The 111,460-nt window shown below is 49.6% G+C and overlaps 2 protein-coding genes across 2 annotated transcripts; one reads left to right on the top strand and one right to left on the bottom strand.

The window, feature by feature from the left end:
* The first annotated feature begins 5,140 nt into the window (after positions 1-5,140).
* On the top strand, positions 5,141-15,448 carry SLC46A2 (solute carrier family 46 member 2). The gene is made up of 4 exons (XM_045840628.1): positions 5,141-6,664; positions 7,629-7,712; positions 8,120-8,276; positions 14,686-15,448. Exons 1-4 carry the CDS (start codon positions 5,536-5,538, stop codon positions 14,741-14,743), a joined length of 1,428 nt encoding a protein of 475 aa, XP_045696584.1. The 5' UTR covers positions 5,141-5,535; the 3' UTR covers positions 14,744-15,448.
* A 3,098-nt stretch (positions 15,449-18,546) lies between these two features.
* Positions 18,547-111,078, bottom strand: SNX30 (sorting nexin family member 30). Its single transcript, XM_045840145.1, has 9 exons — positions 110,627-111,078; positions 70,857-71,048; positions 64,240-64,350; positions 50,489-50,647; positions 46,918-47,113; positions 44,927-45,126; positions 36,619-36,705; positions 27,010-27,162; positions 18,547-24,675 (listed from the first exon to the last, which is right to left on the bottom strand). The coding sequence occupies exons 1-9, from the start codon at positions 110,780-110,782 to the stop codon at positions 24,616-24,618; spliced, it is 1,314 nt and encodes a 437-aa protein (XP_045696101.1). The 5' UTR covers positions 110,783-111,078; the 3' UTR covers positions 18,547-24,615.
* Between the last annotated feature and the right edge of the window lie 382 nt (positions 111,079-111,460).

Here is a 111,460-nt window from a genome sequence, read left to right as displayed (position 1 = left end):
AGGGTATACACCTAGGTTGCAGGTTCAATCACTGGCTGGGGTATATATGGGAGACAAACAATCTATGTTTCTCTCTTTCTCTTTCTCTCTCACTCTCTCTCTCCTTTCCTCTCTCTCTAAAGTCAATAAACATATTTTTTTAATTAAAAATAAAAAAATAAATCAGGGCTTGGAGGAATAGCAGGATTCCTAGTTCACCTTTGTGGATTTGATTTAGTGGTGACATCTGTCCGAAGTGTAGTGCTGATGAGATTAATGAGATTAATGACTTCTCGGCCTTTTAGCTAAAATCAAGTGAGATTAATGAGACTAAGAGTCTCATCCCAGAGCCCTGGCTAGCGTAGCTCAGTGGATTGAGCTCAGACTGCAAACCAAAGCATCGTAGGTTTGATTCCCAGTCAGGGCACATGCCTGGGTTGCAGGCCACAGCCCCCAGCAACTGCACATTGATGTTTTTCTCTCTCTCTCTCTCTCTTTCTCCCTCCCTTCCGTCTCTAAAAATAAATAAATAAATAAATAAATAAATAAATAAATAAATAAAGTAGGTGAAGGCCTTATTATGGGCCTAGTATTTAAACTTCATAAAAAGAAATCTTAAAAAAAAAAAAAAGAGTCTCATCCCAAAGGTACCTATGAGTTAGACCCAGAGCCATGGCCATGCTGCAAATTCATGTTAAGGTGTCAGAGGGTTTAGTTTAATGTACCCAGTGGTCCCCAACCTTTCTGGCACCAGGGAGTGGTTTCGTGGAAGACTTTTTCCATGGATTGGGGAGGGGATGGTTTGGGGACAATTCAAGTATCTATTATTTCTATTATTATTTCATTGTAATATATAAGGAAATAGTTAGACAACTCACCATAATGCAGAACCAGTGGGAGCTCTGGGATCGGTTTCCTGCAACTAGATGGTCCCATCTGGGGGTGGGGGAGACACAGACACCCGAAGTGTGTTCCCTATGTCCAGTCTACTCCGTGACCTCGTTATTGGTTGCTGTCACTGCAGGAAACCCTGCTTCACAAACATGGGAAGTTGGAAGTGGAAGCAGGTTTTCCAGTGTGTTTGTGGCCATCTTGGGGCACATCACTGTAGTGGGGGAGGGAGAAGGAGACTGAGTTTGGTCTTACATATGTTGGAAAGCAGGCAGTTGGTATGTGGGTCTGGAGCTCGGGGAAAGGTAGAGATTGGAGACACAACTTAATGAGTCAACTCTATGAAGATGGTAGTTGAAATTATATGGGTGGAAGAATTTTTTGCAGAAGAGGCTGAGCCATACAAATTACAACTTTAAAGACTGGTTAGAGTCTGATGAGTTTCCGAAGAGGAGAGGAGTGGTCAGAGAGAAAGGAGATAAGCCAGGAGGTGTGGTGCTACCAAAGCAAGAGAATGAACTCTCGGCAGTTTTGGAAAGAGGTCAAAATTCTCAAAGGTTGCTCAGGGTCCAGTACAATGAGGACTGAAAAGGCCTCCTGAATTTATTGACATGGAATGACTGATGATCTCAGAAAAATCCATCTTAGTGGCATGATAGAGCTAGAAATAAAATAGAAAATAGGAAAAGAGTTTGGAAGTTTGAAGGGAATGGCAAAGTTCTGAACTTGTAATTTTGCAGAACTAAAGAGTGAGAGTTGGCTGGAGAAATGCCGTAGGACTGCTGGATAGTTTCGGGGGTTCATTTGAGATTTGAGTTTGTAAATTTATAGTTAAAACCTGCCCTATTGTGAGCCTTTCCCCAACAGTCCTCCGCTGATAATTGGGTTCATCCAAGGCTGATATGCATTGAAAAGATAGAAGAACCAGAGAGTCTGATCTATTGAAAAGGATGCTGTTAAAATGATGTGCCATCAAATCTTAATTGAGACAACAGAGGAAGAGAAGAAAGAAAAAGCTACTGGTTTGGAAAATCACGCATTAGTGAAGGGGTACATGGGTCCTGATAAGATCAAAGAATCATTGAGGCGGAAGTCATTAACAAACAACCCAGAAGGAGAGGAGGCTGTGGGTAGAGAGTGGCATGTTTGAATTAGTGACTTTGGAGGGGGCACAGTGCAGCTGAGCGGTTACTGGATCCTAGGGAGATGTGGCTGACAAGGGGGGGAAGTCACCAAAGATTAAAGGTCCTGGGTTCGAGTCCCTCAAATCTCTTTCATTTGCCACTGATAGAAAACCCAAATCAAACTTGAAAATGGAATGCAGAGAAGCCTTTGTTGTTAAAAAGTAGAGGGATAGTTTAGCTTTCAGGCACAGCTGTCGTGATGTCCTCAGGATCTGAATTCTCTCCACCTTTCAGTTCTGCTTTTCTCCGTGTGGGCTCCAATCTCAGGTAAGCTCCTCTGTAGCGGTAGCAAATCAGCTGCCAGCAACTCCGGGCTTTCATCGCCACCAGTCCAAGATGAGCAGAAAAGAATAAGCCTAACAAAGCCTAAATCCTGGGCCTTATTCTGATTGGTCCAAATTTGGGTCACATTCCCATCTCTGAACCAATCACTGTGATCACAGGCACTCATTTCTGGGACTGGCCAGACCTGAGTCTCATATCCACTTGGAGGATGGTTCGTCAAAAGAAAAATGGGGTGCTGTTACCAGAAGGTCCATGGACACTGGCCAGCAAAAACAACAGATGTCTTTCTTTTTCTGTAGGGCTGAGCAGGTTGTTGATGACTTAGGGTGGCAGCTTAGGGTGGAGAGGAATCCCACAAAGCCAGTCTTTGATGCAAGAGGAGGCCTGGCCTGGCGTCAGTGACTTCATATGTAAAGCAGAACCGGAGTGGTGGTGCAGTGCCTGTTGGTAACTCTTCAGACCGAAAGATCTTTGAGAGCAAAGGAGTTTGTATCCCTGGTACCTCCTAGTGGGCCTGATACTCAAAATATTCCTATGGATGGGTGGATAAGTGGATAGCAGATGATAGAGGATGAATGAATGAACCAATGAACCACTGTATTTGACTATATTGTAGGAATAGGCTCACAGTACTTGATGGAAAGTGTTCAACAAACGAATGCTTTTTAAAAATGTATTTCTTCAGTTTGATGACGTCAAAATGGAGCACTATGAAAACAGCATACTCTTAGAGGTCATGCAAACCTAGATTTGAATCTTGGCTCTGTGGGGCCTCATGCAAATTATTTAGCTACCCTAAGTCTTGGTTTCCTCATCTATAAAATTGGGCAATGTTAGGGTGGCGCCTCAAGAGGGGAAGGTCAATGAAACAATCTCCCAAGAATAGCCATTAGTAACATGCATTATTTTGACACATTTATTATCGTTAGGGCCTAGCTCTCAGCCTGACAGAATTTGAGAAACATCACTTCATCAGCACGTGGACGGGCAACCATCTCCCAGTCAGAGGCTCGCATTCACCAAACCAGACAGGCAGATAGATAAATCGGAATGCCAACTGATTCATTTACCTTGAGAGATGATTTGGAGCATCCAAGTAACTATCACATTTTCTCCCTGTGTGCACCTATATTTGGGGAGTAAAATCGTAACGAGAAAATTGTTGCGATCAGGCAAGGGGACTTGGGCCAGGCATTGGGACGCCCTCAGAGGCAGTGGTCCCTGACAAGGTCTGTCTCTGTCTCCTAGGATGAGTCTGTAAATCTTTGCCTTGTTCCGGTATGCATTTATGCTTCAGGAGGCATCTTATTTTCCTTGTTTGCAATGTCTTGGCAAGACACTCGCCCCAACCCCTAAAATACAATAGTAACAATTAAAAAAAAACCCACACTTCCTCCTTCGTCAGCACAGCCTGCACATCAGTGGCGAGGTCTCTTGGGCCTTCGCGCTCTGGGTCAGATGGCTCAACTCCCCACATCCACAGCCTGTGAAAGCCCCGAGGCCACCTCAGATTTCCGCAAATCCCTGTGCTCCTGTGGCCTCCGCTTCCACCCCTTTCCTGGTGGGCTCTGCTCAGCATGTACACGAAGCACCCAGACACAGCTGCTTCACTCACGCCCACCTAACTGAAAACACAAAGTCCTACGGGCAGACTTCTCTGAAGAACAGAGGAGGCAGGAGAAGGTCCCAGGAAGGGTTCACACACACACACACAAACACACACGGACTGGCAAGCTGTTTAAAGCCCATGAGAGACGCTCCTCTTCTTTTAGGGCCCCTCTGACCACCCAGATACCAGGGGCTCCTTGTTCTGGCCCTCCCCACCCCAGGCCTCCTTCCCACGTCTCTCTCCCGCTGCTCTCCGCCCCTCTCCCTCCTCTGCCCGCTCTCCCACGCCTCCCTCCCAGCACACCGGCCAGCTTCCTGTCTTTGACTCAGAAGCAGAGGTTCCACCCCCTCCCCGCAGCCTCCTCCACCGCTGAGATCCGGGCCAAGGGATTTGACCTGCTAACTGATCAAAGGTATTTTCCAAACACAGACTGTTCCTTTCTAAACTGAATTTTGGGGCCATGCGTTAAGAAAATAAAAGAGTTCCCTGCCTGATTGCAAAGTGCTGGGATGTACACTCAATAAACAAACTTCCATCCACTCCTCTGCCCTCGTTTGTGCAATATGATGCTAATAAGTAAAATCATTTCAAAACGACCAAGGTGTTGCGGCTCCTCTCCACATTCCTGTGCTGCTTGAGAGGTCACCTTCAAGTACAGTTTCCCACAGCTACGGGCCTTCACAGACCGGCTCCAAGGACTGACTTCCCCACTTACTACCTGTGCCATCTTGTGCAAGTTCCTCAACCTCGCCGGCCTCAGTTTCTGCCGCCATAAACTGAGAGAACAGACTAGCTTAAAGACTTCTCGGAAAGGTTAAATTAATTTATTCCTGTAAAGTGCTTCGTACATAGTAAAGACTCAGTAAATGTTAGCTGCTTCTTTTATAACTCTTTTTAGTTTCTTTCTCCTCAGATATGTGACTTTATCAATGTAAAGGAGGAGAGAGTGTAACCTTTGCACTTTAATAAAGCCAGCCTTGAGTTTCCCTGGGGTGACCTTGGGCTCCTGTGCATCCTTGCTGCACGGCCGTGTCCTAGTAGAGGGAGAGAGGTGGTGTTTTGACTCTCCATCCCGGGGCATGACTATTTTTGCCCTGGTCCTCTTTGCAGAAGTGTGTACTTATAGAAGGAAGCAGGGAAGCCTGGGGTTTCTCCGCCCCCGGCACTGACAAGCCTCAGGGGGAAACGCGCAGTGACCTGCAGGAGGTCGGGGCACGCCTGGCTGTGAGCATATCGACGCCTGGTCAGGCGGCCGCGCTCACTGGAGCAGCGTGACGCGGAGGCCACGGGTCGGGACGCCGGGGACCAAGACTCTCTGTGCGATCCCCTGCGCCTGGCTGCCCTGGGCGGCCGCCAGCCCGGCTCTAGCGGCGGACGGGGGGCGGAGGCGAGGGCGGAGCACAGCCTTTTCTGGCTCCGGAGGAGTGGCCGCGGCTGAAAAGGCTACTTGGCCACTGGGCTGGCAACAGTCACAGGAGCCCCGCCCTGTCTCCGCTCTCTGAGCTCCCCCGGACGCACGGGCTCACGCGCTTTGGAGCAGCCGCCCGCTATCAAGCAAGCCCCTCCATCCCGCATCAGAGAGACCACATGGGCCCCGAGGCCACCTGCTCTTGCTGCGGCTACCTGACCCGCCTCCAGGTGCGGACCTGGATTGAGCCCGTGGTGGCGTCCACTCAGGTGGCCGGCTCCCTCTACGATGCGGGGCTGCTCCTAGTCCTGAAGGAATCCTTTGCAGACAGAGCCTCCACCAACCACAGCGTCAGCCCGACGCCCCGGGATGCTCTGGAGGACCAGCAGCAGAAGGCCATCTCCAATTTCTACATCATCTACAACCTCATGATGGGCCTGACGCCCTTGCTGCCTGCCTTCGGGCTGGGCTGGCTCAGCGACCGCTACCACCGCAAGATCTCTCTTTGTGTGGCCCTGCTGGGCCTCCTGCTGTGCCGCCTGGGGCTGCTCTTCAAGGTGCTGTGGGACTGGCCCGTGGAGGTGCTGTACTGGGCCGTGGGGCTGAACGGGCTCTGCGGCGGCGTCTCAGCGTACTGGTCAGGGGTTGTAGCCCTGGGGTCCCTGGGCTCCTCCGAGGGCCGCCGCTCAGTCCGCCTCATCTTCATCGACCTGATCCTGGGCTTGGCGGGATTCTGCGGCAGCATGGTCTCGGGCCATCTCTTCCAGCAGACGTCCGGGCGACCCTGGAAGGGCCTGGTGCTGACGGCCTGCAGCGTGAGCTGTGCCTCTTTTGCCTTTTTGTACAGCCTCTTGGTGCTGAAAGTCCCTCAGTCAGCGGCCAAGCCCAGAAAGGCACCCCCCGCCGTGGATACAGTGTCTGGCACCGTTGGCACCTACCGCACCTTGGACCCCGATGAGCCGGAGAGGCCGGGTGTAGTGGGGCACCCCCTATCTCCTAGGAAAGCAAAGCCCCAGAAAACCATTATCGCCCTGCTCTTTCTGGGTGCCATCCTCTACGACATGGCTGTGGTGGGCACAGTGGACGTGATGTCCCTTTTTGTGCTAAGGGCGCCGCTCCATTGGAACCAAGTGCAGGTGGGCTATGGCATGGCGGCGGGGTACATGATCTTCATCACCAGCTTCCTGGGCGTCGTGGTCTTCTCCCGCTGCTTCCGGGACACCACCATGATCATGATCGGGATGGTCTCCTTCGGGTCGGGGGCCTTCCTGTTGACCTTTGTGAAATACACGTACATGTTCTACATTGGTGAGTCCGGCATTCCTGGGGAGGCAGGACGGAAAGAGACGCTGCAGGCCCCCTGAGTTGGGGGGGCTGACACCAGGAGTGCTGTGGTCTGGGTGTCCCCGCTACCTCGGAGGTGCCAGGAAGACGGGATTATGCACACCTGAGTAGATCTGTGTGGTATTGCACCTCGTGCCAACTGAATTGCCTGTGGAAATGTTCCCAGAGTGGCGTCCACGGCTCTAGGAGGTCACGGGAGGGGTGGCCTCGGGTCGGAAGAAGAGGCTTTGGGATGGCTTTGAATGAAGGAGGTGGGGTTAGGTTTCTGCTCCCCAAGTTAAAGGGATAAAACACTAAATAATGCAACTGAAGAGAGCCTTTAATTAAAATCATTTCGGGCCAAGCAAGGGCTTTCTAAAAATGGGTTTAAAAATTCTCCATAAATGCTTTCTACAACCAATGCAGTGAATTCCCTCAGGGAAGCGGAATGGGGTTTCCACGTGAGGACTCAGTTCAGACAGCCGCGAGCAGAGAGCGCCAGACCAGGGCGCCAGGGGAACTCTCTACAATGACAAAAATGACCTATGTCTGTTCTGCCCAGTAGAGAGGCCACAAGCCACATGTGGCTATTGAGCAATTGAAATGTGGCTAGTGCAAATAAAGAACAGAATTTAAAATCTTATTTCATTTTCGTTAAATAGCTGCCCATGGCTAGTGGCTAGCACATTAGAAAGAGACACCTGGTGGATATGTGTATCCACGCTGACGAGAATTTGTTTCACTCTCTGCGGTTTGCACAACCAATAAGCGTCCGTGCTTCAGCTGACACAACTGAAGACGGTTACCCGAGAGGGATGAGTTTTGCAGAGCAAGCCACAGAGCAGTTATGGGGGGAGGGAATTCTGAGTGAGCTTTTGCTTCATGCTGATTCACTCCTTGGCCAAGGCTGGGCTACAGTGAGGAGTGCTCCTGTGTGATTTCTTTCCAGCTCGAGCCGTCATGCTCTTCGCCCTCATCCCCATCACGACCATCCGATCAGCAATGTCCAAGCTCATCAAGGACTCCTCATATGGTGAGTAAAATGCATCCCTCTGAGATTCTCTGCCCGGGCTGTTACAGAGCCTCGTGGCTTGAGGCACAGGGTTCAGACGTGTAGAAGGCACACAAAGACAGTTCCAGAAGCAATCTCAAATACTCTAGGGACACACAGGTGTCCATCTAGGGCAGAGGGAGTGAAAATGGGGGGGGGCAGACTCGGAGACTCAGTCGCTGAAAAGCCAGTCAAGGGAAGACACGTCCACCTACAGGCCCCAGGTGGATCCACCACACAGAGGCAGGAGCCCTGGTGAAATGAGGCCTGGAGGCCGAGAGGGAGTCCTGGGAAGGGGGCTCTCCTGAGAGCTCCCTGAAGGCTCACCTAGCTGGGAACAGGCAGGGAGAGCCGCATATCTTCCTGGTTAACCTCTGTTCCTTCCACAGGAAAGGTGTTTGTCATCCTGCAGCTGTCCCTGACTGTCACCTGGGTGGTGACATCCACGATGTATAATGAGCTCTATCAGCTCACCATGGATAAGTTTGTTGGCACCTGCTTTGCTCTCTCCTCCTTTCTCTCCTTCCTGGCCATCGTCCCGATTGGGTAAGACAGAAGCAGCATCTGCTGTCTGGACGGGGCCCGGGGCTGAGGTCAAGGACAGGCAGGCCACATCCAGCCCATTGTCATAAAGCATTCTTTATTTTCAGTGGGTTCCCTCACAAAGAAGAATTCCTGCTGTTCCCAATTCATTATTTAGGAATTCCCCACAGTCATAAGTAATGAACAGAAGGCCCCAACCTGCTGGCTCATTTCCTGGTGGTTTGGTAATACAATTTATTTTTAGGAGCCTCATACACTTCCTTATATTCAGAGGCCGGGGGTAGAAACCTCTGGGACCTCTCTTTGATTTAGGTCCTTTAGGAAGCAAGGAGTCATCCCTCCTCACTCCCGACTACTCCTTCCCGGTGCTCTCCGAGGGTTTGGCACCCAGGTGCTCCATACCCCTGGCCTCTCACGGCCAGGGGGCTGTGTGAGGTCCCTGAAAGACTTGGGCAGTTCCCTTGAACATCTTTTGGGGACATGGCCTCATTTGTAAAACAAGAGCACTCACGCCTGGGAGATAACTGGTGGGAGGAAAGCTGCAAAGCAAAGGGGCGGCCCTCCAGTGGTGCGGCCAGAGCACCAGCCTAGGCCTCTGCCTGGCCGGGCCACAGGGCAAAGGCCGGCTCTCCAGCAGCCCCATCTGACGAGGGCATGGCCTGAACCTCCAGGGCAGGCTGTGTCTGTGATTTTAGCCACATTTTAAAATGATGACAGCAACAGGTGAAATTAACTTTAATAACATATTTGATTTAACCCACTATAGCCAAACTATCATCTTCACATGTAATCAATTTACAAAATTAATCAATGAGGTTTTCCTTTCCTTTTTTTTTCTGAGTCTTTGAAATCTAGTCTGGACTTTATGCTGATGGCACATCTCAGTGTGGACTAGCCAGATTTCAATTGTTTGGTAACCAGTGAGATGAGTGGCTACATATCAGTCAGCACAGCCCGGATGGTTTAGGACCTTCCCACCTCCTCCTAAAGTAAAGTTCTCTCAGGCTTGCATCAGTTCCGCCAGAGGGGAAAGGAATGCAGTAAATGCACCCACACTCAGGTGCAGGGGATTTGATGCAGAGTTGCATTTTAAAGGGACCTGCCTAGGCGCACACGAGAACTGCACCAACATCAGGAGTCAGTAGTCAGCAGTGGTGGTGCTGTAGGCTGCGGTGGAGACAAGGAGGGAAGGCAGGTGGGAGAAGTAGGAAGTGGCTGGTGGTGAGGCTCCCTTTGAATCCTCACATCACAGCTCATATATGTCCCTGCCTACACAGAGTCAGGCCTTTGGGATGGGACATCAATCATTAAGGCTCTTTTAAACTTTCTTGTTTTTTTAGTGAATTCTTTTTTCTTTTTAAATCCTCACCCAAGGACATGCTCATTGATTTCAGAGAGGGGAAGGGAGGGAGGAAGAGTGAAGGAGAAACATTGATGTGAGAGAGAAACACCACTTGGTAGCCTCCTGTATACATCCCAGCTGGGGACCAAACCCACAGCCTAGGTATGCACCCTGGCTGGGAATCAAACCCACAACTTTTCGGTTTCGGGGATGAAGCTTTAACCAACAGAGCCACACCAGCCGGGGCAAGGCTTTTTACTTTATTTCATAATTAAGAATAAGGTACGAAGCTCAAACAGCTGAGGAGCTTTATGCCAACAGCAGGCACCAGTGCCCTCCTGGCCCAGTTCTCACTTTCCCGAGGTGCGGAGCGGGGCCAGACCTGTCCTCAAGTTGCCCTGCCCTTAGCTCCTTTCCTGTGCGCCTGCTGCCTGGGAGCCTTCGCAGCTATCCAGTCCCATCTGATCAGCAGTAGGTTGAAATAGTTCCTTTAACTTAAATAAACACATACCATGAAACAACAAAAGAAAACAAGTCTGACTAGATAATGGGTGTCACGGTTAAAGACAGGAATAGTTCAACGAGAGCAATACGGAGACGCAGTAACTGGTTCTGTTCTGGTTTCACCGCTTCATGTGTGTGCTAAGTCGGATGCTTCGCCTTCCCTAAGAGACTTCTAGGGCACGTGAAGCAGGTGCGCTGCCCTTGACAGCTCACCCCAGTGCACTCATAACATGCACCTGGACACAGTCGTACGTTCTCTGCATGGAAACGGTGATGTCATGCGTGGTCTTTGCAACCTTCCATCACAGGAGCAGGGACAGAGTCTTGAATCAGTCAAGTAGGTGATTGAGTGCTTCTGTGAAGGAGGTGCTTCGGCCGTTGCTAATTTCCCCCTTTTGTAGACATTTAGCAGTGGAGGGATCCCTGTGCAAACAAGGCCTCCTTGGCTCGCTGCACAGTGGAATCACTGTACGGAGAAATGTGAAATTTACCCATGTCCGGACCCCACCTCCAGAGGTTCTGACTCAGCTGATCTGGGGTGCAGCCTGGGCACAGGAACTTTGAAAAGCTCTCTGGGTTATTCAAATGTACAACCAAGATTGAGAACCTCTAGTATACGGGGAGTGTTTTCATTACCTTTCCCTTCCACAAAGGGGGAAGTTCTTACAGCTAGAAAAGGCCAAGGCTGTACCATTAATTATTAAGTGAGATCCACAGGTAAGACCAGCAGAACTCTCTAACTGCAGAAAGAGAAGCTGCATCCCAAGGACATAGAACATCAGAGCAGGGAGCAGAGGAGCCCGTGGAGGGCAGAGGCTGGGAAGAGAGGTCCCTGGGCTGCAGCTGCCAATAGCCTATTTGTGAGAAGGAACTTTGGCTCCGGCCATTCCTGGTACCAAAGTGAGCTGATTTCACATTACCTGCCCTCTCCTGCCTGCTCTTCTTTATATGCAATAGTGAGATGCTGAAGAAATTAGTGTCTGACTCTGCCCGTCTGCAGCCCACGCCCCACCCAGCACACGCGTGCTCAGCTACAGCCTCGTGTTTCACAGAGATAATAGAAGCCATCAGAGAATGGTCCCATCTTCCCCAAAGTAAATCTATAAACCTATGTTCATCTGTACCCATCCTATTCTTTTCCTCCCCCACCCTTTTTTTTAAAGTTCAAAAAAAAATTTTTTAAGATTTTTATTTACTTATTTTTAGAGAGAGGGGAAGAGAGAGAGAGAAGGAGGGAGAGAAACATCAGTGTGTGGTTACCTCTCTCGTGCTCCCCACCGGGGACCTGGCCTGCAACCCAGGCATGTGCCCTGACCGGGAATTGAACTGATGACCCTTCAGTTCGCAGGCTGGCACTCAATCCACTGGTTACACCAGCCAGGGCCCCCTACCCTTTTTTATGATAATAATTACACACACGTAAGTGCCCTTAATATCTGACAGGCACAGCTTTAAATATTTGATATATTTTAATTAATTTAGTCTTCTCAAATAGTCCTCTTATGTAATTACTATTATCCCCATTTTGAGATGAAGAAACAAAATCTAGCAGGGGTGTCCAACCCTTTGGCATCTCTGGGCCACCCTGGAAGAAGAAGGGTTGTCTTGGGCCATACATTACATACATTGCAACATGTAGCCACAAAAGAATCACATAATGTTTTAAAGAAATTGACGTTTTGTGTTGGGCCCCTCTCTCAGCCATCCTGAGCTGCCTGTGGCCCGTGGGCTGCAGGTTGGATGCCCCTGAGTCTACAGCATTCTGCAACTTGCCAAAGGGTACATAGCTGTAAGTGGCAGAGACCGGATTTGAACCCAGGCAGTCTCCCTTATCCACTAAGTAACATCGCTTCTTAGAAAACTCACCAGGTGTCTGGTTGGTGTAGCTCAGTGGGCTGAGCATCGGCCTGCAGACTGAAAGGTCACTGGTTCAATTCCCAGTCAGGGCACATGCCTGGGTTGCAGGCCAGGTCCCCAGTGGGGGCGAGTCTTTTCCACATTGATGTTTCCCTCCCTCTCTTTCTCTTCCCCTCTCTCTAAAACCAAATACATTTTTAAAAAGAAAAAGAAAAGTCACCAGGTATCTGGGAGCCACCCCTCCCATCTCCTCTGAGAGCTCACCACAGTGGTTAGATGCTCTCTGTCCTGAATTCTTCCTGCCGCGACTGATGCACAATCCACCAGCCTTTCTCCTGCCTCCTCCTCTTCCTCCTCCTCCTCTTCAGGTTCCCCAGAGGCTGGTCTGCTCCTGTGGTCTCATGTATTCTCCTCGTTTCCTTTGCAACCCTCTACAGACTGATGTCCCCAGCTCAGCTCCCCGGAGCTGCTGTCACTAAGACTAAGACAGGACTTCTTCAAAGCGGAATCCAGTGGACTCTGCCCTCCTCACCCACGGTTTCTCGGTGGCCCCAACACTGTCGATCACTCTTTCCTTGGGTGGCACTTGTCACTGCCGCTCATCTTTCTCAACACCTCCATCTCCTGGTTCTTCTCCTACTTCTCTGATCGCTTCTCCACAAACCTCCAAGTGGAAGAATTCTTTGGGGCTCTGCTCTGGGTGGTCATCTCATTTTATATTCTCTAAGTCAGGGGTCCCCAACCTCCGGGCCGAGGACTGGTACCAGTCCTGGCCTGTTAGGAGCCGGGTCGCACAGCAGGAGGTGAGCTTGAATGTACTGTGCTTGAATCATCCCGACACCATCCCCACCCCCCATCTGTGGAAAAATGGTCTTCCTCAAACTTGGTCCCTGGTGCCAAAAAGGCTGGGAACTGCTGCCCTAAGTCACCTCAGGTACTTTCAAAACTTCACATTATCATTTACATTTCCAAAATTCTGCTTTGACGCTCTCCCGAGTCTATTCTCCCTCCAGCCTTTCCCGTCTCATTGAATGGCACCACCACTCAGAGTCACCAGGTCCTCCCCCTCCTTTCTCCCCCCACAGTCCATCAGGCCCCATTGAGTCTACCTCCAAATATGCCTCAAATTCATCCTTACCTTTCTATCTTTCTGCTGCCACCCCTAGTCCAAAGCACCTGGATGACTGAATTAGCCTGAGTCACGCTCCCCACACCCGCCCCCCACCTCGTTCACCTCCCATCTTCTCTCCACCAGGTGGCCACAGCCATTGCCCAGAAGGGTAGATCAGACCATGTCATCTCTTGCTCAAAACACTGCACTTGGCTTTCAATGCTCTCAGGGTGAAACCCAAACATTGCACCATGGACCACAAGGTCTTGCAACACTTGGCCTCGCCAACCCCCCTAGGCTCCTATTCCTGCCACTCACCGCCCTCCCAACGCTGTGCTTCGGACCCTGTGGCCTCCCCTCATGCTGCCCCCCGCCCTTTCCCACCCACACCTCTTTCCTAACCCAGCCAGCTGTGGTCTTAACACCAGTTTTCCAAAGAGGATTTGAGAAAATCTGCTTCCCGATCTGAACTATGAACTAGATCCTTCTCTTATTTGTTTCCCAAGCCTCCTATCCTTCTCCTTCAGAGCATGGCAGGTGGTGATTATTTAGTGAGTATCTGTTCCCAGTGCTTGCCCACGGGCTACAGGTTCCCCGTAGGGACTGTGGCGGCTGGCTCACCGTGTGCCCTGTGTCCAGTAGCGAGCTTGGCATCCAAGAAGTACTCAAGTGCATCTGTTTAATGAACGAATGGTCCATCAAAGGGCATGCCACCTACTACCAGCACTGCTGCCCATCAGTTCCCAGTGCTGCCTGTTGGCTCACCTTGAAGTCTGGGGCTGCCCATCACCTGGTGGCTGCACTGTCATGGCCCAAGATTGGGCTCAGCTGCAGAGTCAGGGCTGCACCCCAGCATTCCCGTGGTCCCAGGCTGGCTGCCTCCAAGTCTTGGCTCGCCTCTTGCCAGTTTTGTAATATGATAAGTGTTAAGCTCAGTAAGGATCCTTCCCTGTAGAGCCCTAGGGCTCACGGAAAGTGGGGAATCCGAGGGATTGGATGTTTCCACAAAGCTTTCCCTTACAGGTTTGGATTTAAGCTCATACCCCACTCAACAGCTCCAAGGGTTCTGCATCATTCAGGGGGGCTCAGAACCTGAGGTACCTAGAGCTCAAACAGATGAGCAAACCTAGGACCCCTAGGTCACACAGATCCAAGATTTCAGCTTAGAGCTACACATTCCTACACATGCGTTTATCTGCAGATATCTTTAATCAATGTAACGATTATGGAAGAGGTAAAGGGGCTGTGAAAACGCAGACGATGAGGCAGCGAATCCCACTTGGGATTAGTGACCCTGGGTGTTGGGATACATGTGGGAGTTCATCCTGGAGCAGGAGGGAGATGGAAAGATGCTCCAGAAAAATGGAGGTGCGAAGGGTGGCAGATGTTACGTGACTGGGGCGAGCCTGGAATGAGAAGTTCCCTTGGGCCACCTCTCCCCACTTGGTCCAGCATTCCGATGCTGTGCTGCATAGGGTCTCATCTATCAGTGACAAAGAGGTGGCTAGAGGCCTCCCCGCCATTGGTGCGGAGGACAAAGCACATCTTGGCCCCAGTCCCACTGTTCTCTTGTAACTCTCTCTTGTCAATTCTTGCAGCATTGTGGCCTACAAACAAGCCTCATGGGCGAAACACGCAGACGACACGGAGAAATGAAGGTGCTGCCCGCAGGAGCCAAAAACACCAGCCGTGGCCAGGCCCCTCTGAAGACAAAGGAAGGGACCAGGGACTGGAGCCCAGAGCAACCCACTGCCGAGGAACCCGAGTCCCAGCCAGAGTCAGCCTCTGAGTGGCTTGCTCTGACTCAGGGGTCCCTGGTGGGTGGGAAGAGCATTTTCCTGGGGACAGAAGAACTTTCTCTGCTTTTGGATGCCCCGGGTAGGCTGAGGTTAGGTCCTGCGGCAGCTCGGTGTGAACCTTCAGGGTCCTGTGCGAGCTACACGCACAGCCGTACCAGACGCTGTGAGGAGCTTCAGACAGCAGCCTTTATTCCTTCCAGAAATTGCCTCCCGGGCTCCAGGGTACGGCAGACTAGTCACCTGGGCGTGGTGCTGGGAGAACCGTGTGAGAACTCAAATGAAGGCATGCATTTTCAACAGCCTGGGGGAATGTGGAAGGGACCTTTCATACAAACTGCCGACGGTGAACATCCGTCAATATTTTCTAAACTAAAATAAACCTTTGGAGAAAAGGTAGCTTTCTTCCTGAGGGCTTGGGAGCCGTGAACGCACAGGAGGGGTTCGGAGCTCAGGCTCTTGGCTTGGGGGATAGTTTTGTTGTTGTTGTCACTGTTGTTTTTTAAAAAAGAAAATATCAAGACTTTTTATTTAATGGAATATTAAATCGAATACTTTCAGCCAACCATATTTTGCAATGTGAGCAGTGTGAAGGGAGAAGAGGAAATACACAAAGAGCCATTTTATGTTGAGGTCATTTTATTGCCTAGTTTACTTACATATATACAAGCGGACTCAATGTTGACTCCTCATAAAGTCAACATTCACAGTGTGGATGTGACTCATTCTTTCCCAATGAGATGTCCTCTGTCACTACAGACACGGCGTTCTTAAATCTCAGAGCATTTTGGCTCAGGGGCTTTGCTTTCTCTGATCCCTTGCAGGGAAGGAACAGCACTTTGTGGCGCGTCTCCTAAGGTCCCGGCACTGTGCTAGGTGCAGAGACAGAGCGAGCACGTGACCACTGCTGCCTCAGCCGAGTGTGCTGGCCGCAGCTGGAGCAAACAGAAGAGCAGGCAACGCTGTGCCCTACAGTCAGCGCCGACATAGGGGAGCATATAGTCCAGAGTAGGGTTCTCAGAAGTGGTGCAGGCTAAGACTGGGAGGATAAGGAATTAGAGAGGTCAGAAGTTGGGAGACATTCCAGGCAGGTGGAACAATTTTCTCCAAGATAAAGAAATACAATGTGAATGCAGCAAAGAGGGAGGGAGGGGGAGGTGACAAAGAAGATGGCATGGAGAGATGATGATACTGGGGCGGTGAGGAGGAACAACATCAATTCTAGCCTTTAAAGTATTTCTCTCTCTCGAGGAATGGGGCTAGCTGTTGAACGGTTCTAAGCAGGAGCACAGGATGCTTGCTTACTTTTGTATGTTCGAGCAGCCTGGCGGCGCCGAGGGTGGACTGGCGGAGGAAGGAGAGAGCGAGATTTGCAGAAAGGAGAGAAGCAGAGACCCTTGCGGTCAGCCAGGGGAAGGATGGCGGCAGACTGACACTGGGCAGGAAGCTCTGAGGATGGAGCACAGTGGTGGGGACTTGGAGAAATATTTGGGAGCTTGAGTTCAACAGGAGGCTGCGGTGAATGGACGGGAGAGGGTGAGGCCCATGGAGACGGGAACGACTCAGACTTGGGTTTCAGGCAACTAGGAGGGAGGCAGAGCCGCCCACTGAGAGAAGCCGCACACACCCAGCAGGCGGGATGGGGAAGGCGAGCCCGTGGCCATGCTCCTGTTTACACTCTCACCAGGATGCTCAGTCCTGTCCTCCCACCCCAGCCCCTGAAAGTTCCCCCGGCCCAAATGAATCTAATCACTGGCTTCTTCACTCCTGCTCCTAAAAAGCTTGCTCTGAACACCTGAAACGTCTTTCTTATTTGCCCACGTTGACCCTGCCTTTCACTGTGGGTTTAACCTGGTCTGGGCTCTCAAAGCCCCAGCAGTGGCTCCTGTTCACTGAGGTAGCGGGTTCAAACCTCTTCCACGCTCCCCAGGCCACCATCTCCTCTAACAGATGTTCTAGCAGCAACAGCAGCCCCCTGGGAGCCCGTCAGATATGCAAACTCTCAGGCCCTCCGGAACCATACTCTGTGGGTGGCACCCAACAACTGGGGTTTTCACAAGCCCTCAGATTTCAGAGCCACTGTTCTGCTCTGTGGTCCTGATTTTCCTCCCTAAAATCTGTCCCGAGTCCCCTTCCTCCTCCCCCCGCATCCTAAATTCTTGAGGCCCCCGAAGCACGTCCTCAGTTGTCTTCCCAAATGATCGAGTTGACTCCCGCGGCTTCCAGAGCTCTCCTTCCAGCGATCCAGTCAGCACCTCCGGCTCAACTCCCACAGACAGGAGTCCAGTCCACACTGTTCTCCTGCGGCCCATCACCTACACCCACTCCATCGTCCCTGTTTTCCTCCTGATCGACTTCACAGTTCTCCCAGGCTGGAGGCCTCCAAGTCATCTCCAGCTCCTCCCCTTCATCGCCGAAATCTCTTACATGCAGCTCCCTTTCTATCACTTTGTGCCCGTTTGCGATCTATTCCCACCAAACCCGCCAGCGTACTACCTCCATCATCTTCCTTAAAAAAAAAAAAAGTTAAAAAAACGTGTATCCCACTTCTTAATTTTCTTCCTTTTTGTTTTAAAGATTTTATTTTTATTTATTTTTAGAAAGAAGAGAAGGGAGAGAGAACAAGAGGGAGGGAAACAGTAGTAGGTAAAACATCAATTGGTTGCTTCTCACCGGTCCCCAGCTGGGGACCTGGCCTGCAACTCAGGCACCTACCCTGACTGGGAATCAAACCGGTGACCTTTAAGTTCTCAGACTGGGGCTCAATCCACTGAGCCACACCAGCCAGGGCCCGCTTTTTAATTTTCAATGACAAAGCATGCAGGAATGATTGTCATTAGAAGATGCTTACTATTGAGGTCAGCCATATTTAAACTACAGGAGGAGTCTTCCATAAGGGCTGTCATATTATCGGTGCCCAGCAGACACATAGGGGCTTCGCATACCTCATAGCTGGTCCAATCCACAACCCTTCAGGGAAGGCACGTCTCCGTTCAAAAGTCTGTTCAGAGAGACGTGAGTTGCCTCACGCCACATAGTAAGTGGAAAGGCTGAAATCTGATGTCTCCCTTATCCCACCTTGCGGCCTCACCTCGCAGGGCTGCATTGTATTAGTGATGTCTACTATCGTAAGCCAAGTTTAACACCAGTTTAAGTTCCTTTCCAGTCCATTGTCGTCATTAGGTAAACTTCACCGAGCATTCTGGTCCCTGATTTGCAACGCACTGGAACCTCTATAGAACCACAGACATTTCTTCTTTCCTTACAGATTCCTACATTACATCTCAGCAGTCAAAACGAAGTCGGGAAATGACTGGCTCTGTCCCAGAATTTGGTGCTGTGCTTTGCAACGGGACGGAGGAGGAAGAAATCCTTCCTGGAATTTCCTGGGCTGGCTGCCAGCCTCCCTGCCCACCGTGGTGTCAGGTACGGCTGAGGACACCTGGAAGTTTCCTCACCTCCCCCCACCGGTGCCAACTTGTAGGAGATGGTAGATTGAGGAGAAGTCTACAAAAAGTGAAGAGAAAAAGTTATTCGGTGACATGGTGTTTCTGTGGTCCTGCAGGCCCTGACTTCTGCAGGCAAACTTGGGAGAGGGGGAAAGGAAGAGGCATACACGTGTTCGCTCGTGCACAGGGGTACGAATGAGAGCCTGACTCGGGGTAAAGAAAGCATCTTTCATAGGTTTATTGGTCCATTACTTTAAGTTAATTGAGGTAAAGAACCCTTGGAAATTTACACGCTAACAGTTTATCAAGCAATACAAATTCTTTTGTTTACCTCAAAATGTAATACTAATCCCATAGTAAACAATGGACAGAATTTTTTATACACAGATACATGGAAAAAAAAAGTGGACAAAAACCTCGTGCCAGCATCAAAAATGCAACAAAAGCTCTTTTTTTTTTCTTTTTACAATCTCTGGGTTGCACAACAAGGAAGAAGAGGTGACATTCTTTTTAAAATTTGGTAGCTTTGTGAGACAGAGACTTCAATCTGTAAATAAAAAGGCTTTCTCGCCCACACGCATTCTTGAACACATTTGTCTTTATTTTCACAGCTTTTGGTTTGGCTTAATGGCAGCGTGGAGAGGAGAGAACACAATTATGCAAAGGACTTTATCAGTACCTCGGAAGGGTTTTTTTCCTCTTAAAACTTTAAATGTAAAGAATGATTTCTAAACATAGGAAATACAGTCCATAATTTGGACATGACCTAAGCAAAAGATTTTTTAAAAATCTTTTTCAACAGTTAAAATACGAGTTAGAAAGTCTGCTGGCAGTTTATTTCATGGGAACACCACGGGTGCCCACCAGTTCTCAGTGCACCCCCATCTCACGGACACCGGGAAGCAGGCGCTCGGAAGCACAGCGGACAGGGTGTCTCCTGGGCGGGCCCCAGCCTCAGAGGTGTCCGGGTGGCTGGTGCTGGCCGCCGTTCCGTGAAGGCCCCGCTGACACAGGCATCGTTTCAACACCCTGATTCACATGTTTGTCTGCAACCTATTTTCACCGCTCCATTTCCACGCCGAGGTGAAAGCAACCCCCCTTTCTTTCCAGTAGGGGACCGGAGGGTTGGTCTGCAAACCAGCCTGTCAAACAGGGGTGGGTGCCCACAGGTGCTGCCTGCCCTCACCTGGCCCACGCGGGGAGCCGGGGTCACACGGGGATAGGGGCACGCGTGCAGTGCTCAATCACTGGTTTTCACAGAACAGCTCTGTTATAATGGACTGAATTACGTGAATCGACACAATACGTTCTATGTTTTTTGGCATTTCAACCTGCAGAGAGTTTCTTTCTGAAACACGCTGCTCTGAGCAGCATCTCTGAAGAAGCTGCTCTGCAGAGCCCGGGCAAAGCTTTAATGGTGTCCAAGTCTGGAGCGTTCTCTGCACCTGTGTGATTTGCCGGCACTGATACTAGGTATTCTCTACAATCAAACATGTGACAAAAGGCGCTAAATTAATCTTTTACACGTTCAAACAAAAAAGGGGTTTGTGGTCCCTGTGTTTCCTTACATCATCGAAAGCATCATTTGGCAATAGCACTGCTCAGCTTCCCCCTCCCACAGGACAGCCCAGTGGTGAACCTCACTTTCTCGCTTGTGTCTTTAAGAGGGCCGCAGACCGGCCACGTCAGACCTTCGGTGCGGAAGCAGGACAACTGATTACAGTTTCTAAAACTCTTTCTATCCAGAATCTAAAACACACTAGTTGAAGAATAAGGCATTTGAATAGGTGTTGACAAATTCTCAAAAAGCAGAGTTAAGCTTTTAACAGTTTGGGGCCTTTTTAAAAAGTCTGGATTTGTTGATTTTCTAGTGCTAAGTACCCAGAATATTTGTGTATGGGACAAATAATCGTACTGGTTTAAGTTATTTTTTTTCCTGAAGTACTTATTTACAGGCTGTCTACAGTGGTAAAAACTACCTGGATAATACATATTTTTTCCTGGCCCACCGAAAGGAGTAGACAGCCACACCCAGGAAGCATTTCAAACACACGACACTAAGAAAGGACAGTCATGCCCGGTAACATGGTCCCCGCTCACCTTTTCTGAGGCGTCAGCCCTGCGGGGCTCCGGTCTGTGCAGCTGTGGGGAGCTCAGGCACCCTTCAAATGCAAACCTCACCCCCTGTGGGGTGGGCTGATCCAAAATGGGGTTTCTGGATCATTTGCTGAACTTTAAAAATCACAGGGAAGAGAACAGCTCCAACATGCCCAGCTCCATTTGGCTGGCCCAGGGGATGACATTTTCCTCAACTTTACGGATAAATGCCACCTGCCATCTGCACAGAGAAAACATGAGGAGTGGGAGGGCGAGTCCAATCTGTTGCCACCTCGAGGACTTTTGAAAAGTAAGACGCAAACCCCCATTCCCAACATAATTTTGTAAGTGGGGACGACCAAAGCAGTGTTCCCCCAGCCTTAGAATTAGACCACCCAGTTCCCATGGGCCTTTAAAGGAGGAGGCTAGGAAGGCGGGGTCCCGGGTGGTGAGCCCACGCCCTGGGCACGGGCAGCCCATTTTCTGAGCGGAAGCACCTCTGGGGGCAGCCAGAGCAGAGCCTGGCTCTAACCCATCCCAAGACCCGAACAGAGCAGGCCAGCACAGACCTAGAGGTCGCTCTGCGCCTCGCTGTCCCTCCTCTCGCACCAGCCAGGACAGACTGCAGACAATGACTCTCCTGCAGTCCCATGAACGGCCACAAAACAGAGCCAGTACCCGTGATTTCAGTGCTGTCAACGGCAGGGCCAAGGCACACAAACTCTGGGTGTTGCTTGGACTGATCCCGTCCCAAGAGAAACTCCACCTGCAGGCTGCCACGGGGCCATCACGCACCCCCCACCCCAAAAGGCGGAACTTCCCGTCGTTCCGTCCCAAACAGAAGGCAGCCACGCGAGGAAGGAGCAGCCAGTGCGCCCTTCGTTTCCTCACACAGACGGCGACTGAGAAGACACATCCAGCTCAACACCACGAGGACACAGTCTGGCTGTGGCTGAAGTTTGGCACGAAGACAAACTTCTGCCCGATTCACCGCGATCCCCAGCGCGGTGCTGGGCTTCGTTATGTCAGCTGAAGAAGGGCATCTGGTTGGGTTCCAGGAGCAGCTCAGTGAAATACGAGCCAGTCACCTCCAGGACCGCACTTCTTCGCGCTCACCAGGAATCGCTGTCGTCTTATTCAAGGGGACATCCCGACCCCGGACCTGGCTGAGCAGGACGCTCCTCCTCCACGAGGGGTGGTGGTTCCTTGCACAGTAGCCTAGAATCTTCCCGCTGACCTCACCACATGATAAAAAAAAAAAAAAAAAAAAAGAGCAGGGTCCATATCTGGACCAGCTACAACCGCCCTCTTCAACATCCTTCACGCTCTAAAATCTGCTCGGTTTCTAGGACTTCCCTCTCCTGCCTTAGCCTGGGTTTGAACCTGGGTAATGCAACCTTTCACTGCCCAGGCCCGCGGGCGGTGCACAGGGAGGCCTTCCCGCTGCACTGCCAGGTGCCAGAGCCTTCACCCCTGCCTGAGTCTGTCTGCCTGAGGCGAGGCGTGTCTGCAACGGCAAGTCTCCCAGAAAGTAAGTACAAGACAGGAGTCGGGGATCCCAGCACCCCGGCTTCGTGGAGCTGAGAAGGATGGGGTGACGGAGCCTCTGCGAGGCGGTCTTTGGCACAGAAGTCCCCGGGTTCCACATCTCACGGGGGAACAATCCCTTTTGTGCTGAGCGAAATGAAGAGGCAAACGCTTGGGGCTGCCGACCCTCGGGGGCCCGAGGGAGCCGCGGGAAGGACCGGAGGGCCTCCCTCGTTCACTGCCTGCTGCCCCTGTCCTTCTGGTCCAGCCCTCCCGCATCAGATGCTGCAGTCCAGGCTCCCCCTCCGAGGAAGTCCACCACAGGGACTGGTTTTCCGGGCTCTGTGCTCTGTGGCAGATGGAGGGCAACTCGCCCTGTTCCAGTTCTCTCTGCTGTCTTAAAGCAACACGGGGACCAAAGGGAGAAGGACAATCCCGAGATGCCCAAACCCTTTCAGAGCTAGTCTTCTGCCTCCGGCAGTGTGTGGGGTGGGGGGGGCTGTGGACCCTGCTCCCTTCCCCAAGTGCCCCAGCGATGAACCTGGTGTCTTTCTGAAGGGCTGCCTTCTTTCCCCACTAACCCTTACACAGGACTGTCCCTGGGCTTTGGCAACGAGCAGCAGACTACGGTGTAGTCTCCTTGTAGCCTCTGCCATGGTTCTAAGTATTCACCACACCGGGCGACTGTTTTAAAGCATGTATTCCATAAGGCAAGTCCTCACACATTCCTGAAGATGAGCATTTGTTATTGGGTCTGTCTAGTGTTTTCTACCAAATATCCACAGAGGGCCGTCGACCCGGCCCGACTCCACCAGCAAGCAGTGGGGTTGGGCCTGGGCACTCCCGGCCACACCCACGTGCTGGCTCAGAGGTAGAGAGACACACTGCATCGCCCCTCGGGGTGGGTGGGCTGTTCGTACGTGTCTGCCTCAGGGAATCCTTGCTAATCGTACCAGACCGAGAATTCACATCGAAGGGCTGAGGATGGCACAGGAGGGCTCTAACGGTGCCGTCAAGCACCCACCGATATAAAAATCACGACTCAAACCGCGACTTTTTCAGACACGAGGAGACAGAACCGAGCTGGTCCGTGCCGGCCGACCGCTGCCCCAGCAGCAGCCCGGCCGTGGCCGTCACGGCTGCCACGGCTGCCACGGCTGCCGTCGGGAGCAGAATGAAGCGACTCCAACCTGCCGCACGCTGGCCGCCGTTCACCGATTGACTTCCGAGGGCAGCAGGGTTCCGTTTAAAAAAAATACTATCACTTATTTGAGATTTAAAATTGTATAGGGATGAGCCACAGATGAAAGAACACACAAGCGACATACAGAGCTTCTTTTCAGGAGAAGGAAAGAAAAAAACCAGAGTTCCTTTTCTGTCTGCTTGTGTTTCTGTCGATCTGAAAAGCAAACCTGGTAACAGCTGGACACCGGGACTCCAGAGGCAGCCGGCAGGAACCCGGCTGCACCTGGGCTGCGGCTTCACTGGGAGGGGGGTCCGCTGCCGCTGGAGTCCCCTTGGAGGCCCCCCAGACACCGACTCTTCTCCCTGATCAGACACCAGTGCCGGTTGAAGCACCGCACGCAGGCCACTCGCACGGAGCTCACAAAATCTCGCCTGTGTCGCAACAACACGCCAGTTTCTCCCCACAAGGCTGCCCACACACCCGGGGGCACAAGAGCAAACATTAAACTAGGAATTTTTGGTGTGGCAACGGCCATTGCGCAAAGCAGACGTGGGCGGCACGGCCTGGCACCTGCCCAGGGATCGCAGCCGCCGGGAGCGACCCGCCTTCAGGACAGCAGCTACTCCCTGACGGGCCTGGTCTCCAGGCCACTGACATCTAACAAGCGAAAGGAACACATGGAAGAACGTCACAGAAAAAAAAACGCACCTTTTTTTTTCATTTTACACAAAAAGAGTTTCCAATCTACTGCATTCTAGTGTCAGAACCACATTCGGGGAGCGTGGTCCCCGTGGGGGCTCCGCGTGAGGACCAGGACGCTGGCCGGCTCGCACTGGCGCGGATGCACACAGACACTGAGTTCGACGGTCCTGTCCGAGCCAGGAATTGTAACGGAGGTGTCGCCGCCCATCACACGCAGGCAGCAGGCCACACTCGCGGCACCAGGCTGCTGACCACGAAGGACCTTCCACGGAGGGGCCACCCCCTCCCGCTGGGCTGAGACCGTGTGGATGCCCAGAGAGGTCGGGCCCAGAGCTGCCGTGCATGCGCCCTTGCAGCGCAAGAGTGGCCCTCTGTCGGTGCCGTCCTCGTGTCCCTGGAAAGCTGGACCCCAGTTCTCTTCCACCACAGGCAACTAACTCCAACGTCCCCAGACAGGAAACCGTAAGGAGGTATCGGAACGTCAGCTGCCGACTGTCCAATCTTCCCGGTGTTCCGCGTCACAGGTCCCTTCACAGCACGGAGGCGCGCGGCTTTGGCTGAGATGACCACGGCCCTCCAGGCTCCGCCGGGGAGGAAATACTAGTTAAAAATGACTGTCGGACAAAGGCAGGTGGGGATGGGAAAGAAATCCATGAGGACAGATGTCCCTGCGGTCGTTGTCTCAGCGCCGCCGCGCCGGCACGGCGGGGGCACGCTGGGATGGGGCGCCGCGCCCCGGGCAGGCGGAGGAGCCTCCATGGGAGCAGGAACTCACTTGGCCTCCTGTCTCTCCTGCAGCAGTGGGATGATCGACTCCCACGCTGTGAGGCACTGCAACAACAACATGCGCGCCCAGTATCAGCCTCGAGTTTCAGATTTCGGGGTCAGCGTCCTAACTCTGCCCTAGTCCCGCCACTCCTGCTGGGTCTCCTTTGCCTGGGGACACCCACACACCTGATGCACAGCCACGGGAGACAGGGGAGCAACAGGTGCTGGTTGTGAGTGCATCACCCTACGTGCACGCAAGGTCACGGCATCTGCACAGGGCCCAAGCGCACTGTCTGTACTGCGTGCGCGTGTCCGGTGAGTGGAGATGGGGTTACCGAGAGAAATCCTTTCCCTTCAAAGAGTCCAGAGGAGACCAGGCTGCAAACCCCTGACCAGGCCCCAGGTTCTTGGCCAGGACGGAGACACAGCTCCAGGCACGGGTGGTGCTCGCATAAGGCTGTAAGTCGTATTGGAATGAGTCAGCCACCTGGCTCCGAGGGGGTGGAAACCTGCTCTTCCTCACCAGCCTCACCTTTGCTCGCGTGGGCTCCTCCCGGGTCTCCCCAGAGGGAAGGTGGCGGGAGGGAACTCTGTGTTGACTGTTTCATTGTGTCCAGACGCTGTTATGTGCAGGGTCCAGCAGAAGTAAGGCCTGCCTGAGTGTGGTTGGTAGGGGAATGATATGGGTGTAATCTTCAGAGTTTTAATGTGAACATTGCACCTAAAATGCCACATGGTGTGCCTGTGTGTGATATTGTTATGCTACAGAATTACATGCTTATGATTCTGTAATAAAAGATTTTGTAATAAAAAAGGCTTATGATTCCCAAACAAGTGTTCTCTCTGCTCATTCTGCCATCCTGGGTCCCCTGTCATCCCGGATCCCTGTGAAGGGCCAAGACCGCAGAGGACGCTGGCACTCTCCTCTTGGAGCAGCACCCTGCAGAGCAAGAATCGAATCTCCCTTTGAGAAGTTGTGTTGCGAAGAGGCAAGGACAGAGGAACCACGCAGGCCCTTCGGAGGAGCTGCCCCAGGGGCGCAGCAGGCCTCTGCACTGAGTCACGGGGAAGGAGGAGGTGGGCGGAGAGAGGCATCCGGGTCAGGCGGGAGAGGAGTGGTGAAATCGCTCCCTGCTTCTCCTTCCCGGTGACTCTGTGGTTGCAGAAACTGGACTGAGACCCTGCCCTGCACGCGGGGGCCTGGGGGGAATCAAGGGGCTGGCTTTCGGCCGGAGACCCAGGGCGGGGGAGCCAAGGTGTTCTGGGTCCTGCTCTCTCCCTCAGCCACCATCTCGGACCTGGAGGTGTCCTTCTATGTCAGTGGTGGGGGACCACGGCCACACCAGCTTTCCTTTGGACCCTCGAATGTTCAAGCTTTTTCCTACCTTGGGACCCTGGCATAGGGTTGCTCCCTCTGCCTGGAATACTGAGTCCCCGAGTCTTTGTGTCTGGGAGTCAGATTAAATGTAGTTTCCTGTTTGGCCTTTCCCCGCCCACTCCACTTGCCCCCTCCCACCCACCCCTAATCTGAATGATGCCCCCTAGTGCCCTCTCCCACAGCTTCCTGTCCCTCCCCTCACTCTGCGGAGGTGGGATCATTGCATCAGTGAGTATCCTCCACTGGACCGCAGGCTCCTCCCTGGCGGGGGCCCTGCGGTCTCGTTTGCTCGTGTGTGCCGTCCCTGGCACGCGGCCGGGCACAGAGAGCTTTGTGAAATGTATGAAGGGGCCAAACGAGGTTCCGAGACAGGGATCCTGTTTGTGGCATTTGGGAATTCAAGGGGGGGAAAAAGCTGTTTTAATAGTTGTCCTTTATAATCCTACATGCCTGTATCTTAGGCATTTAAAAGCAGCATTTTAAAGTCTATTTTTTTTAAAACACAAACAGTGTTCTAATGGGGGGTCTACAGTCTCTACCAGATTGCCGGAGAGATCCACGGCACAGTGACAGTGAAGAGCCCCGGAATGCAGGGCCACAGCAGGGGGTTGCTTTAAGCTGTAGGCCCAAAGCCTCCGCTACAGTAACCCCCGATGGCATTAATGTAGCGCCAAAACCTCCATCGACTAGGGGCACCCCTGCGCTGAGGGCCAGGTGGACTCTGGGGAGCAGCTGGCCGCCAGGACCAAAGGGCACGGCAGATGCAGCGTCTGCTTCCGTCACACTGACCGAACCCAGCGGGCGCCCGAGGTGGGAGTGCTGCTCCCCAAAACCAGCGCCGCATCAAGCGCAGCAGCGGGGCAGAGGCGGGCAGGGGCTGCTAGACACACAACAAGGGAGCGGGCTGGGACGGGCAGGAGCCCTGCTTCTGGCTTTCTGCCAGGCCCTTCCGAAAAGCTCCGGCTGTTGGAAACGCTTCCCTAACAAGGGGGCCGCGGCCAGGTCGGAGCACTCACTACCTTCTCGTAGTACTGGATGTTCTTGTCGGCCATGCCCATGAGCAGCTGCCGGAAGTCCTGCCGCTTGTTGTTCTGCCACCTCTCCATGTCAGCTTTCAGGTCGGCGTTGAAACACTCCATCCGGTCCTGGCACTTCTCAACGTCCGCGGGCACCTGCAAGGGGGACGCAGACCTGGGTGCCCTGTGCGCGTGGCTGGCCTCTCCTGCCTGGCACCACTCTGCCCGCACGTCCCTGACGGGCCGGATTACCACCCTACGGTGGGTACCCCAGGCACGCTCTCTCCTCCGCTCTCTCCTCCGGAGGCCTTTTTGAGGGTGGAGCCCCTTGTTTTCCTTCTTTTCAGATCTCAGAAGGAACTCCGAAGAAGACCACCCGACCCAAACCTGCAAACCCACCCAAGCACAACAGAGACTCGTGGGGGAAACACCCGCTCTCCATTGGCAAGCAGGAAGAAGAAACCTTGCATTTGGAGTCATGCATCTTTGGTTCCTTTTTCTTTCTTTTTTTTTCTTTTTAAGATTTTATTTATTTATTTTTTTAGAGAGAGAGAAGGGAGGGAGATAGAGAAAGAGAGAGAGAGAAACATCAATGTGCGGTTGCTGGCGGTCATGGCCTGCAACCCAGGCATGCACCTTGACTGGGGATCGAACCTGCGACACTTCGGTTCTCAGCCCGAGCTCAATCCACTGAGCTACGCCAGCCAGGGCTTGGTTCCTTTTTTAAAACACAACAGTCTGTGTAGATTTTGCAAATATTCAGCAGTATTTGACACTGGCCCCCTGGCCTCCTGCATCCAATACTGAATCTACAAAAGGTTTTCCCATCATCGCGTGAACTACTGCATCACCTCTGATGTTTGGTGATGTCTGCCCTCACCCATCAGAGAACTGACTGCAACAACGAGACTGCGGGCCGGCTCCCTCCCCTGAACCCCACATTGCAGATACTCTGGAGACTTGTCCGTGCTCCCCAAGATAGCACACTGTCAACAATGAAAAGTGAAAGTTAGGCAATTCTGGGGAAGTAAGACGTGTGTGTGTCCAAATATATATATATTTATTTGTGTCCAAAAAAAGGAGAGAGAGAGAAATGTAGCAGGCTACTTCAACTTTTTAAAAATATAAATTACTTTATTGTTGTTCAATTACAGTTGTCTGCATTTTCTCCCCACCACTCCCCCCCACCCCATCCAAACCCACCTCCCTCCCTTGCTTCCTCCCTCCCCCTTGGTTTTTACATCTGTCCTTTATAGTAGTTCCTGACAACCCTCCTCCCCACTGTCCCCTCCCCGCTCCCCTCTGGCTACTGTTAGATTGTTCTTAATTTCAATGTCTCTGGTTATATTTTGTTTGCTTTTTTCTTTTGTTGATTAGGTTCCAGTTAAAGGTGAGATCATATGGCATTTGTCCCTCACCACCTGGCTTATTTCAGTTTTCCACTTTTTCTTATAGGAGATTGTCTCAAAATGGAACAGTGCCACCTGAATTCCACAACTTACATTCCGTTTTGGCGGGTTTCATCCATCCTGCACATCCAGACGGAGAACATCCGATGCGGTGAAAAGGTGACGGGAAATTATCACCCCGGTTGCTGAAGCACAAAGCTCGCTTCCCTCCTGAGTCAAGGAAGGGCCCCCCGCCCAGGCCCTGAGGGTCACTAGGGGCCAACGTGCCCGAAGCTGGGGCAACGCCCACCCTCCAGATGCTTCCCGACAACAACAACCAGGCCTTGTACAGCACACTCTGTGTGCCGGGTCCGTGAGCCCTGATGTCTCTGAGCCATGGGTCCCTTCCGGGCCCATTGCTACCAGCCAGGGAGGTTTCACACACAGGCTGGGTGGGCAAGGAGCCAACCCAGGAACACCAGTAACGGCGAGGTCACGCCCGAGGGAGCTGGACGCCTTTGGGACTCCTGAAGCCGAGGGCACTGGCCATGTGCTCGGCCACCCAGACCGTTCGGAGGTGGCTGCGGCACACAGGAGTGAGGAAAAGGAAGCAGCAGAGGGGAGGGGATTCAAACGTGCCTGTGGAGGAGCTCGACTTTGTGAGACAAAGACGAGTGGGAGAGAAAGAGAGGGCGAGGCATCCTAGGCAGCCTGAAAGGTAAGAACTTTTCTTCTAAGCAGGGGAAAAGGAGCCTTCTGCAAAGCACTTAAGCTTCTGGAATTAAAACGAAACAAAACACAAATACTTGAGCCCTGACTGGTATAACTCAGTGGGTTGGGCGTCATCCTGCAAACCAAAAGGTCGCAGGTTCGATTCCCGGTCAGGGCACATGCCTGGGTTGCAGGCTGAGTCTTCCATTGGGGATGTATGAGAGGAGACCAACCAGTGTTTCTCTCCGTCTCATACCCCTTTCCTTCCTCTCTCTCTACAAGTAACAAATCAGTAAAATCTTCAAAAAATACCTGACTGTTACTTTGGATGCCATGGCTGAGGCCTCTCTGACCTCTCCCTGCCACTTTAACCCACTGCTGTTGGCCACCTTGGGGGCAAGTGAAATAACACAAGGGTGCCCTGGCATGGCTGCTCCCCAGCCCCCGCCCCCCTCCACAAACATCCAGGGAACGGGCCTCAAGGGACACGCAGTGGAAGCAGTGGACGAGGGGCTCTGGCCAGGCCTCATCGCCCTGCAGGCAAGTCTGAGCTCCCTCACTCCTCTCCCCGGGCAACACTAGTTTTAGTGGCGAGTGAGCGCCTGGGAGCCACTTCCTGTTCGCTTCACCCACTGCCCCCGCGGAGAGGGAGAGCCAGGCTCTGAAAAGAGAACCTCGTGGGGGTGGGGGTGGGGGCATGGGGGGCACAGGGGGAAGAGGGAGGCGAGGCTCTCTGATTCAGGGGAGTCCTTATGTGGGAAGGGGGAGCTTTCTTAAGGGAATGGACACTCTTTTTCGTTGACCCACAACAATCAGGAGTCAGAACTACAGCTCTGGATTTGATGACGGCCTGAGCCTGGCTGTGGGAAATGTCATCCGCCCATCGTCTTCACAGCACACCCCACACCTGGCACCCAGGGGCACGAAGGGCTCAGGTCTCTGTGGGCAAGCGTGTCTCGAGTCGCCCACGGCCTGGCTGGGAAGAACATGGACCTGCCTGGGCAGCCACGGGCAGGATGCTTCCCGCTCTCCTCTGAGCCCCGCGCTGGGCATGCTGGGCGGCGGAACTGCGGACCGAGTCCAACCAGGGGTAAGGGACCTGGCTTCCCGGGGTGACACATCACTGAGGCGACTCCAGGGATGACAGCAGGGGCACGTGTGATGCCGGGGGAGAGGGTGCTCCAGAGTGACGGCACACGCCAGTGACAGCAGTGACACAGCACCTGGGCCTGCTCAGGAACAGCTCGCAGGCCGCAATGCTCACGAGGGCTCAGAGAGAGCACTCCAGGGGCGAGACCTGGGGGTGAGGGGTGTGGGCAGAAGGCGAGAGGCTGGGGACCCTGCCTGAAGGCCAGCTTTTCCGGGGCCCATTCACCTCCCGCCCCTTTTCTGGGAAACAGAAATGCCTCGTGCTTCCTCCAGGTATGCAGACCAGTGATTTTCCAGCCGTTTTCATCTCGTGGCTCACTTACACTAATCACTAAAATTCTGCAGCTCACCAAAGATTGTTGTATTTTTTGCTGATCTGATGACAAAAAACAGATGTGATTTTGATTCATTCACTCTGGACAGCTACTGATGTATTGGCTGTTGTCATTTTTTTAATTTGACAATCTAAGGGAAAAGAGGTCAGCGCCCCTGACTAAATAAATAGTCAGGTATCGCATGTTTTAAAAATCTTTTGCGGCACACCGGTTGAGGATCACTGATACAGACCATTGTGGAGCCAGAGTTTCGGAGTTTGAACGCCACACCTCCCACTGGCTGGATGGGTGGTTTTGGGCCTCCTTGTGCCTGAGTCGACACCAGACTCTCCTGTCCCTGAGGTTGCCCTGGACGTCCCGGGGCCAGGGCGGTGGCTGCAACACCAGCAGGGAGAGGAGAGGTTAGCCCAGCCTGGTGCAGACAGAACTGACGGATGTGGGCCCAGCTGCCCGGGAGACAGAAGATCCAGAGAGTCAGAGGACAGCCCGTGTGGTTTCCAGTCGGGGCGACGAGGGCGGCCACGGGGTAGAGGACAGGTCCGCCGACCAGGAGAAGGAGGTGCAGTAGCTGCAGCCGCGGGAAAGGGTGAGGCCTTCCCTCCCCCCACGAGAGGGGCCTGAAACTACTCGACGACCATCACACAACCCGATTTTAGAATGACCAAAGGACGCGACTAGACATTCCGTCCAAGAAGACGTGCAAATGGCTAACAAGCACGTGAAAGAAGCCTCCACACCAGGAATCATCATGGAAATGCAAGTCAAAGCCACAATGAGGTAACCACCTCACACCCGCTGGGATGGTTGTTACACACACACACACACACACACACACACACACACACACACAGGAAAATAAGAAGTGTTGGCCAAGATGTAGAGAAAGGGGAAACCCTCGTGCACTGTTAGTGGGAATGTAAAACAGTACAACCATTGCAGAAAACAGTAGGATAGTTCCTCAAAAAATAAAAAAATATATATACTTACGATAGGATCTGACAATTCCTCTCGCCTGAAAGGACCGAGAGCAGGGTCAAGAAGACGTACCCGCACACCGTGCTCACTGCGGCGTTATTCACAGCAGCCGAAAGGTGGCAGCAACTCTAGTGTCCGTCCACAGAGGAGTGGATGGATAAGCAAAATGCGGCATTCGCACAGAGCAGAGTGTTATTCAGCCTTAAGGAAGGAAGGAAGCTTTGACACTTGCCCCACCATGGATGCACCTCAAGGACATGGTGCTGAGTGAAATAAGCCAGTCACAAAAAGACAAAGACGGTAGAGTTCCACTGACACGAGGTATCTACCTAAAGTTGTCGAAGTCATAGAAACAGAAAGTAGAAGGGTGGCCGCCGGGGCCAGAGGGAGGGGGCAGTGCGGAGCTGCTGTTCAAAGCCACAGCAGTGAAAGGTTTCACCGCTGCAGAATTTCAGTTCTGCAAAATGAAGGGTTCTAGAGATCGGTCACACGACGCTGTGAATTTACGAAACACGACTGAACTGTACATACACATGAAAGTGGTTCAGATGATAAGTTTTATGTGTGTCTATTCTGCCACGATTCAAGTTTGCTTAATGTGTGGGGGAAGGAAAGAGGGGGCCGAGGAAGGGAGGGATGATGGGCAGAACTCAGGGGGAAGCCTACACGTGTAGGGTTAATAAAGGAGTCAGCAAAGGCCACTAAGAGAGATGGGCCCGGGAGCAGAAGTGGGAAATGAGGGTGTCCGAAACAGCAGAGCCATAGATACATGGGGACGGAGCGGGTTAGGAAAGCGGGGAGGGTTTAAAAAGGGCAGAATAAGAGGAATTGGGGTGAGCTGTCCGAAATGACCAGCTACTGAAGTCGCCCAGTTTTACCAAGAGGAGGGCTGCTGGGGTCAGACGCTGAGAATCACATTCTCTCTGCGTTTGTTTCTTCCTGGAGGGCGTTTCTGTGACAATCAGCTCACGGAGCAGAGACCTCCGTGTTTTACTTTGGTGACTGAGGTATTGTTAAGAGTCGTGCTATTTTGTATCTGAAGGGTGTTGAGATGGCAACATCCAATGCCAGTGGCTGGGCGTTGCTTATCACCAGCCACCAAGAAGCAAAATGTATCACCATCTGGGACTCAAAAGAGAGCAACTCTGAAGCAGAGAACAAAAGCCTGCAGTTTTCTCTGCGGCTCCCCTATCTCTCCTGAGAACGTCCTCTGCAGAATGTGGGCTGCTGAAGCGATGGGAGAGGGATCCTAGGTGGTTAGATTAAGCATTTTTACGCGTTTTGAAGCAGGGTAGTAACAAAATTCACTCAATATTCATTTAAAAATGCGTTACTTAGCTCTTTCCACGTACCAGGCATTTCTAGGCCCTACGAAACCTCTGCCCAAGTTTCCTTCTTGGAACCAGGCTGGAGCTGTCCCATCATCGGCTCCCATGCTGACAGCAGGTTTTAAAAGTCCCCAAAGATTGTATAAGGCAGGCAGGATCCCCAAACCTGCGGGAGAGGGGTTCACGGCTGCAGTGGACAGGTGCCAGGACCAACGACAGAAGCTGTGCAAGATAGGAGTCTCTGGGCCACACGCTGCCATGGGGGTGGAAGGCGGGGCCGAGCTCCCCACCCGCTGCTGTGTGAGTGGCAGCTCTGCCGTTCCAGGCTGGAGTCCCAAGCTGCTCACCCCCAGTTTCCTTCTTCTGGGTTGCGGACAAGTGGTCAGAATTTGCTATTACTCTGTCGTTTCACAGATATCAACTTTCCCAGATTCCACCTCAAAACAAGGGAAGGCCCCAGCCTCTCTCAGATCTTTGGTTAAGGTGCCCAGACCCGGACCGTCCCTGTGGAAACTGCCCACCTTCCCTCTCCTTCCCTCATCCGGGTGCTGCGCCTGGAACCAGTGCTGCTCCCGGGAAAAGTTACCACGAGCAGAGCTCACCCAGTCCTTGGGGTAAATCGACCAGGGCTATCACGGCGCCCACAGTGGCTCTGGAAGGTGGAGCTCAAAACTGCAGGAAAGCAAGCACAGCGAAAGCGCAAGCTGTTCGCTTCCGGGGTGTCTGTCTACTGCGGATGGGGGGTCAGGGAGGAGAGGCGGTGGGTCGGGAGGTGTGCTGAAGCAGGAGAAGCTTTAGGACACAAAGAAATAATGTCTAAAATCGTATGTTCCGACCAAAAAATGTACATCATAAGGGCCAACCAACTCAGAGGACACACCCGGCATTCCTACTGGCGACCATGGGACTCGAGTGGGAAGCGGAGGCTCAGGGGTGGCGCAGCTGTGACTGCGTCCGGCACTACGCCCATCTTTGCGTCCTCACGACAGTCCACGCGTGAACCCACAAAGGCCAACCAGCAAGCCAGTCCAAGCCGGTGGGGGGGGGGTGGGGGTGGGGGGGGCTGGGGGTGGGGGGTGGGGGGGGGGGGGGGGGGGGGGGTGAGGGGTGAGGGTGGGGGTGGGGGCAGAGCTGGGATCTGAAGCCTGGGCCGTCTGATTCTAAGTCCTGTGCTCTCTCTCCCCAACCAGGGTGGACTCGGACAGCCTGACGATGGAGCCCTCCTCTGCCCACCGAAGGAGCTGCCGCCCCAGGTCCTAAACTGGGGGTACAGTGTCTGCTGCCCCCGCTGTTACAACCTCCATCACGACAGCCCCTGCTTTGTCGCTGAATATCATGATTGCCACGTAGGTAGCAAAATGAACTCTGGCAAGGCTCTGCCTCCCACTAGAACGAGGGGAGGCTCAGACTGCCCACCCACGGCCGCGTGCTAAGGGAATGCAACTGTGCCTGGTCTGTCTCATGGGCAGGAAAGAAACCTGCTTTTCTTGTTGTAAGAGCTCCTGTGGCCAGGAGAAGGAGTGATGCTCCAGGGAGGCGAGGACAGCAGCAGTGGGATGTGTGAACGCCCAGGGGAGGAGCAGAGAAGTCAGCCAGGCCCACGAGGAGCGGAGCGGAGAGCAGGAGGCGGGAGCCCCCTGCTGCAGGGAGCCGGCAACCGGTGCTCCGGCTGCTCCGCATGCCCCCAGACGGGTATGAACTTCAGGCAGCCAGCAGCCAGGGCAGAGTCAAGATTTAATCTGGCATATTATTCACACCCTTCAGTTTCTATCTTTGCAAACCAACTGTCCCAGGCAGGGCTGAACATATATTAAATGACAACATCGCCTCTGACAAAGCTGGTGTTCAGAGCTGAGCAGGTACGAGTGCGGACGGAACTACTGACGTGACACCTGCTAAATCCAGGGTCCTCCACTTCCCAACTGGGCCAGCGGCAGAACGAGTCATCTCTCCTTCCCTCCCTAGCCAGGAAAAGTGACAGCTGGATTTATATCTGGGAGCTAAATTGTGAGAATGATAATATGAAATATAGACACACGGTATTCTATGCCGTGCATTCAAATGAGACTGAGACCAGGGCCTCAGCACACAGAGACCGCCCCATGCTCCAGACGGCCACAGGGACAGCCAGCCTGGTTAACAGGACAGGCAGCTGGGAGAGAGGGGCCGGCTGCCATGTGCACGGCTGTATTTCTGTCACCTCCCGCCTCGGGACGCGCAGGATGGAAGAGGGACTTAGCTCCCTGCCCAGGTTCCAGCTGCAAACCCTGGGCCAGTGACCAGAGCCCCCCGTCTTTGTCATCTGGCTCCGTAGGACGCATGCAGCCTTCACTCTCCTGTGTAGACGCTACGGGGTCACACGACACGAGGCGGCAGGTGCATCGTGTGCCTGCTGGGTCACGCCCACTGGAGAAGGACCGCTGGCATCAACAAAGCCAGGCAATTAATGAGCTGCTTTGTGCCCTGTCTCCTCACCCACGACGTGGGGAAATCACAGCGCCTTCCCCCGGGGCCTCGGGTGACTGCCACTCGGGTGATCGGGTGAAGCAATCAGTACATAAAAGTCCCACACGGAGTCCAGGCGTGCCGTTTCTGAGGTTTGGGTTTCAATTCCCAAAGCGAGTTCCTTTCTAGGTGTACCTCAGCTCGGCAGCAGCCGTGAGAAGCACGTCTCACGTTTGACAGAGAAGAACTGTCAAACAGTTCTTATGTAAACTACTTCCCTCAAGTGTGGGCTCTGCACCAATCTTTGTAATAACACTCCCCACCCCACCCCCTTTCCGAGAGCAAACACACCTTCCAATCACAAACAAAAGGGAGCAGAGGAACCGCACGAGAGCCAGAGAGCCAGAGCCGAGAGTGGCAAGGTCCTGAAGCCAGGCTGCAGCCTGCGCTCTGGGCTTGAGCACCTGCTCCCCAGGGGACCTCAGGCCTCAGCGTGCCCCTCGGCCCCTGGGAATAAAGACCACAGCTGTGCCTCAGGGCAGCTCTGCAGAATAAACGAGTGACATGAGTGTAAAGCACCGGGCACACCATCAGCACGTGTCACTCCCATGTGCAGAACTGGCTGGGGGAAGAGACAGGCAACACCTGGGAGCGACCGAGACCACCGACACCTTTCTAGGGCTGTGATCCTCCAGCTGGACCCCGGGCACCGGAGCGGGAGGGCATCCTGAGCTAGGTCAGTGCTCAAACTGGGAGGCGAAGGGCCACTTTTATTGGCTTTCCCCCAGTCCGACCCAGCTGCAGTCCTACTGTGCACAACCGGTGTGCAGCTTGCTCCACATGCAACTCTCCACGCTAGTGGGACACACTCATCTTGGGAGCTGAACATGTGCTGAGCTGCCTCCTCTCAGCTCCTGTGCCTCTCCTGGCGCGGGTGGGTCACAGAGCCCCCATCTCGACCGTCCTCCCGCTTTCTCCAAAACCCCCTGTCACGGCAAGAGGACCTGCCCGAGGAACTGCCCGTGAATAACAACTGGGAGTCTTAAAAAAAAACTGACCCCAGGAAACAGCAGAAAACTCACTCCTAGGGCACGTCAGGAGCTCCCAGAAATAAGAATTAAAGGGAACAAAATGGGGAATGGCGTGTCTTGTGCCGACCGTGGCCGGCTGGCGAGGAGCACCTCGGTCGCAGGGTCCTACGTGTCTCGGCACAAGAGCCACGTGGCTCCGCGGGGTGACTGCCGCCCAGAGCACCCACCCTCCCCAGGGGCCTTCCCTCACCTTGGGGCGGTCTTCCTTTCTCAGGGCCACGGCTTCCAGCTTGGCCTCGTACTCTGCTTGCACTTGGTCCCTCTTCTTCAGCACGTTCTGTGGGGGCAGGAAGGGACGCATGTAAGAGAGTTCACGCGGGGGCCTCCAAGCCCCAGGCACCTGCTTCTGTACCCCGTTCCCCTCCTCCCGGATCACGGCACCCAGGCCCCGCCACGTGCTCCCGGTCTGGGACGGTCTGGGGCCTGGGACCTGCGACGTGGACTCGGGCGGAGGCGGAGATGTCGATGCTGTTGTGTGATTCGCGCCAACATTCTCCACCTCAGGAAGAAAGAGGGCAAAGCCAGCACAAAGGGCCTCCTAAGACACGAGCTCGGGAGAGAGAGATACTTAAGACTTACCCCCAAACCAATTCCAGGAGGAAACAATAACAATATGTAGAAACATTGTTACCACGTTTGAACAAAATACCGCTTTATCCATAATTTTCAAACTGATTTCCCACTTTAAGGAGAGAGGGAGAACCCTACTCAGAGAGAGCTTCCAGGCGTGGGAACTCAGCCCGACTCCGAGAGTGACTGAATTCGGAGGAAGGACCGCGCCCGTCGCCATGGTGATGAGAGGACTCTGGGCACAGATGAACTTTGCTGTGCAGAAAGGTGGGGCTGGGCAGGTGGCCATGCAGGAAATCCTCTGAACTGTTCGTGGAAACGTCTAATACTCCAAGCCAAGCGAGTTGGTCCCAGACAGACTGATTCGCTCACTGACCCTTGAGCCGCTCATCTGCCCTCCACTCTCACCAGGTTTGCAAGCCCCGCCCTAGGGGCCTGGCGAGGGATGGACACAGCGCGAGGCCAGAGGTGCTGCAGAAGCTGTGTGCTGGTCCTCGATCCCTGCACCCACGCGGCGAGCCCGCCAGGGTGACAGTAAATGGGCCCAAAGAGAGCCAGCTTGGAGCTAAAGCGATGAACCGGGGCCCACGACGCAACATTTCAGGACACACCCACGGGCCTGCGCAAACACGGGGTCCGAGGGACCCGAGCGAGAGAGCACCTCCCTCGGTCTCCCAGGTCTGGGCTCTGCACTGAGACGCCACCAGGTGGAGCAGGAGAGCACGCGGCGGACGTTCCAGAAAAGCATCCGCTTCACCCAAGGGTTTCTTTTTTCTTCTTCTCTTGGATGACCAACGGCAAACCAACAGTGGTGAGAATTTTCTTGCCCATGAACTCAGAAGTCACACATTGCTATAGAAGTTGCTAATCCCGCACTTTTCCTATCGGGGCCTTCCAGCAGAGCCCGAAGTCGGTGGGAGGGAGCCACTTCTCAGCGAAGCGCTGGGCATCTCCGTGTCCTGACAAGGAGCTGAAAGGTGACGAGTGACTGAATCGTGGAGAGTGCTCTGGGGACAACCTTCTGGTGGAATGTGCCGACCCAGGGAGCCTGACGTCTTCCCCTGAAGTAAGGATTTACTTCGAGAAGTGTTTTACCGTGGGAAGAACACAAGGTAAAACCAGCAGTAGCTTATTTTTCATTGTTTGCCACCCACCTTTCTCCTGAGCTCTTGGAAGCCCCCTCCCCACGGCCACCGACCTTGGAGCAGGAGCAGTGAGGCTTCCAGTTGGATGGACCTCTCTGCGGGGTGGGTGTAAGGTTCTCCCGTCTCACACGGCAGCCGGCAGCCCACGGGCTGACCGAGCTCTTGACACAGGACGCATGTGATTGAGGAACTCGGTCTCCATGTTTATTTAATTGTACTAATTTGAATTGAAACTTTTGAAGTCACCTATGGCTAGTGGCTGCCATATCAGGCAGCACGAATCTAGAGAGGAAAACCAACCAGCCAACAAATCAGGGATCCAGAAAATATTCTAAATCTCCTGGTCTGGACCCGCAGGAGCAAAAACCATAACCTCCAACCCAGAGACATACCCATGCGGTACTGCCCTTGGAGGCACAAACGTAGTAGTTCCCAGGGTGGGGGGGGGGGGGGCAATGAGACAGCAGGGAGGGGCCACTGGCCTGCTTGTGACCACCATGTGCAGCCTTCACAGATGCCTCACGTCTTGTGGGAAACAACAGCACAGGCATCCAGACAGGGGTCGGGAACACGGGTGAGTCATCCCAGCAGCACCTTCCCTGTCGGTGTGGCCAGGACGGGCAGGGATGGCAAGAGGCGCGCCAGCTCTGCACAGCGGCAACAACCCCGTGCGTCTCCTGTCCCTGCCCCCACGGCCAGCCAGGGGCCCCAAAGGTTCAGCCACACTCCCTCCCCCAGTTACCTGGGCACCCCCCCACACTCCCCACCCCCCGCCTCCTCGGCCACTGTCGCCCTCGCCTCTTTTGGGGTGACCAGGATGCTGCCTGCTCGGGCAGGCTGATGGGAAGGTTTGGGCTGACACCCCCGCATCACCGCACAGCAGGAAAACTCCCCACCACCCTGCGCGGGTGAAAGCGTGCTGCCCCCATTGGGGACACCAGAACACGAAGGAGGGACTCGGCTGAGGCCGGGCCGCCGGTTAGTGCCACCCAGGTGACTTGCGTGGGCACAACCAGGAACACACTCCGTCTTCAGCTGTAGTCTCCTCTCCTGAATGGCTTCTCTGGTGCTCTCCAATTCCCGAGTGCTCCTCCTGGCGCTTGTCGCTCAGAGGCCCCGCACTGCGGTCCAGTCCCCTCACTTTCAGTGTTTTCCCTCTAACCCTCCATCTGTCCTGTTTCACTTTATATGTGATTTCCTTAGTTTTTTTCCTTCTAACTCTTCAATAGATTTTTCAGAAAATTTCTATCATGGCCTTAATTTCCATGAGCTCTTTGTTCTCTGGATTTTTTTCTTAAAAATCTTGTTTTATGGCTATGACATCTCTTTTCTTTTTGAGATGTTGATAATTTTTTTTTTCCTGGGAAGTTTCTTCTCTCTCATTGATGTTTCGGTCAATATGCTTTTTCTTCTTTGCTTTTACTTCATAGTCATAGAGACTCCTGTCTGTCCACTAATCCCTAGGGGAGACCCTAAAAACCTGACCGAGCGCTCCCTGCACGTCAAGGGCTTGCTGACAGCTCTCTCCAGGGGCTCTGCTGGGGCATGTGGTTGGGGGTTTACCCCTCCCCTCAGGATCAGTATCTCCCCGTCTCTTCTCCTGGTCTCGTCAGAGTTTTCTAGAAAAGGCTCCTCTAGTCTTGCAGGGAAGACAAAAGGCCGAGAGCCAAAGGGAGAGAGATGGCTAAGAGTCTCAACACGCAGAACCTCTCACCTCACATCCCGACTTGAGGACTTTTGCCCCCGCCCTCAGCGGTGCCTGGGGTCCGGGACCCTCTATTCCCCACCCCCTCCCCGAGGATGTGCCTGCCAGCGTGGGGAAGGGATGGTGGCTTTTATGGGGGGTGGGGTAGGGGGGAGAAGAGAACCAGAAGCTCTAACTGCTTCCTGGGCTCCTAACTAGTTTTTTTCCTCAGCTCCTGCTCTCCCCAAGTCCCGGAGGTACCTGTGCTCCCTGTTCTGAAAAGTTCCACAGCGTAAACAGGCGGCTCCTCGGTGTGACCCCGCCATGAGCTCCTGTGGCGGCTCCTGGGGTCACCGAGTCCCCTGTCACTGCTAAACTTGCTTTTTAGTCCCCCATCATACTGCTACTGTTTCCCCTCCTACTGTTCTTCGTTCCTGCATGGTTTTAAAAAATTGTTCTGGGGTCATTTTGGCTCAATTTCATGAAGAACTGGAAGTTAAAAAATGGATTCAGTCTGCCAGCACTGGGCATCTCAGAGGTGCCCACGTCCTGCTTATTACACTTCCTGGTTTTTAAAAAGCATCTGAGGTCGTGTACATGTCTACATCCCACTTCTTCATATTTTCAAGAATTTGGGGCCTCGATCTATGATCACTTTTGTTTAGAAAGGAGGGTTTTTCTTCCCTAACTCAGTCTTCTAGGAGATCCCATTTTTAGGGTTCTTTAAAATTTTTATTTATTTAATTTTAGACAGAGGGGAAAGGAGGGAGAAAGAGAGGAAGAGAAACATCAATGTGTGGTTGCTTCTCATGCGCCCCCTACTGGGGACTTGGCCTGCAACCTAGACATGTGCCCTGACTGGGAATTGAACCAGAGACCCTTTGGTTCGCAGGTTGGTGCTCAGTCCACTGAACCACACCAACCAGGGCCTCCTTTTTTAATTTTTGAAAGGCACCAGAACTAGTCAACCTAAAGCAGCAATTTTCAACCTTTTTCATTTCGTGGTACATATAAACTACTATAATTCTGTAATCTGATAAAAAAATAGATACAATTTGATTCACTCACACCAGGTGGTTATTGTTGCTTTGGCTGTTGTAATTGTTTTATTTGACAATCTAAGGGAAAAAGGGGTCAGTGCCCTTGACTAAACAGTCAGGTATTATTGCATGTTTTAAAAATTCTTGTAGCACACTGGTTGAAAAATCTCTGACCTAAACCATAAACTAGTTACTTGACTCGTTAGCTCCACCTTGTGGCCTCTGAGGGAAAAGGCAGGCAGGCTGAAGAAACTATATCACAGTTAACTATATGGCATTTGAGTATCTGTAATGCAAAGACCAATTCTGTCTTTAAACGCAAACTTACGCATCCACATATGAGACCTCTAATCACAATTACAAATGGCTTCCATATTATTAAATCCAATGGTTTATCACATTCTTTCTTCTAAGAACATTTCTCTGGGCTTCACTGAGATCATCTTTTTTTCCCTCCTACTACACTGACCATTCCTTCTCCTTTTCTACTTGCTCCTCCTCCTCAGGTGCTCGCCCACGAAATATTGCCATGCCTCAGGGCGCAGACCTAGACTGTTAGCCTCAGTCTCCCCACTGGATGATCTCCCCAGCTGTCACAGATTTAAACGCCACCTATATACAAACAGCCCCCAAGCTTCTGTTCCCACCCTGAACCAAACTCAGCAGGAGCAGCTGCCATGACATCGCTACTTTAATGACCAACTGGCATTTGTTGGACTCAACATGGCCAAAACAATTCGATTCCCACCTGCCCAAACTCCTCCTCCCAGACTTCCCCGCAGCAATAAACAGCACCCCCGTCCTCCCAGCTGCGGAAGCCAAAACCCAGGAGCCGTTCTCAGTCCCTGCCTTTCTTACTTCACGTTAATACGGCAGCAAGTCTGCTTGGCCCCTCCTGTGAAACACACCCCCCACCCACCCACTCCTCCACCACCGCTTAGCTCAAGCTGCAGCACCTTGGGCATCCGCCACTCGGGCACCTGCGGCAGACTCCGCACCTGGCCTCGCTGCCTCCACTCGCACTGTCTACAGCCCGCTCTCCGAGCTGCAGCACCAGTTGTGGTCTTCTGTGAGAAGTGTCTCCTATCATCCCCCTGCATAAGCCAGAGTGCTTCTCTTTTATTCCTGAGAATAAAATCCAGACTCTCCGCAACCACGGCCTTCAACACACCACCATACGTCCTGGCCCCATCTGCCTCTTGGGCCTCGCCTCCTCCCACTTCCTCCCTTGCTCACCGGGCCCCACTCACACCGGACTTCTTGACCTGCACACACACCACGCTCATCTCTGCTTTAGAACCGCCGCTCCTTCCACCTGAAATGCTCGCTCCTATGTGTCGCTCCTGAAGCCATTTCCTCTACCCGGCCCTTCCCTACCAGCCACTCTCCTCTCCTCTCGCCCTGGTCATTCACCAACACCTGAGACAACTGTGCTCTTTGACGTGTCTATATATCGGGTTGGCCAAAAATTCTATTTAGTTTTTGAGATAAAATAAAATATACACTTTCCATGTTCACCAATCACTTTATTGATTGGGATATCTGCAGTACGTTGGCTATCTCCTGCATGGTATAACGCTGATTGTTCTCAATGTCTCAATTTGATCTCTATCAACTTCAGCTGGTCTACCTGACCGTGGAGCACCGTCCAGCAAGAAATCTCCAGCACGAAACTTCACAAACCACTTTGACACGTTCAATCAGTCACAGCACCTTCTCCATACACTGCACACATCTTTTTTTTGCATTTCAGTTGCATTTTTACCTTTCTTGAAACAATAAAGCATTATATGCCGAAAATGTTGCGTATTCTCTTTCATCTTCAATATTAAAATGGCTACACAAAAATTCACCAATTTTGATGTTTTTCAATGCACACTGATATGACAGCTGTCACAATACACTCTAACAAAATTGTTTCAAATGAAGCGAAAGACAACTAAGTGCTACTGGAGCCATCTTATGGAAAAAAACAAACACACTCTTTGGCCAACCCAATACTATGCACTGTAATGTCCCAGGACCATGGGTGCATCAGATACTCAGTCTGGCAAGGGGAAGGGAGCATTTTTTCTTTATTTTCTAGAGAGCAATTTTTATGAGGGGTATCTCTATACAAGAGACAAGTTTAAGGACATCCCTGGGATTGTAAACATTTATGTCTGTTTACAAAACAGATACTATTAACCTATTAACTTTATAAGTACAGCAAAATATTCTGGTTCATTTTAAACAAGTCAGGAGGCCTTTTTATTGATATACAAATCACATAAAACATCACTTTAATGTGAAAGTTTTATGTATGTATGAAAGTTTCAGGTATGTATGATGATTTGACGATTTGTGTACATTGTGAAATGAGAGTAGTTAACATCCATCGGCACACATGCAATAGTTAAATTGTTTTCTTGTGATCACAGCTTTTAAGACCCACTCTTAGCAGTTTTCAAGCACACAGCACAGTCAGAACTGCAGCCACCGTGCTGTGCCTGCGTCTTTAGTCTGTGCCTTTAGATCCCCACCGCCCATCTGCTCACACCCTCCCACAGAATGCCTTCCTGTACTTGTTTCAGCCACAGAACTGAACATGCAGTGTGTAGATCTCAATGAAGAAAAAAACGAGATGTAATGGAGGAGACTGGGGCACAAACCTGGAGTCGGACGCCTTGGTTTTCGGCCTCTGTTCCAATAATCCCCAGCAGAGCTGCCTCAGGGTAATGATCTCGTGTGTGAGTTTCATCCTCATTATCATCACGACCAGTATGTCCACGGCACAGGCAGGGAGATTTATACCATTTCCCCCGATCATTGTGAGATCCAGACCTGGTCCTGTCTTCGAAGGTGTTTTATTAGCAGCTCTGCAGAGTGCATGCGAGACAGTGGTTCACCCCACCAGCAACAGGCTCCACTTGCCATCACTCACACTTCACCACGTGTTGAGAGCCTTAAAACTGCGTAGTTTTAAGGAACTTCTCTGATGGAGCAAGGGTGAGGGGGATATGAGAGCTCACCATACTACTGTTTGCTGCTTCTGTATATGCTTGCAATTTTCCGTTAGAAAGTTTTTATCACCAGTTGGTTCTTTTTTTTTTTTTTTTTACTCTTTCACAGAACCCAAGTTGACTGACAGGCTTCTATCTAGAGATTCGTCAACCCCAACCCACAGAGGTCTCCTCGGAAAGCAGAGAGGGGGCTACCTGAAGACAGGATGTTCAGCCCCAAGCCACCCACCCCCGCTGTTGGTCAGGAGGACCGACCCTTCCCTCTGATGGTGCGGGCCTCCCCACTCTGCAGCTGCGCTCTCCAACCCGTCTGTGTACAGGCTGGGGCAGTTTCTAGTGTGGGCGTTAGGGCGTTTGATCCTAATCACCTTCGTCCTAAACTATTCCAGGCATAGGCTTCGGGTTGGTTCTCTGTCCATTCCTCTCGCTGGGCAATTAAAATGTCCTTTCAATCTGAAGACTCGTGCCCTTGGGCCTGGGGAGAGCTCCTTCTATTATTTCTTTCACAACTTCCTTCCCTCAGTTCTCGCTGTTATCGCAACCAGAAACTCCTATCGGTCGGATGTGCTGAGCCTCTGGGACCAGTCCTCCATGTCTCTTCCCTTCTTTCACCTTTTCAGTGTTTTTGCGTTTTTTGCTCTACTTTCCAACAACTGTTTTTGTGCATTTTACTTTCCGAGATTTCTTCATCCTCATCTTCCGACTTTACTGTTCAATTTTATTTCGGCAGTCGTGTTAACTTCCAAGAGCTGTAATTACCCAATTTCTTTTTTCCCACAGCATCCTGTGCTAGTTTAATACCCTTTACACCCCCTTGAATTCTCAGTGAGCACGAGTAAGAATTCCTTCCAAAATATTTTTTCTTTCACTAAATTCACACACTTTGTTCGCCATGGGTTCTATTTATATGCCCACAGTGTCAGTTCACATGTCTGATCCTGCCCACCCAGGACAAAGGAGACCTGTACCACATGCAAATGGGCAATAATCGGTTACTTTTGGGGTGACAGCCACCACAAGGAAAGTCCCCAGGTCCCCAGGCAGCAAGCCAGCTCACCTTCATGGAGTCGGAGTACAAGACGTACTCCCGGAGCACAGGCAGGAAGTCTTCGGTCATGTCGTCCGTCAGCTCTTCCAAGGCGGTGGAGCAGTTGCCGATGCAAGCCGACACCCCCTCCAGCGGCTCAGCCAGCTCCCCCTCCAGGGCGCTCCACGTGGAGTACACAGGCCCATATTCTCTCAGCTCCACGAGGTACTCTAAGGGCGGGGGGCGGGGGAGAGACACCAGTAAGCTCCGGCTGGGCAGCAATCACTGGTATTACTGACTCGGTAACCCGTGCAGCCAGGAGCTCTCGACAATAAGATGTGTCTCCTCGGCCATTCTCTCCCCTGAGCACGCTCTCCTTTAAACACAGCACCACTTGTAACAATTCTTTAAATTTATTTTTTAGAGAGAGAGAAAGGGAGAGAGAAAGAAACACTGATGTGAAAGAGAAACATCCATCAGTTACTTCCTATACACTCCCTGATCTGGGGGTTGAACCTGCAACCTAGGTGTGTACCCTGACTAGGGATGGAACCTGCAACCTTTTTGGGGGTACAGAACAATGCTCCAACCAACAGAGCCACCAGCCAGGGCATAACAACTTTTAAAAATCTCTAAAAGCTGATGGTACGATTAAGATCAAAACGTGAGTCAACCCCACCCTGTAATGAGAACGCCACGCCTCTGGATAATGGGGACCATAACACCTTCCGGGGAAAAGTGACTGGAGCTGTACCCACCAAGTGCCTTCAGAAATAAACACTCTCCTACCCACACAGTGAAGCAGTATTCTAACAACGGTGGCAGAGTTTCTATAGGTTTAGGGGAATGTTTTTATAAAAAATGTATTGATTTTAGAGAGAGAGAGGCAGAGAGAAACATCAGTTTGTTGTTCCACTTTATGTAGTCACTGGTTGATTCTTTCATGTGCCCTGACTGGAAATCGAACTCGAAATCTTGGTATTATTGGGATGATGCTCTAACCAAAAAATCAGTCACGATGGAAAAGCAATGGAATCTTAAGAAACATCTGCTACAGGATATGTGGTCTCCCCTAGGCAGAATCTCTCCCTCACACAGGGGTCACCCAAACACCAGGTCCTTAGGTGTGGATGGTACCTGAAGCTCCCTCCAAAACCTGCGGGCCCCACATGATACCATTGATAGGAAAAGGAGAATTAAAGCCCAGGAAACAAGAAAAAGTGTCATTTCCCCTCACAAAGGAACTCTGGGCCACCGTATTTCACCAGGACTCTGGCCATGACACTAAACTGCCGTGGCCACTTTTTCAGCAGCCAATGGGTGGCAACTACTGGAGAGTCCCTTTCGATGTGTTTCACGTCACGTGCCCGGCACGATCACTAATGCCCCTTGGATCTATCTCGCAAAAGGCCCCGACAGTCCGGGATGCAGAAAAGCAAGTGGCCACGAGACAGGTGAGGAGGAAGCGGTGGTGACAACGAGGAGGAACACAGGCAGACAGGCCTCGAAACTCCCCAGGTCGGGAAGAGTGGGTGTGAAAGGCAACCCGGGTGGGGCAGGCGAGTCCATTTCCAGCCGGAAGGCTCGTTAGCATCACAACTTGAACAAGCACAGGTCACCATGCTGCCCCTTTGAATCATCTTTCTGCCAGAAAAGATAGGCGAGTTTACTTTCCGTGAACTATCACTCCTATGAATGAAGGGAAATTGAGTCCGTGTCTGCACTTTTGAAGCTAAAGTTAAGAGGAAAACGGGAGAGCCTGCGTGCGGAAGCACGGCTGTTCGCGCTGGGGAGAGCAACCGCGGGGCTGCGATGCAGGGCAGAGCGTGCGGGGCACGGGATTCTCCTCCGGTCACAGGCGCCTCCTCCCCTCCTGGTGTGTGTGTGTGAGTGTCATACGCAAAATGCGGCCTCGTCCTGCCTCTCCACCACTTCTGCAGCCCGATCTTCCTTAGCGCACACGAATCCGTTTCTGCAGGTGTGGTCCCTGCGCATGCCCAGAACCTCAACAGAGAGCTCACCTATTTCCTCTTTGATGATCCGCTGGGCTATCCGATCTATGGTTCCCAGTTTGAGCGCAAATGTGTCTAGGTATTCGCCTATGGCTGCAAACTCCAGAGGCCGACTCCTCAGCTTGTAGCCGCCGGTGACGTGCTTGACCGACTCGCCCACGCGGGTCAGCAGCGCCATCCCTTGCTTCTTGTGGGCGTTCAGGTCCTAAGGGCGACACAGGAACAACCAAGCCCAGAGGGCTCAGTCACTCACACAGCCAGAACGCAGTAACCAGCTCCCTCGGGCAACTGCCGCCTGGCAACAGAGGGCTCAGAACACAAGGAGCCGAGCTGGAGGGCCCAGCCACAGGCACCCAAGGGCCCTCTCTTTGCCATCACAACCCGCAGGCTCACGGCCCCCTTTCCAACGAGGTTCACTCGCCTGAGCGTGCTCTCTCCTTTAAACAACACTGTGTCTCCAACATCACTTTTCAACACGGTTGCCCAAAACCCAGAAGTCCCTTTCTTCTTCGCAAAATATCCTAAGTTGTCTTTAGAACCAGAATTCGGGAGCTGAAATTCACTCCATTCACTTACTCATATCTCAACCAAAGCCAAGTAAGAGGAGGAGAGGGTAAAGGGGGGGGAGCCAGAAGAGGGGTCAGAGAAGCCAGCGCTGGAAACTCAGCGCAGGGGTGGGCAGGGGCTGTAAACAACCAAATGTTGCCTCCCGGGCTTCTCGGTCAAGGCACAGACGGGGAATAGGTTGAGCCACGTAATGAACTGGGTCCAAGTTTAAAAAGCACGTCAGTCTGCCGGCTGAAGGGAGCTGCAGCCTATCGGTAAAGTTGAAGAGGAAGTGACAGTATCTTCAGGTTGTTCCAGGTCCCTAACTTGAATGGTGCCTCCACAAACGGGTTTTACGGAAGATGCAGGGGTCTGTTCCTCATAGTCACTCGCCGCACAAACAGAAGGGCATGTCCCCGGGGAAGATCAGGCGATGTGACACCAGGGCATGGCTTTCTGCAGACCCAGCCCAACGCAGGAACGGGGCAGGGAATCACGGTTACCGCAGCTGCCCAGCAGCCTCCCTGCCTCTGACACACAACGGTAGGCTCAGATCTCCACGGTGTCTGATGTGTAGGCTCCTCCCGATTTCACCTCCTTCCTTCTCCATGCAGGCAGGGCCTTCACCTTTGTTCCTGACTGCACCCTTTCCCATCCACCCCGCCGCAACACAGGCCCTTGCCCTAGCAACAATCCTCCCCTCTCCTGTCTGCATCTTCAACTTTGAATCCTTCAGCATATAAACTCCAGCCAAGGCTCACCCCTCTTAACAACAGCAGAAGTCACCTCCAGCCCCCTCCTCCGCCTCTCTCCTTCTTTGCAAAGTCAGGATGTCGGAGAGAAGGTTCTAAAGATTCCATTTCTCCTTCTAGCCACATACATTCTAGACATAAAATATCCTCATAGGCACCAGGCTTGCACAAGACCATAATAAAGCTTTGTCATTCTCAGGACTGATTCCACAGATAGTATTTTGCAGAGTGGGGCTGGATCCAGAAGGGCTTGTTGGACTGTACAAGCTCTGTTTAGAGTAGACCTGTGAAAGGGTAGCCGCAGTCATCCAAGTTAATTAACACGCTGGCTGCAGCGCCCATCTGATTGCTGAGCCCTTTCTGCCACAGATGAAAACACTGATTTGAACACAATGGGTGCCGAGTGTCCCCCACCTCTCCCAGCATTCCTGGCTGCTGCTTCAAGGCACTTCTGGTTTGTGATAAGAGCCTGTCGTCACAGGGAGAAGAAATGCTTCTGCACTCGCTGTGGCAGGAGGCGTGTAAGTGGGCAATTCAAGAACAAGACCGAGTTGTCGGCAGCGTTGAAGGAAAGGATTTGGGGGGCAGAATCTGGGGGAAGAAAGAGATGGGAAATCGAGGAGTCCACACTTCAGTTCAGTGTGGCAAGATGAAGAAGTTCTGGAGGTCGGCGTGCAGCAGTGTGAATGTACCTCACACTGACGGGCTACGTTCTGAGAAAGTCAAGACAGTAAATTTTGTTATGTGTATTTTGCCACAATTTTAGATAGAGAAGATGGGGTTATTCAGTGCATTTAGTTCAGCAAATAACACTGAATTAGGCTTAGACTTTGTTCTGTTTAAACAAACCAACTCCCTTCACTCACTCACATGAACTTGGATTTTAATTAAGACACCAAAGGCCTATTTTTAGTCATCCACACTGCTTGGCCCGCAGGTGAACTCCACAGACACACACACACACACACACACACACACACACACACACGCAATCTTCCTACTTATTCTTCACACAGTGTCCCAGTCACCAGGGCTCCGACTCCGCCCCCCCCTCCCACTTTTGTCTCTGTGTAATTAAAATGACTAAGCTGGAGGGCCTACCTGGCCGGGCAACCTACAACTTGGGAGAATCGGTGAGTTGCTCTTTGGGGACCGCAGAAATGGAGTTTACTTTGTGTATAAGCTGAGAGAACTATATCAAGGATCAGCTCACCAGGAAATACTGATTTAAAAGCTAACACACGTTTGACCTGTGGGGAAAAGGCCTCCAGGGAAAAGGGAAGATGGGCAGGAATGTCATCGATGAGGCTAAACGCCAACGGAGGTTTTAGAGAAAAATCGCCCGGACACTGAAGGACTTTGCCGCGTGGTTTCCAGTGCCCGGGGACTGGCGCCCTCTCAGGAGGCTTCAGTGTCACTGAGGCCATCTGTAACTGTCTCTCAGTTTCTGCCTTTTCAGAAAGGAAGACTGGAAAGCCCCTGGGCCTCGGTACCCTTGCCAACGTGGGAAAAACTACCTACGTCCTGAAGGGGGAACCTGACAGTGAAACTACACAGGAGGAGCTGGACGGAAGCGGCATGGGGTCCCGCTCCTGCAGACACCAGGAGGAGAGTGCCGCGGGTTTCCCCGGCCAGGTCTGCCAACAGGGAAGTACAGAGAGAAGCTGGCAAGTTGCCGAGTGGAGTTTGAATAAACAGAACCTGGTGACCGCATAGAACCCAACTACTTCTCTGGCAGAGGCTTGGAAAAGGCCCACCTGATCAAAAACTTGGCCACGGCCAAGTGATACCAAACTACTCGTGGTCAGGCAGTCTGTTCCAGAGACCAGGCATGGCCTCGGGGGCCACAAAGACCCAACTTCAAATCCCAGTGATGCCACCTGGACAGGTGCAAACTCCCTGAACATCAGTTTCCTCCTCTGCGCGGGGCTCCCATGAAGAATGTCCTCACCAAACAGCTGTCCTTACCCTTGCATGCCCACCGTGGGTCAGAACGGCCTCACTCGGTGGTTCGCCAACAAGTGTTTAAAGAAACCCTTACCCCTGCTCCTGCAAAGTGAAAACATCTGAGCTTCCTCTGCTGCTGCAAGGCTGTGTTTGCTCCTGAATTCAAGCACAGTAACCATGCTACGCAAAAAGGTGCCAAAAACTCAGCAGCCACCGCCTGACAGCCACTACAGCGGCCACACGTGACGGTGGCTTGTGCGAGACGGAGGCGGCCCTGAACGGAGAGCCCGGAGAATGCCGGTCGCGGGGAAGGAACAGGAAACACCAGCCCTCACCTTAGCAGTAAGGAAAACATTAAAGTGTTCATTGAAAGAAAGCACAGGATGATCCGTAATCCTTTTCAGGAATTTATCCAAAGCTTTTCTCCTGGTCTCCACGAATTCTTCTGAAAAACGATCCACAACACCTTTCACCACAAACTTCTCCGGCAGCGGCTGTGAAGACAGGAAAGAAAAATGTTCAGAGCAGTTGACAGAATGGTGCAAAGACGAACCAGCAGGCTAGCAAATCATTCCTCTGACCCATGTGCCCCGATCAGTATTTCTCAGCCAGTCTGATCCTTATGTCGCTAGTCGTCCATGGAAACCCTTTTGAAAAATGAATGGATGGAATAAATCAAGACGACGCTGTCAATGTTCTCATGCAAGGAATAAAACACTAGAGCGTCGTTCCTGGAATACAGGGAGCAGCCAGTCAGTGGTTCTCCAGCGAACCCAACAGTTATGTTACCAACTGTACGTCGTTGCTCGGTGGGCAGAAGACATGATGAAAAAGTTAGGGCCAGAGGAAACAGTCTACGGGAAGACGGCAGACAACATCGACCACACAAAGATGTGTTTAAGTAGAGAAAGATGCTGCTCCCAGTTCAAGGGGTAAACTTGGTGGATGGAGAAATAAGTATATGAGGCAAACCCATGTTATCTAAAAACATACCTTTCCTCCACTTTTTTTATTTGCTTAGGTTTATACTCACGAGTTCTTAAGAATGTAACTTTCGTTACTTCTCTTACACAAACAAATTTCTCTCATATTTTCTTTGAGTCAATATCATGGGCCATTTCAAACTACCGGGCTACTACAGGATCTCTGAGCTTCACCATTTCTGTAGTAACCTGATCGAATGCTGGGTTTAAAGGCCTTCCTCATTACTGCCACCACAGGGAAAGGGAGCATTTGCTAATGTACAATCTGAAACATGCAAGTTATGAAACATTAAAAGAGCATTTACACTTAAAAATAGGCAAATGATTTGGTCAGTATTTCTGCAAACAAGATAAACAAATGGCCTAATAAGCACATGAGAAGATGATCAACCTCATTAGCACTGGGGAAATACAAATCAAAACCACAATAAGATAGTCCTTCACACCACTACAATGACCGTGAGTTAAAAAAGAAAGAAGAAAAAAAACAAGTGTTTGTGAGGATGTGAAAAAACTGGAATCAGCATTTAAGTTCACAACCTCTTCAAACTCCATAATATACAGATATTTTTCTTTTAAGTTACAACAACAACAACAACAACACACACACACACACACACACACACACACACACAGAAAACAACACCAACAGAAATCAGATATGGCAACAAGGACTTAGCCAACCCCAGAAAGTGGAATACTAAGGCACTTAGAGTGGGAAAGTTGAGAAGCAACCCAGACTGATAACACGAAACCTTTGAAAGACTCAGGAACGGGCAGCGCCAGCCCCCCACCCCCACCCCCACCCCCACCCCGGAAATGAAGTACTTGGGCTGCGTGGGAATTTGAATGCCTCAGCCTGAAAGAGCTTTACAAAGTCAGTGTGTTTCAGTTCTCCAGAGTCAAGACTCTGGTGCCGTGCCTCCTGGGACCGTCTCTGCCCTCTGCCGAATGGTTTGACTTTGGTCAAGTTCTATACTCTCTTGCTACCTCAGTTTTTTCATCTGTTAAAAGTAGGTAACAGCACCAACCTCAGGAGGATTCAGGGAGCTATGAGGGTGGCTGTGCTTCCAACAGCTCCTGCCACTGAGCGGTCACTTGGCAGGAGTTGGCGTCTTTTTGGCTGTAGGAGTGGCAGCAATGCCAGGGGACCACTAATCTTCAGGGACAGCCAGGGTTCAGTTAAAACTTGAGATGGTGGGAGTGTTCGGAGAACGAGCTAAGAATTAAGAGACTTCTTTTTCACAGAGATGGAGTTCTGGAGTGCACAGTGGGAAGGTTTGGTAATAAAGGGAGGGAGGGGAGCAGAGTCAGGAATACAGTGGCAGAGCCACACGGGGATAACACGTCCAAGTCACATACCCGGTAGAGCCCATGCTTGCGTGGAACATTAGAAATGCATGACTCGGTCAGATGCAGAAGGCCCCCCAGCCCAGGGTTCCGGTGTCAGAGAAGCTGCCTTCATAGGAAAGGGTCGTCCTTTAGGATAATTCCTTTATTCTGATCTATTCTTTCATTTCCTTAGACAGCCGCCCTCCCAAAACCCTACACTGAAACTTTCATGCTGAGCAGATTACCGTCTCTCCGAAGGAGGAACCAGGTGCAAGGGCATCACATGGAAATTACCTAACCGCTTTGCTTCCTCCACAGAAACCCATCTACTGGGCACCACCCTCGCCTCCATTCCTCAGGTCCCTTTGGAACACATACTCCATCCGCCCCAGAGCTAACTCTGCCATCTGTGTCCTAGACCCATTAGTTCACTGGGCTGTGGCTGTCATCGTCAATTAATTATACCTTCTCCTCAGCATCTTCACCATCGCCGCCTCATCCGGTTTTGCTCCCTGAGTCTACAAAAATATAGCTAATTCTCCTTCTTTTTTTTAACCCTCACCCAAGGACATTTTTTAAATTGCTTTTGGAGACAAAGGAAGAGAGAGAGAGAGAGAGAGACGTGAGAAAGAAACATCGATTGGCTGCCTCTCATACACACCAGACCCGGGACTGTACACGACCAGACCTGGGATCAAACCCGAACCCTGGGTATGTACCCGACCGGGAATGAAACCTGCAACCTTTCGCTTACCGGATGATGCTCCAACCAACTGAGCCACCTCGGCCAGGGCTGGTTCTCCCTCTTTCTACCTGAGAAAAGTAAATCCAACTATCCCTTCACCTTACATCCTCTCCACTCCCCTTCTGGTCTCATTCAACCTTTTTGAAAAAACCTTTTATCCTCACTTCCACTTTTCCGTTGACTTCTCTGCCCTCACCCTTCCTCCACTCCCAAACAAAGCTGTCTTCGGTACTGCCTTCAATGCTGCATGTCTCTGCCATTTCCCCACCCGAATGCAGAAACTGTCGTTTTAAAGATGAGCAGTAACTTTCTCACTACCAAATCCAGTGGATAGTTCTCCATTCTTACCTCATTAGTCCTATTGAGCACACTCTCATTTGTTTATGCTAAACAGGACTGGGGGGGGGTGTGAGGGTGTAAGGGAGAGGCCTAATGAGCAAATAAGTGGTTAGGTATGCCTCATTTAACATTATAGATAACCTCCTGAAATAGTTACCCAGTCTTCAGATTTAATGTATTGAACTTAATGTTTAATGAATCAGGGAAGCCTGCTATTTAAAGGAACCCTGGGGTGAATTCTTCTGCAAACAGAAGTTCCTTCTGTAACAAGCAGTATTATTCCCAATGTACATGATTTCAGAAATTTGTTTTTCCTATTTCAAGCTTCCTTAAAGGGACACACCTACTTTCAGCCTCACCTTTACGATTACCTTCTTAGTTGTTTACTCGAAGGAATCTGGGTTGCTAGTGAAACCAGGGGCATCTATCCTCTGTAAGTGAGACCAATTAATGTAAGTGAAGAGCTTAACACAGCTCCCAGCGCATGGCGGACGTCAAATGGATGCCATCTATTTTTATAAATTTGTAAGCACTGAACACAGAAAGCAAACAAAACAAAACAAAACACAGTAGCATGAACTAAAGGGTGGAACTTCCATTTATCTTTTGCCATTTCACACCACTAGGATGGCTATAAAAAATAAAAGGAGCCTAACAAGCGTTGGAGAAACTGCAATCCTCACACCTGGCTGGCGAGACTGTAAAATGGTTCAGCCACTGTGGGAAAGTTTGGTGCATCCTCAAAGAATTAAACACATGATCCAACAACTCCATTCCTTGGTATAAGTGAAAGCAAGCGTTCGAACAAAGACTTGGACGTGAATGTTCAAGCAGCACTATTTGCAACAGTTGGGCTGGGGGAGAGGAATGCACAGTGATCGTTCAACGGGTACGGCATTTCTTTGGGGGGCGACAGAAATGTTCTGGAATTAGATATCAGTGGCCATCACAAACACTGTAGAGACCATTCGGTTGGCATCCCATCCTGCCCCTACCTCTTCCTCCCCACTCCATCCCCCCCCCAAAATATATTTATTCATACACACACACACACACACACACACACACACACAATGAGTGTATTCAAAGCCACAGAACTGTACACTTTACCGTACCCGTTAAAATGGTGGCTTTTATCTCAGTAATAACAATCAAAGATGTGGTGACGGAAGATGTCAGAGAGGAGAGAAGCGGCTATGCTGCCAGCTCCGAGGGTGGGAGGGCGCCAGGCGCCAGGAACGCTGGCGGCTTGGACGCTGGAAAAGCCGAAGAACAAATCCCGCCCTGAAGCCTCCAGAAGACACGCAGTCCTGCCTGCCCCACGGCGGGGACCCACTGACACCACGTTTGGACTTCTGATTTCAGAACCAGAAGATGATAAATTTCTGTTACTTAAGTTGCTTTTTAAAGACAAGTCACCTGGCATGGGAGCGAGAAAGTGGGTAGGATAGAGATCAAACAAAATTGGCCAAGGTTGGTAGATGTTGAACTTTGGTGATGAGTACATGAGGGTTCACTGCACTGAATCGCCCTCCTTTAGTATTATTTGACATTTTCCATAATAAAACTGTTTTTTTAAACTGCAAATACATATACAAAGGTGGGCAAAAGTAGGTTTACAGTTGTAATACTAATAAAATAATACGTAATAAATAATACATACAAGAATAAGCTCTGTTTCGTGCATTCACAACTGTAAACCTACTTTTGCCCCCCTTGTATATGTTGAGACCTATCAAAAATTTTATTTGCATAGCATTACAATAACCCTTTAAACATTTCAAGTCTTATTTATTTTTTAAAGATTTTACTTATTTATTTTTAGAGAAAGGGGAAGGAAGGGAGAAAGAGAGGGAGAGAAACATCAATGTGTGGTTGCCCCTCAAGCACCCCCTACTGGGGACCTGGCCCACAACTCGGGTTTGGGCCCTGACTGGGAATTGAACTGACAACCCTTTGGTTCGCAGGCCAGCACTCAGTCCAATGAGCCACACCAGCCTAGGCTAGCATTTCAAGTTTTAACCTTAAAATATTTACATTTTTATAGCACTTGATACTTTGGTAAAACACTTTCACATGTATTTCACTAATTTATAAGAAAGTACTTCACAATCTGTGAAACAAAAGCATATTTCCTGTACAATGTCACTGAAAAACTGCTACTACTGGGGAGGAGAGCTGGATAAAGATTTCATTTGCTCAATCTTGAAATGTCCAACTTCCTCTTGTCAGCATTTACATTACTTCTATGAAATTCAACAAATACTTAGTGCACACCTCTCCATGACAGAAAACCATGTTTCCTAGTCTTATCAAACTAACAGAAAATATTGCTCCTAAGCAAAAGTAACAAATAAATAAAAAGCATCAAACTGAAAATCTTTGTCTCCACAAAGAACAATCACCAAGCCTGCTTTAAGTCAAAGTTCAACCAATGTTTCACTACTTATTAACTCACCCACTGGGGAGGCTGAAGACATGTATAGTTAACATTACAAAAAAGAAGGAACCAACTGAAAGATGAAGTTAAGAGTTTTTCCTGATTATTTGATAGTAAAAGAGAGCAGTTGCATTACAAATTTCTTCTAATTAATTCCTAGGAGTTTACCACAACCCACAAACAAAACTGGGTGCTAATGAGTACAAGTGCATCCTCCCAGCAAAGCTCCCTGCATAAAAACGAAGCAAGCATTACATTTCCAAGTGAAATTAAACACTACAGAGTTTAATAAATCTATTTGCTTCATCTCCAAAATCTATCTGTGTGCATAGAGTCATGACATTTATCTGCGGTGTGACTGCTTGTGCCCCAGCAAGTGAAGCGGAGTAAAACCAGCTTCTAAGCCAAAAAAATAAATAAGTAAATTAAAAGAAAAACATGTCACAATGAAGACTCTCTGGTGCCTCCTACTATTAAGCAATAAAGACGTACAAAGTGAACTGCAATTGAGATAACAAACATACACATCCCACACACTTCTAGTTTTAAGATGGCGCATCAAGAACATATGATTATTTCTGCTTTTAAAATTCCAGAGTAACAATGCAATATAAAAGGAGAAAAATGTGTTGCAGTAACAGAAAATACACTGTTAACAGGACGGAATTTGTTAAAGACACAAAGCAGAAAGGTTGGGTTGAGAGAGAAGTCAATCAGTATCAACCATCTTGTGATTCTACTCAGGCAAAGGAAAGGGAGGCTTAGGAAGTAAGGGACTGGTTTTCTCCAGGAGAGCCCTAGAAGCTGCCAAGTTCAGAGCCATACAGGCTAGAAACAAGGTCAGGCTTCAGGACAGCTCATAGGGGAAGGCAAATGAAAGAACTTGGGTGCCTCCCAGAAGAACAGTCTGGCTGACTGCTCACCTATAACTTCTCATGACCCCACTGAAGCCCATGTAAAGTGGGAACTTTATCTGCATGCTCCTAACATAAGCAGTAGAATCTGAAAGCTCGGGAATTCTTACACATTTTTAATCATAACTGACTTAGGCTGGCAAAAAAAAAAAAGTAAGAAACAAGGAAACTCACCACCATTCCCCCAAATTGTCCAACTGATTCAAAAGATTCTAGCACTTCCGGTCAAGATGGCAGCATAGGTAAACACAGCTCACCTCCTCGCACAACCACAACAAAATTATAACTAAAATACAGAACCACCATCATGCAGAACTATCAGCAATCGAGTTGACTGGAAGTCTGACAACTACGGAATTAAAGAAACCACATCCACCCAGACGGGGGGAAGGGGCAGGGACACGGAATGGGCTGGTCCCACATCCACATGTGCTGGATAAAAATTTGGGAGGGATACCTCAGTAGTGAGGAGTCCCAGTCCCATACCAGGCCCCCCAAGCCCAGGGTTCCAGTGCCAGGAAGGTAAGTCCCCATAACTTCTGGCTTCAAGAACCAGCAGGGATTGAGTCGGTGGAAGAAACTTCTGGAGTCCCAAGCAGTTCCTTTTAAAGAACCCACACATGGACTTACTCAGACTCACTCCCTCTGAGCTCCAGCACTGGGGTAGCCACTAAAAGGCATGAGTGGCATACAGGGAGGAACTGAAGTGTCTGGCATCAAGGCAAGAGCTGGGGGGCAGCTTTCTCCTGGACAGAAAGGTGCACAGATGCTATTGTCCCTTTTCTGAGCCATCACCCAACACAGTCACTGAGCCAGAAGGTGGGTGCCATATCTGAGACTCCATCAACCTAGCTGACACTGTCCTGCTTTGGAAATCCCCTGAGACTCTGTCCCACCCAACTTATGGGCCCAACCAAACTGTTAACTATGACTTTTCCATATGAATGGCTGGTCTTGGCTCATGCTTCAAACTTCCGAAATCCTCTGAAACAAGCAACAGCCAGCCTCTGTGAGCCCCCAGCCCTGGTACCTCTTGCTAAGTGGCCCCAGGCCCAGCACTACCAGCAGCCAGTCTAGATTCATAACTTGGCTTTGCCTGGGAATCTTCAAGCCTAGCACAAGTAGCAGCCATCTCAGATTGCTTTGTAGCTCAGACAGGGTGGTCCCTGGCAGAACACAGGTGGGGGCTTGCATCTTGGCCCGCACCACCCAGGAAATCCCAGAGCCTGTGCACCCAGTAGACAGCTACAGACCACATCAGAGCACTATGGCCCTGCCCCTGCACAGGTGATCCTTCATGGAGAGCAGAGGTTGGTGGTCAGTGGTCACAACCAGTCCTTGCAGCTGACTAACCTGGGTAAATCCCTCCCATTGATCTGCCAACAGTAATCAAGGCTCAACTACAAGAGGAGAGTACTCAGCCCACACAAAGGGAACACTCTAAGTATCTAGCCTGGGTGATAGGAGAAGCTGTGCCACAGGACCCTATAGGGCCTCTACCACATTAGGCCACACTACCAAGACAGGGAGTCATAGCAGCTCTACCTAATACATAGAAACAAACACACGGAGGATGCCAAAATGAGGAGACAAAGAAACATGGCCCAAATGAAAGAACAGATCAAAACTCCAGAAAAAGAACTAAACAAAAGGGAGGTAAGCAATCTCTCAGGTGCAGAGTTAAAAACATTGGTTCTAAGGATGCATAAGGAACTTAGTAAGGACCTCGACAGCATAAAAAACATCCAGTCAGAAACAAAGGATATATGATTGAAATTAAAAAAAAATTACAGGGAAACAACAGTAGAGTGGATGAAACTGAGAATCAAATCAATGATTTGGAACATAAGGAAGCAAAAAACAACCAGTCAGAACAAGAAGAAGAAAAAATAATCCAAAAAAAAAAGAGAGAGAGAATAGTGAAAGCAGCTTCTGGTACAACTTCGAGTGTTCCAACATTTGCATCATAAGGGTGCCAGAGGAGAAGAGAAAGAACAAGAAATTGGAGATCTACTTGAAAAAATAATAAAAGAAAACTTCCCTAATTTGATGAAGGAAATAGATTTGCAAGTCCAGGAAGCATAGAGTCCCAAACAAGATGGATGCAAAGAGGCCCACTCCAAGACACATCATAATTAAAATGCCAAAGGCTAAAATAAAGATAAAGAGAGAATCTTAAAAGCAGCAAGAGAAAAGCAGTTAGTCCCCTATAGGAGACTTCCCATAAGATTGTCAGCTGATCTCTCAAAAGAAACTTTGCAGGCTAGAAGGGATTGGCAAGAAATATTCAAAGTCATGAAAAGCAGGGACGTACAGCCAAAATTGCTCTATCCACCAAAGCTATCATTTAGAATCGAAGGTCTTCCCAGACACAAAAAAACTAAAAGTTCATTATCACCAAATCATTATTATAAGAAATATTAAAAGGACTTATTTAAGAAAAGGAAAAATATCAAAACTATGAACAATAAAATGGCAATAAAAACATATCTATCAACAATTGAATCTAAAAAACAAAGTAAGCAAACAAGAAGAACAGAGACAGAATTACAGATATGGAGAGCATTTTGATCATTGCCAGATGGGAGGGATGTGTAGGGGAATGGGCGAAGAGGTGAAGGGATTAAGAAGTACAAATAGGTAGTTACGGAATAGCCATGGGGATGTAAGGTACAGTATAGGAAACGGAGTGGTCAAAGAACTTACACACATGACCCATGGACGTGAACAAAGGAGGGGGATCACTGGAGGGAGTAGGGGGTGTTGGTGGGGGGGGGTAGGGGGGAAATTGGGACAATTGTAATAGCATTATCAATAAAATATAATTTTAAAAAGTTGAAAAAATAAAAATATATGCAAAAAAGATTCTAAAGTTCATCTTGAAAAATAAAATGTGTATATAGCCAGGAGAGCTATGAAAACAAAGTCTACTGGGAGATGGGGGCATTGATGGGGACCTGTCAACCAGATGTTGAAGTGGTCTGTGAAGTTACACTAACTCAGACAGTGTAAGAGGAGTACCAGACTAGACAGATCAATGAACAAAACGGTTCAGAAACAGCCCAAGAATACACAGTCTAATGAATGATGCAGTGTAATGCACAAATTATGTTAAACGTGATAGGGTATGTAAGTGATTCCGGGACAACTTCCATGTGAAAAAAGTAAGGTCCTCCTTTCTGACATCAGAATAAAATCTACATTTACATATTACAAATAAAGACAAAAGTAATAGAAGAAAATGCAAATATATATTTTTAACATCCTAGGCTGCAAAAAAGCTTCACAGCCAGAAAGAAAGATTAACTTGGCTGGGAAGGAAGGGATTTTTTTTTTAAACAGAATCAAGCCTAAGACCGATGACAACTGAAGAAAAAGTAGATATTTCAACTGAGTTTAATTACTTTGTATAATAGAAATAGGTTTTTTACAACCAATAAGAAAAAAAATAGAAAAATGAAGAGGCATTTATAAAAGAAATGCCAATGTCAAAAAAAAAGTCATGGAAAGATATTCAGCATCACTAATTAAAAAAAAAAAACTTGCTGCACAAAGATGGACACAAAATGTGTATGTAAGACCCGAATGTGAGAGCTAGAACTATACAAATCTTAGAAGACAACGAAGGTGTAAATCTTCATGAACTAGGACTAGTTAATGCTTTCTAAGATGTGACACCAAAACCGTAAGCAGCCAAAGGACGAAACAGATCACCTGGACTCTACTGAAATTTATAACCTTTGTACTTCAAAGTATAGCATCAAGAAAGTAAAAAGACAACCCGATGAATGGGAGAAAAAAATTTGCAAATCATATATCTGATAAGGGATTGTATCTAGATTATACCAAGAACTGAAAAAAAAAAAAACTAAGCAAACAACTAGAACAGAAACAGAATCATAGAAATGAAGATCACACAGAGGGTTATCAGCAGGAGGGGGATAATGGGGGGAAATGGTACAAGGAATAAGAAACATAATAGCTAGGCAAAAAATAGATGGGGGAGGTGAAGAATAGTATAGGAAATGGAGAAGCCAAAGAACTGGTATGCACAACCCACGGACATGAGCTGTGGGGGTGGGGAATGCTGGTGGATGAGGGGATCGGTACAGGGAGGAGGGGGATAAAGGGGAGAAAAAACATTGGGACAACTGTAATAGCATAATCAATAAAATATACTTCAAAAACGAACTATTACAAACTGAATAATAAAAAAATTTTTTTAAATGGGCAAAAGATCAGAATAGGTATTTCTCCAAGGCAGATAACAAATGACCAACAAACACATAAAAAATGTTCAACCTCATTAATGTAATGCAAATGCAAATCAAAACCACAGTGATACCACTTCCCACCAGCTAGGATGGCTATAACCAAACCCAGGAATAACCAAGGCTGATAAAGACGTGGAGAAACTAGAATCCTCATACACTGCTGGAAGAATGGAAAATGATGCAACCACTTTGGAAAACAGTCTCACATGGTTAAATATAGAGTTAACGTGATTTAGCAATGATGGTTCTAGGTATCCACCTGAGAAAACAAAAACTTGCACACAAATAAATGTTCATAGCAGCATTACTCACAATAGCGAAAAAGTGGGAACATCCCCAGTGACCATCAAAAGTGCACAGGCAGGCAAACTGTGATATATTCACACGATGAAATATTATTCACCAATGACAGGGAATGCAGCGCTGGCACATGCTGCTACATGGACGAACCTTGAAAATATTGCGCTAAGTGACAAAATCCAGTCACGAAAGACTACACAGGGTGTAATCCTACTTGTATGAAACATCCAGAATAGGCAATTCTACAGAGACAGAAAGTGGATTCGTGGATGCCAGGCACCAGGGAAGACAGAGGGTTTGGAAGCGAAAGGCAAGGAGTAGGGGGAGGTTTCTCTTGGGCGTGATAAAAAGGTTCTAAAATGAGTCCAGCAGGTAGCTGCACAACTTGTGAATGCACTAAACACCCGTGACTTGCACATTTTAAATGGGTCAATTGTATGGTATATGAATTGTATCTCAATTACGCTATTTTTTAGAAAAAAATAAAATTTAAACAATAATTACATTGCTTGTTTAGTGGGTCTCCATCTGACAATAAACTCTCCAAGGTAGGGGTACCCCTTTGTCTTTGACCCGTCGCCTTCCCAAGAATAGCCATCAGACCTTGTAAAAAGACCAACACGAAGGCGATGCTTAATAATAGGTAGACACTTCCTAGCAAAGTTGCTGTAAAATCCATTTGTACAGGGAAAACTTTTTTCTGTTGTTTCCAGTTTGACTTTCCTGTTTAGGTCAGAGATGCTCTCCTACATTAAATCTCTGTCCAGCCCACATAGGCACTAAGAGTTTACGAAGAAATTTAAGTCTCTTCTTGCTTCTAAAATACCTTCCTACTCAACTACTTCTCCCAGACCCTAGGAAAACCACACTTCGGATCACTCCTGGGCATCTGGAGACTCTCTTCCACTGCCTTTCATTTGGGCTTCAGTGACTGGAGTGCTACCATGTTTCATCAGTGGGTGTGGCTGCCTGACCTTTGATAGTTAAGTACCGAACTTGAAATACACTGTTGGCCAGGAGATAGGACACAACTCCCCTTAAGCGCGTAGCATGGGCTACCCATACATAGTGACTTCCTCCCCAAGACACAGTCAGGAAAGCGGGGAGACAGGAAGGGTGAGTGCACAGTGGAGACACCTGCCAGGCACAACCCCCAGTCAGGTGATCAAGGCTAACGTCAACAGAGATCAATGCCGCTGGACAAGATGCAGAGAGAATGGCACTTTATCTCTGCGCTTTTCCTCCCCAAAAGCACCACCCCAGTCTAATTACGAGGGGAGTATCAGCTAAATCTCAAGTGAGGGACATTTACAAAACATCTGCCCAGTGGGCATCGAAAATAAGGAAAGCCTGAGGAACTGTCACAGCCGAGCAGAGCCTAAGGAGGCATTAATGTAATGCCGTGTTCCGGATGCAATCCTGGGGCAGAAGAGGGCCATCGGGCGGAGACCATGAAGGACTCTGAGGCTAACGGTAAGATGCCACTGCGGGTCCACTCACGGTGCAGAGGTGCCTCACTGTAGGGTTCATGAGCAAAACTGAGCGTGGGGTAGGAGAGAACTCGCTGTACTGTCTTCCCGATAATCCTGGAACTCTAAAACTGTTCTAAAATAAAAAGTCTATTTAAAAAAAATAGCTCACTAGCTGCCAACTTTGCCAAATTCAGATTTTTTTTAAAGATTCTATTTTAAGGAATACTTCCAACAGTTTCAAAAGCGATAGTCCCTTCTTCAGGCATGTTTTTAAGTGATTATAAGACAGAAAAGCAAAACTTCAGGCCTGGAGAGCAGGGGTGACACAGGGTGGGAGTGGGGTGGGGGTGCGGTGGGGGTGGGGAGAAAGAATGGAGTCCCGACCAAGTCCATCTGCCCATCACAGCACCAGCAACACGGCTGCTCTCACCTTGAAAACCAGGAAAACCCCCAGAGTGTCCTGCATATTCGGCCTCTTCCACCCATGGGAAAAAAGGAAGTGTTCAAAGATGCAGTGGCAACAGGAAAATTCATAGCGCTAAGAAGTTATTCAACCAAGGTTGTTACGGGAAGATAAAGCCCCGCCGAAGAGACTTATGGCCTAAATTGCCCTAAAGCCACCAAAGCCCCAAGAAACATCTGGAGCGTAGTTGTCACTCCTACTAAAAAAAAATAAAAAGGAATCAGAAAAGTACTCAGTGTGTCTGCTGATTTAAGTAGTCTTTTCCATTTTATTTGCTCTGATTCTGTTTAAAAATGTGCAGATAGAAGAAATTATAGATACATGTTGTGCTGCTTACACCAGGGAGGTAAGGCGGCTTTGGGGGTTGTTTTTCACACGGAAAGCTGGTTGAGCGGACTGTGTGCCAGACCCCCGCTCCCTGACGACTCTGTCCACAGAAAGCCCAGCCTGCTGGGATCCGAGGCCCTGCCCCTCACCTGGGGCAGCTTCCCGGACCTCAAGAGCAGTCTCCAGGAAGGTGGAAACGGTCTTTACCCAGGCAGCAGAAGAGAACTAGAACTCTCCATACTTCAACAAATCATCACAATGGAAGAGAAAACCTACCCCCGCCCACTCAAGAAAGCAGCGTACCCTATAGCAAACCAGAAACCAAAGCCCAAAGGGTAAAATATATTATACAGGGTCCATAAACAGGTGAGGGGTGGATCTGGTCTCAGAATGCAGGGCAGTTTGCCCGTAATTTAGCGGGTGAGAGTGGAGTGCAGAGTCTCAGGAAAGATAATGCAGGAGGAGTGAGTAACAAGCTACGACGACTTAGTACCTACGGGAATGAGATGAGTGGGCTGCGATTCTTCCAGTTTGTTCCTCAGCCAGTCAAAGTCCTGGTATCTTCGCCGGACCGAATATTCAGGCAGGTCAAACTCCACCCGAGTGCTCTGCAAATAAGAAGCATGGAACAGAATGAGCATGAGGGAATAGGAGCCTCGTCTGGCCGAAGGGGAAGACAAAAGCTCTCTGTGAACAACTGACCTGGGCAAGAACACACTTTCCTTCCACCAAACACACCGGCCAAAAGGCAGGGCTCACCAACACAGAGCGAAGAGTCTGGGCCACGCGGCCCAGTTAAAAACTCAAGGATCTAGAATGAAAATGTCCAGTTTTTTTTATTTCTACCCTCAGGAAATGGAACTCAACTATCCCTCAGAATTGTGTTCGGAAACATTTGATTCATTTCCTCCAAACTTAACTTGGAGACTTTATTTTAGCAGAATCATTCCACTGAGGGTATTGCTACTGAATCTGAATTTAGCTCAGTTGGTTGGAGCACTGTCCCGATACACCAAGTTTGCAGGTTCGATCCCTGGTCAGGACACATGCAAGAATCAATCAATGAATGCATAAGTAAGTGGAGAAACAAACTGATATTTCTCTCCTGCCTCCTCTTTCTCTAAAATCAGAAAATGAAATGAAATGAAATAAAATAAAATAAAAAGTAAAAAAGAAATAACAGACCACCTGCTCTCTTAGAAGACAAATTAGATGAAAATAGAAAAGGTTTTGCCTCATCTGCCATATTCTGACCAGAATCATAACCTTAAAACTACATTGTATTTTAAATGACAAAAAAAATCTACAAGGAAATAATATCAAAATGTCATTGCACTGAAGAAAAACATTGATCTCATCCCCCTTCCTGATTTCAGTTATCCAAAATGTAATTGTAGCACTTTGATCATGAAAACCAATGTTAAATGAAATTAAACTAATTTACAGGCAAACACGATTTTTCCACATTCATTTGCCACCAGTAGTCCCAGCACTGCTACCAGGCTCAATTGTACATAAATTATGATTTCACTGTTAAAAAGTTGGATGTAAACGGTTAGAGGGAATATCTAGAACTGATACTGACAACTGTCCTCTTTACAGCCATCCTTATCTCCAAATTGTCACCTGTTCTCACACAATACTTAACAGTCACACACACACACAAATTGCTCGTTTTTTAGACAGGTCCTTTAAAGACAAAGGGGGTTTAAGAATGCAGTAAAGCTTGTTTGAATCTTTGGGGAGTAACAGGGTGAAAAATAACCGTCATAATACAGAAGAATGTTCGCACTCCCTGACCCGGTATTTGTTTTCCTTATTTTTACGACTCATTCTAGAAAAGATATAGTGATACGTGAGATACAGTCAAATGACACAACTTAGAAGTAGGTGAGAAAGATGGGGGAAAAACAGAGAGAGAGAGAAAAGCAGAGCCAGGAGCGAGGCTAGCGAAACACACTCACCTTGGAATTCTGCTCGCTGGCTAAAACTGGGCCACCGGCATTGTCGAGTCTCTGGAGAGAAACCCAGTCGCAGCACTCGTAAAATATGCAAGCCACTAAAACTCCAACTATGAGTTTTCAGTAAAGTTCTCCTCTGCGAAATTCAGGGTCTAACTTACAAAAGTAAGGTAGTAAGTGTTTATCTCTGTTTTCTAGTGTCTGTGGTAAACAAAGCAATAAAAAAGGAAGGAAAGTGCACACCCGTGAGTCACACTCAGAGACAAACACTGCAGCGTTCTGTCCCGTGTGTGTCCGTCCACACCATGTTCCTCCAGCTAGGATGCCCCACAAAGATCCCAAGGTCACGGGTTCACACCTAAAGTCAGATGAACAAATAGGTAACTGCGCACATGCGTGGTAATGAAGACGGTTCGTTTTCACCGTCGCTCCTTATGAATATCCTCACGATGATCTCTAGGCATCCCTGCCAATTTTTTTCAACACTTTCGTAGACCCAGCACAGAGCCAGAGAAAGGAACATCTGTGAAAGAAAACAGACTTGAACCCTGAAGAGGGGAATTAAGACTAATCAGTCACCCAGGAGGTACCCTGTCCTCCGAGCCTCATCCTCCCGTGGAAGAGCTCCTCTGGCTCCCCAAGTCAGTGTGTCCAATGACGGTGGCCCGGAGTCCTTCCAAAGAACTTCCACTCAATCCAAAATTGACAACCAACTCCCTCTAGAGAGGCTTGGTCTTTGTCAGGAATGCCATCTCTCCTGGCCATGACTAAATCTTAAGAAGTCTGAGAGACCCCACTTTCCCAAAAGGGACCTCTTCCCTCATCAAATATTAGCCACCCAAGCTCATTCCACTTCAAAACCCCCAGAGCCCTGGAAGACCAGCTCCGAAGGGTGCCAGGAGAGGCTCTTGGCGTCCTCTCCTCCTCCTCCTCCTCTAGGCTTCCTTGGAGAGCCGTCACTTACCTCCTTTTTCTCTAACATTTCCACCAAGCTCTCCGAACACCCACTGCATCACTAATACTAAAGCCCTGTAGTTCTTCAACCTGTTCCAACCCTGCAAGCTGAGAACACAGCCTTCCCCCGTCCCGTCAAGTGGGAAGCTGCTCATTTTTGCACATTTCACAAACCTCATTTCCAAGAACAAGAGTTGTCACGGCCATCCTGCTCACCCCACACTGCTCCTTGCCACCACCCCCTGCCCCAGCCCCGTGAGAGCCCCCTGAGGCTCACACCATCCAGCAGTACCCATCTCTCTCCCTCCTCACGCTGTCACCTACTGACAGCCCTGTCATTCATTTCTCCTGATTCCCTGATGGCACCCAGCTCTGAGGTTTCCTTGCCAGAGCCCTTCCGGGGCCTGGATACCCTCCAGAGCCAGTCAGCCCGCACATACGACACCCACCACTAGGCCAACAATGTCCCCTTCCCACGGCCTCTCCCCACACTGTCATCACACAGAAGCGCAGATGTCTCCCTCTCTAACTGGCATCGCCTATGTTCCAGACCACCACTTGGGTTTTTGGCCTCTTGGGACCTACAGTTCCTTGACATTCTGTCCACCCCGGTCTTTACTTCCTTCCTTAATCAGCGTCAATTCCCTGAGCCATCACTTCTACTTCTGACTTGCCCCCATGCCCCGCCCCCACCATCCATCACACAAGTCTAGCAAAAATGCAACCACCCACTTCTCGTTCTGGTAGACCTGGGTGTGTGAGCACACTCCTGAAGGCCAAGCCAACCCAGCAAAGCACACTGATCGACGCCATACCTTCCACAACTGGACCCTCGGCACCGGCCAGCAATCTTTCTTTGTGTCCTCAGTTCACGCTCTCCCTCATTTTCCACATCAGTTAGTACAAAGCCTGTGCAGAGTTTGCAAACTTCTCAGCCCCACTTAAAAACTTCCCCATCCCTCTCAGTAGAGGACCTCATGACCTATCCACAGAGGAAAATGCAGCTATAGGTCAAGAACCCCCAACTTTCTGCCACAAAAAAATTCCCTCCTTTCTCCAAAAACAATGAAAAAAGATTCCCCTCCCTCATCAAAGGCTGCTCCCTCCTCCATTTCTGCTCCGGATACTTATCTCCTCCCACCTCCAGGAGGCTTTCTGCTCTCTGATCTCCAACCTACCGGCTCCTTCTGTACCCGCACTGCCCACCTGGCACGTGACCAAGTCTCTCCCATCCTGAAAACACACACAAAAAGCCCATCCCCCTGACACCAACACCCCCCTCCATTACTGTTCTTTCTCTACGTGTGCTTTCATTGCCAAACTGCCAGCACTCACAATGACTCTCTCTCTCACTTCTCACTCAGCCTCGCCCACTGCAAACCAGCTTCTGCCCCGCCACACCAATGAAACTGCTCTCCCACAATCATCCATAACCTTCTTGTCATCACACCGGATGTTCTCTTTGTAATCCTCACCTACAACTGGACCTCTGAGCAGTATTTAGCGTGGACCACTGAGGCATTTGAAAAGAAAAACTTGTTGGGGCGTAAGTCTCGGTAATGACTACTTTGGTGATGGGGCAAAAGACCAGGAGGAACCAGCTCCTCCTAAAGGGAGCTGGGGGCTCCTCTCTCTTCCCCAGCCTCCATCTGCTTCCGCATCATCACCAGCTTCAACAGCCAGGCTGCGGCAGTAAACCACGTGCTGGGGGAGGCAGAGGCCACAGTGCTGGGGGTGGAGGGGAGGGCAGGGGGCATCCCCCCCTTGAAAATCATGTCATGTCCTGGGTCTGAGTTCCAGCTTCATTACGTATTAGTTGCATGTCTCTAAGCAATTTTCTTCATGTCTCTGTGTCTCAGGTTCCTCATGTGCAAAATAAAAATACCACCAGTATCCGTTTCATTGAGTGTGAGGATTAACTGATGATATATTTAAAGCACTTAGCACAAAATAAATGACAGCTCATCCATACTGCGGAGCACTACCGCAGTATTAGAAACGACAGCATAAAAGCGGGTTTATTGGCATTTATTAACACAGAAAGACATTTGCAACATACTAAATGAATTGACAACATGCAAACTATGCATTTTTGTAAGCAAATAAGAGACAAATAGTTCATAAAAGTATAAGTGATTATTTCTGGCCTGAGAGCTTAGAGATCTTTCACTTCACTATTTTAGCTTGCTTGAGTTTTCTAATTTCTCTACAGTGAGCACATGTTACTTATGTGGAATAAAATTTAAAGGGTTTCTATTTGCAAACAAGTCTAGCACATGGTAGGTGCTCAATAATTAGTTATTATGATGATGATACTTTCTAGGAGCCTGCAGAGAAAATTGCTGATTCAGCCTGCCCTAAAAAGACCTCTCTCCACCACTGGGGAGATAAGAAACCCACCACTTAGATTCGCTTTGCCTACATTGGCTCTCAGCCCTCGGCTCACTTTATTTTAGCTCGGGCAAAAGCAGCTGTATACCTTGTCTGGCTTTGGTCGTCAGGAATCTGAATTAGAACTGGGAGCCAAAGCTTAAAGTAAAAGAGTAAGTATACATACGACCTTGTCCTCTGACCATTAACTTCCCTTGAGACCCTCAGCAGAAGTTGGGGAGGGGGGGTGGCCCAGAACAGGATCCGGTGTTTGGGACCCTGTCTCCCTGTGTGTCCTCTCTCTCACCCCACACTTCCCTACATATCCCTTAACACGGCATTCAGAAGGAGGGCTCCAACTGCAGCACCAAGATAGGAAACTTGCTGTTGCTGTTTTAAACAGGAAAAGAACAGGACTCCAGTTCGAGAAGTGGAACTGACAGCAATAAGTGAAACTTAATTTTGCAGCAAGTTCACCTGGAGGTGTTAGCATCGCAGCGAAGGAAACAGTTGGGATTGGAACTTGGAAATGGCCATCCTATGACATTATGTGACTTACAGGAAACAGAAAGCCCCTGTGAAAAGACACAGAAATAAGAACACAGAGAGAAGGGGGACAAAGGACAGAGAGGAGGCACAGAAAAGAGCAGCGAGCTGTAGCAGGTGCCTGTGAATCAGTGGACAAAGGTCCTGTGGGATTAGCATTTGGGGGGTCACCTGCAGGGCAGGGGAACAAAGGAAGGGCAGGAAAACATCACGGGAGGCAGGCACCACTGTGCCAGCAAGCAGTCACCTTGCTGTTCAGCTGTTTAGAGCACAATTCAAGAAAAACAGGTTTTGCATTTCACTGACTGCTGGGTAAAAAGATAAGCTGACCCTAGGGGGAAAAACAATAATAAGTAACTGGAAATAATTCACAGGAATACGTATATCAACCTCGGACCTCTGAGGAGGCAATGCACATCTAAGCAGCCAGCCCAGTGCCCGGGAAATGGTAGGTACCCAGTGGCCACGGAAACGGGGAAGACAGTGTGAGTGCATGTGCCTGTGACAAATTTCCAAATGTGAGCCAGGCGAGAGGAGGACACGGCAGTGACATCATAGTGGCACCAAGCAGAAAGTAGTCAGTCTTAGTTTCTACCCTTCTTTACTCTTCCTCCCCCACCAACAAGCCTAATTGCACCAGATGATAATCACGGCCTCACCACAGAGATTTAGGTTGAATCAGTGATTCATATTGCAAGTGCAATGTGATATCAATATGTTAAATAAGGAAAGGTAGAGTTGACCCTTGAACACCATGGGGGTGAGGGGAGCTGACCCCTCCACAGACATACAAATTTTAACTCCCTCCCAAACTTAACTACTAGTAGCCGACCATTAACCAATAATGTGAACAGTCAATTAACACATATTTTGCATGTTATAGGTATCATATACTGTATTCTTACAATAAAGTAAGTTCAAGAAAAGATGTTATTACAAAATCATAGGAGAAAATACATACACAGTTTCTACTGAGAAAATCCACGTGCAGATGGACGCACACACTTCAACCCCACGGTGTTCAAGGGTCAACTATGTAAGGATGGTTTCCTTTGAAAGCTGTAGTCACAATTTATCCTTCGTTTTAAAATTAAAACAACTTACATATTGTATAATCCTTTTCACCTGAATGCAATCCCTCTCTCGGAAAGCCGCACCCACAGTTCCAACACAGGGGAGTGGAGTTGCAGAGAAGGAGAGAGCGAGCAAGGGCAGACACTATAGAGGCAGGACTCCTCCCCCAAGACCGCTCCACACGGGTGCAGGACAGCAAAGGGACCTACTTTGGTGGTGATCCTGTACGTGATGTAGGTCTCCATGGTACAGACGTGCTTCTTGGGATCATCCACTGTGACAAAGAGATCCCTGGTCTCGCCATCGATGTCATCATCCAGCTGAAGTCTGTTGAGAAGGGAAGATGAAGAAGCTGGACTCGAAGTACCTGCTGGAGTACCACCGTTGGGCAAAATGAGATCCTGAAAGAAGAGAGGAATCACCTTACAAATTAAATGAAAACGTATACCCGGAGAGGATCAGCAAAAGAAGCTAGTTTCGCCAAGCCCAGAAACACCTCTCAACACAAAATGACTTTCAAAGAACCTGAGTCTCTCCTTACGTAACATTTCTTAAGTGGACAGGCCTTTCACGACCAAGAGAAACAGACCAAGTTCACACAATTCATCTTCTAGCAAGGACCGAAGGAACCAACAGAAGCACGTGGTTCGGGCACAGAGAACACAGCAGCCCCCACCATCACCCGTTTCAGCAGAGAACGAACTCAGCGAACGAACACCATGTGCTCTTCCCCACTTTCTCAGGACCGCCACCTGGGCCCAGGGACACACTGAGGGACCCGAACCCTCCAAAATACTCACCACATTTAAGGACTCAATCAACCAACACAAAGAAACAACCAAACATCATGTGCCTCCTGAAAGAAGCTCCTTTGCAAAACCACCTAGGGAGCATACTTGCCAAAAAACATTGAACCTGAGTCCTGAACAACCTGTATTACGCAACCCTGGTTTACAGGAAATACCAAGGAATGAGGAAAATGTTAAACAGCGCTATAAGGAAGCAGTCAGCAGAATCCACGCTGTGGGAAACTTTAGGGAGCTGAAGACGCAGCCTTCTCAGTAAACAAACTGCAAGGGGAGAAAACAGACAGAGACAGGAGCACCTAGAGATGTAAAGAAATTTAAGAGGCCTGTAACAATTGCAATGGAACCTGATTAAAATAAAAGATTTTGAGATATTCAGGAAAATTTAAGTATTGGTCAGTTATTTGATGACATTAAGAAACTATTAGGTGTGATAATACAAGCATTAAGATTTTACAAAGCTTTCATCTTGTAGAAATATATATTAAAATATTGACAGATGAAATAACAGGATGTCTGGTGTTTGCTTCAAAATAATTAAGGATATTGAAGCTAGTAACTGCGGTTTGGTTATAAAATTTTCTCCTCTTTTGTGTATGTTTAAAATTATCCACAATTAAAAAAATTGGCGGGGGGGAGCACCACAAATGCCAGGGGTAAGAAAAGGAAGAAAAAAAATTTTTGATTACTGGTAGGGACTTCTTCCTCTTTAGGCCTTAGTAAGAAACCATTTGAATAAATTATGACCCTAATATCAAAATAAGGTACAATCTTACAGCTACCTCTTGTACTGGTTTTAAGGTTTGATAAGAGAACAAAGCCCTGTCCGGATGTGAAAAAACTCTGAATGTGACTTAGGAACCATTAGGAGGCAGATGCTAAGGCACATGGCGAAAAAGCAATGTGACACTGTGGAAAGTGCCTTGATGAGGAACTCGGAAAACACTCCTGGCCTGTGGGTCATCCGGGCCCAGGGTCGGGGTGGGTGGTACCTTCCCCAGAATTCTCTGTTCTGTCTGCAGGCTAGGTGTGACTGAGCCCCCAGGTTACAGAACACACCGGGAATCAGAGGCCAGCCTAGCCCGTCACATCCATGGGGTACCTGGGAAGAGGGCTGGGACAAGGCGAAGGAAAGCAAGGCCTGGGGTCAAGGGCAATGTCACCAACTCAGATAATTTAATCACAGACTTGGTTATGCAACCAATTGATGTTTCTCTCTCACTGATGCTTCTTTCCCTCTTTTTCTCCCTCCCTTCCCCTCTCTCTAAAAATAATAAAATATTTAAAACATTTTTGTAATGACTAAAAGGGTACCATTTTTGCAGAAGGTACTCATGAGAATGGACCCCACCTCCACTTCTCAGCAGCTGCTCTCAGTGTGGACGCGCCTAGGAGCCTCGCTACAGCAGCAACCGCCTGGTTCTGGTGGCTCTCCAGGCACACAGACACCGCAGAGCATGCAGGGCCCATGCCCCGGCGGGGTCTGAGAGAGACACCTCTGAAGCTCTGAGACAACCATCGCGTTTTCATTATTTCTGCAAATATTTAAACAGGCACCACCACACTCGGCACTGCAGGGGCCCACACTTATGTTTTGTCAACATGAGCATGCTGGGCCCCAGAATGGCTCTGAGGATGGCTAAACATGGCGCCAAAAAAAAAAAAAGAGTAAAATCTTTAGTCAGAGAAGCCAACAGCAGCTTACATAACAGCTTTCCACAACCTTAGCAGCCGCATTGCTCACGGCACCAGCTCCCAGAACCCTGATCTTTGCTTACAAAGCCCTCCCTCTCCAGTTCCATCTGTTCTGTCACAAAGGGTAGGAGCTCATTCTTTCTCTCTGCTGCACAGAATTCCATTGTGTAAATGTACCACAGTGTTTTGATCCACTCATTTACTGACGGGCACTTAGGTTGCTTCCAACACTTGGCTATTGTAAATTGTGCTGCTATGAACATTGGGGTGCACAGGTTCTTTTGGATTGGTGTTTCACGACTCTTGGGGTATAATCCAGCAGTGGAATTTCTGGGTCAAAAGGGGAAAAGGGTTTTCAGGAACTACTATAAAGGACACATGGACAAAACCAAGGGGGAGGGTGGAAGCAAGGGAGGGAGTGGGTTTGGCTGGGCGGGGAGAGCGGTGGAGAGTAAATGTAGACAACTGTAATTGAACAACAATAAAGTAATAAAAAAAAGTAAAAAAAAAGAAAGAAAGAAAAGCACTCCCTCTATTTCATGGACAGGCCTCCAAGTACCTCACAGGAATCTGCTCGAATCCCCTTCCTCTGGAATCCTTCCTTGATCCACTCCTTGGCAGAATCAGTCACTCCCTTATCAAAACTCTGACGATACTCCCACTGAAGCAACTGTCACAGTTTTCATCGTTATTTACATACGTAACATCCACAAACACTGTGAGTCCGCGACAGCTGTCATTGTGCCTCGTTTGCGGGTGCATGTAACTGTCTGCTCATTTGCAGGTCTCCTGTGACTCCCAGCCAACCTCCCCAACCTCTGCTATGGGGACTGCGGCCAATGGCCTTCTAGGAACAGCCCACGTAAAGCCTGGAATGTCTTGGCCAGACAGCAGAACCTTAACTATTTCTCAAATCAGCTGCAGGGGTGGGGGAGGGGACAGTCGGCCAGCTGGATCTCCCTTAGGACTATGTGACCGGAGAAAACGCTCACGCTCTCACTACAGGTGTTTCACAGAAAATTATTTGAGCACACAGGCATAGTCAACCAGCTACAAGCAGCTATCATTTCCTAAAAAGGGTGTTTCCGGCTCAGGTTTCCAAGGCACCTCTGGACGCAGTGCTTCCACATCCTTATTTCATTGCACCCCATGTCGGCCTCGTGAAGTCAGCAGGACAGACATGGTCTCTACTGGTGAGGAAACAGATCCCAAAAGGTTAAGTAACGTGTTCAAATGTATGGACGCTAGTCGTTGCCATAGTAAGAGTCGAGCCAGGTTTCTGGTTCCGAGTTCAAGGTTCTAATCAAACTGAATCTCCTTTGTGCAGTTCTTCCAACCCAGCACCGTCCCTCATCTCCACTCTCTGGCATAAATCCTTTTGGGTAAACATGAAGCTTCTGTTTTTAAAAAGCCATTCAAGGAAGGCCAACATTTTCCTTAGAGTTATTTCCCAAGTGATTCCCCTCAAGATACGGTCCCCGTGAGAAACAAGCATGGCGAGAAACTATGAAACCCTTAGGAGGACAGGGCCAAGGGCCAAGGGCCAAGGGCCAGGCTCCCACTGCCCAGGTCCTCCAGCAGCGGGTCTGCCCTGCTGGGAGGCCCGAGACTGGAGCAGGTACTGTGGGTCAGCAGCAGCTTGATGACCAATGAGAAGCGCAGATTTGAGAAGTGAGAGATGCCCCAGCTCCACACGAAAGCCTCCTGCTTTAGTTATGCCGCCCTGTAGTCAGTCCTCCTACTGCAGCCACGGTGCCCTTGGAAGAGGTTAATCATTATTCAATACAGTTAATAATACTCTATTGCATATTTGAAAGTCGTTAAGGGAGTAGATCTTACAACTTCTCATCACAAGAAAAAAGAACTTCAGGAGAGGGTGACAAAGCCTCCGGAGGCGTTCTGGCGGTTCAGGGGAGAACCAGGGCTCTCTGTGTGCGCCGGCGCCATCCGACCTGCCTCCCCACCCCCTCCCGCCCCCATCCCGTGCACAGGAGATGCCTGAAGAATGCGTGTGCCCTGCACAAGCAGGACATTCTTGATGGCTGACTTTGTTGTAAAGTTATATTTAAGCCCACTTTGGGCAATAAATTTGAAGGAAAAAATCCCAAAAATGTTCTGTTCAAAGATGTTCCTAAGAGCAAAGAACACAGAGGGAACTCTGGAAAAACCCCAAAGGCTCAGTAACCAGGAAGTGATTGTGTTTACCAACAAGAACGTTACACACCCGTTGTAAAATTACAAATCTGGACCTGGTTGGGTGGCTCAGTTGGTTGGAGCATCGTCCCACACACCGAAAGGTTACGGGTTTGACCGCCTTTTCAGGGCACATACCTAGGTTGTGAGTTCAATCTCTGGCTGGGGCACATAAGGGAGGCAGCCGATCGATGTTTTCTCTCTCTTTCTCTCTCTAAATTCAGTAAAGATACCCCCAGGTAAGGATTTAACAATTACAATCTAGGCTTCTAGATAGACTCAGTGAATTGAGTACAGCCCTTTGCTTTCTCCCTCTTTCCACTCTCCTAACTTAACAAGCTAGCGAATGGGAGAGAAAGAGCAGCGGGGCAGGGGGAGGGGGGTGGGATAGAAAAAGGCAAACAGTGACTAGAATTGTGCCAGACTGGAAACTAAGAAAGGGTGGCATCCAGAACTTTCAGAGATTTTCTCCAGAGATTTATTTAGCACATGTACTGAAGTCATTCACGTTACCAAGGTTCCCTAAGAAGTAGCACATGTCCTGACTCCCTGCATCCACTCTGATTTGAAATTCGACTGCCTAGGGAGCCGGGAGAGTGGCAGGGCCAGCAGTGGGGCAGGGTGAGACCACCCGATTGTCTCACTGTGTCAACAAGGGGATGGATGTCCAGCTCAGACAGATCCATCATGCGAGGGCCACCAGCAGAGGGCACCCCGCCCACGTGGCTCCATCTCATCACGCCAGGTAGAGATGCCACAGAAAGGTCAGAGTGGGCGGAAGGCAACTGGGTCAGCTGCCCTGGGCAGGTCCCCAGAGCACAAAGCAAACAATACTGAAAGTTCCGAAGGGGTGGTGTCTCTGCCCAGATGGGGAAAGCACCTGAAACAAGAAGGAAACCAGGTGACACAGGGACCAGACACAGAGAGGAGCCAGGCCCAGTGTCCCCGACCCACTGTCCAGGATCCTGGCTCTCTTTCTTCCGATTCCTTTCCCCACTGACAGGTCACTCTACTGACCTGTCAACCGATTACTCAACTCAGCCTAGGATCCAAGTAGAAAATTCTAACATCGGGTAGAAACAAAGGGAATCCCATAATTAATTCACTTGTTCCAATGGGAGGCAAACAGCAGGCCTGCATCACCCTCCCCAGACACAAGCAAATGGAACAATACATGCAGCTGCATGGTCTCACCATTCAGATGCAAGAAAACCAGAATGTGAAGAAAGGAGCACAATGCTCAAGAGCAAATGTACACATTTGAAAAAGATTTATCCCATGAAATAGAATACTTGAGGCTACCTCTGCGCTGTGCTTCCATTTAAAATAAGTGAAAGAGAATTTAAAAATTAAAGGAAAGTGGGAGAATAAACAAAATTAAAGTACAAATTAAAAACAGAAAAGAATAAAAGCTATAAACAAAATCAAAATTTTATTCTTCTAAAAGATGAATTAGATACACAAAAACTTAGAAAGGCTGATCAATATGGAGAAAGGGTAGAGAAGAGCCAGCAATAACTATCTAAGTCTCACCTCTAAGTAAGGATTGTAAATTATAAAAATGTGATAGGAATAACGATGCTGACAAACTTGGAAGTCTACGTGAGTAGGCGGTTTTGTAAGAAAATATATGGCCAAAGTGAAATCCAGTTGAGATAGACAACCTGAACAATTAAGTAATCAAATAACTGTTGTCAGAGAACTTTTACCAACAGGTAGGCTGAGCCCCAAAGGGTTCACATTGAGTTCTAATAAACCCCAAGGAGCAAGTCCTATTTTATTCAAAAACCCTAAAACACATTTTTTTAAGTGGAGAAACCTTTCAAATCATTTTATGAGGGTTATCTACACTTGATATCAAAATATTAGGACAAAAAAGAAAATTAAACATAAGTGTAAACATCGTCAATAAAGTAACAGCAATGGTCTATTAAAAGAATTGTTGAAAAGAAGAATATGTCAGGATTGAGTCAAACGTATTTCAGAAAATCAAGAATAATTCAACACTGGGAAGCTGAGTCATGCAATTTATTACATTAATTGATCATATATTCACTGCTGACTACAATCATGTCCACAACTACCAATGTATTAATTATTGATATCATTTGTTAGTAGATACCAGCCATTCCATTAAAATCTCTAAGCAAAATTAAGCAATGAAAGTTCCCATATATGCTCTCAATAAAGAGCGTATATCAGAGAACGTCAGCAATGAACCCTGAAAACATTATTGTAAGTGAAAGAAGTCAAAATTGTACTTGAACAACAATTAAAATAAAATTAAAAAAGAAAAAAAGAAGTCAGACACGAAAGGGCACACGTGCGATTCCACGTACGTGAAGTGTCCAGAACAGGCAAATCCGGAGGGACAGAGAGCAGATGCGTGGTCGCCGGGATGGAAGGGAAGGGGGAATGGGAGCAAATGCTTACCGAATTTGGAGTTTCTTTTTAGGGTGACAAAATATTATGGAATTAGTCAGTAGTGATGGATGTGCGATGCCATGAATGTACTAAAAACCACTCAATTGTGCACTTTAAAAAGGTGAATTTTAGGGTATGTGGATAAGATAACAACAATAATTTTTAAAAAGCAGCCGACCATGTAAAACACTGGAGACACATCTACGAAATTCGCAAACAGACTCTGATACCCAGTATCGCCCCGTCATCCCCGTCATTCCGCAGGCTCCAGGTGGCGCAGCGTTGTGCAACAGCGCCCCGCCCGGAGGTGCTGAAGGGCACTGAAGGCCCACGGCGGTCCACCTCATCACTCCCCTGGCAAGAGGGCAGTCCCCATCCCCCGAATGAGTCTGAAATTTAAATACACGTAATATGAAGAAAATGATTCAAAACACTTTAAAATAGTAAGTCTGAACGGACATAGAGCAGTCCCTAAGTAACTCAGGGACAAAAGGAGAGGACACAGGCTGATGGCAGAGCACATCATTGTTGGCAGTTACCAACTCCCTCTCTTTAGAGGATCGTACAGTCTTACCATCGCCAAGTGACTGCCCACAGGGCACATCTCCACGCCACTGACCTTCAGCTTGGCGTGGTGCCTTTCTCTGGCCAATCATACGGAAGCGAGTGTGACACACACCAGATGGGAGCGGACACTGTGAGGGCCATTGCCCGGTTCCACCAGCTTGCTGGTTCCCTCTCCTCTGCCCTGCAGGGAGCACGACCCAAACAGGGCTGCTCCTTCGTAATGAAAAATGCCACGGCAACTGCCTCACAGCCACTGACACACAGGGTGACTTAGAAATTAATGATTGGTCCTGGCCGGGTACTCAGTCGGTTAGAGGGGCATCCTGATGTGTCAAGGTTGAGGGTTCAATCCCCAGTCAGGGCACATACAAAAATCACCCAATGACTGCATAAATAAATGGAACAACAAATCAATGTTTCCCTCTCCATGCCCCCAATCAATAAATTATTTTAAAAAGAAATTAATGATTGCTGCAAACCTTTGAATTTTGAGAGTTGTTTATTATCATAGTAAGGCGAACCAATATATATTATTAAAATACCTACATATTTTTTAAAGTCTAGATAGGAAATAGTTGATATAAACACTATCAAATTTTGACATGTAGGGATTTATATTTTGGGGGGTTGTTTGTTTTCTGTAGAATTATTCAAACATACCTTAACTATTATGCCCCTAAGTGCTGGGACCCTACCTGCTTATTAGCAGAAAGTTCAGTCCTCCTTCCCTCCCACCCCCTCCTGGAACCCACATCTCAAATATCCTCCAAAACCTCCAAGGGTCCTTGCACGAGTATCTCTGGGTTCCCAAGCCCCACCAGTCTGTGGTTTCTAGCACCTTCCCTGAAGAGTTGTATTTTCCCACTTTGGATTCTAGACCATTTCTTACGAGGTAAAGACTATTCTTCTTCAGACATGGGTTAAGAAACCACCTACTTTAAAGCTTTATTTATAGGTTAATAAAGTTGTTTAGAACTGAAAATGCTTTCCTAGCTTTTCTATTAGTAAACCTGCCATTCAAGTAAAATCCATCCATCGGCCTAATGTAAAACAATACCTCCAGCGAGACACAAATGAAGTCAGAATGGAAGAGCCCAAGTTCACAGTCCCCGACTAAGTATCCAATGTCGGTTCCCGGCTTTGCCTAAGAATCTCTGACTAGCGATCACTTCTCCAGACACTGTGATTCCAGGGAGCAAAGACCTTCCACATTCTCAGCTGAATTTATTATGTTTTAATTTATTGATTTTGGAGAGAGAGAAATATTGACATGTTGTCCCACTTATTCCTGCAGTCATCCCTGACTGGGGATGGAACCCACAAGCCCTGGCACATCGGGCACATCGGGATGGTGCTCTAACCAACTGAGCGACCTTGCCAGGGCTCTCAGCTGAATTTAAACATGATCCCTTTCCATTCCTTCTAAGGAGGGCCCTCCATTTCAAGCACATATTGAACATCTAAAACATATCAGCCAAAGTGCCAATTCAGAACTACCAAATGAAGTAGGGTGTGGCACCTGTGTTTAAATAACTCAGTCTAGCTGGGCATATGAACACAAAAACCTCTACCTACGATGCAACACAATATGGATTATAATAGAGCTCCGTGCAAAATGCAGGAGGTGAGCAAAGGATGCTGGGGCACCTTGAGAAGGAATAAATTTGCCACATGGAAAAACAAGGCGGGTATCAGCATGGCACGGACATTCCAGGCTGAGCAATCACTGCCGTTGAAGGAAGAGAGGACTTTCCCAAAGTCTGTCCCTGACTCAGTGATAACTAAGACCCACAATGTGAGGGCTCTGCCTCTTCTGCTGGCCAAGTACATGCGTGCCACCTGGAGGACTCAAAAGCCCAAGCGGACAGCCTCCTAAAAAGATGGATGAAACCTCCCCCAAAGCACACATTCAAAGAGAATGGGATTCTCCCTAAAAACCTGCTCTCTTTCCTGCCCACCTCGACGTGTTGTCAGCCTCCTGCAACTGAAAACCCAGAACTCCGCTGACATTTCTGCCCCAAATCCCACACGGGCTCCGGGCACAGGACCCCTCAGAGATCATCCAGGTCGTTGTGTTTCACGTAAAAGAGGCCAAGAAGTGGCAGGCGTGAGGCCACTCACCGAGCACGTGCGGAACCCAGGTCTTTGGTCCCTCATCTACGGCTGTGCCATGCCGCAACCCGGGCACTCTGAGAAAGTGTTCATCGTGCAGGGTGATGGACAGAGGGTGAGTGATGCCGCCTAAGGACTGGACATGAGCCTGCCAGGGGAACTCTGTCTGAGGTTCTCATTCTCTGTGCTTCCTGCCTGCCCCTCTCCACCCACTCGAGTCTTTCACAGAAGAGACAAGGAAGGAATGTCTGGGTTTAGCATCCAAATGACTGGGCCTGAATGCCGGCTTTACTCCTCAGCAGCCCTGGGGTGAGGCAGTCAAGCTCCCTGAGTCCCCGTTTCTCCAACTACGACACAGGGAGGGTGTAAGGGCTGAAGAAAAAGCAATGTGCCTAGTATAATCCCTTCATAAATGCCAGTTCTTTCCCACTCTTCACTGAAGACCTCTTTTTAAAATGTATTTAATTACTTATTTATTTACTTATTTATATATTGACTTTATTGGGGTGACAGAGGTTAATACAGTTACATAGATTTCAGGTGCACACTTCTGTAACGCACCATCTGTATACTGTGTTGTGTGTTTGCCAACACACGATCGAGTCTCCCACACCTCCTCACTGTGCTGTCTGTTCATCTCACAAAGCCTCGTCCCAGTGTACACGTTTCTGTGCTGCCGCCACCTGACACAGCCTTCGATACCTGGAACACACTCAGCATCTGATGAGACAAGACGCCCATGAAAAAGGAAGGGAAGAGCATTTTTGGTGTCCGGACCTGAGACCCTGACAAAACAATCCAGAGCCGAATATGTAGGCGCTAGGTGTTCAAATGCCTGTTGGTGAGTCCTCACCCCAGACCGAACATTTTCAAAAGCAGAAACCACTCGAGGGAGGGACGGAACAGGGCAGCACTCAACCACCAACAGCCACTGCCAAGGGCTTACTGTTAATTCCACCCTCACGGCCCACAGCTGTGCTTTAAAAAAGCCCTGCACATTTAGCAAGACTGAAAGTGTCCTTCGCCACAGCGACCCTCTCCCTGGAAGCCATGGGCAGCTCACACCAAAATTACGTGCAAATTCTGCATGTGCACAGGCAAGTCTGGATCTTCCTCCGGAGAGAAGCCATCGTTTTCGGAGTCCTAAAACTACCCGTCGGGGGCAAAGTTAGGGGCTGCAGATTCTCAACGGTCTCTCTAAACTAAAAAGAGGAAACGAGTACATTTCAGCTTCCACGAGCTCCCCAAATTCAAATTGCCTCTAGAATATGCTCATACTCAACAACCCCTGACACACACACCCTGCCTTTGGGGGTGGGGATGCCCTTACACCCTGGACCCGAACCTAAAACTGACCGGAGCTGAGAATTTGTTAAATTAGAAGGAAGTATGTGCCTATATCCCAATAGGTCACACTTGCCTGAAATATTTTTTTAAAGATTTTTATTTATTTACTTTTAGAGAGGGAAGGGAGGGAGAAACAGAGAGAGAGAGAGAAACATCAATGTGCAGTTGCTGGGGGTGAGGCCTGCAACCCAGGCATGTGCCCTGACTGGGAATCGAACCTGCGATGCTTTGGTTCTAAGCCCGCACTCAATCCACTGAGCTACGCCAGCCAGGGCGCCTGAAATATTTTTTACTTCATTTTTTGCCTCTCCAGGATGCACAGGGTTCTCCCAATATCAGTTTTGTGACATGAAACATTGTTGTATTGATTCAGGAACCTGCACCTCTCCACAGAGGTGTTTGTCTGTGGAACTCCTCACAGCCCGGGGCACTGTCTCCCCCACGGCATCCTTAGAAATCCTTTTCAGAAGTCTGACGTGTACCTGCCTCCCCAGAGAAGTGCAGATGGACTTTCAGGCTTGAGACCCCCTGGCTAGCTGGTGGCTCCAGTTCTAATCCCTGGGTTCCCACTGACATGACTCAGACTGGAGCTGGGGATTCCTTGTTATTTCCGTGGTAAACGGATTCATTGTGGGGAGGGGGAGGTAGGCAAACAATAAGCAAGAATCTGACCACAGTCGAAACAGTAAAGGTAAAAGAAAAAGCAGGAACCGTGCATTCTTCAGCAGAACTGCTCAAAAGGGTTTCACAACTAAGTAACCAGATAAGGAAAGTACAAAAAAAACAGGCAGGAAGGACAGGGAAGAAAAAGGCCTTAAGCTTAGCACCGGTCGGTCAGTCTGGCCCTCTCCCGTGAGCACCGAGGCAGACAGGAGCCCTGCGAACAGGGCCAACAGGGTGAGAGGAAGGATTCCAGACCAGGTACAGACAACAGGGGTCACAAACAGATGAAGGGAGGCAGTCCCGCAATGAATGAAGTTAAAACAAAGTCGGAGAGGCCACCTGTCTGCAGGCACAGCAGCAGCTGGGGGGGAGGGGCCGTCTGCATGGGGAGGCACGGAGGCTTGTTCTGAAGCCAACACAGGAGAGATCAGAAAACAGCAAGTCCTTCTCAAGATGCTTTCATCTGCACTTCGCATAGGAGAGGAAAACATCAACTGTCCAAACTGAAGAATATTGTTATTTTTCAGTGAAGGCAGCTTCGGTGGGAGGAGCCGCTGGTAGATGAACAGGGGGCGCTAACACCCCTCAAAGCCACTGCCGGGTGTGGCTGCTGTCTGACACCATTCAGCTGAAGGGCTAACATACATGTAGTACAGAAATACACGGGAATCTTCTGGATACATGTCTATAATAGATATAATTAAATGTTTTAAGCACCTTTCTCCGAGTAATGGAAAACTTGATTATGTCTCCATGTGACGGCAGAGGGAACGGGATAAAATAATCTCCACTTTCTATTTATTCTACACACCAAAAGAGAGACGTTTCCCAGCACTTGGGAGATTTATGTAACCTAATTACCAGGATGCTCTACTCCCCAGGCCGTGGATCGGAGGCTATGGAAAAAAATCTGTTCATTCACATATTCATCCAGACACTGACCAAGTCCCCGCCGAGGGCCAGGCACTGTTCTAGATGCAGGGGATGCAAGCGGATGATACTGGGGCCGGGGCATATGGCCAGGACAAGGAGCAACGTGCTATGATGAAGTGATGATACCTGCATAAGGAGAGACCAGCTGTGCCAGAGCCCAGAGGATGCCAGAGCAGCTCTGCCTGGGAGGAGGGCTTCGGAGAGGGCAGTCTGCCGGCTTTGCAAGACGGCAGAGACCTGGGTCTCAGTTCCGGCTCTCCTACTGGCTGTGCGGCCATAAGAAAACCACCTAACGTCACCAATGTCTGCTGACACATGGCGAGAGCCCCAGGGCAGGGGGCCAGGTAGGCTGCATGGGGCTTCGGGAGCGCGTGTGTGAAGCCCGCCGTGAACAGTGATGGACACCGCACGGGAGAGGAAGGCGTGCCCGGCGCGCCAGGTTGCATCAGCAAAGTCGTCGCGGGGCGAAGTGCAGCAGCAGCGGCAGCTGGAGAACATCATCACGGACAGAACATGAGCCCCCCAGGGGACGCAACAGGAAGGTGACTGGCTCCAGACTCTGAGGGATCTCAAAAATTTGAGGTGTACCCCATAGGCAATGCCTCAGCTTTTAAGCAAGAAAGTGGCACTTATATGTAAATTTGATAAAAGAGTTTAGCAGAAGCACACAGAGGAGAAAAAAAAAGACAGGGATCAGTTAGGGAGCTACTGTAATGGTCCAGACACCCTCTCTGAAGAGAACAGGCCCAGGGAGGCTAGAGGGTGGGCCCAAGGTCACTCAGCCAGTAGCAAACAGAGGCTCACCCCAACAGTCCAGAGTAGAGGCTAGTGGCCCCCCACTACCTGCCTCCTTGTCACAGGAGATTCCATTAAACCGGCTCCTACAGGACAGGAGACCCTCTCCCACCACGTTCATCTCCACATCTGCACCAGCACCTGGTAGTGAGCAATCCTTAATGTGTCCCTTCAAACAATTCCTGATGCACCAGTGTCAGAGAAATGAATCAAGCCACTTCTCTCATGGGGCTTCAAGAGCCAGCCAGCTCCAGGGAAAACCCCACATAAAGGGCCAGAAACCATTAACAAACAGCTACGTCTGGTTGTCAGCAACCCCCCTGGGATCCCCACCACAACATCTACACAAAGGACTGAAGCTGAGAGGTCAGTACCACTCTGCATGGGCACACCTGGCTTAAACAGTCAGTGATAACACAGGGCGTAAGGGCTTCTCATCCCCAGAGAACCTGTGGGTAATGTGCATCCTGCCCAAATAGTTGAATGATTTGCCCTGTCATTCCTTAATTGATGGAGCAGATCTGATGTTTTAATATATGGTAACTATGGAGCTCCGAACAGCGCGGAAAAAATATTCAATAAATGCTGATGGAGAATTTGATTTACCATCTAGAAAATAATTAAGTTATATCTTTCTCTAATTCCAAACATAAAACACAAATAGCAGATCATGTAAAGGATTAAATGCAAGATGTAAAAAAGAATATTAGATGATTATAGCGGGGTTGGCAAACATTTTTTGTAAGGACCAGAGAGTCAATATCTGCAGCTCTGTGGGCCCTACGTTACGTCTCTGTCACAGCACCCCAGGTGGGCTGGAATGGTGCAACAGCAGGCACAGATGATAGGCAAACAAAGGAGTGTGGCTACGTCCCAATCAAATTTTACTTATGGACACTGAAATTTGAATTACACCCATTTTCACCTATCACAAGATATAAACGTTTCTTCCAGCCATTTATAAACAGGAAAACCAGTCGGAAGCCTGCTGGTGTCCGGATTCGGGGACAGAATGAGCGTGGCCACAGAAGGGCAGGTGCAGGGAGCTCTGTGAGTGGGGACGGTCTGCACCGTGGTGGCAGCGCTGGGCACAGAAGCCTACCCATGTGAGAGGAAAGCACAAACTAAGCCCCCACGTGCCCCCCACACACTGTCTGAATGAGTTCTGTGCACTGTGCCGACATCGACTTCCTGGTGTCGTCATACAACATGTCACCGCTGCGAGAAAAGGCTGACAGACCCCTGGGACCTCCTTACCCATACGTTTGGTACCTTCCTATGCATCTACAATTATTTCAAAGTGAACATTTAAAAGAATTATTAATTCGCAGACTGCACAAACCCAGTGGCTGGCTAAACTTAACCTCTTGACCTTTGCTTGACGATTCCGGGATTGACATTGACAGTATATAAAATCCTGTGTCTGGGAGCAGCTTTCTGAACCCTAAACCGAATTCAGAATCCATACAGCAACAGACTGCCAGACTGAACAAATTTTAAACGAAAAGATAACGGCAAACTGGGAAAAGGGTTTGGACATGTATGACTACAGGTTGTTTGTTTTACTACAGCAAAGGCCCCGAAAATCAATATAAAAAAAAGGCCTGACACCCAAATGGACAGATGGTGTCAATATGGCCCATGAACAGTAACTGCTCAACAAAATGAAAACAAAATATCACTTCTCCCATGAAATTGGCAAAGATTAAAAAGATTACCCCTGGGTCTAAAAAGCCACTCTGTTTCTAATATGCTGTATTAAAACACAGGGAAACAAAAAAATAAAATGGCTTTTTCAAAGCTCTGCTGGGTGGGGGGGGGGTAGAAAGAACAGGGAAGGACCCTGCAAACAAGAGAGACGTGGGCAGGACGGTGACACCGCGCTCGGAGGGCTCTGCCTGGTTGACGACCTCAGCTAAAGAGAAAAGGTCACACGAGTGGAGTTGCTGTCCCTCCTGATCACTCTTCCACCATGCCTAAGTGTCATTAACGTCCACGCCAAGGACAAAAATGCGGGAGATGTTACCGCTCGCTTTCAATGACCCAAGCGCTTTTCCTCTGTCAGCTGTGGCTGGGGCAGATGCCAATATGTATACCCGGTGAATTTCATCTTGCTATGAAACTCAAGCCCCAGCAAAGCAGGCAGTCCTCAAACTCAGCCGAGGAGCTAAGGTCAAGAATGGCGGACAGCCAAATGCTGTGCCAAAACTCGGGGTGAGAAACATTTTCAATTCTGTGTACAATGGTATTACCACAACAAGGGAGGAGTCCGCACAGAAAAGACAGGAAACCCATTTGTCTTGAGTTTTGGTGCGAGATAACAGCTTCCAAAAGTGCAAGTGAGGAAGCTTAGAGATGCCCTGGCGGGGTGGCTCAGGTGGTTGGAGCGTCGTCCCCATGCACCAAAAGGTGGCATGTATGGGAGGCAGCTGATCGATGCCCCCCCTCTCTAAAAATCAATAAATATATCCTCGGGTGAGGATTAAAAAAAAAAAGCTTAGAGATCTCCTTCCAGTTGCTGTGAGCAAAACCACACATTGCGTTTTTCTGGGACTCCAGACTGATTTAGCTCCTGTCCTAAACCAAGCCTGTCACCTTGGACACACATCCTGGAGATAAGCACGCGTGTGAAGGGTGGGGGGGAGGGGTGTGTGCACAGTGACAAATGACCCCATCCTGTGTCTGCTCCCAGCTAGCTGAGAGAGTCCAGGGGCCCTCTCAGAGCTTCCATTTCCTCATCTGTAAAATAAAGATAATATTTTATTAACTGCCTGCCTCAGAGAGTAGCAAATGACGGGAAATCTGTGAAATGATCAGCCACGCCACTCGCAATGAGTAGGTTCTGCAGCTTTTATTCCCATCCTTCGATTCCCTTGTTTCTTCTTATCCCTCGAGCACAACCCTTTTCTACATGCCTGACTGCACCACAGATTGAGAAACAAAGCCTAGGATAAGTAAAGCAGAAGGGAAAATGAATGATGGAGAATGAACAGTACCTCGGAAAGGATCCGGAAATGGAGCTGATGAGGCTCGCCTTGCTACCACCCCTCAAGCGGCCCATCATCACTCCTAAGGAGATACTGGAGCTCCCCACGAACACACTCGATGCAGACACAGTGGAGGGCCCTCACAGGCCTGGCCTGGTTCACAGAATCACAGTGGACCACACCTTTGCTAGGGTTTCACCTCTTATCTCATGTGCCAGCAGCACCTAATTACTTGCCAATCCTCAGTCTCCTAGCAATTCCCCCAGAGGGCCACAAGCTCTCACACACTCCCATCCTGTCTCTGTACGGGATGTTTCCTCCCCCTGGGAGGCCTTCTTCCTCCTTGCTCACCTCGCTAATGCCCATTTGTGCTTCCAGACTCAGCTCCAAATACCCCTGCTAAGACGCCTTCCTTCACAACAGACCTCTCCATCCCCAGCCGCTAGCACTTGCCGAGTCTGGGTGAGAGATCCCCACAGCGCTCTCATCAGGCCCAGTGCCTAGTGCTTTCCTAACACTTATCATGTGCACTGTCACTGCCGTTTATCTACCTGCCTGTGCCTCTGCCACTGCAACAGAAGGTGTGAGGCGTTACGGATCTGGTATCGGTTATCTTCCTGTCTCCACCACGGCGTCTGCAGTGTCTGCATCAGCCTGTAACTTTCAAAGGACAGCATTAACAGTATCTCCTATTGGACATGCCATAGATGTGGCCTGGCTGCTGCTCATCAAGAGATGGTGTCTATCAATCTACCCTGTTGAGTCTGGGCAGGCCCTATGGACGCTTTGGCTAAAAGAGTGAGGCAGAAGTGATGCTGTGTCAATGCTGGGCACAGCCCTCCAGTGGCCCAGCAGCTCCCGCTTCCTGTCTCCTGGCATGCCCGTTAGTGGGACGTGTCCCCTAGGAGCCCACCCTCCATGCTTTGAGCAACCCAAGCCACATGGAGATGTCACTCGAGTCAACTGCCAGCCACAAGTGAGTCATCTTAGGCATCCAGTCAGGGTGAGCCTTCTTCTGATCATGCGAAGACTCTGAACAAGAACCACAAAGCTGAGGCAACTTGTAGAACCACAAGAGATACAGGTAAATGTGTGTGTCACCTACTTCGTTTGGGGGTGGCTGGCTGGCTAAGCAGCAATGCATAAGCAGAACAACGTCTGCCCGGTACACAGCAGGCAGAAAACGAGAGAGCAGTTCCTTCGGCTCTGACATGATGTATGACACATAGCAAACACTCGAGTTAACAGCTGCTGCTATTATTAAAATTATGTGGAAGGGGCACAAATGGGGAGAGAGACTGGTTACAGAGGCTGTTGCCGTCCTGCCAGTGAAGAGTAGGGAGGACACCAAGTCTACAGGCGGACATGTGGAGCCCTGCGTTTGACTCTCGTGTCACTCTAAATTCCAAGGAAATGGCAAAAGAAATATCAACATAAGAAAAATCCAGAAATGCCCTGGCTGGTATGACTCAGTGGATTGAGTTTTGGCTTGTGAATCAAAGGCTCGCTGGTTCGATTCCTGGTTAGGGTACCTGCCTGGGTTGCAGGCCAGGTTCCCAGTAGGGAGCATGCAAGAGGCAACTACACATTGGTGTTTCTTTCCCTCTCTTTCTCCCTCCCTTCCCCTCTCTAAAGTTAATTAATTAATTAATTAATTAAATATTTGTAAAAAATAAAGAATAATCCAGAAAAAAAGCCAGAAAAAACATCCAGAAAAAAACATGGATGGATGCTGTCATTAAAATACAATTCGACAAGTTTCTGAAATAGATACATCAGATGGGATCAAATTTAGCCAGAGTTAAGGAACAGAGGGAAATGCTGAATATGGGAAGGGTCTGGGAAAATCCCAAATTCAGGAGTAACAATGACAGAGAACAGAAGCAAACACTGAGTTTTGACTGCAACTTGAGTAAAGAAAAGAGGAAGGGTATTTTTGGATCAGCTGTAAAGCTGTCCATCTGCAGAGAAACTCCTTTCCCACTTCCTCAGCTGAGAAGAGCCCATCCAGCCCGTGGCCCTGGTAGCAGCCACAGGCCCTGACAGGGTGCCTGCCCGAGAGCCAAGAGCTGTCCTGAGGATCTGGCCTCCGACCCTCCTCCAGTCCTTACCCGGTGGCCTGGGGTCTCCCTGCTGGCTGCCATCGGGACCCTACACATGGAGTTTTTTCAGGACTGGAGAATGATTTCCTTAGGCTGGGCCAAGCAAGGTTTACAACTTTTTTTTTTTTTGAAACAGTGGTAAAATACACAGAAAATGTACTGTCTTAGCCAGTTTAAGTGTACAATTCAGTAGTGTTAAGTGCATTCACACTGAGTGTGACCCATCTCTGGAACTCCTTTCACAACCTTTTTTTTTTTTTAATCTTCCCCTGAGGACATCTTCTCATTACTTTTAAAGAGAAAGGAAGGTTGGGGTGGGGGCTGGGGGTGCTGGAGAGAGAAAGAAACCGTGATGTGAGAGAAACAGTGATTGGCTGCTTTCTCGCAAGTGTCCTGCCCAGGGATCAAACTGCAACCTGGGTAAGTGCCTTGACTAGGAATCGAACTCGAGACCTCTTGGTCTACAGGATGACGCTCCAACCAACTGAATTGCTCCAACCAACTGAGCCACATCAGCCGGGGCACAATCTTCTGTTTTTTTTTTAACCAAAGGGGTTTGGGACTATGATTGGGCTTGCCCCTGGCCCAACTTAGCCCAAACCGCAGTCAGGACAAAGGTCAACTGACCACAGTCTTAGAGCATACATTCGTACATGTTTATACATACACAGACATGCACGCGCCGCCACAAAAGCACAGGAACAAGCCTCACTGCTTGGAGCAATAGCATGCGCCTCCCCAGAAGGCAGAGGCGACAGAGGCCACATGTGTAGAACAGAAACGTGGTCCTCTCCAGTCCCGGTGGTCACTAGGGCAGGTGGTCCATTCCTGCCCTAAGTCAAGGTCATCATCTTGGACATCACATCCTGAGAGATGGTCCAAAAACATGACCGTGAAAACAATCATGGGTGAGGTTAAATTTCAATTAAATAGAAAATTAGAAATATTGGAATGGAATGAAATGAAAAAGAAATCCACCATTCAGAAGATCAAATCAAGGAATTCTCCCAAGGTACAGAGGGAAAATATGATGCAATAAAATGAGCCCAGAAAAAACTGAAGCCAAGAAAAAGAGAGACTAAAACCCCAATATCTGGAAGTCCGTTCTCCAGAAAAAGGGAATACAGAATGAAAAGAATGGAGACAAAGCAGTAAAATGGAAAGGGTTTCAAGTGAAAATACCTAAGAAAAAGATACATCTAAATACTAGCAGGCTGGTGAAATTTTTTACTTTAAGAAGAAAAATCAAGGGATATGTGGAGGAGTGCATGAAGAAAAAAAATCACTGCACGGACTTCTCATCTGGGGCTGTAAGTGCTGAAGCAACTGAAACAGGGAAATGCTATGCAATCGCTAAAAAGGAGGGAGGGGAGGGGAGGGAAAAGGATCTCTCGGGACCAACAAGCAGTAATTCCAAGCCCTATGGCTGTGTAGAGCAAGATACAAAACACTGTGTAAGGGACCATTTCCATTTTTTTAGAGATGACATTTATGCATTTTTCATATTTATTTATAACATATCTCTCAAGAAAGTGTCTCCAGAAACTGGTAACCTCGGTTGCCTCTGGGGAGAGACACGCTGCTAGAGGAAGGGGGAGGACAAGCCCAGAGTAAAAAGGAGACTTCACCAGATGAGGTTTTAAATTTTTTTTTAATTTATTGATTTTAGAGGGAGAGGGAGGGAGGGAGGGAGAGACAGAGACAGAAACATCAGTTCACTCCTGTCTCGTGTTCACCGGTAGGTTCCTGTCACACCAGCACATCGGGATGATGCTCTACCCCCTGAGCAGCCAGCCAGGGCAGCAGATGAGTTTCTGGACCTTCTGAATGTTGTGCCATGTGAATGCACTGCCTACACCAAAACCCAAAACACAACAACAAAAAAACCCTCAATATCTCTCCCCACCTCCCTCCCTCTCACACACACAAATTGAACCTAAAAACTACAAGACAGAATGGGAGAAAATACATCTGACAAGGCCTTGTACCCAGAATATATCAAGAATTCTTAGTAAGAATATACCCTGTGTCCATGGGCCATTTCCACCCCTGGCCTGCACCCAATCAGAGGAAGCAGGCTACTCCCAGAACTCCCAACCCTGCCCCCACCCTGTGGCCCCTGGCAGGCAGCCAGCCGCCAGCTCCCATGCAGCTCCCCTGGCCAGTGGCTGGATGGGCCTCCGGGCCAGCAGGCCAGCAGGCCAGCAGTGCACATGCAGAGGCCCTGCAAGAGTAACTAGAGCTGTAAGAGAAGACTCAGTAACGGACGCTCACAAGCGGAGAAACTGTGGAGGGGCAGATGACGACGGTCTGCCACCTGAAGCTGTCGATATTGTATCCAATCAAACAAAGACGGTATGAAAAAATCAGAAGAAAACAATATGACTCAACGATCGAGCAACTGTTGATCAAGATCTGGAAGGAATTTCGTTCCGTGGGTCATTGTAACGTGCACAGACTTTTCCAACGAAATTCTAACCAGCTGTCTGCACACAACCCGCCCCCAACTCATAAGTCTACAGTTAAATCCACTAGTACGTGTTGATGTTGCGGCACCAGAAAGAAACTAGTTCAATGGTACACTGGGCGACGGAAGTCTCTGTGCCCCGCCCCCCTCCCCGCGTAAGACAAGCTCACGGCCTGTCCCGGCCCAGTCGGCCTGCTGTACCCTGGCAGCATTTCCTCCAGCCATTCGACACCCTGCATGAAACCCGTCATTTCACTGATACCTTCTGATAGTTTTTACATAACAAAGTCCTCATTCTATTTATAAATTAAAATAATAAGGCACTATGATGGATTACTTAAAGTAATATAATTTGCCTATCACTATTTCGACTTCACATTAATTTTTAGCCGTAAAATTGTTAAATTGATTCTTACTCTTGCCTCCTTTTTTTTTCCTATTTGGTTTTCAGCTTGATTTAAATGTCAGAGAATTTCCTTTATTAGCAACAATGTATTACATTGCAATATTTTTAAATAAACCACTGAGATTTACATGCCATATGCACATTTTGACTAACGCCCTATTTTCTTTACCCAAAGGTTTATGTAACTACAAATACTTCCAGCCCTCGAGTCTCCCCCTTCTACCTCTGTGCGATCACGGTATCCCATCATGCTCATTTTATATGTTTTCAGGAAACTGTGAGTGAGGGTTAGTGGGATACTTGGAAAGTTCTTAATTTAATAACGGCCATGTGTATCCATATAGTGCCCACAATGTAAATTACTCAATTTACCAATGTATTTCACAATTACAACATTTTCATCCCACTTTTTTCAAAAAATAAAGTGCACGTGGTTTACACATACAGTATTATTCAGCCTTAGAAAAGGAAATCCTGCCATTTGCAACAACACGAATGAACCTGGAGGACATTATACCAAAGGACATAAGCCAGCCACAAAAGGACAAATGTGGTGTGGTACTACGCACATAAGGAATCTGAACTGGGCACTCTCATAGACGCAGAGAGGGGCATGGCGGTTGCCAGGGGCTGGAGGATGGCAACATGGGTAGGTGCTGGTGAAACAGCACAAAGTTTCAGTTCTGCAAGATGAGGAAGTCCTAAAGACCTAACGTACTGTGCAGCACCTACAGCTACCAATACAGTATCGTGAGCTTAAAAGTTTGCTAAGAGGGTAGATCCTATGTTAAGTGTTCTTATCGATAATAATAACAAATGAGAGGGTGGGGAGAAACTTTTGTAGGTTACAGATATGCTTATGGCATAAATCACAGGTGGCAAACACAAGTCCCGAGGGCCGAATCCAGCCCTCCACCTTGTTTTATCCGGCCCAGAACCTTGTTTCTACCCGGCGGCAGCACTGAGCTCTCGCTTAACTGTTAAGGAGTAGTTACATTTATACAGTCCTAAAGTTACATTCGGCTGTTTGAAGGCAACTGTGAGGCTGATGTGGCCCCTGGTGAAAATGAGTCTGGCACCCCTGGCATAAATTGTGGTGGTGGTTTCACAGGTGTATGCTTATCTCCAGACTTACCAAGTTGTACAAATTAAACATGTACAACTTTTTGTATATCAGTCATACTTCAATAGTGATTTTTAAAGCATATATAAATAATGCATAAATAATTCAATACATAGGCAGAACTCAATGAAGAAAAACAGTGTAATAAAAACAGGCAAGATATACAAATGGCCAATAAGCACATGAAAGAGGCTCAGCCTGATTAGTAATCAGGTACATGCGAATTAAAACCACAAGGAGAGGCTGACACACGTCCGCTAGGATCGGTCACACCGGCACTGAAAGGGCTGCCAATACCAAGTCCTGGAGAAGGCGCGGAGCCGCTGGCACTCCCCTAAACGGCAGCTCCACTAGCAGGCGTCCACCCAGAGCAAGGAGAGCCTGTCAGCCAAGGCTTGTTGGACGCAAGTGTTCCAGCAGCTTTATCTGTGCTTGTCGGAGAACCTGCCCATTCTGTCTAAGTTACAGGATTTGTGGGCGTGGAATTGTTCACAGTATTCCTTTATAATCCCTTTTTATTTCTGCTAGGTCAGCACTAATGTCCGCTCTTTCATTTCTGACTTCCATGATTTGAAATCTTCTTTTTCTTGGTCAATCCACCTGTACACCTGTCCATTTTGTTGATTTTTCTTTCCAAGAACCAAATTTTGATTCCATTAATTTTCTCGATTGTTTTTCTCTTCTCTAGTCCAGTGATTTTTTTCAGCCCATGTGCCACAGGAATTTTTAAAACATGCCATACCTGACTGTTTATTTAGTCAGGGGCATTGAGCTCTTTTCCCTTGGACTGTCAAATAAAAAATGACAATAGCCAACACAACAATAGCCATTTGCTATTCAAAAATAGCCAATTTTGAACAAATCAAAATTATACCTAGTGTTGCCCTGGCTGGTGTGGCTCAGTGGATTAAGCACCAGCCTGCAAACCAAAGGGTCACTGGTTCGATTCCTAGTCAGAGCACATGCCTGCGTTGTGGGCCAGGTTCCCACCTGGGGGTGTGTGAGAGGCAATTGACCAATGTATCTCTTGCACTGATATTTCTCTCCCTCTCTTTCTCCCTCCCTCCCTATCTCTCTAAAAATAAATAAAAATTTGAAAAAAAATTATACCTAATGTTTGTCAGATTGGCAAAAAATATATATTTTCTGGGTATGTCACAGATTTTACTAATTAGTTATGTGAGCCATGAGATGAAAGGGTTGAAAATCGCTGCTCTAGTCCATTCATTTCCACTCACATCTTTATTTCCTTCCTTCTGTTTGCTTTAAGTTTAATTTGCTCTTTTTTCCAGGATAGTGGCTTAATTCAGTGCCAAACCAGAAATAACTGACTTGTCCCTTAATGAGTGAATGGATAAACTGTGGCATATCCATTTGATAGAATACCCTTCTGTAGGGGAAAAAAAAAAAAAGAACTACAAACATAGCAACAATATGGGTAAAGGTCATTACGTTGAGTGAAAGACATCAGACGCAAAAGAGTAGATAGTTTATGATTCCAAATACACAAAACTGTAGAAAATACAAACGAATACAGTGACAGGAAGCAGACCAGGGGGTGCCGAGGGCGGAGGGCGGAGGGAGGCACCAGCTCTAATGGAGAGCTGACCACAAAGAGGCAGGAGGAAACCCCTGCAGGTGACGATCTGGGCCTTGACCGTGACAGTGGTGTCACAGGTGCGTGTGCAACTGCCAAAGTTCACTGAACCGGTTATTTGAAACAGTTATTTTACTGTATGTATAAATTACACCCCCAAAAGTTGATTTGCCGATAATGCTCTATCCTTCTTTAATGTTTTCAAAGTAAAAAAAGAAGACAATGAAGTAATCTCTATACACGTCTTCAGGGCAAAATCTCAGCTGCATTACCATGTGGACGGAAAAGAGTAACACACACCCCTCAGTGTTGTTATATAATGTACACTGTCCGGGGTTTTATTTTTATTTCCCTTATGTTACTCACAGACATAAGGCAGCACACTGAAAAATAAACCAGAACAAAGCTTTGTTCGAGAAGACATTAGTTTCATGGAGAGCTGACGTTACCGTGAAGTTTGATGCAACTATTATGAAAAGGATTTACGTACTAGAAGGGGCATTAATTAAAAAAAAAGGCCGATCACAATCAGGAGCTCAAATTCTGGATGATTTCAAAGAAGGGGAAGTAAACAGAAGCCCAACGTCTCTTCTTGTTCTTGTATTTAAACACTAATTAAATCCTGCCTATGCAGAAAAATATAATTATAAACATTAGTCAAATAGAAACAGGAAACAGAACTTGGAGAAAAATAAAACCGAACAAAGCACACCCCATTGACGCAGCCGAAGTCAGGAAAGGGAGAAAAGCAGCATAATAAACAGAAAATACAGAGTAAGTCTAAAATTCCATATAGAACATTAGCAAAGTGAACCAAGACAAAATAGGACTTATCCTAAGTATATAAGCATGGTTCAATGTTGTTGTTAAGAAAACAATTCATTATATGAAAAGATTAGTGAAGAGAAAAACAGAGGACCATTTCCCTAGATGGTAAGAAGGCATTTTGAGGCCTCTGCAGCTCGAAGGCCTGGAATTCTACAGCAGAAAAACGGCCACTGCGGCCCCTGGGAGCAGTGAGCGGTCGGGGCAGAACCTGGACCAGGGGGCTTGCTTGATGCACAGGCCAGAGGCGGCAGATGGCCAGGCAGATGGAGGCAGTGCACAAAGACCTCTCATCCGAGGAGCCTGGCTGTGATGGGAAGAGTGAGCGGGCAGAAGGCAGTGAGCGTTAGGAGACTTCTCTGACAAGGGAGACAGGTACAACGAGAAGAAGCTGAAAAAGCTAGTAACTGAGATAAGGGAAGGGACTCGGCCTAAGATACAGGAGACACGGGTTCCATGCCTGCTGGCCTGAAGATTGTGCTTTGCATAAGAAATGCAACATACAGTGCCTAACACATTTAAGGGCTCAAAAAAAAAAAAAGGAGGAAGAAGTTTGGGAAAGGATAACAGTTCTGTAGTGGTGGTGGTTAAGAGAGTGGGCTTTGAAGTTGGACAAAGACCCAAGTTCAAATCCCAGCGTCACTCTCCTCTGGCTAGCTCTGAGAACTAGAACAAGTTACTTCACCTCTCAAAGCCTTCCTTTCCTCAGCTGTCAAAGGGGAATGAGACAGGAACTACATCCCAGGAGAGTGCACTGAGATGACACATGTTCTGTAAATGTCAGCGATCATCACACACACACATTGCTGTCACTTCTGGGTGAAGGTCGGGATAACTGAGGGAGCGTGTGCTCACCCTTGAAGAGGCAGAGACCAGAACAAAGGCAAAGAGAAGAAGCAACAATCAGGAAAATGAAAAGCAGCCCCAAGCCTATGTTAAACAGGAAAACCTGGGCATAAAGAAGACCACGGCAGATTTTTCTAGAAACAGGGAATGCTAGGGTGTTGACTGGGGATAGGTTTTCCAGGAAAGCTCCACAGTCGATCCAGACTGGAGTCACAACCCCTGGGACCCCCCGCTCATTGCAAGCACAGTCAGAGAATGACAACAGTCCTGAACCACAACACCAAGATGGAAAGGGGGTGATTTTAACAGGACCTGAAAGCCAGCACCTCCAAAGGATACTCTCAGGGCCAGCTTGATGGGTGTGCCATCAGTATGGTCACATGGGCTACTGTCATTATCTTGAAATTCTTAATATTTTTTAAAAGATTTTAGGTATTTATTTTTAGAGAGAGGGCACGGAGTTAGAAAGGGAGAGAAACATCAATTAGTTGCCTCTTGCACACCCCCAACTGGGGACCAAAGCCACAACCCAGACACATGCCCTGACTGGGAATCGAATCTGTGACCTTTTGCTTTGTGGGACACCATCCAAGCAACTGAGCCATGCTGGTCAGGGCAAAATTCTCAGTAATTTTTTAACAATGGGACAAGCATTTTAATTTTGTAATGGGTCCCACAAATGCTGTAGCTGATTTTGGATACAATGGAAAACAACACTCATTGCTTTAACATAGCCATACCAAAACCTAAGGGCTGAATAGGAAAGAATTTCCCATTTTCATCAGGCCAGAAGACAATTGTCCAAATTATCCCTGAAATTCCAACACTGACCATTAAGGTAAGAGACAAAATGTAACTATTACCTGCAACAGAGAACCCAAGTTCTCCTCCAAACATGCTACACTCGAGAGTTTCTCTAATGCAAAGAAAGCACTCTGGCTACCATCGTAGCATTCTGTATAATATACCCTTATCGTGTTAAACTGCAATTATTCATTTGTGCCTGCTCTGTCTCCCTGCCTGGACCACGGGCGCCCAGAAGGCCAGGTCATCTTGTTCATCGAGGCATCCTTCGGGCATGGTGCACGACAGGCCCACGTGAATCTCTGAGGAATGAACAAACAGTCCGAGTGCCCTTCACAGCTGCTGATGGAAGTCGTGCAATGAACAAGGTTTTCTTGACCGGACAGGGCGGAGAATGGCCGCCGCGCTGCATTTCTGCAGAGTAAGGGCTGATGCCAGCAGGATGACAAGCCCAGTTCCTCAGAACATCCCTTTGGCCTAATTAAACCGTCCTAAATGCAGGCTCGGCTCCCGCGCCCGCAGTGAAACAACAATCCCATCACCATCCTGCTTCGAATGACGGTAAGACATCCCTCGTCTGAACGTCTGAGACCTGACCTGTGCCAGGCGGATGTCAACTCCGGAATTCAGGTATTTAACTCCCGAGGAGCATTAGCAATGCCTTCCTCAGTGCACAGCATGGAGAAGCTCCTTATACACTTACAGAATGAATTCACCTTAGCACTTCAAGCGTGGACATAGTATGGTTTATGAATACTGGTGAGAAATGAGTTTTAAAAGTATATACGCCCTCAGTGGGAAAAGGACGGTCTTTTCAGCAAGTGGAAATGGGAAAACTGGGTATCCACATGCAAAGAATGAATTCGGACCTTCATCTGACATCACGTACAAAAATTAACTGGATGAAAGACCTAAACCTGTATCCCAAAACTATAAAACCCCTGGAAGGAAACAGGAAAAAGGATTCATGACATTGGACTTGGCAATGATTTCTTGGATATGACACCAAAGACCCAGGCAACAAAAGCAAAAAGGGAGAAACAGGACTACATCAGACTTGAAAGGTTCTTTGCAAAGGGCGTACAGAATTAAAAGGGAACCTCCAGAATGGGAGAAAATATTTGCAAATCATATATCTGGTCAGGGGTTAATATCCACAATAAAAAGAACTACAATTCAACCGCCACCACCACGAAAGTCAAATACCCTGATTTCAAAACGAGAGAAGAACTTGAACAGACATCTCTCCAAAGATGAGACACAACTGGCCAACAGGCATATGGAAAGGTGCTCAGTGCCTCTAATCATCTGAGAAATGCAAATCACAACCACAGTGAGATGCGACGAACGTCACATGCACCGAAATGCCACCACCAAAAGAACAGAAAAGAGCAAGTGCTGGTGAGGATGCAGAGACAAGGGAACCGCTGTGCGCTGTGGGTGGGATTGTAAAAGGGTGCAGCCACGATGAGAACCAGGAAGGAAGTTCCTCAAGAAATTAAAAACAGAATCGCAGTAGGATCCAGCAATCCCCCTCCTGCAAGTGTAGTCAAAAGAACTGAAGAGAAGCCCTGGCTGGCGTAGCTCAGTGGATTGAGCGCGGGCTGGGAACCAAAGTGTCCCAGGTTCGATTCCCAGCCAGGGTACATTCCTGGGTCGCAGGCCAGAACCCCCAGCAACCGCACATTGATGTCTCTCTCTCTCCCTCTCTCTCTCTCTCTCTCTCTCTCCCCCCTCCCTTCCCTCTCTAAAAATAAATAAATAAAATCTTTAAAAAAAAAAAAAAAGAACTGAAGAGAGCCTCGTGCAGAGGTGCTCACCCACGTTCACTGCAGTGTGATTCACAGCTGCCGACCAACAGGGGAATGGGTAAAGGAAATGCATATACGTGTGATGGAGTACTACTCAGTCTTTAAAAAGAAGAAAATTTTGTCACGTGCTATGACATGGATGAACTTGGAGGACACCGCGGTGCCCTCTGGATTTCTATCGTTTGCAAACCACACTCCTGACCACTACACTCCCTGAGTCCAGTGAGACAAAGCCCAGTGAAACTGCCTCCCCCAACTGTCTGCTGCAACAAGCAGCCTTCTCCCCGGATTCCAGGCCTGTTGGTGCCCCCCACCCAGTCCCGGCCAGGGGCTCAGTCACAGTGACCTGTCTAACCACAAATACGGCTCTGCACCACGCCTGCTTAAAATGCAATTGGCCTCCCCGTCACTCAGGCTAAAGCCCTCGTTACAGACCGCAGTCTGTCCACTACCTGCCTTCCCAGCCGCATCGCTCACCAACCCTCACATACACTCGTGCAACCTGACACGGCCAAGCTTGGCACGTGCTGGTTTTTCTGGTCGAGTTACCCTTTCTTCCTCTGTCCACTTGTAAGACATCAACCCTTCATTTTCCAGCTCAGACATCACTCCTTTGGAAAAGCCACCGTCCTCCTAAGCATGGTCACTCCTTAACTCTTTCTCTGTGTATTACTCTCCCAGCCGGCCCAGCTCAGCACTCACTGTCCTGACCCACAGCTGCCAGCGCCCTCATTTCTCGGCCTGACTGTGTCCCCTGGCTGCGGATCCTGCTTTGCTCAGTCCCGGGGCAGGCTGGAAAATGCTGGGGGATTCATGCCCAACACCCCCACTCAAGCCGTGCTTAACCAATGACGGGCAGGGCTGCTGTTCGAGGACCCCAGCTCCCTGACCTGCATAGGGATAACTGAGGTGCATTCTGTACAAGCTCCCAGGGTTCCCCAGGAGAGTAAGGCTCCAGCTATATAAGGCCCCGGCCAGGGGCTCAGTCACAGTGACCTGTCTAACCACAAATACGGCTCTGCACCACGCCTGCTTAAAATGCAATTGGCCTCCCCATCACTCAGGCTAAACTGACTCTGTAACACACCTCTTATTGGCTGCCTCCCCTCCCCTGTCTCACTCCTTCACCTCTCAAACTGCTGGTGGTCAAACCCTTGCTCAGCACCTGATTCTAAGGCAATAACACCTAATATTTCCATCGTATTTAGTGTGTGCCAGACACTAGTCTAAACACTTACTTAATCTTCAGAGCACCCCCGTAAAATAATGCAAAATTTAGACAGAAGGACACTGAGGCATTACAGTAGCTGCCCACCCCTCATCTGTAGGGGATACTTTGTAAGATCCCCAGTGGATGTCTGAAACCACAGTTAGCACCAAGCCCTACATATACTATGTTGTTTCCTATACTTACCCATGATAAATTTTAATTCATAAATCAGACACAGTAAGAGGGTAGCAGTAACTAACGAGACAGAACATTGACAGTAATATACAGCAGTAAAGTTGTAAGAATATAATCTTTCTCTCTCGAAGTGTCTCAGTATCCTTCTTGGGATGCCGAGATACAATGCCCACGTGCCGAGACACAATGCCCACATGACGAGACACAGTGAGGTGAGCGACATGGGCATTGGGAGGTGGCGTCAGGCTACTGCTGGCCTTCTGGCCGTCTGTCAGGAGGAGCACCAGCGGCTCAGGGCAAGCCCAGATCACGGAGCCATGACAGTGTCAACAGCTAGATGTCAGGAGTACCAGATGTTGATGGCTGGGGAAATCTGGTATCTTCAGCTCCAGTGGCCGTGGGTAACTGGAACCACGAAAAGAAAACCCTCGGATACGGAGGGAGGACTGGTGTACAAGGTTAAGAAGCTCGCCTGCGGTGGCAGAGCTGGTAAATGCATTCAGCGTCTTTGATATTCCATTGCAACCATCTGTGGATGTGTCTTTCCTCTTCCTCGGACCACGACCCTCTCAAGGGAGAGACCTTTGTTTAATCTTTCTCAGCATCCCCAGCCTCTAGCACGCAGCCAGGCATGCGGCAGGTGCTCCAGAGATACGGATTCTGAAAAGTGCCTGCACTCTGCCACCCAAACATGCCGTGGGCGTGTCCTTCCTCTGTGCCTCTTCTCACACAGGAGCCCCGAAACACTTCTTCTGGGCATCCCTCTTGCCCTTGTCCACTCTCTACCCCACCCCACCACCCCACCAACACAGGACAAGAGCTCCTGACCCCTGCTGTGGCAGCCAGAATGAGGAATCCCCACATCCGAGGCAAGGCAGATGTGAGCCAGCGTATGACCCCTCTAATATCAAGTAAACAAACTCAATTGCTCAGACATGAATCAGAGCATTTTTGCCAAGTAGTTCTTTATGTGCTTATTTTCATCGGAGAGACAGACCCTCATGTATCACGGAACACGTGTTCTTCCCCACACCCCCCACGAACGCTCCCTTCTCCCTTCTCCTGAAGGCGTTCCTCAGCCTCGCTGTTGTCCCTAAGGGACCACCCTTCTTATGCCAAACTGCTGCAACCTCCTGCCCTCTGTGTGGTGTTCAGTATCTGCTCGGGCTGAATTCTGACCTCGACCTCTGCACCTTCTGCTCCCACCTCTACTTAGATGGACTGGGGGCCCGTGTCTATATAATAAACAAGGGCTTGCCGGCGGCACCACTGGCGCTGAGCCCTGAAGTTCGGGTGGGCTTTTGACTGTAGGGTTTGGACACCCTCTGTCCCGAACTCCTGACTTCAGGCGGCAGCCAGTCATCTTTACAGCCCGGGCTCTCGCTCGCTTCCCCATCTCTGCTGCGCCTGCACCGGGGAGCATCGGCCTCCTAGACCGGAAAAGCAGCCATCCCCCCTTACCAGAACTAGCCCTCTTCACCTGCGTAACCTCTGTCTTCCAGGCAACAACTCCGACCCAAAGCAGGCTAACACCTCCCTAACCTCCCTCGCTCACTGCCGGGCTCTCCTCATCCCAGGCACCGATCACACACCCCGCTGCTCAAAAACCCTCTCGGGCTGGCTGTTGCCTCAAGGATACAAGCAACTCCACACCACAGCCTTCGAAGCAGTCTTCGGCTTCCCCCTGACCTGACTTCCCCCTTCCTCTGTCACCAGTCGCCACCTCCAGACTCTCAAAACCCACGTGTGGCCCCACTGAATCCAACTGCAGTGGGCACAGGCCTTTTCCACTCGAGCTACTCCCTCTGCCCACACCGCTTCCCCCACCTGGCACCTGAAAGCTTTCTCAATCGTCAAGGACCCGGTGAAGACGCACCTCCGCCACCTTGGCTGGCTGCAGACGCACCCCCACAACAGTGGGTTGACCCACAGGACTTCAGCACCCCCTCGCAATGCTCCCAGCGTAAAACTCAACTTTCACATCACATTTTAAGGTGCATATACTGATCAATTTTAAGTTTCAAGGAACAAACCAAATTGAAAATAGTGTCAACGAAAGGTCACTAGGACACCCTGGAACAGGGCAGCCCAGGGAGCAGGGCTGGCGGGCTTTGGCACAGCGGGCACAGGTGGGGCAGGAGCAAGTGCTCTTTGGCTCGCCCTGCCTTCCTCCCCAGCCCTCCTTTCCTCTCCGGCTGCAGCCTAAGGCAGGGCGGCCTCCAGATCTCGGGAAACGACGAATCACAATCTAACCAAGGGAGAAATTCTTCCCCCAGCATCCACCTGTGCAAACCTCAGGAAAGACTGCTGGGCTCTGCTAGGGCCCCCCATCCACCGAGGAAGAGATTTTGGCCGATGGAAGATACGAATCAAAGACCAGAAGGCAGGAAGGGGCGAGAATGCAGGGTGTTTCTCTCTGGTCCAGACAGAGTCCCTGGCGGCTGCTGGCTCCCTCTCTGGGGCACCCTCCCACTGTGGTCCAGCTCTTGATGAGCAGCCCTACATACCACAGTTCAAATTCCCACAGAAGCTCCTGCATTCTGATAATACCACCTCTTCCCACGGGCCCTCCAACCCGAGGATGACACTCCATGGTTACTCCTCTGTCCTCAGCCTGATTTCTCATGCTCCCCATCACCTGTGTGACTCATTCCCTGTATTACAGTCTCTCAGTGGGAGATAACTACAGTTGTCTTATTCCTTGACCAGACCACAACTAATATAGAAACTGAAAAACCCTAGGAAAGAAAAGTAAGAAAGGACGAACAGGACTAAAAACCACCGCTGCCACCTCGCATTTATGAAAAGCTCACTATGAACCAGGCACTCCTCAGGGCACCATGTTTTAGAAACGAGCTTACAGGATTTTCACAGCAACTCTGTGATGCTGGTGCTTCTGTTAACCCATTTTTTTTTAAGATTTTATTTATTTATTTTTTAGAGAGGGATGGAAGGGAGAAAGAGAGAGAGAGAGAAACATCAATGTACGGTTGCTGGGGGTCATGGCCTGCAACCCAGGCATGTACCCTGACTGGGAATCGAACCTGCGACACTTTGGTTTGCAGCCCGCGCTCAATCCACTGAGCTACGCCAGCCAGGGCTGTTAACCCATTTTTAAGATAAGGAGACTCTGAGGCTCAGAGGGAGAAAATCTCTCGCTGCTACAAAGATTGTGGGTAGTGGAACTGGGATTCAAATCCAGACAACCAGGCTCCAGGGGGCAGGCTCCAAAACGTGACGGCAAGCAAAGGGTGTTTCGGGGGGTGGTGGGAGTCCCCCACAGGACCGAGTGCTACCAAGAGGTCAGGTAAGATAAGGAATGCAAGGCATCCACTGGATTGAGCAGTCAGGAAGTCACGGGGATCCTTGCACTGGGAAGTCAGAAGCCAGGCGGCACGAGGCAGGCCAGTGGGCCAGAGGTTAGGAAATCCAGGCGAGAGGAGCAGACCTTTCTTTCAGAAAGTTTGGCTCCAGAGAGGAGCCACAAAATCAGGCAGGAGATGGAGGAGGAGACGGCACCACGGTAGGGTTTTCTTTATTCTTGCTTTGTTTTAGAAATGAGAGCCACTCGCACATGTTTAAATATTGATGGGAACGAGCCAGATGAGAGGGAGTCAGAAGACACAGGAGTGAGGCGGGAGGACCGAGGAGCAGGGTCTGGTCTCCACGGGGCCAGAGGGCAGGCCAGAGGGGCAGGCCATGCCGTCCCGATCCACTTAGAATCTCCTCTGCTGCCAACAGCGGGTGAGAGAGCAAGGACGGCTACAGATTCAGATCGGTGTGTAGACTGGTGAAAAGAAGTTTTTTCCTATGACTACTGTCTTCCCTAAGCTAGAAAACGAGGCCGCAGGCAGAAGGAAGGGTGGAGTAGAAGGGTGGAGGGTGTGAGAAGCAGAGAAAAGCTATAGACCAGCCCCGGTGCAGAATGCGGCCCTGCTGTGCGAAGCAGGGGGCCCGGCACCACTGAGGCCCCAACTGTGGTTGGAATCTGTGGTTATTCATGACGGCAGGAATTCTCCAGGTGCCTTCAGACACTCTCAGTATAGGCTAAAGACATGAAAAAATGGGGTGATCCAGCTTGGGTGTAAAAGGAAGGCAGCAATGGACGAGATGAGCCACGGAATCTAATGGAGGCAGGTGCAGGCAGGAAGTCAGAGCACAGGTGCAGTCGGTCGCTCCTGGGGAGGGGGCCAGGCAAGGTGGTATCTGATGGCACCACCGCCTCTGGGTGGGAACAGTTCTGGGTGTTACAGTACAAAGATGTGGCCATGGGGGAGCTGAATTCCGAAAAACGAGGTGAGGGTGACTGGAAATGGGGTCAAAAGACTGAGAGTTCTGCAGATCTGGACAGCGTCCCATGAGCTGAGGGCATGATGTGAGAAGACAGTCAGTTGGGGGGAGGGGAGCCTAATAGACAGCCTCCAGACAGCCACCTGCAAACCCCCTCGCCTCCTGCAAGATTCTGATGAATGGGGGTGAGGAGAAGGGCAGCGAGGAAATGACGAGGAAGAAGAAGGTAGTGGAAGGTCTGTAATGAAAGTTTGTTGTTTCTGCTTGTCCAAAAGTCATTGGTTCCTACTTCTTCCAATAACAGCACGTTGATTTGGCTTTGGAAGCCACCTCTTGTCTCCCCAGGTCATGAGGGGACTTCCCCTCATATTCTACAGTTTATTCTATAGAATAATATTCTACAGTTTAATCTGGGGGATAGGGACATGAGTGTTCATTGTTGGGAACTGCCCTGCCTGGTTTCAGAAGCTGTAACCCCCCGTGGCTAAGGCTGAGTGAGCGACCTTCAGACCATAAGCTACTAAGGAGACAAAGCTTCTCTCTCTGGCAGGGGCACCGTCTCTGCCCCTTTTACTTCGTTCTGCCTGGCCCCCAATGCATGATCGGTTTTAGCCAATGACGGGTAAGATTCCTCAAGGAAGGGACAACCTAAGACAGGCATAGTCACAGGGGCCCCACAGGGAAGGACTTAAGAGGCTATAGCAAAAGGGGGTGATGGACCCTTTCCCCTCCACTTTGACATAGCCTGAGTCCTCATTCTGTCTGCGAGAAGTCTTACTTCCCTTGCCTGACTTAAGCCTGAAACAATGACAAAGGGCGGTGCAGCCCTGTGCTGGAAAGGGCGGGTTTCCTGGGCAATCAGGCCTAAGAAAGAAAATGTAAAATCCTGTGAAACCTGCTTTGCTAAGAATGCTTTCAATTAAATGATAAGGGTCTGAGCAGGAAATGAGTTTGTTTCCCAAAGTTTTATGGCCCTTTAGCTAAATGACCCTGACTCAGAATAAGCCCTCCTAGTTCTTTGTATGCTATCTATTGTTTGATCCTTACTGTCTGACAATGATTGATGAGCTTTACCTGTATTCCTGTGCAAACCGAACCCAATAAAAGCCCCACTGAGGAAAAGGCTCTTGGCCCTTCTCCTTTGAGGGATCAGCCACCTTTCCTCCCCAAGCAGATCATGTCTTGGTAGACTTATTCTCATCCGTGGCAGCCAGCAAGGGGGGGGGGTGCGGGGCCCTGCAGGCGGAGCTCCCCACAGTTCATGACACTATTCATTCAATTTGTTCCACCATATAGATACATTTTATTTCTTAGATCACAGTTAAATATATGTATTTATATATATTTATAATACATACTTTGTATATATACTTCACAGTTAAAACAAACATACATAGAGAAACTTCCCTTCCCCATGCTCTAAACATAGGGGCCCGTGTCAGGTCTGAGCAATCAGAATTACAAAGATTGGTTTCTGCACCTGACCCAGTTTTGGCCCGTGAGACGCCAGCCCAAGCTTGTGCTTGTGCTGGAACTACCCGGGAAGAGGTGCTCTCTTTCTGCTGGCATTGTGAGGCTTGTCTGTATAACCCGTCCCTTCGCTAGCCGGAGGAGAAAGCTAACACAGAAGAGAGCAGGGCCAAGAGGAAAGGGACAGATTCCTGACATCACTCAAATGCTTCCTTCCAGCCACCTCTGAAGCCAAATACCTGGGGCTTTCCAGTTAATATTCTTTTAACTAAAAAGAAGCCTAATTCAGTGGACCAGTCACATGAAGGATTTTCACTGCAACAGCCCGTGCGATCCTTTACCACACGTAAACCAAACCATGCCCTCCTCCTGCTCCCGACCCCGCCGTGGCTCACCAAGCAAAGGCTGACGTTCTCAGGGTGACCTACCAGGCCCCTGCCACCACGCCCTCCAACTGTGACTCTCCCATTGCTCACTCAGCCTAGCTACACCAGCCTCTCGGCTCATCCCTGAACCTCCCCCGGCCCCGCACCGCCCCTCGCCCCACAATGTGCCTTCGGGCCTCTGCTGTAGCTGTTCCCTCCACCTGGCCTCTCCTCCAGACAGCCACCTGCAAACCCCCTTGCCTCCTGCAAGTCTCTGCTGCAGTCTCAAGTTCTCAATAAGCCCTAGCCGAGTCCCCATCCCCATGGCCGGTGATCCCGAACACCTCCCTGCCTTTCTGCTTCTTCCTTCCTTAGAATTTATTATATAATATAGCATGTACTCACTAAACGTACCCGATGAGAGCAGGGGTCTTCCACTGATTGATGCATCTCAAGTTCCTAGAACATTGCATGACTCCTAGCAGGCCCTCACGTATTTGCTGGATGAACAAATAAAATGATATCAGCCTCAAAGGAGCAGAACTTGGTTCTAAGAGGCAGCGGAGGGAGAGGACATGGACCCCTATCTCCTGAGCCTGATGTGAGTGGAGCACAGGAGGAAAAGACACCTGCTTTTCAAAGACTTCAGGGGGTGCAGTGACCTCGGGGGCAGGAAGTAGGCAGAAGAGTTCAGTAAAGCGGTTGAGGATGTGGGTAGGGTGTTAAACCACAGTGAGAGGGCTTCATGTTAAGTTTTGGGAGGCACGCAGGAGCTGGAGGCTGAGTCAAGGCAGAAGCAGCCCAGAGAGGTTTGCAGATGAAAAGTGACAAAGAGAGATGGGCCAGTGGTTTACTTACATTTTAAATATTTTAGTTATTTATTTTGAGAGACGGGGGAAGGGAAGGAGAAAGAGAGGGACAGAAACATAACGTCGACCAGGAATGGGAATGAAACCCGTGATCTTTCTTTCGGTTTGCAGGCCGGCGCTCAATCCACTGAGCCACACCAGCCAGGGTAGCTTACTTACATTTTAGGTGGAGATGAAGGATGTGGTGATACAAGGCCTGGTGAGTTTAGCTGACGTCAAAAGAATTAGTCCTAGCAACCGCTGGTAAACAGAAAGGATTCCTCCCACCGCCCCGTGGTTTGAATGATACTGGATTTTCTGGGAGGAGCGGCCATCACCTACGGTCTCTCCCTCCTTCCCAGCACCCGGGGGTCATTCAGGAGTGTCTGCCGGACCTGGGCCCACAGAAGGCAACTCCCCTCAGTAAGCAGCCTGTCAAATCTTCTCTCTCCAAGCCCAGAACTGACTCTGAAACAGGCATCCAGGATCACAACCCTATTATCCAAAAAAGCAACGGAACAGGCTTCTTTTTAAAGACAGACCAGAGAACTCACTGTTCCCACCTGCCCTCCACGCTGCCGAGGCAAGGAAAAGCAGGGCAAAGGGAAGCCTTCCTTCCACTGGTGCTGATTCACCTCCGTTGCCTTCCTTCTGTCCACAGAAACTTCTCCAGTTATGAAACATATGTGCATGCCAAGATGCAAGGAAAATGTTACTCCCAGTCAGAGAGAGAAATTACATTGTTTAGCCTCTGAGGAAAAGTGGCTTACTATAAATCAGGCCCTTGGGAGTGATGTCATTTTGATGTTCCTTACAGCTATAGGAGCCTTATTAAATAATTAATAATTAACAATGAGGTCTTCAAGACTCTCTCTCACACAGAGGTGTCTCTGTAGAGGCAGGCAGCAGGGACTAGGCTTGGGCCTCACTTCCTGCCCATCAACGAGATCTCGGTGGTACAGGGCATTTGTCTTCCCAGTTCTTATCAGTAGAACGCCCATAGTTCTGAGTCAGGTGTCCTCCTGACTCAGAAGTGTGCATCATTATGAAGAGAGGCTCATTAAGCAAACATTTAAAACAGCCACCTGTAGCAGCCAGCCCCCAAGACGGCCCCAGTGATCCCCAACAGTGCTGTTGATCAGTTCTGTGACTTTAAGTGACACTCCACATAATAAAATCATAAGCTAACTACATAAACAAGACCGAAGCTCCCACCGTACCTCTTTAATGTTGTAACAAAATGACGTCATTGGCGGACCTGTGGACACGCTCGTGCCCTCTCCCCGCACCGCACCAGCACGCGTCTCTGTGGCCAGAGAGTACGGCAGAGGCCCACCACTTCCAAGCGGTGGATTACAAAAGACCGTGGCTTACATCTTGGGAATCTCTCGCTTTCTGGGACCACTTGCTCTGGAGGAAACCAGTTACCACGGCAGGGAGCCCGGTGGAGAGGGACTATGATCTGCCGATAGCCAAGTGACTGAGCCTGGAACCCCCCGCCCCCGGCCCGCACCGCAGTCCAGACTGCAGATGGTGGCAACCCTCGCCAACCCTCCTCAACAGCCACTTCATGTCAGACCCGAGTCACCGCCACCCAGCTAAAGGGCTCCCGGATTTGTTGACCCTCTGGTGCTGTTTTCAGATGCTGTGTTTTGGGGGGTAATGTGTTACACAGCAATAGATCATTCACTCACTATCCTACACAGGCTTGAGATGGAAATCAAACAATTTAACCTCAGTTCCTCACCAACATACGTGCAGGACAATTTCTCATTCCATAAAAGAGCAACAAATTATTTTCAGGTATTTCAACAGTTACGTATTGAGTGTCAAATATGGGGAAGGTGTCTGCAAGAGCCATAAGCCTTCATATAGTATATAATTTATATGAAGAAACACAATCACAAAGAGGCCCCCCCCACACACACACACCTCAAGCCGCTGAAACCACTGGTTTTATTAGCTTTTCAAGTCTTCTTGCTCCTAATGGTTTAGCCCCCACTCCCTGCTTTTACAAACTCTCTCAAGAAGGTACATCAAGAACCCCCTCCTAGCTATTTTGACTGCAGGCATACCCATTTTTATTGTACCATATACCCTCCCATCTAAGGGGGAAAGAAACTTAGGTCCCCTAATTTCATTTGGTATTAGGACAAGAAGGAATTTATATCTCACTAGGAGGAGGAAATACCAATCACAAGCGTTGAGTACAGTCCTGATTTCTGCAATTGGTGACAAGTGTCAACAGCCGCGCTAATACAATCACAGCTCCAGTCCCGGGCACGGCTGAAATGGCGACGGGGGAGGGGGCCGCGGCCGCTCTGCCCTCCCCGGACTCTGCCGTCTCTCAAAGCAGCAGGAGGCTTGAGCTGCTCCGAAAAAAAAAAAAAAAAAATCAGGAGCCTCGCTCTGCACAAAGAAGGTCAAAGGGCGAGTTTCTTTCCATCGACCACAAAACCAGCGGCTGCCAAACCTAAACAGTGTGGGAGGCTGTCAGAGGTGAAGGCAGCCCCAGACAGAAAACCACAGCCGAGCCTCCTCCCGCCCGCGGCTGGGGTCGGAGTCAGGTGACTTGTCGGGGCGCACGGCAAACCTAGACAAAGGTCCCTCCCCGCAGGACCGACGGGGAGGAAGGCGGCTGGCAGGGAGAGCGAGGCAGCCCAGCCGGGCTTCAGAAAACCATTAACTCTCACTTCTTGGCAGCCCCAGCAAGCTGGAGGAGCTACAAGTTACTCTGCAGCTCAGCCTTCAGGGATGCCCCAGGAGGAACTTGGGACCCCATCCCAGGACGCAGGCGCCGCGCTGCGCTCGCGCCACCGGCCCCGGCCCGCAGGCGGGACCCCTCCCCGCCAGCTGTCACCAGCGCTGAGACCCAGGCCGGGCAAGCCGGTCCCCTCTGGCCGCTTCCCCTGCGGCTGCGACCCCGCGGCGGCGACAGAGAGGAAACGCCTTTTCCGAAGTCTCTGGGGGCGAGGGCGCGCCCGCCCCCGGGAAGGGGCGCCAGGGTGGGCGCGGCCGGGTGCCCGAGGGAGCTGGGCACCCATCAACCCTTCAGGGAGAGAAACGAACCTCCTAGTCCCCAGCTAAGCGCGCCCCACCTTGTCGGCGAAGCTGCGGGCCAGGAGCAGGTCCGGGCTGGGCGTGCTGTCGCCGCCCACGGCCTCCTCGCTGCTGGAGCCGGCCAGCGGGTGCGGCATGTCGCGCAGGGAGTGGGGCCCCGTGGACGGCAGGGCCTTGGGGAGCCCGCCCGACATGGCGTGCACCGCCCGGGACGCGCCGCCGCCGCTTCCTGCTGCTGCCCGCCGCGGCGGGCTCCCCCAGCGCCCCGGCCGAGGCCCCGCTCCGCCGCAGCTCTGTCGGAGGCCCTGCACCCGCCGGGCCGGGAGCCGCCGCCGCCGCCCGCGGGTTCGTCTCTGCCCGCGCCGGGCCGCGCTGCGCTGGGCTGCTCCGCGCCGCGCGCCCCCGCTCCGCGCCGGAGCCCGCCGCGGTCCGCTCGCACCTTGGCCGCGGGCGGCCAGCCAGCACCGCCACGCCGCCCGGCCTCGCGCGGCCCCGCCCCCGCGGCGCCTCGGCCGCCCGGGGAGGCGGAGGGAGGTGGGGGGACGCGCGGGGGGGCGGGGAGCGGGGAGGCGGGCAGCTCTGTCCCCGCCCGCCGCCCCGCAGGAAGTGCGCCCCGAGCCCGCGGCGGCCGTCCTCCGAGTGTCCAACCTCGCCGCGCAGAGACCGGCCCCGCGGAGGCTGCGCGCTGTCCGCCGAGCAAATGTTTAACGGAAATCAGAGGTGGAAAAAGACGTTGGAGGACCCTGTTGTTCCATTCCACCCGCGTTGCTGAGGCGCCCACGGGCAGCCACGCCGGGGTCTGGGGTCTTCGGAACACGCCTGTGGGTTGAGATCGTCTGGCCTTTAAAATAACCCGAAATGGAAGGGATTAT

The sequence above is a fragment of the Phyllostomus hastatus genome, unplaced genomic scaffold (genome assembly GCF_019186645.2).
Source record: "Phyllostomus hastatus isolate PE091 unplaced genomic scaffold, TTU_PhHast_1.1 phas_contig_34, whole genome shotgun sequence".
NCBI classification, from domain to species: Eukaryota; Metazoa; Chordata; class Mammalia; order Chiroptera; family Phyllostomidae; genus Phyllostomus; species Phyllostomus hastatus.
The sequence above is the reverse complement of the archived record's forward strand: the minus strand, read 5'-3'. Positions and strand labels throughout refer to the sequence as shown.

Bases quoted from the DNA above. Each gene is read 5' to 3' on its own strand.
- SNX30 (XM_045840145.1), bottom strand. From the start codon at position 110,782: ATGTCGGGCGGGCTCCCCAAGGCCCTGCCGTCCACGGGGCCCCACTCC. The intron at 45,127-46,917 runs GTGAGCTCTCTG...CCCCGCCCTTAG, and splicing joins GATCATCAAAGAGGAAATAG to AGTACCTCGTGGAGCTGAGA. The intron at 36,706-44,926 runs GTGAGCTGGCTT...CTGCCCCCACAG, and splicing joins TGTACTCCGACTCCATGAAG to AACGTGCTGAAGAAGAGGGA.
- SLC46A2 (XM_045840628.1), top strand. From the start codon at position 5,536: ATGGGCCCCGAGGCCACCTGCTCTTGCTGCGGCTACCTGACCCGCCTC. The intron at 7,713-8,119 runs GTGAGTAAAATG...TTCCTTCCACAG, and splicing joins CATCAAGGACTCCTCATATG to GAAAGGTGTTTGTCATCCTG. The intron at 8,277-14,685 runs GTAAGACAGAAG...CAATTCTTGCAG, and splicing joins CTGGCCATCGTCCCGATTGG to CATTGTGGCCTACAAACAAG.